Source organism: Juglans microcarpa x Juglans regia, chromosome 2S (genome assembly GCF_004785595.1).
Source record: "Juglans microcarpa x Juglans regia isolate MS1-56 chromosome 2S, Jm3101_v1.0, whole genome shotgun sequence".
NCBI classification, from domain to species: domain Eukaryota; kingdom Viridiplantae; phylum Streptophyta; class Magnoliopsida; order Fagales; family Juglandaceae; genus Juglans; species Juglans microcarpa x Juglans regia.
In genome coordinates this window covers 10,782,542-10,926,720 of record NC_054597.1, presented here as the reverse complement: position 1 = coordinate 10,926,720, position 144,179 = coordinate 10,782,542, and the positions used below count along the sequence as shown (strand labels likewise).

General features: G+C 36.7%; 8 protein-coding genes, 6 long non-coding RNA genes, 1 other non-coding gene and 1 pseudogene across 21 annotated transcripts; 11 read left to right on the top strand and 5 right to left on the bottom strand.

The window, feature by feature from the left end:
* Positions 1-19,127: 19,127 nt before the first annotated feature.
* LOC121253039 (glycine-rich protein 23-like) lies at positions 19,128-19,795 on the bottom strand. Its single transcript, XM_041152927.1, has one exon. The coding sequence runs from the start codon at positions 19,710-19,712 to the stop codon at positions 19,365-19,367; it is 348 nt and encodes a 115-aa protein (XP_041008861.1). The 5' UTR covers positions 19,713-19,795; the 3' UTR covers positions 19,128-19,364.
* Positions 19,796-36,598: 16,803 nt separating this feature from the next.
* On the bottom strand, positions 36,599-37,243 carry LOC121253038 (glycine-rich protein 5-like). The gene has a single exon (XM_041152926.1). The coding sequence runs from the start codon at positions 37,142-37,144 to the stop codon at positions 36,839-36,841; it is 306 nt and encodes a 101-aa protein (XP_041008860.1). The 5' UTR covers positions 37,145-37,243; the 3' UTR covers positions 36,599-36,838.
* A 1,599-nt stretch (positions 37,244-38,842) lies between these two features.
* Positions 38,843-45,414, top strand: LOC121253350 (annotated as a pseudogene).
* A 26,590-nt stretch (positions 45,415-72,004) lies between these two features.
* Positions 72,005-72,829, top strand: LOC121253035. The gene is made up of 2 exons (XR_005938330.1): positions 72,005-72,453; positions 72,657-72,829. It is a non-coding gene; the product is annotated as an uncharacterized LOC121253035 (long non-coding RNA).
* Positions 72,830-74,359: 1,530 nt separating this feature from the next.
* On the top strand, positions 74,360-83,021 carry LOC121253034. Its single transcript, XR_005938329.1, has 3 exons — positions 74,360-74,496; positions 80,285-80,286; positions 83,011-83,021. It is a non-coding gene; the product is annotated as an uncharacterized LOC121253034 (long non-coding RNA).
* Positions 74,878-78,844, top strand: LOC121253033 (B3 domain-containing transcription factor ABI3-like). Of its 4 annotated transcripts, none has more exons than XM_041152923.1 (6): positions 74,880-77,353; positions 77,496-77,588; positions 77,725-77,825; positions 78,076-78,128; positions 78,212-78,288; positions 78,407-78,844. In XM_041152923.1, the coding sequence occupies exons 1-6, from the start codon at positions 75,632-75,634 to the stop codon at positions 78,566-78,568; spliced, it is 2,208 nt and encodes a 735-aa protein (XP_041008857.1). In that variant the 5' UTR covers positions 74,880-75,631; the 3' UTR covers positions 78,569-78,844. The 4 variants fall into 4 exon arrangements, 2 of the variants coding, with proteins under 2 accessions (XP_041008857.1, XP_041008858.1); XM_041152924.1 differs by having other exon boundaries at positions 74,881-77,353; positions 78,082-78,128; XR_005938327.1 differs by lacking the exons at positions 78,212-78,288; positions 78,407-78,844 and having other exon boundaries at positions 74,878-77,353; positions 77,683-77,825; positions 78,082-78,128.
* Positions 83,022-90,135: 7,114 nt separating the features above from the next.
* On the top strand, positions 90,136-101,470 carry LOC121253032. Its single transcript, XR_005938325.1, has 3 exons — positions 90,136-90,147; positions 99,406-99,420; positions 101,333-101,470. It is a non-coding gene; the product is annotated as an uncharacterized LOC121253032 (long non-coding RNA).
* LOC121253028 (putative kinase-like protein TMKL1) lies at positions 90,954-94,028 on the top strand. Its single transcript, XM_041152920.1, is given in 3 exon segments — positions 90,954-91,794; positions 91,797-92,645; positions 93,194-94,028. Coding segments are annotated over 3 exon segments (2,040 nt in total). The 5' UTR covers positions 90,954-91,244; the 3' UTR covers positions 93,835-94,028.
* LOC121253030 lies at positions 94,581-96,482 on the top strand. Its single transcript, XR_005938323.1, has 2 exons — positions 94,581-95,101; positions 95,901-96,482. It is a non-coding gene; the product is annotated as an uncharacterized LOC121253030 (long non-coding RNA).
* A 1,026-nt stretch (positions 101,471-102,496) lies between the features above and the next one.
* LOC121253349 lies at positions 102,497-107,486 on the top strand (the record flags this gene model as incomplete). Its single annotated transcript, XM_041153375.1, has 6 exons — positions 102,497-102,712; positions 103,325-103,394; positions 103,474-105,060; positions 106,282-106,427; positions 106,533-106,586; positions 107,445-107,486. Coding segments are annotated over exons 1-6 (2,115 nt in total), but the record flags the coding sequence as incomplete, so codon positions are not given.
* On the bottom strand, positions 102,895-103,001 carry LOC121253766. Its single transcript, XR_005938485.1, has one exon. It is a non-coding gene; the product is annotated as a small nucleolar RNA R71 (small nucleolar RNA).
* Position 107,487: 1 nt separating the features above from the next.
* On the top strand, positions 107,488-108,681 carry LOC121253031. Its single transcript, XR_005938324.1, has 2 exons — positions 107,488-108,078; positions 108,261-108,681. It is a non-coding gene; the product is annotated as an uncharacterized LOC121253031 (long non-coding RNA).
* Positions 108,682-111,382: 2,701 nt separating this feature from the next.
* LOC121253029 (probable pectate lyase 8) lies at positions 111,383-116,456 on the bottom strand. 2 transcript variants are annotated; one of them, XM_041152921.1, is made up of 7 exons: positions 116,211-116,456; positions 115,918-115,977; positions 115,094-115,159; positions 112,350-112,992; positions 112,123-112,226; positions 111,851-111,989; positions 111,383-111,684 (listed from the first exon to the last, which is right to left on the bottom strand). In XM_041152921.1, exons 1-7 carry the CDS (start codon positions 116,321-116,323, stop codon positions 111,466-111,468), a joined length of 1,344 nt encoding a protein of 447 aa, XP_041008855.1. In that variant the 5' UTR covers positions 116,324-116,456; the 3' UTR covers positions 111,383-111,465. The 2 variants fall into 2 exon arrangements, with proteins under 2 accessions (XP_041008855.1, XP_041008856.1); XM_041152922.1 differs by lacking the exon at positions 116,211-116,456 and adding an exon at positions 116,069-116,136.
* A 6,252-nt stretch (positions 116,457-122,708) lies between these two features.
* Positions 122,709-124,647, top strand: LOC121253348. The gene is made up of 2 exons (XM_041153374.1): positions 122,709-124,499; positions 124,585-124,647. Exons 1-2 carry the CDS (start codon positions 122,709-122,711, stop codon positions 124,645-124,647), a joined length of 1,854 nt encoding a protein of 617 aa, XP_041009308.1.
* A 3,024-nt stretch (positions 124,648-127,671) lies between these two features.
* Positions 127,672-128,286, top strand: LOC121253027. Its single transcript, XR_005938322.1, has 3 exons — positions 127,672-127,704; positions 127,859-127,954; positions 128,070-128,286. It is a non-coding gene; the product is annotated as an uncharacterized LOC121253027 (long non-coding RNA).
* Positions 128,287-141,413: 13,127 nt separating this feature from the next.
* Positions 141,414-142,659, bottom strand: LOC121253026 (protein LATE FLOWERING-like). Of its 3 annotated transcripts, none has more exons than XM_041152919.1 (2): positions 142,422-142,659; positions 141,414-142,201 (listed from the first exon to the last, which is right to left on the bottom strand). In XM_041152919.1, exon 2 carries the CDS (start codon positions 142,197-142,199, stop codon positions 141,621-141,623), a length of 579 nt encoding a protein of 192 aa, XP_041008853.1. In that variant the 5' UTR covers positions 142,200-142,201; positions 142,422-142,659; the 3' UTR covers positions 141,414-141,620. The 3 variants fall into 3 exon arrangements, with proteins under 3 accessions (XP_041008853.1, XP_041008850.1, XP_041008851.1); XM_041152916.1 differs by having other exon boundaries at positions 141,414-142,211; positions 142,418-142,656; XM_041152917.1 differs by having other exon boundaries at positions 141,414-142,211; positions 142,422-142,656.
* Between the last annotated feature and the right edge of the window lie 1,520 nt (positions 142,660-144,179).

Here is a 144,179-nt window from a genome sequence, read left to right as displayed (position 1 = left end):
ACCCAATTAGAAGAATTGTTAGACCATTCAATGCCTGTGTTAATAGAACAAAGAGGAACAGGTTCTAGGTCTTCATCAGAATTAAACAACTCTTTAGATTCGCAAGAAACAGAATCTTCACCTCCACCCAACACTAGTTTCAAGTCCGACTTAAAAAACTGAGTGCATCGAACCTGTGAGGTTAACTGTTTAGACCCATTTGCCTCCTCACTACCTTTATAATCAAACTCGACAACCACCCCTGAATCTGGAACAATGGAAGGCATCGCAACCCCCACACCAGGCCCAGAATCAAACTCCAAAGAATCCCTTTGAGAATCTCCAACCTCCAACGCAACTTTCTGGGTCGACACAACCTCCAGGCCTAACGGGGGTGAGTCTCCTAAGCCTGTCGATTTCTTCTGTGAAGGCAGAAACCGCGATGAAGCATACCCCACCTCAGACTGAGCTCTACACTTCTTAGTCGAGGACTAATTCACTACCCCACCTCTAGAAGGATTGCACCTCGGCGGTGACCCACTCTGTGCAGACGAACCAGGCCTTGGTTCCAACATGGGCTTGGGCTGGTGAGGTAATCTTCTCGGGCAGCCAGATAGTCTCTTGCGATAGATAGGCTTAAACGATGGGCCTTGCTCGAGCCCGGGCCCAACATGAGCATTAGTATACTTAGGACCCATTAACCTCTTCTTATCCCTAGTTAGCCCATCAGACAGACCTGAAGAGGCCAGGCCCATAATAAAGCCCAACCCATCATCTATCGTCTTCATCATGGAATCCATACTTTCCTTCAAGCCCTGGAGCTCTGCCCACAGATGCCAAATAGACCCTTCAATTTCACCAAATTTAAGCAACATCTCAAGATGCCATCCGGTGCCATCGTCACCTGAAGAATGTTTCTGAGTCATTTCCTTTGAACCAACACCCTTATTCCTATCCCTTAACAAAGACACATCTTTAAAGTTAATTCCTTTTCCCAGAATGTTGTTGGGGCCATGGTTAACATTAACATCTTCCAACAAAGCAGACATGTAAGCAGCTGATTGAGAGGAGGAGGCTCCATTTTGGAGATTAACCATACATGCCTCTTTCCCTTTAAATTCTCTATTAACAGCTCCTTTAAAAATCATGCCTCTATTTCCAGGAGGAGAGACAGAGGAATTTGAACCGACACACTCCAATGTAATCCTACAAAACCTTTCCCATCCACTTCCATTCCTCCCTTCAGGGATAACAATAGTTCTAATTCCCTTACCAGTGCCCAATTCCATAATCTTCACAAACCTGCCAAATGTATTTTGACATACTTGAACTAAAAAGACTCTATTTCCATCCCTTTTAGACCGATGCATGGCCCTATTACTTGAGAACTTCAAACTACCTTCAACCACCTTAGCCAACCAGACCACCATCTCCCTGCTCATGTAAATAGCCTTTGTAAACTTGTTACACTTCTCGAAAATACAAAATTTATTCCCTTCTATTTTCCTAATCACAAAAAGTTTGGCTTCGATCCAAAAGTTACACTCCAACGACATCATCCTCCAGCAAAGGTTAAGAAGAAGAGAGAGCAGAATGGAAAAAGAAAATGGTAGGGAATTTAGAAAATGTTCCCAACGAGAAGCGTTGGAAAGAGAAGGTGAAAGGTCCTTAGAAATAAAGAATTTTCTTGAACATGGTTCTTCGTGTTTTGATTCCATCTCTTGAGAAAAAGAAGTCCAAGCCTAAATAGAAGTTCCATAGTTATTGTTTTTGTATGGAGACCACTGGACTATTATACTTCTTTGTTGCATCTTCCACATTGCAATATTTCAATCAATTTGGTCCAGTTAGTCACCTGATACAAATTGGTCTTGTATAGCACTCCTCCCAAATCATTTTCCTCCAAGACAATGTCTCTACGAGCTTTCAAGATTTTATCCAAGATCAAGAGCACTAACTAAGGTTATTGTTAAGCTCTTTAAGGTGACTCTTAACCCCAACTAGATATTTTGTTAATCACCGGTGATTGTGTTATATGACAATATGAATACCCACAATCTGTAACGTCTCAAAGGAGGCTCAAGTGACATTTGAGCCTATATTTTAAAAAGATAACTAGTCAATAATATAAATAGAGTCTTATTGGAACCATTATAAAGAGTAATAACTTCTATTTTCCAAACAATGTGAGGTTTTATACACTACCTATATTCTTATCAGTCAGTATGAGATATCACAATTAACCAACTTAGATAATTATTTTAGTCATCGGTTTTCATAGCTTTTAACAATATCTATTTGTTTGGTTACTATTTATTTGAATAAAAAGAGATAAATTTATTTATTTTAAATTATATTATTATTTGAACTATATTTAAATACTATTCTCTCTCAAAGAAGCATGGCTTCATTTGACAGAGGCATTGGCTCTTTGTGGTAGAAATTTGCTTAATGTGGTGTCAATGGCGCGCGCTAACGTAGGGATTAATCACGACCCGGGTTTTTGATCATGACCCAAGCGATGGGAAGCTAAAGAGGCATTAGAGACAGTTAGATAAACAAAGAGTCAAGGTATGGACAAACTAATCTTTCAAGGAGACTTTAGATGGCATAACGGTCATTGATGGAAGCACCAGGTCTCCATGTTTGCCTCCAGTTTATCGTGGTTCCCACAGATACTTGCATCGGTATTCTTTATGTTGATAATTATAAAGGTAAATCCCATCCTCTTGAGCTTTCCACTTGCAATCTGAAAAGTCACATTCTTTAAAGATGAACTTGTCATCGTAAACAAATGCATCGAAGAGTACTTGATCTCCACCCAACCACCACAAGCGGCAGAAGAAAAGAGTGTTGCCATAATAGTTGATATGAAAATGCCACTCAAACTCCCCTTGAACGGGGATATGCTTGATGCCAAGATCGTCATCTTAATTTGGACTTGTTGATGCGGTAAAAATCGCTCAACAGGTTGGAAGGGGAGAAAGAGTCATTCCCAGCCCACTGGGTGATTTGGGCCTTGTTCGGTGTTGTTTGGATCCCCCGACAGTGTTCCGGTACGGTTGTATGGCGGCGGTGTGTACGTCAATGACAATAAATGGAAAACATAAATGCAGAGAAATAAAAAAGATGAACACATAGATTTACGTGATTCGGCATAATGCATACGTCCACGGGCATTTGGAGAGGAGAAATTCACTATAATATTCTTGTTTATTGTCTTTCATAGTCTCTCATATCTCATTGTACAATAGTGATGTTGTATATAAATTTACTGAAGGAGAAACATTCACTGGAGCTCCATGTTCTCTGGTTAGAGGAGAGGTCAAAGAGGAAGAAGAACTGAAGACGAAGAAGAAGCTCCCCCAGAAGAAAACCCTCTTCCTCTATTTATCTGAATTTCTTTTCCCGCGTGCACCTGCCAAGCCTATTTTGCATGTCTGACTGTGCCCCCTCTGCCAGCCTCTGTAGGTACGGCCAAACCTTCTGACCGCGTGCCCCTTGACATGCCCCTGTTGTCCCCTACTGTCACCTAGCTCTTGCTTTTAGCACTCTTTGCGTGCCTCCCTACCCACTTGTCCCTTACTTGGCCCAAGGCTAATATCTTTTTTTTTACTCCCTCACAGTATCCCGTGATTCTTAAGGACAGGTAAGGATCTTGAGAATCTTTAGAAGTAAAAATGTGTCGACTTGATCTTCTTGGATATGTAGGGAAATAAATTCCGGAGGCCGGTTCCTATTCATTTCTTCCTTTGGCGCGAGCCCATTGGCTCGTTCCCAAAGGCAACCCGCACATGGCAGTTGTGGAGCTAGGAGGCCTGTTAACTCCGTAGGCTCGTTCTCAAAGGTAACTCACTGGCAGTAGTTTTGGCTCGAGCGTGGCACTCGGGGCGAGTTAAGGGACCCATCTTCTTGCGAGTGTAAGGACTCGACTTTGTTGAACGGGGGGTCAGTACCCAGTTCGGAGACTTGGGACCTTACCCTGTAGCGGGTCAAGGGGCCCGCCTTCTTGCAAGTGTAAAGACTCGATTTTGTTGGACGGAGGGTCAGTACCTAGTTCGAAGACTTGGGACCTTACCCCGCAACGGGTCAAAGGGTCCGTCTTCTTCGAGTGTAATCAACTTTTATCGAGTCAAGGGACCCCTTTTTTTGCTAGTGTAAGGACTCGGCTTTTATCGAGTCAATGGACCCGTCTTCTTACGACTGTAAAGATTCGACTTATCGAGTCAAGGGACTCGTCTTTTTGTGAGTGTACTCGACTTTTATCGAGTCAAAGGACCCGTCTTCTTCCGATTGTGAGGACCAGGCTTTGTTGGACGCGGGGGGGGGGGGGGGTGGTGCCAAGTTCGGGGACTTGAGATCTTACCCCGCAGCGAGTCAAGGGACTCGGCTTATTAAACGGGGGCACTAGTCCGTGCCAAATTGCTTCACTGGAACGCGGGGCCACATGGCCGGTGTTTTCGCACTATAAGAAGTAATTTCGTTAGTAGAAATAAATTCACACGAATTTTGTGAGATCATATCGGGAAGTTTCTAGCTGTTGTAGTCAGTTCTTGCTTGGCCGAAAATTGTTCGCAGCCGTCTGTCGCTTTGCCCTCATTTTCTCTTTCATTCTCTCTTTTTTATTTAGAAGCATGCCGAGTCTTCTCGCTAGTCTGAACCGAATTATGCCGAGCACTGTGTAGGCGAGGCGTTGTCCAAGCCGTTCAAATGATGAATTGCTGAGTCTAGGGGTGATAAACGGTCCGGTTGGACCGAACGGACCGACCGTTTCGGTCCGGATCGGACCGGACCGAGACTTGGTCCGGTCGGTCTCGGTCCACATTTTATAGAACTGAAAAGTTTCGGTCCAGTCCACTGTCCAGGGTTTTTCCAGACCGGACCCAATGAAAAAAAAATAAAAAAAATATTTTATATATAATAATTGTACAATTAACAATATAAAATTTTAAATATGTTATTAATACTTGTTAATATTCTATAAATTAACAGTATTTTATATATATCTTCATTTAACCTATCACTATTGATAATATAAAATTTTAAATATGTTATTAACGCTTGTTAATATTCTATGAATTAACTAATATATAATATCAATTAGTTAATTATATAGTAATTATATAAATTAATAATATATTTTTCATCTAATTTATTATCATTGACCATATACTTTTTTTTTTATTGAGTTTGTTACTTAATCCACATTAATAAGTCACTTAATTTAATTTAGTATTTTAAATAATTTTTTTTATTAATTATTTAAAAAAAGAAAAAAAATTAGGCCGAACCGATAGCTATCAGTCCGGTCCGATCCCTTTGGGTGTTCGGTCCAGTCCGACGATGGACCGGATCGGACCATTTGCACCCCTAGCCGAGTCCCACGTAACCGAGCAGTGCATGGTACCTAGAGGAGGTGCACGGTTTCAGGATTCCCAAGCTGTGAGGAGTCCATGCATGTTGGTTTCTCGAGCTGTGTCTTCTGAGTTGGTGGTCTCCGAGTCGTGCATGCTCCAGACAATTCCGAGCCGTGCATGCCAAGTCTTCCCGAGCTGTGCATGTGAGGAGTCCATGCATGTTGGTTTCCTGGGCTGTGTCTTCCGAGTTGGTGGTCTCCGAGCCATGCATGCTGCGGACAATTTCGAGCTGTGCATGCCAAGTCTTCCCGAGTCGTGCATGTGAGGAGACATGCATGTTGGTTTCCCGAGTTGTATTTTTCCATGCTCACCTTGTCCTTCGAGCTGGTGAATTCTGGGCCAGCGAAGGTGAGCTGTCGAGCTGAGGAGCTCCACTGGTGGACCGTGGATGAGGGCTCAGTGGCCGAGTTCCTGAGCTGTGCATGGTGTTAGCTTCCCGAGTAGTGAATGCAGTTGTGATTTCCTGAGTTGTGTTTTCCTATGCTCACCTTGTTTGCCGAGCTGGTGATTTCCAGGCCCTTGTAGGTGAGCTATCGAGTTAGGGCCTTTGATGGTGGACCTTGGAGGAGGGCTCAGTGGTTGAGTTCCTGAGTTGTGCATGGTGTCCTAGTCCCATGTAGTGATGTTCACGTCTCATGTAAGGGGGACTGCCAGAGATGAGGAGAGCTTCCATGGTGGCGAGCTGTCGAGTCCCTTGTCGTTGGTGAGCTGCCCAGTGGCCTCAAGTTGGGTGTCCAAGCTGTGGCGTCCGAGTGGTGATGGTGTCCGGGCTTTTTGTCTGAGCTGGGTGTCCGTGCAGTGGCCAAGTGGTAGTGTGAGTTGAGTGGCTTACGGGCTAAAGAGATGTTGTGCAATGCTCCCAAGCACCGAGCTATGTTTCAGAGCTGATGACCTCCATGTGGGCACAGTGTCGCCGCAGCACTCTCGTGTACACGGCGAGGTACAGTGTCGGTGGCCGTAACGGCTGGGCAGAGAGAGCCGACGATTCACGTAGTGACCATCGGGTGGGTAGCCTTGCTCGAGGCCGTGAGCTCTTCGTCATGTGCATGGTGACATGTGCTTGGGTGCACGGCCGTTGGTCACCGCATGCCAGCAGCGGGCGTTGAGGACACCACCGGGGTGGCCAGAGGACGCCGACGGACCTCAGAGTTCTTTCATCAGCACCCCTCAGTCCGTGACACAGCTAGGCGGTGCCCTAGCCCAGCGCACGGGGGGATACGGTCCGTGCGAGACCATGTCGTGGGGGTGCGGGTGGTCGGAGATCGGGCCAAAGAATCAAACGGCGCCAGCGGTCATCATGGTTGCCGCTTACGCCACATCCGGGTTGTGCCACGGCTAGGCCATGGCACCATCGGGGGCGTTGCGGGCATAGTTCGTGTGGAACCACGTCGTGGGAGTGGGGTGGTCGGTGACTACCCCGGGGGCTCAAACAGCGCCGGCGATATGTTTGGTGGCCACTGCGGGTTGCAGCACCACTGGGTGCAAGGTGTGCACCCAGTCGGTATGTACCTCGTGCATGGCATTGTTTGTGCCATGCATGGGGACGTGCGGGTCTACTATGCATGCGTGCACAATATACGTGCTTGGCACTGTGCACTTAAGTGCACAGTGCCACCGTGTACTATTTCCGTCTCTCGGTGTCCCAACATTGAGTCCAGTGGCAACCCGGCCGATGTGCTATTCACCGTCTGCCCATTTTTCATAAATGTAAACGTTAAAAGAAATTGAGAATACTCATCTGGGAGGGTGTCATCTGTCCATCCGGTGATTTATTCAATGTGTCGAAAAATCGTCCTTCTTCCACCTCCGACAAAGAGAGGAAATCAGATCCCACAGATGGCGTCACTGTTGATGCGGTAAAAATCGCTCAACAGGCCGGAAGGGGAGAAAGAGTCATTCCCAGCCCACTGAGCGATTTGGATCTCGTTCGGTATTATTTGAAGCCCCTGACAGTATTCCAGTGTGACTGTACGGTGATGGTGTGTACATCCATAACGATAAATGGATGTACAATGATTGATCCATGAAGAGAGTCATGATCAAGACCATAAACAATTTAAAACTGTGCAAATGACTCATCATATTTCGTTTTGCTTGATTTCATAATTGACTAAAGTCTCTATTGTATATATAGAGATATAGTACTTTAAGTAAATAAATGCTCCTAAGAAGGAATTAAATGCCCCTAGTAAATGAGAAGGGACAAAATAAGTAAGAGACCCTAAGAAATTAAATTAACTATGTTGTATTGTCATGCTGTGGTTAAAGACTTGATAAAGAAAACGGAACTAATATGGATTTTTCTTTATATATGTAAGGAAGTTTCTAATTATTTACTATATATGATACAAATTAAATTAATTAGCTAGGTAAATTTACGAAAAAATATATTTTCTGAAAATTTTGAAATTAAGTAATTGGCAGGAAATTTGAGAGGACTAGACTGTTATATATGGTAACCCAGTTAATGTTGACGTAATGTGCATCATAACTGGTCATTGATTGGGATTTAATGGACATTTATGATGCACCTTATAGTCAGAATTAATCAGGTTTACCATAATTTATTACGAAGTGCACGGTTGTAACTATCGGCCCAATAATTCTAAAGTGAGTATATTGATCATTTTTATTTGGCCGAAATTATATTTAATGAGCCATATTTGATAAGTTCATGAGCGATAAATTATTGAGATTGATTAAGAGTTTTAATTAGATTCAATAACTAGGTTAAATCTTATTTATTATTTATTGAAAGAGTTAAACTCCTTTTAGAATTTAAAGATTGACTATTAGAATTTAAAATATCACTGATTGAAGTCTCATATAGTCTCAATCACTGTCAATCCTACATTGAATGAACTACTATATCATATTTTTAGATTCAAACTCTTTTCTTGAATGATCGTGACTGAATCAAACTCAAACTAGAACTCGTCAGCACCCTCCCCCCAATCTCTTTATAAATATCTCCATTCCATGTGTTATTTGAGAAAAAACAAACCATAACCTAATCCGTACTTTGAAGTGTTGCTAAACACCGCAAATGGTTTTTTAGGTTCAAGTAAGGCTAAGACATGGGTCATAGTTAACCTCTTTTTCAATTCCTCGAAACTCCTATCACACTTATCAATCCAAATGAATTTAACGTTCTTCCTGATTAATGCTGTGAGAGGATTGGATAACCTAGAAAATCTTTTTCAAAAACCTCTGACAATAATCAGCCAAACCCAAAAAACTTCTAACATCATGCACCAAGGTTGGACGTTGCCATTCTATTACTATCTTGATCTTGCTCTAGTCAACTGTGACTCGTTCCTTGGATATCACATGACCAAATAACCTCACTTCCTTTAGCCAGAACTCACACTTGATACACATGAACAGTTGATGGTCCTTGAGCTCTCCCAATACTAATCTCAAATGATCCTCATGGTCTTCGGCATTCTTAGAATACACTAGTATATCTTCTATAAACACTACTACAAGTAAAGCTAGGAACGACCGGAACACCCTATTCATAATGTCCATAAAAGTTTTTGGGGCGTTAGCTAACCCGAAATACATCACGGTAAACTCAAAATGACCATACCTCGTCTAGAAAGCTGTCTTTGGTATGTCACATTCCTTGGTCCTTAATTGTTGATACCCTGACCTAAGGTCAATCTTAAACAATACCGTAGCTCCTTGCAAATGATCGAATAAATCATCTATAGTATCTATTTTTTTAGTTTACCTTATTCAGTTCTTGGTAATCTATACACATTCTAAGGGTTCCATCATTCTTTTTAACAAATAACATTAGTGCTCCCCAATGTGAGATACTAGGTCTAATAAACCCCTTTGTCAACAACTATTATTGTTAATGGCTCTCCAACTCAGTTAAAGCCATCCTATAAGCTGCCTTATACACTGGAACTGTCACTGGTTTTAATTCAATCAAGAACTTAACTTCTCTAGGAGGGAGTAGTCCTGGTAATTCATCGACCACTTCTGGCAATTCAAATATTACATGCATACACTCTATCTCCTTAGATTTTTTTCTCCTTAAATATGAGATCTACTAAGTAGGCTTCAGCCTTGCTCGCCAACTCCTTTTTGGCTTGCAATAAGGTAATCATTCCCGTCATTGATTCCAACTTACTTCCGTGGAAAATCCTATCTCCCATTCCAGGCATGCAAAAAAATATCGTCCTTTGCCGACAATCTATACTCACAAAGTGCCTAAACAACCAGTCCATGCCTAAAATGACATTGAATCCCAATGAATCAAACACTATTAGATCTGCTTCCATAATAACTCCATCTATCTCTAAGGGGCATTCTATAACTATTTTGGTGCAAAGCACCATTCTCCGTTGGGTAACGTCATCAAGACTCCCTTTCACATCGAACAACTTGAAGACTAACCATCCTGGCGAATGCAACGGGTACAAATGACCAGGTTGCACCTGAGTCAAATACTAAACTCGAGCAAAAATGAGATATTCTAACTTGCCCTGAAACAAACAATTGACTTACTAATTACTCTATGTTCCTACGAATACGACTAAACAATTGTGGGTTGAGGTGTCGTACTTGTGATGACGCCTGCTTCCTTGGTCTTGGAGCGTCTTCGTTGACTTCTCCTAGGATGAGGGCATACACTCTAGCTTGTACTACCTATCTGTAATCTCCACATCCTCCATCATTTCAAATAAAATGGGTGGATTTGTCTGTGGAGATTCCATGTCCCGCTACCCTCTCTTAGTCTGTACTATTTCTGGTCCAAACTACCATACCCCAGACCAATTTCTATATGAACAATATCCTCTTACCACCTCAATTTTGTACTATGAGATTGCAAAGTGCCTCGAACGGAAGCTCGGTACTATATATCGACTGCGGCGCACGAAAGTCAAGGGTAAGCGAAGACCATGTCGCTTCTCTCCCACCCCAACATTCTCAACGTATACTATTCCTTCACAATTTAAAGTTGCCTCTGGGTCATGATGCCACTCATGTATGTTGGCTCTTTAGTCTTTACAATTTATCATTTCATCTTCTTTCATCATTCATCTGCTCCTTAAGATCATTTCCATTTCAATTTCGATTTCGATCTGCTGAAGCATTCATTCTTCATCATTTCATCTATGCTCCTTAAGATCATTTCCATTTCAATTTCGATTTCGATCTACTGAAGCGTTCATTCTTCATTATTTCATCTGTGCTCCTTAAGATCATTTCCATTTCAATTTTGATTTCGATCCGTTGAAGCATTCATTCTTCATCATTTCATCACTTCCTTTGCTCCTTAAGATCATTTCCATTTTTATTTTGATTTCGATCTGCTGAAGCATTCATTCTTCAAGCCAGCAGGTAGGGTTTGAGAGAAAGAAAAACGTTAAGTTGGTGATCGATTTTGACCAACTTTGAGAGTGTTAAGCTCGACTTCTTATCAAACCCAATCAAATCGCTTTTGTTCGGACGGGCCCAATCGGGTCTTTTGGTCGGGTCAGATCTTGGGCCAATTTTTCACAGGCCTAACTATATATGTTAGGTCCAGACTAATGCCTCAGGTTATTTACGTACATAGAGGTAATAGGTTGGAAAATGTACTCAATTTGCATCAAGAAATCTTCTGTTGCTAATACAAAGAAATAATTAGTTATTTGTAATTAGGAGGTTTATTATTATTGGTATTATGATTAATTTTGCAATGAAAGTATTATTTACGGTCAGTAATGCCTCATATTATTTGCAAGAGAGTAGTCAGTTGTCAAATGTAATGATATTTACATCGAAATCATTCCATTGCAAAAGCCAACATTGCAAGCAAACTATTTGTGAATCAGAGGGTTTAATATTTGCAACGACCATGGCTATAGTCATTGCAATTGCATATAATGTCATTTGCAAGGAAAAGAACATTGTGGCAAATATCTCCATTTATTTGCAACAAAGAAATTAGATAGTTGCAAAGTAAAATTAGGTTTTTTTTTTTTTTGATAACCAACATCTCATTCATTGAATCAAATAAGTCCTTACAACATATTGCTTTTGACAAACCAAACAGCTTGACTTACAAATGAAGGACAAAAATCCCACCATATTTCAATATCACTAGCATTCCAAGCATGCCTTGCCAACTGATGTGCGGTAGTATTCCCTAGCCTGTTTACATGCAAAAATTGAACTTCTTGAAAGCAAGTCATCATTCTTCGAATATCTTGAAGTAGAAAATCAAAATCAAAAATATAATCAGTAAGATTATTCAAAACATTCACAAGAAGCAAACAATATGTTTCAAGCATTGACTTTGGAACACCCCATTGGACACACAATTGCAATCCTCTAAGCATTCAGAAGACACTACCTCCCTTTCCACTTTACTACAAGCAACTAGAACATCACCATTATGATGTCAAAGAAGCACTCCTACCCTAGCTATATGTTGTCATAAAAGGTTGCACCATCAACATTCAACTTAAGGTAGCCTATTGGAGGAGCGTTCCAAGATACAACTTTCTTAATGTGATTATGTGAAACATCAAAAACCTGAAATTGTTTGAACTCTAACTTCAGAGATAGAGCATTATTAACCACCATTTGGGTATCAAGAAGGACCTACTCATATATAAAATTGTGTCTTCTATACTAAAGAGCCCAAGCAATTGCAATAAAAGTAGCCAAGTCCTCCTCTGACCCTCTTTCCCGAGCCATATTAACCAAATCCCAAAAACTCAAACCAGAATCAGCATTTCTATACAACTTGAAGTGGTCTACATACATCTGTCTCACATCAGGACAATAAAAAATAGCATGAGCAACATCCTCTCTTTCCCTCCCTAAGAACACACATGCATCATCATCAATAACATGTTTTCTCCTTAAATTCTAATATGTAGGCAACTTCTCCAGACAAGCTTTCCAAGCAAATATTTTCATTTTTTTAGGTAACTTCAAATGCAACAGACATTTCCAAAAAGCTGTCACAGATTTTTGTCTTGAACTTTCACCCAAAATCTATACACCAGAATTTTGAAACATCCTATATGCACTTTTAACTGAGTACATTCCATTTCTCTCATATACCCAAAAAACAGAGTCTTCAGCATCTAAACACACATTCAGCTTCAAAATTTGTCTCACCTCATTGGATTGGATAGAGCTCTTAAACTCTGAACATTCCACCATCTTGTGCTCTCATCTATTAGAGAATTTACTCGCATATCTTCATCAACAATTGACTGAACAACAGGCAATTCACATCTTGGTATCCAAGGCTCTTTGAATACTCTTATATTTATTCCATTTCCCACACGCCAACTACCGCCTTTCTGTAAGAGGTGTCTAGCTTCCCAAATCCCCTTCCAAATATATGAAGATCTCAAATCAGATTTAGCCTTAAAAAACTGGTATTTAGAAAATACTTTGCCTTATATATACTAAACAAAAGTGAGTCTTCATTCTTCAAAAGTCTCCAACTTTGTTTTGCTAGGAGAGCCAAATTAAGCAGCCAACTTTGAAACTTAGAGTCACATAGCTTCTTCCAACTAACCCAATGAATTTTCCTCCCTTGAGATTGATTTTCCTACCAGAATTGTGCCATCAAACTCTCCAACTTAGAACATACAGATTTACGAAATAGGAAAAAACTCATAGCATAGGTCCGAATAGACATTGCTACAGCTTTTATTAAAACCTCTCTACTCCCTTGTGACAACATATTACTTTTCCACAATTGAAGTTTCTGCCACAGTCGTCGTTTAATACTAGAAAAAGCTGGTCTCTTTGACCTATCCACCATAGGAGGAAGACCCAAATACTTCTCAAATTATTGTATATGACTCCCCCCTCCCCCCCAAAAGCTGCATAATCCAAACCCTCAAGTCTCCATGAACATTCCTACTAAAGACCATAGAAGTTTTTTCTTTATTAATACATTGGCCAGATGCTCTCTCATATGTATTTAATAAAGAATGAATTTTTTCAGTTGTATCCACATCCACCTTAAAAAAAAGTTCACACTATCATCCGCAAACAACAGATGATTGACTCTCGGGGCCCCTATACAAATTTTAACACCCTCAATAACCTCCCTACTGTCCTTTTTAATAAACTGATGAGGCCTTTTGTGCATAAGAGAAATAGATAGGATGACAAAGTATCTCCCTGCCTAATTCCTTGACTTGGAATAATAGGACCTTTAGGACACCCATTTACCAAAACAGATAAACAAGCTGTTTGAACACACTGCATGACTAAATTAATTAGTCCTCTAGCAAAACCAAGAGCCTCCATCATTCTTTCCAAAAACAGTCACTCCACTCTATCGTATGTCTTACTCATATAAAGTTTGAGTGACATAAAACCCTTTCTTTCTTTTCTCTTATTCCTTAAAAATGTAGCAACTCATAAGCTATCATAACATTATCTGAAATCTGTCTACCAAGCACAAAAGCATATTGGGTCTCTAAAATAACCAAAGGCAACACTTTCTTTAACCTATTTGCAACACTTTCTTTATATTGCGGAAATATATTACAGAAATATCTTATATTACGTTGAATGGTTATATATTACGTTCGAACGATGATAGACTCTTTACAACTTTTAATACCAACACAATACCTTACTTAATTATGGAGAAATATTTAATTTATAAAAAAAATAGCAATTAAAGAATATATATAATAAAAATCAATAATTAATTTAGAAACAAATAGATATTCATAATTAAATTTTAAATTAATTTTACAAAACACAAAATATTGTCTATACAAAACAAACAAAATTACAAATAAAAGATAGAGACTACTACTGACCCAACTCTTTAACCACATCCTGGATTGCAGCTAGGCGTGTCTCTAGCTGTGTTAGCCGAGTACTGATCGTGACCTGAGTCACACAAATGACATCAATCTTTGTACGTAAGTTAGAGATGCTAGCATTAATCTCTATACGTAAGTCAGAGATAGAGCTACGAGTCTTCGTACACACTGCATCAATCACCTCTGATTTCTATGTGCGGATTTCTGTATGCACTATATCTACAATCTCTTCATGAGTAGTAGTGTATGATGCCTCGGCCTACATGGATGTCTCACAAGCCGATACTCCACGATCTCTTAGGTGTGCATCTCCCTGAGTATCGACTGGCTTTAGCATATGAGGATGAAGATGAAGTCTCGAGTGTCATGTGCTTCATGTATGGTGGAGGATCAATGTTGCAGAAACATCTGACAAGACCCCAACATGTAGCAGAAATTATGTGATTAGAATCCTAAATGGTAATATATTCGTCGTAATGTAGTAGGCCTCTGATCGAATTTAAGTGAATATATAACCCATTAAGTAGATAGGCACCCCACGAGCAACACGTATCATAAACTTCGCCCAATCAATGCCAACTTCTGTCTTGTCCTACCGAGGATCAATGTTGTTGGCAATGATTAATTTCATGATATTGAAGAAACCAGATAAATCGGTCTGTTTGATGCTCTTTGTCCCATCATAGGGTGGAGCATTTGGACCAAAAACCAACTGCCTCACCTCATGATCAGCGATGTCATTGAGTCCATTTCTATCAAAGCCCTCATCCTCAACCCTCTCCCTATCACCCGTAGCTGTAAACTCTCTAGGCACTACGTTCAGATATGCAGTGTGCAATCGTGGGATACCAATGAAATTGATGAGTCTGTTCGCTAAAACTATAACTGAGGCTCCTCGGACCGCGATCGTGTATGCCTCATCGTCATCTTGGCCGAAACCACTGAGCTCTCTATAAAACTCAGAGACGATGTCAATATAGGAAACGAGGTCTCAAGTTTCGTCCTTCTAGTCGAGGATTGATGTCCAACCATGCTCAACAAAGGCGATTGTCAAGGAACGACCCTCCTAGAGAAGATCTTGAAAGTCAAATATCTTCACCTAACGCCCCAACAAAATAGTCATCTCTCGAACTGGTTCGCTAGAGGGTTGCCCTATTTTGCCACACTTCCGTCCCCTATAAGACATTGTTAACCTTTGCTATCCAAAATAGGCCTTAATGTAACAAAAGAATCATGATATATATGGACACATATGAATAGTAAAATCATTGTTTAGGTGTCCAATATGTGCACACAGACCCATCATATCTTTATGAGTTTTGCTAACAAAATTGTCATAGATAGCAGAGAGGTTTCCAAGTAAAATGTCCAATATGTGATTTTGTTCCCTCGTCTTGGCCAAAATAAGCTTATGCCGAAGCTCTGTGCTCTTGGAAAATAAAGTAAAACAAGCAATCAATTACACGACACAAAAATTTACGTGGTTCTACTTTCTATCTATGTCCACAGAGTTGAAGATGATTTTATTATCTTCATAAATGACAAAATACACTTTTGGGCGAAATACATTGTTCCAGACCACCATACTATTCATAATATATATATATAGGGTTACACAACAGAAGTCCTAATTCTTCAATTATATCGGTATTCCAAGGTGTCTCGCTAGTCTCGAGCAAACTAGATCTCTGTCTGATGTTTGCTCAAGCAATCTTTCAAGTGAGTGTCGAGCGAACTCTCTACCTGAGTTTTGTTCAAGCGAACTTTCACTTCGACTTGCACTCCATGGCCCAAGTCTCCATGAAAATCTGCCAAAAACATTATAGTGTATTCTTGTCAAGTCGGATCAGGTCATCAAATTGAGCCCCCACAAAAATAAATCAAGCGCCACAAGCCCAACATACAAACTATCGAGATTTAAACGATTCTCATGCAATCAGTTTGAAATGGAATAGATTGATAGTCTAGCCAAACTCTGCATGTAAACTCTGCATACGATGAGCGGTTCAATATTCTAGTTACTGCATGGACAAGTAATTTATCATTTAGAAGGAATCAATAATATTCTCTTAATGTTGCTGTCTGAATTTTAAAAGTTGAAATGAGAGAGGGAGATAAATAAAATAAGTTTTAGAAGAATTAATTATAAATTTAATACTCTATGAAAAAATAACTCAATTATAAATAATATAAAATTTCATTTTTTTTTTTAATTCTCAAATTGATCTAGGAAAACAAATCCCTAATTGCCGAGGTAATAATGTGCAGGTCACGAATGTGAGACACTGTACGATAAGCTTCTTTTTGAAGGCCTACTTTATAATCTGTCTCAATATTTCTCGTGCAAAAGAAATAGAATTAAAAGCTACAGCTAAGCTATGCAGTTGTAGCAGAAGTTGGTGGCATATCTTTATTCTTTACTGCTGAGAAATGATATCAGCACTCAATTTGAGCTGCCAATGTCAGAGACCTATTAGCTGGTATAGTAAAGTCGACACGTAGTCCAGCTGCCTATTTAATCCTGCTGCATGCATGAACATGACTACGTACTGGCTCTCATTTAATGCTATTATAGCCATAATTATAACATATTAAAACCTCTCACGTTCCAGTTCCTATAGAGATATCACAAAACTTTTGTCAGGTGAGAGAGATATGTGCATGGCTGATGTTGTTGATCGAGCTGTGTTCGTTATATACGGTAGGTTAAGTTGCGTTTAAATGATGCACTGATTCGAGTGAAATGGAGTTAGAAATAATAAAATATTATTTTTTAATATTATTATTATTTTAAAATTTGAAAAAATTGAATTATTTATTATAGTTTATATTAGAATTTAAAAAAATTATAATCCTAAGTTGAGATGGATTTAAGAACGAAAAGAAACTTAAAATTATGAAAAATGTGGGTCCTCGATCGAAACCTTGACCATCAATACTGCTTAAAAAAATAATTTGAATATCAAAAATATTTTAGCCACAATAAAATTTTATTAAAATATATTCACAAACTAACATAATTTCATATCAATGCGTTAAATGAATATTAATAAATTTTTGGTCTAACATTAGGATACTAGCTAGTTAGCTGCTCCTAAATTGAGAAATGCCTTTGCCATCGGATTTAATTATTTGATGTTAGTTTAGACGCTACAGTTTAAGTTGGGAGTTTAGTTTACCTAGTCGAACTCGAGCAAAAATTAAATAAAAATCTTGAATTCGAATTTTTTGAGTTGAGCCGAGCTCAGCAAGTCAAAGACCGACTCGTCTCAATTACACTAATAAAACATGACCATGAAACATCTTTCTAGTACTTGCCTGGCCTGTGATCTGTCAACTCTCTCTTCCCATCAAACATATGCCTCCAATAATCCATTGATATAAATGCCTTTGCATAAGTTTTATATTTAATTAGGTTTCTCTTTGATATACATTAATGTAGATATTTATTTTTTTTCAATTTTTTCTTTATCTGTTTTTATAAATAAAGGTAATATTTATTAACCAAGTTAAAATACCACCATTAACCACTTCAGGATTAATTATTGAGAAATTCTATTTGTAGTCTTGAGTGGGCGACTGCGTATGCAATCCTATTGATAAATAATGATAAAAGGGAAAAACAATAATTTTAAAAATGATATTATTATAATTTTAAAATTTTTTTAAATATAATTGTATGAATTTACATGAGCAGTCCCTATATACATATAGACTAACTCTTAATTATTTATTAGACTTGTTGTTGCAGATAGTGGCCGGTCGACCCTAGCTTTTAACATTTGAGGACCAAAAAAAAGGTCCAAAACCCTACGTAAGACCTTGCATGCAGCCTCAAATGACGTTAGTTCTGATATATTCCCTTCATATAAGATAAATATTTCTCGCTTTTAAGCTATTCTCTTTCTTTACTTTTTTGAAAAAAAAAAAAAAAAGAACTTTTTTCTGCGTTCCATTAATTGGCTCACATGCATGAACTCAGATTTTCAAGCTCTCGTGATATGAGAGCTTGAAATTAAATATGAGTGAAAAGATCGATTTTTTCGTGATCGGGAGTGAAAAATCATCTTTTCTATCTGTACATATATATATGGCACAGTACTTACAATGCCAATGATGAACAATTCTAGGTTGAGCAAAGGCCATGATCAACTTCTAGTGAGCATTAATGGTCCCATGCATACATCATGCACCGGTACTTAATTAATTGATCCGGTCCCTACATGCCAATTTCTAGCTGGCAAGATTAATTAATTAGTTACGTTAATGATTCAGAATGCTGAGGCTAAGTTGAAGTTGAAGTACCAGTAATCAGAGTAATAATTTGTATAAGTTTTAAATAGACAGATATTCAAGTCAGCCTATTTTATAAAAAGGTAGGCTCTACCTTAAAAAATATAAAAAAACTTAAACTATTTGATTGGATATACTTTTTTACAAGGAAAATGTTAAGTAGCCTCCTAAATTTGCCCTGTCGGTTTATCCGCTCATATGTCTTAAATTTTTTTTCCTTAATGGTAAAGAGATTGACTAACAGTGAATATGTATATTTCTTTAAAGAATATTTAAATATATTTAAAAAATATTTAAAAGAAAAAAAAAATGCATTGGGGCACACCCAACGGTATATACTTGGCGGCCCCGTAGTGGTCCCGTAGTATTATTATCCATTTTACAAAGAGACTGAGCGCGAAATTTATCTATTTAAAATTTATACTTAACATTACTCGTATATGCAATGTTATATAAGAAAGAATATTATATATTTGGAATTTAATTTGTAAAGGAATAAAGCAACAACAACAAAATGACACGCAAGCAATCGAATCATGTATTAATTAGATACTCGTATTAAAATTAAAGTACTACAGATCAAGCCGCGTCGACAAATGCCATGCCTTAAGTACCCAAAGTAATATTTAAAGAGAAATGGAAACATTTTCTTCAATATTGTTATTTTTGGTTTCTAAGATATTTGGAAACAAAGCATCTCCAAATACAAACATCTCTCGCCAGCTGATCCGAAAATTAAGAAAAACAAAATGCAGAACATCTCACACAACTACAATCAACTTAACTGCCAAACAGTAGACTATCGGTAAGGTAATTTGGTAATGAACTGATCAAATCCCATGCACGCAGTACAACAACAACTTCAAGGATTTGGAAGAACGCCGCTCCCACCACCAACGCCGACACCAGACCCACTGCCGACACCTCCACCAACAGTACCACCCAATCCACCGATTCCACCTAAACCACCGCCGGTTCCACCGCCAAGTCCACCTCCGAGCCCACCGCCGAGCCCACCACCGATGCCAGCAGCTCCACCCACTCCGCCAAAGGGGAGTCCATCGCTGCCGAGCCCAGAATAGCCGCCAACACCACCGTACGAAACGAAGTTCTTTTGGTCGTCGAGGCCAGCATCGCTGGGCGCAATCCTAGCTGTAGCGTGGACTACAGCTAGAGCAAGAACTAGCATTACACACCACCTCATTGCCATCTCGATCTCTTATATTTTTTTTTCTCTCACTCACAACTGATATCTCTTTCTCCTCCGTCGCTCTGTGTTAGTACCTGGAGCAGCGTCTGAGGGTCACTCTATATAGGCAAGAAAGGAGGGGTTGGGTGACAGTTGCGGGTAGTAAATGAGGTTAAATGCGTGTTCAGAGCTTTGCTGTCTCAAAATTTGAAAGGACGAGAGATTTAACGCTAGAACAGATAATATGTGTTGAAATAATTTGTAAATAATAATAAGAATTTTAATTAAAATTATATGAGATAAGATAAGGTTTCTCTGAATGTAAACGGGCTCTAAGCTCATCTCATGGGGTATGAGATAAGATTCGGAACAATGTTTAGAGGATTATATAAATAGTTGAAAAAAATATTAGTATATCTATACAAAATCCTGTAAAAATAAATTTAAATAATTATATAATTTGATCATTTGATATATTAAATTTATTTTATTATAAGATTCGTTTTATAATTTAACAAATTGTATTAAATTATGTCAAATTATAAATTTATTTCTATCTATAAAATTCTACCATTTTTGAACAAAAAATATTGGAAGAAAACTTGATACAGAACTTTGGAAATCAGTGTGGATGGGTTGGCAGCATGGGTACTATAGTCGTTCCAAATGCAATTAATATTAGACGCACTACAAGAAATCAGACATTTTCCAATGATTTTTAGATTGTTGCAAAAACAATCCCTGGGAATAGTCTTTATTTGTGGCAATTATTAATTCGCCACTGAATTCCAACGTAATTCATAAGACATTTTGAATTGGAATTCACAGTTCATTTATTGCGGCGATTTTTGAACTATTGCGACAACTTTTTTCGTTACAAAAATATTTTTACTGTAGCGGCGAATTAAAAATTGCCGTAAAATTCGTAAGACATGTACCAAATTTATGAGGTTACTTTCGGCGAAGTTTAGTTGCCGCGAATGAGAATTTTGCATCCATTTTCTTAATCGCCGCATGAGCTTCGCATCTTGAGCGGCGAAAGTTTATTTTTTAAGGCGATAATAACTCGCTGCAAAACTCTTCCAAAATTTAATTCACCCGCCTTTTGTCCTTGTTCATTTCCCTGCAGCCGCTCCTCCCTCTCTCCCCAATCCATCTTCGTCTCTCGCACGGTGCGCAATAAACCTACAGGTATTTCTCTCCATATCTCTCTCTCTCTTCATAGTAGACCCTCTCTCTTTCTCTCTCTCTCCTCTGCAGATTTTTCGTGGGTTTGCTGCTGCGCATTTGTGTTCATTGTTGGAGTTCTGAGTTACCGATCAGTGGTAAGGCCATTCTCCTTCACTGCTTCTCACGAACACACCCACATTCACTTCAAGTTAAGTTCCACTCCCATGAAATTTCAGTGAAATGAATTTTAACTCGTGTGTGTCCGTGGGTTTTAGGGATTTTTCCTACATTTTGTACGGGGTATCCTTTATCTTGATATTTTTCATGTTAAATGGCTAGGTACATACGGAGGGGAAAACCAGAATTTGGTTTTGTTCTATTTGAGTCCGAGTCTCTGAAATGGCCAGAGTTTGTAGAAATGTGCTAACCTACTCTGCACAAGACAGGTACTTTGTCATTGTTTATACAGTTTATTTATGATGCCAAATACACAATTATTTTGTGGATGCTAACAAGCCCTTAAAATGAATATTGTCAGTATATACAAGGTGTTTGACCTGAGAATTTGGGTTTTGAGAACTTTTGGTTGAAATTGATTTGAATTTTATAATTCTTTTTGTTATTTGTTTTGCTTGCTGTTTTTATGCTTTGTCTACCCATAAATCATGCTTATTTTCAATTTTTAGTTTGAAATGTTTAAGTTTTTCATTTGTATTTATTTGTTTGATTCCCCTTGGGTTGATGAGTTTGTGATTTTTTATTTTTATTTTTTGTAAGTTTGTCATTTATATTTATTTGTTTGTTGTTTCCTGTTTCAAGTTTGATGTGAGAAACATAGTAAATTTGTGAGTCTGTGTTGAAGTTGGTGTGATGATTGTGAGCACCAAATGTTATGTTGTCATGTGTTGGTATAGCTAAAGTTGAAGTTGGTGTCATGAAATTCTGCTAATGAAATTCAGTTTGTTCTTGCAGGCATAGCTGAAGTTGGTGTGATGATTGGAAACACCACTTTGGTGACACTTGTTATTGGTTTTGTGTCTCCCACTTGTGCAAAACCTTACACATTTATTTTGAATGATACTAATTATATATGCATGGTTTCTTTTTATAACTCATGATCAGCAGTACACATTCATTCTCAGGTTCAAGCTATGCACACAAATAGCAACCATGTTTTGCTTTTTCTTAAATTTCTGCTGCTGTCTAGAATTTATGGAGTGAGTTTCACCTTCCATTTCTCACATCTTGTGTATTTGAGTGGAAAATCATAAGGAAAGAAGAATCTATAAATATGTTTAAACCCATCTATTAGAGTTCAAAGTACATGAAACAATTCCTGATGTTTGCTACTGCACGAGAATCATGTATGTTAACAACGTTACTAAAATTTCTGATTTTTGTTCACAGGAAGGATAAGGATCTATTGAAACCTAAGCATCCAATGTCAGCATTCTTCTTGTAACACCCCGTATTTTAGTGTATTTTTACTGAGGAATTATTTTCATGTAATTAAAATTTATTCTCTTATTTTAAATTGGTTGAATTTTTAGTGAGTTTATTTCTATGATTTTGATTTGGTGAAAATTATTTTTTTATGTGTTTTCTTAATATTTATTTATTGTTATGCATTTAAATTGCTTTTAATATTTAAATTAATTACCGTGGGATTTAATTATTTCAATTTGACTTTACCATTACGTTTAAATTATTTTATTTAACTTGTGGTTTTAAAATCATCTCCGTTGGATCATTTTTGTGACCCAAGTTATGAGGATTGGACCTCATTTCTTTTCCCTCCATTTTTCTTTCCTTCCTTTTTCTTTTCTTTCTTTTCTTTTTCTTCTTTATTTTCTCCTTCCCGCGCAACTCCCTCTCCCTCCCTCTCTCTCCGTCCGTTCTTCCTCTCCCCCAGCCCGCGGCCGTCGCGCCGCCGTGCGCGACACCGCCCAGCCGACCAGCTCCCCCTCCCTCCGGCGACCTCACCTCCCAAATCTCAGCCCCTACCTCGCCGCCGGTAGCCCACACGCACCCCACGAAGCCGCGGGCCACCTTCACGCCAGCGCCGCCGTGAGCCGGCGGTGGCCTTCACCGCCCAGCCCGCTAGCTTCCCCAGCCGCCGGCGACCTCACCCCACCAACCTCACCTCCATCCGTGCCGCCGTTAACCACCAGTAGCCCTTCGAAGTCGCGGCACTCTTTCCGCCGTTGCGCCGCCGTCGCACCGCCATTGGCCACCATCTTCCTACCACTTCATCCCCGACCTCTTGGCAACCCATTGGACACAACCCCACCTCCGATCCGTCACCAGTGAAGCTCCACCAACTACATTTCCGATTTGGGAATTTTGGTCTTCTACCGCCCATTTTGCCGCCACCCACTGCAAACCACCGCCACCATTGGCTTCACCGACCTCTCTAGGCCCTACCCTACCATTTTTGGGTCTTCGTTTGTCCTCGTTGAAAAGTGGGTATCTGTGACCCACGGCCACAGTGTATTTTACACTGTGGTGTTGCTCAGAAATCACCACTTGCAACTTCGTGATCCTCGAAAAATTATTATATTGCACTGTAAGTATTTTCCTTAAAGAACTTTCGTGATTTAAATATATTTTTGCACTAACACATATTATCTGTGAATTGGTTTGTTTTGCCGGACTGAGTCCGAGGAGTTTCAGGGGTCGGATGGATTGTGGACGGAGTTGTGTGTTTGTTTGCATTGTGAATTGTAGTTGTTGGTTATGACTTGTTCACGTACATCGCATATTGCATGCATGATCATGTTTATAAAGAAAACTGGGTTTTCGCATGATTGCATACATGTTCATGTGTTTATTGGAATTGGATTTTCATGTGAGTAAAAGGAAAAGAGACTGTAGGGATGGTGGTGAGCAGGGATGGTGGTTGTGTCCCGCCTGTGATTCCCGCCTACAGTGCTCTGTTAAGTATTCATTGTGTGTAAAGGAACTGTAGGGATGGTGGTAAGCAGGGATGGTGGTAGAGTCCCGCCTGTGATTCCCGCCTACGGTGCACGCGATAGGGATGGTGGTAAGCAGGGATGGTGGTTGTGTCCCGCCTGTGATTCCCGCCTACGGTGCACGCGGTAGGGATGGTGGTAAGCAAGGACGGTGGTAGAGTCCCGCCTGCGATTCCCGCCTACAGTGTCCGATAAATGGATTGTTTGTGTGAATCATTTTATGGGAAAATGTTTTACGGATATTTTGGGCCAAAATGGGATTTTTGGCGTGTGTTGGAAATAATCATTTTTCTGGGAAAAAATGATATTTTATGGCTAAATGTATTTTGCTATATTGTTGGTTGCATTAATGTATTTTTATCCCGAGAGTTGTTTGGTTTATACTTACCTGTGGTACCATTTTATGGTATCGCAGATTTTGATGCAGATGATGATGACGAGCCTTAGCTTGGCTCCCTTGGAGGAGTGATCTGGGATTGCTCCTGTTTAGTGAGTTATGTTTTTATCAATTTATGTATTTACCTTTTGTATTATATTTGGGATGACTGTATATTTTTTTAAAGATAAATTGTGTTGAATATTTGTATTTAAATTTCTGGTACTTAGTTGACTTATTTATATTATCCGCTGCGACTTTTATTGTGCACCTTTGCATGTTACACACACACTTGAGTACATTTCGTTGGGATGCGTGACCGTGTTGTCACTATCCTGACGTCACGATTCTCTTGTCTTTTGTACGTGGGAGTCGGGGCGTCACAGGTGGTATCAGAGCAGTTCGGCTCTGGGTAAAACCACATGTCCCATAGGTGTAGTACCAGAAAATTTTAAAATTTTGATTTGAAATTATTTTGTTGGGAGTATATTATTTTAATTTAATTTATTTATTTTAATTGTATGTTAATTGTTTGTTATTTATCTTATTTTTGTTATTTTAGTTTATTTAGTTATTTTATTATATGGCAGGCAATTTTACTTGTTTCAATTATTTTCTTGTGTACTATTTCATTTGTTTTATTCCTTTTGTCTTATGATATTTTATTTTGTTGGTTTTATTTTATTTTATTTTATGTGATATGGTTGTATTTTAATTTATTTTACTATAATTATATTTTTTTAGTTTGTTTTAAGCTGATAGTGGGGTTAAGGGTTACGCTATGGCAGGAAAATGGTACGACCAAGAAGGCAAGCTAATGAGCCCGAGGATGAATTACCGAGGGGTGATGGAAATTATGCCATGGCGAGGGCGTTGAATAGGATGACGGAGTTTCTTCAGCAGAATTTTCGTCCACAGCAAGGAGAGCAGTAAAGGGCGATGCAGGCCGGGTGCACCTATGAGCACTTCTTAGCGCATAGGACCCCTGCTTTTTCTGGTGAAGAGGATCCATTACGGGCTAGAAGGAGGATTCAAGATCTGGAAAGAACGTTTGAAGTCTGTGGATGCACTGAGGCCCAGAGGGTATTATATGGGAGCTATATGTTGCAAGGTGAAGCGGCAAATTGGTGGGAGACCAAGCGGTCACTTTTAGAGATGGAGTTGGGATCCTTGGCTGCTGTGTCTTGGCAGCGTTTTAAGAAAGAATTTGATGATCGATTCTTTCCTGTTTCGGTGAGACGGCAAATGGCTCGGGATTTCAATAATTTGGTTCAAGGAGACATGACTGTCGAGCAGTATGCAAGGAAATTTATGGAGCTTGGACGGTTTGCTCCTCACCTCATTGCTACGGAAGAGATGCGGGCTGAACGTTTCCAAGAAGGGTTGCGCCCTCAAATCCGCAGGCAGGTCGCATGCTTGGAAATCCAGAACTTTCAGAGGTTGGTCAATGTGGCCTCAATTGCTGAGCGAGAGCGAGGTGCTGTGGTAGGTTCCCCTCCGGGTAAGAAGCGACTGAACGTTGATGGTGAAGGGAGCAGCTCCGGGTCGCCACAGAAGTTTGTGCAAAGGATCGGGGCCAGAGCGCAGGCAGCTTCCGGTATACGTATTGGGGGTCGAGCTCCAGTTTGTGGTAGATGTAATAGAGCCCACAAGGGCGAGTGTCGTCAGGGTTGGAACCAGTGCTTTGAGTGTGGTCAGACATGACACTTTGCTCGTGACTGCCCTAATTGGACCCAAGGGAATCAGGGTGGTCATCGCAGTGGTAGGACTAATCAGAGGCAACTAGTTCAGGCTCGGGTGTATGCAGTGACTCCTGGTAGTGCTGGCGACGAGATTCCAGGGACTCAGGACGCTGGAGTTACGGCAGGTATGGGTCTAATCTTACCTTTCGTAATGGATGCCATGTGTGGTTTATTCTTGGGTTTTGGAAAGTTATGCAAGCTGTATCCATGCCCGTTGGGTGTTGGAGGTTCTGTGATTTTCTTAAGAGTGTTCTGGTTGTATTTGGTATCCTGCTTTAGAGTGATGTTTGGCCCTACAAATTTCGAGGACGAAATTTTATTTTAAGGGGGAGGATGTAACACCCCGTATTTTAGTGTATTTTTACTGAAGGAATTATTTTCATGTAATTAAAATTTATTCTCTTATTTTAAATTGGTTGGATTTTTAGTGAGTTTATTTCTATGATTTTGATTTGGTGAAAATTATTTTTTTATGTGCTTTCTTAATATTTATTTATTGTTATGCATTTAAATTGCTTTTAATATTTAAATTAATTACCGTGGGATTTAATTATTTCAATTTGACTTTACCATTACGTTTAAATTATTTTATTTAACTTGTGGTTTTAAAATCATCTCCGTTGGATCATTTTTGTGACCCAAGTTATGAGGATTGGACCTCATTTCTTTTCCCTCCATTTTTCTTTCCTTCCTTTTTCTTTTCTTTCTTTTCTTTTTCTTCTTTATTTTCTCCTTCCCGTGCAACTCCCTCTCCCTCCCTCTCTCTCCGTCCGTTCTTCCTCTCCCCCAGCCCGCGGCCGTCGCGCCGCCGTGCGCGACACCGCCCAGCCGACCAGCTCCCCCTCCCTCCGGCGACCTCACCTCCCAAATCTCAGCCCCTACCTCGCCGCCGGTAGCCCACACGCACCCCACGAAGCCGCGGGCCACCTTCACGCCAGCGCCGCCGTGAGCCGGCGGTGGCCTTCACCGCCCAGCCCGCTAGCTTCCCCAGCCGCCGGCGACCTCACCCCACCAACCTCACCTCCATCCGTGCCGCCGTTAACCACTAGTAGCCCTTTGAAGCCGCGGCATTCTTTCCGCCGTTGCGCCGCCGTCGCACCGCCATTGGCCACCATCTTCCTACCACTTCATCCCCGACCTCTTGGCAACCCATTGGACACAACCCCACCTCCGATCCGTCACCGGTGAAGCTCCACCAACTACATTTCCGATTTGGGCATTTTGGTCTTCTACCGCCCATTTCGCCGCCACCCACGGCAAACCACCGCCACCATTGGCTTCACCGACCTCTCTAGGCCCTACCCTACCATTTTTGGGTCTTCGTTTGTCCTCGTTGAAAAGTGGGTATCTGTGACCCACGGCCACAGTGTATTTTACACTGTGGTGTTGCTCAGAAATCACCACTTGCAACTTCGTGATCCTCGGAAAATTATTATATTGCACTGTAAGTATTTTCCTTAAAGAACTTTCGTGATTTAAATATATTTTTACACTAACACATATTATCTGTGAATTGGTTTGTTTTGCCGGACTGAGTCCGAGGAGTTTCGGGGGTCGGATGGATTGTGGACGGAGTTGTGTGTTTGTTTGCATTGTGAATTGTGGTTGTTGGTTATGACTTGTTCACGTACATCGCATATTGCATGCATGATCATGTTTATAAAGAAAACTGAGTTTTCGCATGATTGCATACATGTTCATGTGTTTATTGGAATTGGATTTTCATGTGAGTAAAAGGAAAAGAGACTGTAGGGATGGTGGTGAGCAGGGATGGTGGTTGTGTCCCGCCTGTGATTCCCGCCTACAGTGCTCTGTTAAGTATTCATTGTGTGTAAAGGAACTGTAGGGATGGTGGTAAGCAGGGATGGTGGTAGAGTCCCGCCTGTGATTCCCGCCTACGGTGCACGCGATAGGGATGGTGGTAAGCAGGGATGGTGGTTGTGTCCCGCCTGTGATTCCCGCCTACGGTGCACGCGGTAGGGATGGTGGTAAGCAGGGACGGTGGTAGAGTCCCGCCTGCGATTCCCGCCTACAGTGTCCGATAAATGGATTGTTTGTGTGAATCATTTTATGGGAAAATGTTTTACGGATATTTTGGGCCAAAATGGGATTTTTGGCGTGTGTTGGAAATAATCATTTTTCTGGGAAAAAATGATATTTTATGGCTAAATGTATTTTGCTATATTGTTGGTTGCATTAATGTATTTTTATCCCGAGAGTTGTTTGGTTTATACTTACCTGTGGTACCATTTTATGGTATCGCAGATTTTGATGCAGATGATGATGACGAGCCTTAGCTTGGCTCCCTTGGAGGAGTGATCTGGGATTGCTCCTGTTTAGTGAGTTATGTTTTTATCAATTTATGTATTTACCTTTTGTATTATATTTGGGATGACTGTATATTTTTTTAAAGATAAATTGTGTTGAATATTTGTATTTAAATTTCTGGTACTTAGTTGACTTATTTATATTATCCGCTGCGACTTTTATTGTGCACCTTTGCATGTTGCACACACACTTGAGCACATTTCGTTGGGATGCGTGACCGTGTTGTCACCATCCTGACGTCACGATTCCCTTGTCTTTTGTACGTGGGAGTTGGGGCGTCACACTTCTTGTTCACAAACAGTAGCCAAGTTGCACTGCTTGTAGAGAAGAAGAGTGTTTTAGAGGTATTTTATTGTCACAATTCTCATTTTCAATATTATTCCATTTTTTAAGCCACTTGCTCTCCTCTAATTTGATGAATTTTGGCTTTGTAATAGGTTGCAAGGATCAGTGGTGAAGAGTGGAAAAACATGATAGAAGAACAGAAATGACCTTATGTAGAGGTTAACAGTTAACTCATTTTCAAAGAAAAATTTTGTGCCCCAAGTAATCATGGCTTAAATTCCTGTTTAGCTCGAGTCTCATTATTCTCTCTATTTGAAACTTATAGATGGCAAGGAAGAATAAGGAAATGTATTTGCAAGAAATGGAAGCTTCCAAGTAGAAGAAAGATAAAGAAGTTGTTAACCTCATAAAGGAAGAGGAAGAGCAGATGAAACTTCATAAGCATGAGGCTTTTCAGCTTCTAAAAAGTGAAGATGAAGGAGAAAACTGAGAATATAATCAAGATACGTTAACAAAGACTTTTACTGCTGCTAATATAGTTCTCCAATGTGCATAAAACGAAAGAAAATCGACAGAAGAAGGAGCAGCAGCAGAAATAAGACATGAAGTCTAACTCTTGATTATATTTAATGAGATTTTCTCCAATGTTTTGTAGTTTTTAGATTTATGCACCTGCTTTGCTCTCACTTGAGTTTTTCAGGTTGATGTTAAAGAAATGCAATCTTTTATTTTTTTTTTATCTCAATCTTATATTTTATTGTCACAATATTTTTTTTATCTCTTTCATTTTAATTGTTATGTCAGCCTCTTAATTTTTTTGTCAGCCATATTCAAAGACTACTCGATAATTACCTGTCATCAACTAGGATCGGATCAGTGAGAAATGGTTGAGGTAGCATAGTTTTGATGATGGGTTTTCTTTTTGTGACATCAACTTGTTTAGAGTGTAGTTGAACAAAGACCATTAGAGTGTAGTTAAAATGGCATTTGACAGCTTTTTAGTAACTTGTTGGAACCAAATTAAATGAAGAGCTAAAGCTTATAAGATGGCTGGTTTTTGTCCCTTGTTTTCAATAGTTTTTCATACAAACAAATAACTTTGGTTGAGCAAAAGATGCCAATGAAAAATGGGGATGAAATGGACTGGTTGAAGAAGCAAAACAGAGTGCATAGGAGAATTTTCTGCACTACCATGGACAGCCAGCAGCTTTAGTACTTTCATGCTCATTTTCTGCAGACTGGTTGAAGAAAGATGGATGCTCATTATTCCTAAACGGGAAATTATATTGATATTTAATTGTTCAAATCAATATCAAATTAATATTGATATGCTCATTATGCTAAAGCCACATGTCTGGTAATTCACCTAACTTATTGTGTGCAAAACATGAATTACTAATCCATGGCCTTGTTAGTTTCTTTTTTGAGCAACCAACCAACCAAATAAGAACAGGATGAAAAAAGAACAAAAATTTACTCACATCAACACATGTTTGAGGATAGGTAAGGTTGTTGGGTCAGATGGGGTTCACTCCCATCTTGTTGAGCCACATAAAAAATTTACCATATATCCAAACATTTGTCTTTACATTCATGTAATTAATTCAATACCCTTAGAATGAGTGTTATATTGATCCTTGTGTGCGTTCCAAAAGATTGGTTGTGTTGACCGATTTCAATGAAAAGTTTATGAATAGATCTGAATATTTTTTAGCTAAGGTGAAAACTCTTAATCAAAAAGCTGCATGCCATGCATTAGTTATAAATTTGAAAGGTTTTTAAAAACATAAAAACCCATAAAAGTCTTGAGATTAGGGATATGTATATATATATATATATATATATATATATATAATATATGCATATATAGATATTGTAGCTTATGCCAATGTACGTTGCTCTTGCCACCAACTGGTCAGTTGGTAGTTGTTGGTCATTTAATGTCCAATGAAACTGTTACAACCTAGGTAAGTTATCAGTACTTTTTCATTTCTTCTTCTTCTTACTTTTTGCTTTTTATATATCTTTCATCATTATTCTTTCTCATTCTTTAGATGTATGCTATATTGCTGGCCGCTTGCCCTTGGATTCAGTATTTTATAATACTACTTTAAAATGGGTTTTCCAAGATAATATGGGTAAAAGTAGTACAAAAAGCACCCAGCTAGCACTAAATCAGGGCATCTTATAATGTATTGGTGGTGGGGTAGAGAGACACTTGTATTCAGTTTGATACCTAAAAAAAAAAAAAAAGAAGATGCACAAGGGGGAACTTGAGGTCTGAGTAGCAGCACCTTTTATGATGTTGTGTATCGAATGAAATATCATTACAAATTTAGTAAAAGTTTACTTATAGACAAATAGTTTTCAAGATTTAATAAAACTTTTAAGTTCGTTTTTTATCAGCTTGTCAATGTTACTTTGCCATTTCTACTGCTTTTTCTACTCTTGAGGTGTATATATGTAGACACGCTCTTTATTCCTTATCAAAAATATATATACATATACATATGTGTGTGTGTAAATCAGTGTTATAAATAACCTTATAAGCTTTTAAAGTTGTCATGTATCACACTCTCTGCTTTTATTAATGGTGAACCCGCTGCTGCTTTAATATCACCTTCTAAAGTTGTTGAATACTTCATTTTGCAGACTTCGAAGCTGACTGTGGCTTCAATTCAAATCTCATCATATTGTTGTTGAAGCTGTCTTCATCATCTTGTGGTGATTTACTTCTTGAACTTATGCTCAAAGCTGATTTATTATGCATAGTTAGGTGAGTCTTTGAAATATTTGAAACTGAAACTGAAATTTTCTTCAAGATGCTCAAAGAAAAACTTTGTTCAAGTACAAAGCTTTTCTTTTTTAATTTTGTAGAAGAGTATATCAACTTGTAGTGAGCTTCATAAAACTTGATGAAGTCCATCTTGAAGAAAATCCCATTCCCATGTTGTGGAAGTCAAAGAAACAAATGAAGGATATATGATTTTATATTGTGTATGATTCATTGCAGTAGAATGTGCTGCCTAAATAGTTTGGGATTTATATTGTGAGATTTTGTGCATTATGTTCTGTATTTCCTTAAGATTTTTCTTTCATGCCAAGTTGATGATTGTGCCTTTATTGTTGGGCTAGTTTCACTTAGTTTTTGCGCTTGTCATTGAATGAGTTCCTGTGTTCATTTAAATTGTGGATTTTTTTTTATTTTATTTTGTGAAATATCTTTTCTGGCAATTAAAATTTACCGGAAATACTTTTTTACACTGAACTTATTATTTCCGGCGATTGCATATCGCAAGAAATACTTTTTACTGGCATTTTAGGATATTTGCGGCGAATATTATTCGTCACAAAAAGTTTTCTCACCGATTTAATTAAGCGGTTGGAATAGATCGTAGCATTAGCAGCAATTTATTTTATTTTTTGCGATGACTGTAATTTGCTGTAATTGAGGAATTACTAGCGATGTTATGATTGCTACAACTGAGTTCACAAAACCAATAACTCAATTGCAGCGTTTTAAAAATCGCTGGTATTGATCTATATCGGCGCATTTTTATCGCCGCAATTAACTTTCAAAACCATTTAGTCAATTGCGGCGATTTCAAGAAATCGTTGAGAAATGATATTTCCGGCGATTTTTCCTCTTTTAGCCACAGTATTAGATCGCTGGAATTAATCTTTCCCAACGATTAACAACTGATTTGTATTTTGCAATTGCGGCGATAAAATATACTATTTGAAGTGAATAAAAATCGCCGGTAAAAAAAATATTTCCCGACGATTTTTGGCTTCCGTTGGAGTAGATCAAAAGTGGGGCATTAATACCGGCGAACGTCCAACGATTTATAAATCGTTGGGAAAGGTGATAGGCAGCAATTTTATTGGTTTTTCCATCGAAAATAAATCGCTGGAAAATGTGATTCCCCTTATAGTGACGGCTGGACCTAACGAGTAACGAGACCTTCCTTTAATAGTTGAAATTGCTGCTCCATTCAGTAAAGTACGTATGTGAAGTAATTTAATATTTAAACCAATTAAATAAATAACTATTTAAAATATTTCACATTAATTTATTAATATAATTGAGAATAAAAAAATCTATAATAAAAAATAACATTGATTAAAAAATGAATGTTGAGATTAATTAAGTACTATTTCTCACACCAAAAACTTTATTTTCCTAAAAGTTTCATATTAATTAATTCCAAGGTTGTCACTAAAGTTATTGTTTCATATAATTTAAGCGTATTTAACTTATTTAAAGTTATTGTTTCATTCAAATAGTTGAATTATAAATTCGCCTAATTAAAATGCGCTGCAATATTAATGAGCATACATAAGTGTGATATATATATATATATATATATATTTATATATATATATATATTAAAGATAAAAGAGTAACACATTATTAGTTAAATCTTTGAATTTAGAATTTCATGATGAGCATATAGTGTATTGTGGCTGCCAGAGTCAAGATCCTCTATTTGGAATGGTGAGATTAGACGAGCTTCAAAGCTCTCACAATTAATATTGAAGCTGTATATATGGTATGCTACTATACTACAAGAAATGCTAATTTATCAAATGAGTAAGGTTAAGTACAAATTCTAAATGTACAAATGTTTTGTAAAAATATGGGTCTCGTCAAGAAAAAGTGAGTTTTTCATACTTTTCTATGGTGGGGTCTATTTTTTTTTTTATACAGGACTTGCGTGAGACTTGTGCATTTGGGGCTTGTATATATCATTTATTCTCTTATTGTGGCGCCCCCGACTCCCATGTAAGGAGACACGGGAATCGAGATGCCAGGATGGTGACAATATGGTCACGCATCCCAACGATAGTGCCAAGTGTGTGTACATGCAACAGTGTACAAAAAACAATGCAGCGGATAATTAATTCAACTAAATACCAGAATTGTTAATACAATTTAAAGATTCAGTAAAAATGTTTAAAAATTATACAGTCATCCAAAATAAATATTTTACAAGTCTCAAACCAAAACGAGTGATCCCAGATCACTCCTCAGGCGAAACCGAATCCTCAGACTCACCTTCAGCCTCATCTGCATCGAAATCTGCGTTATTACAAAATGGTACCGCAGGTAAGTATAGACCAAACAACTACGAGATAAAAATACATTAATGCGACCAACATGCATGTATATGATGAAATATGCATTAGATCCAAAAATATTATTTTTCCCGAAAATAGATATTTTCAACACACACCAAAATCCCATTTTGGCCCAAAAATAATACTCCGTCATTTTTCCAGAAAATGACCCAAATCAATAAAACCTCATTTTCCTAGAAAACGAATCACATAAAATCCTTTTATTCAACACACGCTATTTTCCCAGAAAACAGCCCATTATTCCATTAACCAATGCACCATGATCTCCCCTAGGGATCATCCGCACGTCCTGGCTTCGTAGCGATGCTCAGTTCCGTGCCCAGCGCGTTCGTGGCCAAGCACCCACTACACAACGAGCGATGCCCAGTTCCGCGCCCAGCGCGTTCGTGGCCAAGCATCCTCTAGCCCCCGCCAGCAGAGGGGCCACAGAGTCGGCACGAGACCATCTCGTCAGATCCCGTTGTCGCCCAGCGACAACCCAGGGGACGTCACTTAGTATATTCCGTTCCCGAGTGACCAGAGGAGCTCCACCGAGATAATACCCCATCTCGGCTTGGAGTCGTGATACACACGCACCTAAAATCCTTTAACACATGAAAATCCAGTTTTCATAAAACATATGAACATGAATGCATGTACACGAAAACCCAGTTTCCTTTACAAACATGATCATGCGTGTAATATGCCATGTACATGAATAATACCAAAACTAACAACCAACAATTCATAATACCAACCAAACACACAACTCTGTCCACAATCCATCTGACCCCCGAACTCTTCGGACTCAGTCCGGCATGTTCAACCAGATCACAATAATATGAGTTAGTGCAAAATATATTTAAATTATGATAATTATTTGGAAAAATACTTACAGTGCTATATAATAATTTTCGAAGGATCACGGAGCTACAAGAAGTGGCAACACAGCTGCAGAACAGTGTAAAATGCACTGTGGCCGTGGGTCTCAAATACACATTTTTGAACGGAGACAAATCAAGACCCGAAATTGATAGAGTAGGGTTTAGGGATGTCGGTGAAGCTAGTGGTGGTGGTGGTTTGCCGTGGGTGGCGGCGTAAAGGGCGGTTTTAGGCCAAAAATGTTGAAATCGGAGATGGAGATAGATAGCCGTCACCGATGGTAGATCGAAGCCAAGGATGGGTGCTTTGGTTGCTAGGAGGTCGAGGATGAAGTGGTGAAGAGTTGGTGGCCGGAGGTGGCGGGACGGTGGCGCGCGAGCACAAGAGGTGTTGTGGCTTGGTGTTGGGCGTGAGGGTTATCGGCGGCGATGGAGGAGCTGGAAACGGAGGGAGGTGGTCGCCGGCCGGTGGGGAAGCTGATGGGAGGGGCGGTGTCGGCACGGCGGTGCGACACCGGTGGGTTAGGTGAGGAAGAAGCAACGCACGGGGGAGAGAGGGAGCGGATCGCAGCACGCGGGAGAGCATGGGAGAGAAAAGAAAGAGAAAAGAAAAGAAAAAGAAAAGAAAAGGGAAAAAGAAAAATGGAGGAAAAGAAATGAGGTCCAATCCCCACATCTTGGGTCACAAAAATGATCCAACGAAAATGATTTTAAAATGGTATCTCAATTAAAATAATTTAAATGTCATGATAAAATGAAAATAAAATAATTAAATCCAACAATCAATTAATTTAAAATAAATAACAATTTAATTGCATCACAATAATAAATATTAAGAAAACCCAACAAATTAATTTTCACAATTTAAAGATCATAAAATAAACCATTTAAAAATATCCGATAATTTTAAAACAAGAGAATAAATTTTTGAATTAATAAAAATAATCATTCAATAAAAATACACTAAAATACGGGGTGTTACACTTATCAAACCTTATATAATTGAGCCGAGTCGAGCCGAGCCAGTCTTTGAATTGCCGAACTCAGCTTGGTTAAAAAACTTCGATCTCGAGATTTTTATATAATCTTTGTTCAAGCTTGGCTTGGTGAGCTAAAATCCGACCAACTCAAACTCGAGCTCGAGCTGTTTATTTTTTATTTTTTAAATAAAATTTAATAATTAAGAAATTAGATAAATCAAAAATGGAAATATAAATTTAATGAAATTTTTACAACTAACAAGTAGAACTTGATCTATTGAAATAGGAAATGGTAAAAGTTTATAAACAAGTAATATGTAACTAGTTGATATTTATCTATAATAACAATATATTATATGTCTACATAAATTACTAAACATATGCATAATATGATAGTATATATCAACATTTCATATATATTGCTCACATACTTGTATATGAAACTATTAAATCCTATCGACTAACTCTTATACAAATTATAAAATATAGTTATGAAGTATATTTAATATATAGACACAAGTGACTAGCCATAAATAATTAGGTTGTAGACTATATATTTAATTATAAAGGGTGCTATGCTTATATTATTAACTATTATGTGTATATATATATATATAGAGGTGTATGTATATATTTATCAATATATGAATGAGTTTTAATTGAGTCAGGCTAACTAGTTGACTCGGGCCTTAATGAGTTTTAATCGAGTTGAGTTGAATTTAGTTGAGTATGTGTCATTTACTAATTGAGTGGGTATTTACTTTTATGGAGGGATTTTTTTTTCAAGAGTCAAGTTCAATAAGAATTTAATTTGGCAAGTATTGAGCAAGCTATCGAACAGACCTATTTATTTACTACCCTAATCAAATATGATCAACTTCGACAAGTATGGAACTTAATTAATTAGCTCAAGCTTTCCCAGTTTTGCGAAGGGAAAAAAAAAATTAAATAATAAGAAAATGACACAATCGAATGCATTTAGATGCTGTTAAATAAACCACGTTGATTAAGCTTCAAATGCCATGCAATTATAAGTACCCGAAGTAAAGACAAATGGAAACATTTTCTTCGATATTCTTATTTTTGGTTTCTAATTAGACATCAGGAAACAAAACATCTCCAAATACAAACATCGATCTCTCACGGCTCAGAAAAGAAAAACATAATAGAGATAAACATCTAACATCTAACACACAGCTAATCAACTAATTAACTTCCAAACAGTACTAGATCATATGGATAAGGTAATTATTAGGTAAACTCAAATCCCATGCAGGACAACATGAACAACTTCAAGGATTAATTGGAACCCCAACTCCGACACCAGGCACACCGCCGACACCATCCGCACCAGAACCACCGAAGCCACCCATTCCACCGAGTCCGCCGCCTAGTCCACCACCCATGCCAGCAGCTACACCCACTCCGCCAAAGGGGAGTCCATCGTTGCCGAGCCCAGAATAGCCGCCAACTCCGCCGTATGAAATAAAGTTCTTTTGGTCGTCGAGGCCGCTGCCGGGCGCAGTTCTTGCAGCATTACTAGTCTGAACTATAGCTAGAACAAGAACCAGCATTGCACACCACCTAATAACTGCCATCTCGGTCGATCTCTTATATTTTTTTCTCACTAAAAACGTACTCTCTCCGATCTTTCTATATCTTACTTGCGCTTTTGCTGTGTGAGTACCCGAAACTAGCAGCGTCGAGGGTCGCATTATATAGGGAAAAAGAGGCGGCCGAGTGGGTGACAGTTGCGAGTACGTAGTAAATGAGGTTAAATACGAGCTCAGTGCTTCGCTGTCGATCTCAAGTCTCAAAGGCCGAGAGATTAAGCTCATGATCTTATGGAATAATATTGGAAGGAAACTTGATACAGAACATTGGAAATCAGTGTCGATGGGCTGGCAGTTTGAGTACGATAGTGACGATAGTCGACGTTCCTAATTGATAAGACAAGACAGTTGGACCTAACGTACGTACGAGGCCGTCCTATAACCATTGAAATCGCTAGCTACTCCGTTCAGTAATGTTTTGTTTCAGGAATAATGATAGGGCCGTCCTATATATATGCACACATATATATCCTTGTGACTATGTACGTCTTTTTAAGAGAATATATATAAAATAAAATAAAAAAAGAAAAAAAAAAGAAAAAGAAAAAAGAAAACGTTCTTCCTTTTAAAATTTTAAAAATTAATAAAAATAAATTTATAAATTGATATAATTTCATCTAATATATTAAATTTATTTTATAATAAAAATAATTTTATAATTTAACATATCACATAATCAAGTTAAATCAGTTTATAAATTTATTTTTGTAAAGTATCTTTGTAGTAAAATATTTTTCAAAAACTTTATCACCTCTATTGGTTAATGTACAACAATTAATTTAAAATTGTTTTATATACCAATTGCTAGATAAATAAATAACTACATTATTTTCTTAATCTTTACATTTTAATTCAAGAATTGTTTCTAAACTTAGTTATATATATATATAAACACACAATAATGTAAAAATATAACATCAACCATAAAAAACAATTAATTTGACTATCTGTAACATTAATTGTTTTACACAATATTACACTTAAAGTGGAGTAGGCCAGATTTCTTATACGTACGCACGCGCAAGGGCTGTATGTAAGTATATAATGGTAAATTTTTAAAAAAATATTGTACCATTTATCTTGAATTTTATCATCTTTTAAATATGTTGCAAAAACAGTATTATTGGCAAGGAAAATAAAAATCGTTGTAATTAGTCGTTGCAAAAACTCATTTCAATTGTAGTATACTATGTCGCCCAGTCATGTACCTCTGAGCGTATCCCTAACATGTACATTTGTATTTTTTTCTTTCAAATATTTTTTAAGATATTTAAAAATTTAATATATATATATATCTTATATATAATAAGTGCCAATAAGCAAGTGTCGTCTACTATTTTTTTCGATTTTATCCTCCATTTTCAATTTGTCTTCCCACTCTCTCCCTCATATCTGTTGGATGTGTCTTGTCGTCTTGTTTTCCCACTCTGTTCATTTCTAATTCGTTTTCTTGTCTTCTTCTCCAGAGCCTTCCATCCTTCAGCTTTCAAGAGTTTTTTTCTTGTCTTCTTCTCGAGAGCCTTCAATCCTTCAGCCTCTTGAAATCTTATTTTTTCCTGTGATTCTTAATTTTTTTTTCCACCGCTTTCACCGCTCTTATTAGATTCAGATTTTTTTCCCCCACCGCCTTTACTGCTTGCCGCTTGGTATAAGAGTGATTTTCATCTTCTTTGGTTGCGGTCTATGTTTCTTGGTTCAGGGTGCGTCTTGTCTTCTTGTCGAGAGCTTTTTCTTGTCTTTTTGCCGATAGTCATCGATCCTTCAGGTTCTCAAAATCTCCTACTTTCTCCAATTCTCGTGATTCTGTTTTTTTTTCTTTTTGTTTTCCACCGCTCTTATCAGATTCTGAATTTCTTTTCCCACCGCTTGCCGCTTGGTATAAGAGTGATAATTCTTTATTTCTCCCTTTTTTACTCTCGGTAGCTCCTAGCAATGCCACTCACTGCCTCCATTCACTCTCTATTTCGCCTCTGTCGACCCTCTGTTCAGAAACCATCCAATACCAACACCGAAGGCCAAACGTGCCCAAACACCAAAAACCATCACCATCACCATCAAACCACTAAATCTACAAAGAGAGCTACCAAGACACCCAAATACGTCATGAGACCCACCACGCACAAAGGATATTCACCCACAAGAGCCTCGTTCGCCTTGAACACGCCCTCACCATGGCTGATTCTTTCATCATCGTCTGGCTTCAGAACGCCATCAAATTTAATAGTGGAGGTTTCATCTCTCCCTCCCTCTCTCTCTCTCTCTCTCTTTCTCTCCGCATGCATGTAGTGGATTTCATTCACTCATGAGACCTCTAATTCATTTCACTCAAGGACTCAAATAAATAGATCCTCTGCTTTAGTACTGAGATAAAATTAAAGCCAACAAATTTTGAACTCTCAAACAAAGCATTTAACTCTTGCCAATTCTTTGTGGAAAAGGTCATATAAACCACTCGATTTTCTGGAAGAATGTGTCACCCATTAAAGTAAGTTTACTTATCATTATTGTTTTCCTATTCATTATTTAGTTTCATTTGATGTCATTTTGTGGGCCCTGATTACATTTCTGAAACTGTTATGACAGGAACTACGTGGAGCCGCAAAGCCTTCCTTGGGCTCAGCCATTAACACACAGTATGGTTTTCTCGACACATTGATTCAGAAAGTCAATGTAGAATGTGCTGCTTTGCAAGGCTCTAGATAGGTTCTAAGTTTCCGAAAACTTTTTTTAGCTATTCTCTGAGTTACATCAGATTCTGAATATATTGGATGGTTCTCAAAAATCAATTAATGAGAAATTATATAATTAATTGAATTCTGGACAGTGGCTTGCTCTGGATAAAGAGCGGAAGCAGCTCTCAGTTGAAACCACTACAAACCAGATATGGTCATCAAAGCTATGCTGTTTAAGTCATTGTTTAAAGAATATAGATGCATGTTATGTGCTTGAGTAGTTTGATGCTACTTGCAGTTGAGACTTTAAGCACATTTTTGCTACTGTGTGTGCATTTATGTGAAAATAGTAATTCAATGGTGAATACTGAATCATTTTAGATGGTAGAAAATCTAGATGAAAAAATGAGAAATGTTTGTTAGTAAGTGTAGTGTACTCTCAGCTTTTCAATGATTCCAAAGTGCATTAGATATTCTATTTCTTGTTTTTTAGATTTCATGAGTGACTGAAATTATGTTTGTTGACATAAAACTTTACAGGATCCACTTGTAACTAGAGGATCAACTTTGATCCCGCTAATTGGAATAGATGTTTGGGAGAATGCATACTACCTGCAAGTGAATTTATTGCTTCTGCTATTATTTGAAAGATGTTGATAGTCTGAATTTGGCTGTTTCACATTGCATAACTTCAACATATTGGATTAGAGAAGAATCTTATGAAAATTTTTATATGAACTAACTCACACGGACAAATGTGATTGTGGATGACAAAATTTAAAATGAAGAGTAGTAATGTTTAATTGTTTTTGGTTTCAGATGTTGTTTTCTTTCTTCCTGCTATGTAGCAATGATGATAAATGCTTCTGCTCACCTCTCAGTACGAGGATTGCTTCTTTGAGTATATTGAGCATCTATCTCGGCTGTTTCAAGGGCAAAATATAGAATGATCTGCAAGTCTCTTGCATGATGTTGTTATTTGATTGTAACTTGAAACTAGAAATAATCATCCTCATTCTTACTTAAAACTGAATTTTTTTTCCTAATGCAATACCGTGATGTGAAATCCAATTATCTGAAGAACATATGGAAGGTTATTAACTGGAAATATGCAAGCGAAATTTATGAGAAAGATTGTCCTCGAGACAACAATAAGCTCTTAGTATTGTGGTTAGGCTTTTTGCTGAATGCTGAGTCTGGCCAGGTATATATGTATATTATTATTAATACTAGCATCTTTGTACAGTTTGTGATGAAGTTTTGTCTTTTGGTTATATTTCTTTGTATAAGATACTATGCATGTGATAAGATTAGGTTTCTTATGGTGTGCTTACTTCTGATATTCATGTACAGGTTAGATAGCCCTTATCAATGATTATTTGATCTTATTGCATGTAAAAATGTCAAATTTCAAATTCTTTTAGAAATTTCACCTTTTGAATCCTAATCTGGCCAGCTTGATTTAGAAGGTAGAAAATTTTGTGTTCTATTTCGCCACTATTCTAACCACTTTTTTTAAAAATTCCTCCAAACTATCTCAAATTACAAAGTGGAACAATTTGGTGTGAATATGCTGAAAATTTTGGTACTTTACAGCAAATTTTATGTCTAATAATTTGGTAGAAGTTTCTAGCCATATTACTAAAATACTTGTTCAGAGGTTTGGAAAATAAATTCTAGGAATATTATATTTGCAAATTGGTGTTGAGGATATATTCTCAACTCTACTGACATAGGAATATTTGATTCATCAGAGAATTCTTATTTATTGCGACTATCTAGCTACCCCGAAGAGCATAAAAAATTCTTAAGGAAATAAAAAAAATTAAAGAGATGAATTTAAATGTTGCACAGTGTTTTATTCCCTCTATTTTAACTTTTGTGAATATTTATGTCTATTTCTATATTTTTGTACAGATATGTAATTGTTTGTATATTTTTTTTTTCTCTTTTGGCATTTGTTAATGATTTCTTGTTAATAATTTATTAAGATGTATAATTTTGAAAAGATTTTTTTTTTCTGCACCATTTACCTATGAATTATATAATTATTATTAAATTTCAATCAATTTTTAGATTTAAAAGTATGTTATATATTTATGTGTTTGAAGTATAAATTTAAGGCAAATGAGCTCTAGCTGATAGCACCCATTTCTCCATAAGAATGTTTCTCTCTTCAGGTTTGTTTTTGTGGCGCCCCCGACCCCCATGTAAGGAGACACGGGAATCGAGACGTCAAGATGGTGACAACATGGTCACACATCCCAACTATAGTGCCAAGTGTGTATACTACAACAGTATACGATAAACAACGCAGCGGATAATTAAGTCAACTAAGTACCAGAATGGTTAATACAATTTAAACAATTAGTAAAAAGGTTTAAAAATTATACAGTCATCCAAAATAAATATTTTACAAGTCTCAAACCAAAACGAGTGATCCCAGATCACTCATTGGGCGAAGCCGAATCCTCAGGCTCACCCTCACCCTCCGTCTCATCTGCATCGAAATCCGCATTACCACAAAATGGTACCACAGGTAAGTATAGACCAAACAACTACGAGATAAAAATACATTAATACGACCAACATGCATGCATATGATGAAATATGCATTAGATCCAAAAATACTATTTTTTCCAAAAATAGATATTTTCAACACATGCCAAAATCTCATTTTGGCCCAAAAATAATACTCCGTCATTTTCTTAGAAAATTACCCAAATCAATAAAACCTCATTTTCCCAGAAAATGAATTACATAAAATTCTTTTATTCAACACACGATATTTTTTCAGAAAATAGTCCATTATTCCATTAACCAATGCACCATGATCTCCCATAGAGATCATCCGCACGTCCTGGCTTCGTAGCGATGCTCAGTTCCGTGCCCAGCGCGTTCGTGGCCAAACACCCACTACGCAACGAGCGATGCCCAGTTCCGCGCCCAGCGCGTACGTGACCAAGCATCCTCTAGCCCCCACCAGCAGAGGGGCTACGGAGTCGGCACGAAACCATCTCGTCCGATCACATTGTCGCCCAGCGACACCCCAGGGGACGTCACTCAGTATATTCAGCTCCCGAGTGACCAGAGGAGCTCCACCGAGATAATACCCCATCTCGGCTTGGGGTCGTGATACACACGCACCCAAAATCCTTTAACACATGAAAATCCAGTTTTCATGAAACACATAAACATGAATGCATGTACACGAAAACCCAGTTTCCTTTACAACATGATTATGCATGCAATATGCCATGTACATGAACAACACCATACCAACAATCAATATTTCACAATACCAACCAAACACACAACTCCGTCCACAATCCATCCAACCCCCGAACTCCTCGGACTCAGTCCGGCATGTCCAACCAGATCACAATAATATGAGTTAGTGTAAAAATATATTTAAATCACGATAGTTATTTGGAAAAATACTTATAGTGTTATATAATAATTTCTGAAGGATCATGGAGCTGCAAAAGGTGGCGACACAGCAACGTAATAGTGTAAAATACACTGTGGCCGTGGGTCTCAACAACTCACTTTTGAACGGAGACAATCCAAGACCCGGGTAGGGCTTAGGGATGTCGGTGAAGCTAGTGGTGGTGGTGGTTGGTCGTGGGTGGCGGCGCAAAGGGTGGTTTTAGACCAAAGGTGACCAAATCAGAAATGGAGGTAGATAGGCTTCACCGGTGACGGATCGGAGCTGGGGTTGGGTCCATTGGGTAGCTGGGAGGTCAAGGATGAAGTGGTGAAAAAATGGTAGCCGGAGGTGGCGCTACAGCGGCGCAAGGAATGCCATGGCGGCGCAAGGGAGGCTGAGATTGAAGGGGTAAGGTCGTCGGAGGGTGGGGGAGCTGGTGGGCTGGACAGTGCTCGGCACGAGCGGCACACGGCGGCACTGAAATGAAGAGAGCGCTGCGGCTTTGAGCGGTTGGTGGAGGCTACCGACGGCGCAAGGGAGGCTGAGATTGGTGGGGTGGTGTCGCCGGCCGATGGGGAAGCTGATGGGAGGGGCGGTGAGGTGCACGGCGGCGCGTGGCGGCTGGGCTGGGAGAAGAGAGAAACGGGCGGGGAGAGAGGGGAGCAAGGCCGCTCTGGAAGAGAGAGAGAGAGAGGAGAGAAAAGAAAGAGAAAAAGAAAAGAAAAAGAAAAGAAAAGAAAAGGGAAAAAGAAAAATGGAGGGAATGAAATAAGGTCCAATTCCCACATCTTGGGTCACGAAAAAGATTCAACGAAAATGATTTTAAAACAACATCTCAATTAAAATAATTTAAACGTAATGATAAAATGAAAATAAAATATTTAAATCTAACAATCAATTAATTTAAAATAAAGAGAGATTTAAATGCATAACGGTAATTAATATTAAGGAAACATATCAAATTTAATTTTTCACAAACTAAAAATCATAAAAATAATCCCACTAAAAATCCGATAAACTTAAAATAAGAGAATAAATTTTTGAACAAATAAAAATAATCGTTCAGTAAAAATATACTAAAATACGGAATTTCAAAAGAGCCTTTAAAATCAAGGCCTGTCTTTATACTTTTTAAATTTATGCAATTCAATCAAGCTTCCAAGATGTTGTCACACACCATTTGCTAAATGTCCTCTTTTTCCTGCGGGATTTTGGTGATAGTATACGTGGACATGGTGGAATTACAGATAGAATTAATTTTCAGGTATGCTTTCATGAGGTTTGGATCCAGTAGATTCCTATGAACTACTTAATTGTGGTATATTTTAGATAACTACTAATTATAGGATTTTTTTTTGCAAGTACTAATTATAAGATTTTTTATTATGGCTTCTCATAATTTTTCTTGTTATACTCCTGGTTTATGTGAATTGTTTTACTCCAGATAAACTTGAATACTATCCCCAATGCATGTGTAATTATTCATAATGCCATTTTTGGCAGGAAATCATGATGCCTTACTTGTTTAATTGTTGTTTATAACCAGGATGAGCCTAACACTTTCTACATAAAAATGCTATACAAATAGGTGGAAGGCTAGGTAGACATAATACTTTAAAAGCAAGAAGTAGAGCATATTTGATAACCCAGCGACAACATTGGTGAAAAATATACTGAGGTTGATTAAGATTTGAAATTCAAAGCTTATATATGAAATTCTCAGGTAGGAGACATTGATTACTAGCTTGAGCAAAGAGAGAAATAACTCAGATTACAAGTTTAACCTTGAATGTTGAAAGTTTCTCTCTAACTTTGTTGAATTTTGCGTGATAACCATGATACCTTGTTTATAAATTGTAGACTCGAACCATAAGTCTATGTTGATTCATCAATTAAATAAAACTCAGCCATCATGCATTTGTTGTGCAACAAAGCCTCTTAGTTGATACAATCTTGAACTAGGTACTGCGTTTACATGTTTGTGCATAAAAATTTACCTATCCATTTATATAGCATGAATCAATATGTATGAATATGTAAGCTGCTATGAAAATATTTTTTAGATATTGATGAACCTCACTTTCAAGGAGCAGCAAGCTCTATACATAAAGCTTGGGGAGATCTTGCAGGAGAGGCTTGTGGGAAAGTCTTAGATATGCATAACTCGTGTCTTGTTTGGTGTCCTCTTTCTCCCCTGCATGTTATATGCATGGTGGCATGAGGACGAAAGAGAAAGGATTATATTTGTATATGGTGCCATACTCTTCCTTCCATTCTCTTTGAATTTTTCATGTAAACTCTTTGCTGGGTTTGTTGATGGGGCGGGAGGTTGTTAAGAAAAAGGAGTAGGGGAAATGGAAAAGTTAATCTTTACCTTCATTTTCCTCAAAGGTGTTTATTTTTTCTGAAAAGAAAATTAGGAAAAATGGAGGAAAAGAAAAGGCTCCAATTAAATTTAAAGAAAAGGCTCCAGTTAAATTTGGTATGAGATCTATGGTTTGGCTAAAAATGGATGATTTACACAACAAAACATGAGAGGCTTCGAAGTTAAGCCATTTAAATAAAATTCAAAGGCAACTTCCAATGTGTACTTTTACGTCTTTTTTTTTTTTTTTTTTTTGTACTGTGAACTATCCGCTGTTTGGTTTGTTTCTTTTTTTTTAGGGAATTTGGACTGTGATCCGATTTTTTGGGTTTGGTCTTTGAAAAAAAAATATATGACTATGTTTTTTTTTGCATGTTATGATGTTCTGGTCATTTTTTTTTTTCTTTAGTTAATTTGATTTGTTGGTTTGTTTCTTGCAAGGAATTTGGACTTTTTGATTTGAAGTTTATGTTGTTTTGAGGTTTGTATATGTCTATTCATAGATCATAATTCAGGATTTTATTTTAGTTTTTTAGCTTTTTACTTTGTTTATTCTAATGTTTGGCCGTTGAGAAAAATAAAGGGAAATGGAAAAAGGTAATATCAGTAATGAAAGTGTGGTGTGTCTTTGTGTTTTGAACTTAAGTGCCTGTGAAGTATTTGACTACTACGTTCCATCCTACTAATTGAATACCAAACAATATGCAGTTTACATACATATGTGCATGTTCACACCTTATAAAACACATCATGATATATTCAGTTCATTCCTTGATGTAGAGACGGGGAAGGAGTACATATCAAATGGTTCATCAAATTCAATATCATACCAAATGGATGTGTTTGGCCTGGAGGAGCACTATAATTTTGTGATCCCAATTTGATCGAATGGATATGTTTCGAAGTATGAGTATAAAATTAGTTGAAGAGGTACTTCATGCGTTTTAATTTAAAGTGCTGATTGGACTTTCTTATTGGATCCTCTTTGAGATTGATTTTTTCTCCCTGAATGGAATTCTGTATCACACGTAGAGAATGATAGTGTGTTTACTAGATGGAATGACTAGAGAGATTCACTAATCAATCATTATCCAAAGATATTTGCTAAAACTTGTTTTATTTCGTAAACTTGTATCAAACTTTTTTTGGATGTATATATATATATATATATATATATTACTATGGTTGATGCATATGTTACTTTATTTTGAGATATATAGCTGGGATATATGATTATCTAATTTTATTTTAGCACGTATATTATGATGATTGATGAGTATATTACTTTATTTTCTCTCAATGAGCGCGTGTGCCCTTACTAGTATATATATACACAGAGACACGAATAGACAAGTAGTAACTTTTTTTTTTTTTTTTTAGTAGAAAGAATTAAAATTTTTTAAAAAGATTAAAATATACTAACGGTCAAATCGGCAAAACCAAGGGACAAAATAGCATTTATTTATTTCTCATTCGACTTTCAGTCGGTATGACTTGAGTTGTCCCCTACTTTCTTAATTTAATTGTTGCATATCCCAATTTGTTAAATAAACCCACTAATTAATTTGAATAAAAAACTAAAAAACAATATTATTATTTTATTTCTGCCACTAATAGTTTTTCTTAAGTCCAGTTAATAAAAACAACTACGTACAAATTACAAATTAAGTCCAGTTAAAGAAAAAAAACGAATGTATTTTTTGAAATAATTATTTTTTTAAAAAAAAAACCCACACTAAAATAAATAAAATTAGAAAAACTAAAAAACTAATTTATTTACTATTTCGTGAGCGGCATAATTATTAATGTTTATTGTGGTCAGATTAGAATAATATTGAAAACAATATTGACATGTTTGTATAAGGTGCAATTTATAACGTACCGATCGATATGTTATTTCGTGCTATAACATAATAATACACTGAACTCAATTAATTGTACTCAATTAATTTATAACGTATCATGATGATCAGTTGTACTCATCATCTAGCTAGGACAATAATACACTGAACTCAATTAATAATACACTGAACTCAATTAATTATATGGTTCTTTAATTAAACTATATATATATATAGAGGGAAAATAACTAATATTTATATATATATATATATATATATGTAAGCTAGCACAATTAATTATGTTCTTGATCTTCAAATTGGATGAGATAATATATATTTCTTCAAATCATCAGTTAATTAAATTCATGTTATGTATCCAATAAACATGTGAGAGGCGCATATTAATTTCTAAAATAGTACCCTGCATGCGATATTAACTATTTTACCTTTAGCACTTGAAAATTAATTATATTTTATTCATATTAATCTATCCTTTTAAAAACTATATGCATGTATCTTAATTATGCTGAAGATCATCAAATGATGCGCGCTATATATATATATATATATTATAATAAAATGGATTGGTTCAAAGAGATTTCATCTATATATATTGAAAGTAGGGGTGGGCAGCGGGGGCAGGCTTCCGCTCCACCTCCACATGGCGGGGCGGGCAACCCCGCTCAGCCCATGAGGGGGCGGGGCCCCCCGCTCTGCATCTAGGGCCCCTAGCAGGGGCAGGTGGCGGGGAGGGCCCAACCCCATCCTGCCTTGCCCCCGCTTACATTTATATATATATATATATATATTATATACATATATATAAACATAAATATATATTTATATTTTACAAATTGTGTATATATAAATATATATTACAATTTATTAGACTTGTTCACAAAATATATATTGACAAATTTAAAAACTACATAGTTTAAAAACTAATACACTACAATTTACACAAAATATGTACTAGTAAAATTTTAAATTATAGTCATATTTACAAAATTTAAATTTATAATTTGGGTCTAAAAATATATTTTTAATTACTTTTGTACTTAGAAATAATTTTTAAATTAAATAAAATATAGTTTTTTTTTTAAGTAAAATGAGGCGGCCCTGCCCACCGAGGCGGGGGACGGGGTGAAAACCCCACCCCCCGCCCCATGCAGGGCGGGTAGCACTCTTAATTGAAAGAGTGCTGCTAAGCTGTTGCCAGCCAACAGTGACCAATGGGCATGCCGCCTAGATACAATTCATTTTTTTTATTTTCTATTTTTTATATTTTTTTAATATTTTAAAGCATTTTTAAAAAATAAAAAAATGTCAATACACTAATAGTCACTTTCTTAATCAGTAAGTAAAAAAAATTAAAAATAAAAATTAAATACATGAGCAGTTAAAATGAGGGGGCAAAATGAAAATGCATACTAGCATTATTCATATTGAAAATATAAATATGTTCTAAATGAAATTATTAAAGGTTAGCATGGGATCATCAACGTTATTATTTGACATCATCACATATATACTATTTAGGAAAGTATTAGTACCATGAACTAACTTAATTGTTATGCAGTGCTCATGATAGGGCTGCAACCCGATACCATCCAACCAGGTCTAGACCCGGTCCGACCCAAACTGATACTATTTGCGCGCCAAACCGGTCCGACCCGACCAGTACTGTACCGGCCGGGTCGGCTTTTTGGTTTTTCCCTTTTTTATTTCAAAACATTGGTAACCTATCTTCATCTGATTTTTCTCTGCAACCTGCTTTTTTATTTTGAGAGTGAAGAATGAAGGACACCAATAATAACCCAAGAAATTCCAACGATGTATCCAAAGAATCAAAGAACAACAAAAGAGAAGATGAAGGAAGTGAAGGGCTGCGCTTCATTTCTCAAACCCCATCATTAATCAAGGATTATGGTTCATGGTCAGTGAGTTGTCATTAATTTTTGTTGCGTGATTGTGTGTTTATCTCTGTTTTTCCTTAAATTTTTAGGATATGATCGATTTGCAGTTTGACAAGCCATGGAACGCCGCAGTCGAGCGTTATCCAGATTGATCCCTCCACCCCTTTTGAAAATCCTCTCAAAGGATTCAGCAGTAGATGATAGGAAAATCTCACTGTTGATGCAAGTGATTTTGGTCTCATTCTGTCAGACCCAAGCAGAAAACTTAAATCTTATCGAGAGAGAGAGAACACACCTCTGTGACCGGCGACGGCGAACGGCGACAGTGACTAGGGTTTCTGCAGTGGAGAGAAGAGTGTTTTCGTCTTTAGTTCAATGTGTTTTCGTCTTCATCGTCTTCAGTTCAATGTGTTTTCGTTTTCAGTGTCTTCAGTTCAATGAGTTTTCATCCGTCTTGTGGCGCCCACAACCCCCATGTAAGGAGACACGAGAATCTAGACGCCGAGATGATGACAACAAGGTCACACATCCCAACGTTAGTGCCAAGTGTGTGTACATGCAACAGTGTACAAAAACAACGTAGCGGATAATTAATACAACTAAGTACCATAATTGTTAATACAATTTAAATAATCAGTAAAAATGTTTAAATATTATACAGTCATCCGAAATAAATATTTTACAAGTCCCAAACCAGAATGCGAGTGATCCAATCACTCCTTGGGCGGAGCCGACTCCTCAGGCTCACCCTCAGCCTCATCTGTATCGAAATCTGCGTTACCATAAAACGGTACCGCAGGTAAGTATAAACCAAACAACTACGAGATAAAAATACATTGATGCGACCAACATGCATACATATGATGAAATATGCATTAAATCCAAAAATACTATTTTCTCCGAAAATAGATATTTTCCAACACAAGCCAAAATCCCATTTTGGCCCAGAAATAATACTCCGTCATTTTTCCAGAAAATGACCCAAATCAATAAAACCTCATTTTCCCAGAAAATGAATCACATAAATATCCTTCTAATCAACACACACTATTTTTCCAGAAAACAGTCCATTATTCCATTAACCAATGCACCATGCTCACCCTAGGGATCATTCGTAAGTCCTAGCTTTGTAGCGATGCTCAGTTCCGCACCCAGTGCGTTCGTGGCCAAGCACCCACTACGCAACGAACGATGCCCAGTTCCACGCCCAGCGCGTTCGTGGCCAAGCATCCTCTAGCCCCCACCAGCAGATGGGCCACGGAGTCGGCACGAGACCATCTCGTCCGATCCCGTTGTCGCCCAGCGACAACCCAGGGGACGTCACTCAGTATATTCTACTCCCAAGTGACCAGAAGAGCTCCACCGAGATAATGCCCCATCTCGGCTTGGGGTCGTGATACACACGCATCGAAAAATCCTTTAACACATGAAAACCCAATGTTCATGAAACACATGAACATGAATGCATGTACACGAAAACCCAGTTTCCTTTACAAATATGATTATGAGTGCAAATATGCCATGTACATGAAACAACACCAATAACCAACATCCAACAATTCACAATACCAACCAAACACACAACTCCGTCCACAATCCATCTGACTCCCGAACTCCTCGGACTCAGTTCGGCATGTCCAATAAGATTACAATAATATGAGTTAGTGCAAAAATATATTTAAATCATGATAGTTATTTGGAAAAATACTTACAGTGCTATATTATGATTTTCGAAGGATCCCGGAGGTGCAAGAAGTGGTGACTCAGCAACGAAATAGTGTAAAATACACTGTGGCCGTGGGTCTCAAAAATCCACTTTTCAACGGAGACAATCCAAGACCCGAAATTGATAGGGTAAGGCCTAAAGAGGTCGGTGAAACCAATGGTGGTGGTGGTTTGCCGGGAGTGGCGGCGCAAATGGTGGTTTTAGGCCAAAAATACCCAAATCGGAAATGGGGTTGGATGTGCTTCACCGGTGACGGATCGGAGCTGGGGTTGGGTCCATTGAGTTGCTAGGAGGTCAAGGATGAAGTGGTGAAGAAATGGTGGCCAGTGGTGGCACGACGACGACGCTAGAGTGAAGAGAGCGTCGCGGCTTGGTGTGGTGCGTAGGGGCTATCGGCAGCGATGGAGGAGCTGGAAACGGAGGGAGGTGGTCGCTGGCCGGTGGGGAAGCTGATGGGAGGGGCGGTGAGGTGCACGGCGGCGCGCGGCGGCTAGGCTGGGAGAAAAGAGAAACTGACAGGGAGAGAGGGGAGTAAGGCCGCGCGGGAAGAGAGAGAGAGATGAGAGAAAAGAAAGAGAAAAAGAAAAGAAAAAGAAAAGAAAAGAAAAGGGAAAAAGAAAAATAGAGGGAAAGAAATGAGGTCTAATCCCCACATCTTGGGTCACAAAAAATTATCCAAAGAAAATGATTTTAAAACAGCATCTCAATTAAAATAATTTAAACGTAATGATAAAATGAAAATAAAATATTTAAATCCCACAATCAATTAATTTAAAAGAAGAACAATTTAAATGTACAACAATAAATAAATATTAAGAAAACATAACAATTTAATTTTCACAATTTAAAGATCATAAAATAACCCATTTAAAATATCCGATAATTATAAAATAAAATTTTGAATTATTAAAAATAATCCTTCAGTGAAATTACACTAAAATACAGGGTGTTACATCCTCCCCCCTTAAAAAAAATTTCGTCCTCGAAATTAGCAAGGTCAAACATTAAGGCTAAGACAGAAATATGATTCAACTAGGAGCAAACCTAAGAACATACCGCCAGAATCAATCGAACAAATACGGGTACTGCTCTCTCATGTCAGCTTCTCTCTCCCAAGAGAAATCCTGAGCCATTGGATCGCCCCATGACACCTTCACCAAAGGTATTGTCTTAGACCTTAACATTTGCTCTTTCCAATCCACAATCTTAGTTGGGGCAACTTCATAAGAAAGATTAGGCCAAAGTTCAATGCGTTCAGAGTCTACAAAACGCGGCTCTAGCTGTTCAAAACTCTTCTTCAAAGACAACACATGGAACACATCATGGACATCTCCAAAATAATCCGGCAGGGCAACTCTATAAGCAACTAGCCCAACTTTCTCTATAATCTGGAAAGGGCCAACATACCTCGGACTAAGCTTTCCCTTCTTGCCAAAGTGCTTAACCCCTTCATCGGATAGACTTTAAGGTAAACCCAATCACCTATCTCAAATGATAAGTCTCTTCTCCTTGTATCTGCATAACTCTTTTGGCGACTTTGGGCTTTCGCCATTTTAGTCCTTATAAATTGAAATTGATCATTCATTTCTTGAATTATCTCAGGCCCAATCAATTTACTTTCGCCAACTTTATCCCAACACAACGGTGATCTACACTTCCTCCCATACAAAGCTTCATACGGGGCCATTTGATTGGAGGAATGAAAACTGTTATTGTAAGCAAACTCAATTAGCGGCAGGTGATTCTCCCAACTCCCCTGAAATTCCATGACACAAGCACGCAACATATCCTCAAAAGTCTGGATAGTACGCTCTGATTGACCGTCTGTCTGTGGGTGATATGCAGTACTAAACTTCAACTTAGTGCCTAAAGTTGCTTGCAAACTCTTCCAAAAATGGAATTTGAACCGCGGGTCCCGATCTGACACGATACTCTTGGGCACTCCGTGCAAATGCACTATTTCTTTAACATACAACCGAGTCAACTTACCCAAAGAGTCAGTGTTATTGATAGGCAAGAAATGGGCAATCTTAGTCAACTGGTCAACAATCACCCAAACTGAGTTTTTTCCACTAGGAGTCCTCGGCAAACCCACAACAAAATCCATAGAAATATCATCCCACTTTCACTCAGGAATAGGGAGAGGTTGAAGCCTACGAGCAGGTCTTTGATGTTCAGTTTTAACTTGACGGCACGTGTTGCATTTCTCGATAAACATGGCAATATCCACCTTCATTCCTTCCTACCAGTAATTTCTCTTTAAAACTCGATACATTTTCGTGCTTCCTGGATGAACTGAATAAGGAGCCGCATGAGCCTCTGCCAAAATTCGCTCCTTAAATTCTGAATCTCGGGGAATCACCCTACGATCCCGAAACCGAAGCATACCATCCTTATCCAAACTATAATGCAAGGGGTCCTTTAGACTTCCTGACTCTCTTCCTAATGGCTAATAACTTTGGATCCCTTCTTTGAATAGTCTTCAATTCTTCAAAATCTACAACCCGGACATCTAAAACTGAAGATAATAATTCTTCCTGCTGCAAACTTTCAATAAGGAGTCTCCTCATCCCGCAAAGGAGGGAATCCACATCTGAAGACTCTGCTTCTTCCACCTGTTGAGACTTCCTACTTAAAGCGTCTGCGACTAGATTCGCCTTTCCAAGATGATACTTGATCTCACATTGGTAATCGCTAATCAGTTCTAACCACCGCCTCTGCCTCATATTGAGATTCTTCTAAGTAAACAGATACTTCAAACTCTTGTGGTCGGTATAGACTTCACAGACTTCGCCATACAGATAATGCCGCCAAATCTTAAGATCAAAAACTATAGCCGCCAATTCCAAATCATGGGTGGGATAATTCCTCTCATGAATTTTTAACTGACGAGATGCATAAGCAACAACTCGTTCTTCATGCATAAGAACACATCCCAACCCGAATTTAGATGCATCAATAAAAATCACAAATGGCTTGTGTGGCTCCGGGAGTGCCAAAACAGGTGCCGTTGTCAATCTTCTTTTCAACTCTAGGAAACTTCTCTCACATCTATCAGACCATACAAACTCAGCATTCTTTCTAGTCAAAGCAGTGAGAGGTCCAGATAGTCGAGAAAATCCCTCCACAAATCTTCGATAATAACCGGCAAGTCCCAAGAAACTCCGTATCTCACGAACTATTGAGGGGCGAGGCCATGACAAGACAGCTTCCACTTTGCTAGGATCTACGGCCACTCCCTCCTGGGAAATCACATGTCTAAGAAATTTAACTTCTTCCAACCAGAATTCACACTTACTTAGCTTAGCATACAACTGATGCTCCCTTAGCTTTCCAAGTGCCAAACGAAGGTGACAAGCATGTTCTTCCACATCTCATGAATAAATCAGAATATCGTCAAGGAACACCACCACAAAAGAATCCAAAAAAGGCCGAAACACCCTATTCATCAAATCCATAAAAGCGGCAGGGGCATTAGCTAATCCAAAAGGCATCACCTTAAATTCATAATGCCCATACCTCGTTCTAAAAGCAGTCTTGGGCACGTCCTTATCTCTTATTCTCAACTGATAGTACCCTGATCTCAAATCAATCTTCGAAAAGACAGCTGCTCCCTGAAGCTGGTCAAACAAATCATCAATTCTAGGAAGAGGATACTTATTCTTGATAGTCTCCTTGTTAAGTTCCCAATAGTCAATGCACATTCTGAGTGTACCATCATTTTTCTTGACAAACAAAATAGGCGTTCCCCACGTTGAAGTACTAGGCTGAAAAAATCCTTTATCAACGAGTTCCTGCAATTGAGTTTTCAACTCTTTTAACTCAGACGGTGCCATACAATAAGGAGCCTTATGCACAGGAGCTGCTCCAGGTTCCAAATCAATAACAAATTCCATATCACGAACAGGAGACAAATTGTGGCAACTCGTCCACGAATACATCAGGGAATTCTTCCACAATTGGAATGTCCACTAAAGACTTCTTCTTGGATGGCGTAGACACCACTTGAACCAAAAAAGCATCTGCTCCACATGCTATATCTCTCTTAGCTTGAATTGCAGATATAACTGCAAGTCTTGCTTTCAACTTGCTTCCCACGAATTCCAAATACTCTCCATCCGAAAGTTGTAAGCCAATTATCCGACTTCTACAATTGATATTTGCAGAATATCGATACAACCAATCCATACCTAAAATTATGTCAAATTCAAGCAACTTGAATACAATCAAATCTGCATCCAATGTCCTCCCACCAAAATCCAAAGGACAGCCTAAAGCAACCTTGGAGCACCATACCAGCTCACCATTTGGAAGAGTCACTACTAAGGATTGTGGTAACGGCTCAGTGACTAGATTGCACATTCGTGCAAAAGTAGCGGACACAAAAGATTGAGACGCCCCAGAATCAAACAAGGTACATGCATAAAAATCATATAGACGAACTATACCTGAAGCAAACACATATACCAGATAAATCCAAAAAAAAAAAAAAACCAACTCACACCAAACATCAAGTCCAACAATTAAATTAAAAGCATACTAGTAATCACCCCAGCATCGTAGGTCTCTGGAGCCCCATAATCCACATCACCAGGAGTCACAGCATATACTCAGGCTTGTACTAACTGTCTCTGGCTGTTCCTCCCACCTCGTCGACCTCCTCGTCCTCCTTGACTTCCTTGAGCTTGACTGGGACACTCACGAGCGAAGTGACCCGACTGGCCACATCTAAAGCACTGGATCCCCCTCTGGCCACAGTCACCCTCATGAGCTCTATTACACCTGCTACAAACTGGAACTCGACCTCCTGCATGAACTCCAGAGGCTGCCTGCGAAAGGGCTCCAGTCCTCTGTACTAACTTATGCGGTGACCCAGAACTACTGCCCTCACCAGAAAAACTCCGCCTTTCCTGGCCTGGAGGAGAGCCTATCACAAAAGTATTTTCCCGCTCTGCAATAGTGGCCAAATCTACTAATTTCTGAAAATCCACAATCTCAAGACAGGCAACTTGTCTGCGTATATCATGGCGCAGACCCTCTTGGAAACGCTCAACTCGCAACTCCTCAGTGGCAATGAGGTGATTAGCTAATCGCCCAAGCTTCATGAATTTCCTAGCATATTGCTCGACCGTCATGTCTCCTAGTACCAAATTATTGAATTCTCGAGCCTTTTGCCATCTCACCGAAACAGGAAAGAAATGGTCGTCGAACTCCTTCTTGAATCGCTGCCAGGACATAGCAGCAAAAGATCCCAACTCCATTTCTAGGAGTTGCCGCTTAGTTTGCCACCAGTTTGCCGCTTCACCTTGCAGCATATAGCTTCCATACAATACCATTTGGGCCTCCGTGCACCCACAAACCTCAAATGTTCTCTCAAGATCTTCTATCCACCTTTTAGCTCGCAGTGGATCCTTCTCCCCAGTAAAGGCAGGAGTCCTATGCGCTAGGAAGCGCTCATAGGTGCACTCAACTTGGACCGCTCTATTTAAATCTCCTTGCGGCGGTCAAAAATTCTGTTGGAGGAACTCTGTCATCCTATTCAACGCCCTCGCCATGGCATAATTTTCATCACCTCTCGATAATTCATCTTCGGGCTCATTAGCTTGCCTTTTTGGTCTCACCATCTCCCTATCATAGCAATCTTTAACTCTGTTGAAACACCCGAACAAAATCAAACACAAAACAAAAGTAACACTAAAATAACTAAGATAAAGGAAAATAAAATAATATAACATAAACAAAATAAATAACAAATCCATATTAAATGATACCTTAAAATAAATAATTTAACTTATATTTTTAAAATAATATTTCTGGTACTTCACCTAAGGGACATGTGGGTTTACCCAGAGCCGAACTGCTCTGATACCATCTGTAAGGAGACACGGGAATCGAGATGCCGGGATGATGACAACAGGGTCACACATCCCAACGTTAGTGCCAAGTGTGTGTACATGCAACAGTGTACAAAAACAACGCAGCGGATAATTAATACAACTAAGTACCAGAATTGTTAATACAATTTAAATAATCAGTAAAAAGGTTTAAATATTATACAGTCATCCGAAATAAATATTTTATAAGTCCCAAACCAGAATGCGAGTGATCCAATCACTCCTCGGGCGGAGCTGACTCCTCAAACTCAACGACCCCATGTAAGGAGACACGGGAATCGAGATGCCATGATGGTGACAACAGGGTCACACATCCCAACAATAGTACCAAGTGTGTGCACATACAATAGTGTACAAAAACAACGCAGGGGATAATTAATACAGCTAAGTACCAGAATTGTTAATACAATTTAAATAATCAGTTAAAATGTTTAAATATTATACAGTCATCCGAAATAAATATTTTACAAGTCCCAAACTAAAATGCGAGTGATCCAATCACTCCTCAGGCGGAGTCGACTCCTCAGGCTCACCCTCAGTCTCATCTGTATCGATCTGCGTTACTATAGAACGGTACCGTAGGTAAGTATAAACCAAACAACTATGAGATAAAAATACATTAATGCAACCAACATGCATGCATATGATGAAATATGCTTTAAATCCAAAAATACTATTTTCTCCGAAAATAGATATTTTCCAACACACGCCAAAATCCCATTTTGGCGCAGAAATAATACTCCGTCATTTTCCCAGAAAATGACCCAAATCAATAAAACCTCATTTTTCCAGAAAATGAATCATATAAAAATTCTTTTAATCAACACACGCTATTTTCTCAGAAAACAGCCCATTATTCCATTAACCAATGCACCATGATCTCCCCTAGGGATCATCCGCACGTCCTGGCTTCGTAGCGATGCTCAGTTCCACGCCCAGCGCGTTCGTGGCCAAGCACCCACTACGCAACGAGCGATGCCCAGTTCCGCGTCCAGCACGTTCGTGGCCAAGCATCCTCTAACCCCCACCAGCAGAGGGGCCACGGAGTCGGCACGAGATCATCTCGTCGGATCCCGTTGTCGCCTAGCGACAACCCAGGGGACGTTACTCAGTATATTCCGCTCCCGAGTGACCAGAGGAGCTCCACCGAGATAATGTCCCATCTCAGCTTGGGGTCGTGATACACACGCACCTAAAAATCCTTTAACACATGAAAACTCAGTTTTCATGAAACACATGAACATGAATGCATGTACACGAAAACTCAGTTTCCTTTACAAACATGATCATGCGTGCAAATATGCCATGTACATGAAACAACACCAATAACCAACATCCAACAATTCACAATACCAACCAAACACACAACTCCGTCCACAATCCATCCGACTCACGAGCCCCTCGGACTCAGTCCGGCATTTCCAACCAGATCACAATAATATGAGTTAGTACAAAAATATATTTAAATCACGATAGTTATTTGGAAAAATACTTACAGTGCTATATTATGATTTTCGAAGGATCCCGGAGGTGTAGAAAGTGGTGACTCAGCAATGAAACAGTGTAAAATACACTGTGGCCGTGGGTCTCAAAAACTCACTTTTCAACAGAGAGAATCCAAGACCCAAAATTGATAGGGTAGGGCCTAGAGAGGTCGGTGAAGCCAATGGTAGTAGTGGTTTGCCGTGGGTGGCGGCGCAAATAGTGGTTTTAGGCAACAAATACTCAAATCAGAAATGGGGTTGGATGTGCTTCACCGGTGACGGATCGGAGCTGGGGTTGGGTCCATTGAGTTGCTAGGAGGTCAAAGATGAAGTGGTGAAGAAATGGTGGCCAGTGGTGGCGCGACGGCGGCGTTGGAGTGAAGAGAGTGATGCGGCTTGGTGTGGTGAGTGGGTGCTATCGGCAGTGATGGAGGAGCTGGAAATGGAGGGAGGTGGTCGCCGGCCGGTGGGGAAGCTGATGGGAGGGGCAGTGAGGTGCACGGCGGTGCGCGGCGGTTGAGCTGGGAGAAGAGAGAAACGGGTGGGGAGAGAGAGAGAGAGAGAGAGAGAGAGAGAAGAGAAAAGAAAGAGAAAAAGAAAAGAAAAATAAAATAAAATAAAAGCGAAAAAGAAAAATGGAGGGAAAGAAATGAGATCCAATCCCCACATCTTGGGTCACAAAAAATGATCCAACGAAAATGATTTTAAAACAGCATCTCAATTAAAATAATTTAAACGTAATGGTAAAATGAAAATAAAATATTTAAATCTCACAATCAATTAATTTAAAAGAAGAACCATTTAAATGTACAACAATAAATAAATATTAAGAAAAGATAACAATTTAACTTTCACAATTTAAAGATTATAAAATAACCCATTTAAAATATCCAAAGAATAAAATTTTGAATTATTAAAAATAATCCTTCAGTGAAATTACACTAAAATACGGGGTGTTACACGTCTTCAGCATCTTCAATTCAGTGTGTTTTCGTCTTCAGTTCAGAATCGGTTTCGACGGATTCGACGGGTTGTTTTATCTAAAACCCATTATCATACATTTGACCCGATGAACCCGTCTTTCATGGGTTGGAGATGTCGGTTCTTTCGGACGGATCAGGTTTACAGCCCATTTTGCACAGCCCTAGCTCATGATACATATATGCATCATGATCTTGGGTCCAATTCAGACACCTAGCTGTAATTGTACAAGAAGATCAACATATACAGACTAGAACATATCATGTCTTTTGGGACGAATACTACAAAATATATATATATATATATATGTGATTTTCGTCTCAAAAGATTGGATTTTGTGTCCAAAATTCATTTTGGGAGGAAAATAAAGTGTCTCAAAGTCGTCCCAATATCACTATCCAAAAAATATCTTTTGAGACGAATATTTGCTCGACCATTTGAACCTGTTTGAACGACCATTTTTTTCCGGGACAAATGAATTTCATCCCAGAAAGATGTTCGAACGGATATTTATGTTTGAACGTATCATACATGTGTGGTCGATCGATACTAGTCTGTTCGACCAAATAGACATGAGGGAACGTTTGAACAAACAAATTGATATGGAACAAAAATTATATTTTTACTATTTTACGAGTTGAGTAAGCTGTTCGAACGTATAATGAAAGGATCGAACGATTTTTCAATTAACAGCCGTTTGAAAGGTTTATTGTGATGTTTGAACGATTATTTGCGATGTATCCTATTTGAACGTTTCATGGCCGTTTGAACGGTTAATTATTTATTTTAACCAAAAATTTAAAACAAAATAGGCATACTTAAATAATATTTTAAAAAAATATATTACAAATTGTTCAATACAAATAAAAGTAGTAATAAGTCCAAACTAAACAAATAAAATATTAATAATACCAATAATATTGTCATCAGCTTTATAATTAAATCCCAAAATTATGTATGCAAAATACGAAAATTAGTTGCTTCGAAGCCTGAACTGTTGCATAAGCGTCTGTATTTGGAGTTGCATCTTTCTCCTAAACTCTTGTTGTTGTTGTTCTTGTTGTTTGATACACATCTCCATGTCTGCTTGTTTCTCCAATTGAGTTTCTAACTCATGTTGTCTTGCAATCAGTTCTTCGATCCTGGAATTCATATTCTCTAACGTTATAGAGGTATTTGACGTTAAGGAAAAGTTAGAAGGATTTACATAACGACCCAAACCCCTCAAATATCCTGAACTTATGTAAATATTTACTCCCAATTCTTTGAGCACATTAATATGATAACTGAAATTAAATATTAACAAAAAAATTATATTCGATTTTATAAAGTAAATTACAATATTAATTAACAGATAATGTCAACTTATTTCAAGTGGCTCTCTATCTCTAGGCAATTGTTTAGCATGTACCACTGAGCTTTCTCGAGCTCTGTTCCACACAAATCATAACCACGCGCTACACCAAGTGGACGTACTTGTTGGAAAAATATAGAAAACCCATTTCACTATCTTACTTGGTCAACATCAAAGTTTTTTTCCGGCCGATCAAACCTCGTGTCAACGCCTTGAAAGTATTTGGAACAGAATCTATGCCACTCATCATTAATATATATTTCTGCAATTGATTTTTCTGGGAGGGCCTTGTCACCCATTATGCGTTTCAACTTTCCAAGAAACCGTTCAATGGGATACATCCATCTATACTGGACTGGTCCTGCAAGTCGAGCCTCACGTGGTAAATGAACGGCTAACTGAACCATGACGTCGAAGAATGACGGTAGGTAAATACTCTCAAGCTTACACAATATTATAGCAATTTCTCATTCTATACGATCTAAAAGTTCTATATTCAAAGTTCTAATACATAAATCTTTAAAAAATACACCAAACTCAGTCAAAGTCACCCGCACATCTCTCATCAAGTACCCATGGATACCAACAGGCAAGATACGTTGTAAAAATACATGACAATCATGACTTTTTAGTCTAGTAATTTTTCAGTTATTTGTTCGTACACACCTTGTTAGATTCAAGATATACTCGTCCGATAATTTAATCTTAACAGGAGAATGTACTTTAAAGAAATGTGACTATGGCATCCATTTTTTACCCCAAATTGAGATGTTTCTATCCCCCCCAATTTTCCACACTACACCTTCATTTAGTAGTTCCTGTGTTGACCATATACTCCTATAAATAAAGGAAGGAGATTGTCCCAATCTAGCCTTAAAAAATTGGCAGTTCTTAAATTATTTTTCCTTAAAGATTTTACTTACCAATGAATTTGGTTCTTGCAGTAGCTTCCACCCTTGTTTAGCTAACATAACCTTATTAAACTATCGAATGTCTTGAAATCCCAACCCTCCTAGATTTTTTGTCTCACCCAACTTTTCCCACCTTGTCCAATTTATTCCTTTCCCATCCTTTTTACTACTGCAACTAAATTTTGCAAGTAAAGCATTGATATCCTTGCACAAGCTCTTTGGTAAAAGAAACACATTCATTGTGTAGGTAAGCATAGATTGGAGAACTGCTTTAATAAAAACTTCATTTCCAGTAGTAGAAAGAAAGCTAGACTGCTAGTCTTCCATATCTTCTCCTTGATACCTTTAAAAGTTTTATATTTAGATCTTCCAAGCATAGTTGGAAGCCCTAAATACTTACCATAATTCTTAATCACCATGCACCATAGTATTAGAATCTTGAAGAATCTGCCTCTTTACGACCTCACTTGTGTTGGTATTGAACATGATGGAAGTCTTATGTCTATTCAAAGCTTGGCCTGAAGTTGCTTCATAATGATGAAGAATGCCTTAGATCTTCTGCCAACTAGACTGAGTAGCTCTACTGAAAATGACATAGTCATTTGCAAAGAGTAAATATGTGACTTGTATACCCCCTTTAGTTGCTGCCACACCTCTTATCCCTCCACATTGCTCCTTTCTACTCAATAGAGTGTTAAGCCCTTCATCACATAGGATGAAGAGGTAAGGCGACCAAGGATCCCCTTGCCTCAACCCTCTACTTGGTCTAAACTGTTCTCCATCTTTCCCATCAATTAATATTGGATATGAAACAAATTCAACACAAGCCATCAACAACCTTACCCATTTCTCATTAAAATCCATCTTCATCATCATAGCTTCCAAAAATTTCCACTCCACTCTATCATAGGCTTTAGGCATGTCGAGTTTTAAGACGAAACAACCAATTTTTCCTTTGTTTCCTGGTTTTCATGGAATGGAGAACCTCATAGGCCACCATTACATTATCTGTTATTAATTTGCCTGGTACAGAGGCACTTTGGTTGCTAAAAATTATATTAGGCAAAATACATTTTAGCCTATTTGCAAGAACCTTAGCAATCAGTTCATACAAAACATTACAAAGAGATATATGCCTATAATCATTAATAGAACATGGAGATTTAACTTTAGAAGTGGGAGCTATATAAGTATGTTTAAGATTACTAGGCATGCTTCCACCATGAAGGAATTCAAGAACAACCTTGCATACCTAAGCTCCTACAATATTTCAATGCTCTTGAAAAAACAAAAAAAAACAGTTCCAAATCCATCTGGTCCTGGAGATTTGAAATGCCCATTCTTTTTAAGGCCTCATAAACCCCAGCAGAAGAAAAAGGCATCTCTAACTGAACATTCATCTCCTCTGTGACCCTTCTATCAACAGCTTGAATGCAGCTTTCTATATTTGTTTATTCAGATTCAGATGATGAATAAATAACTTGAAAGTGATCCTTGAAAGCTCTTGTTATATCTGACTCATTAATTGTTTTGCCTTCCATATCTTGGATTTTCTTAATGAAATTCTTTTTTCTCCCTTGTGCGGCACAAGCTAGCATGAAAAAATCAAGTTGTTCCTATCACCAAGCTTGTACTAGTGTCATTTAGCCCTTTGTCTTCACTTTAAATCTTATTTCTGAAATAATAGCCCTAACTCCTTTTGATGCTTTTGTATTTCCTCAATATTGTATTGCCATTCATTATCTTGTAACTGACTTAACAACTCAAATGTTTCTTTTATTTTATTTTCTACATCTAACCCTTTCTGTCTGCTCCACTCACTTAAGGCAGTTCTATAATTATAAAGACTCTTTTGAATTCCACTAAGCAAGTTTGTATCAGAATGTCTCTTCTGTCAAGCATTTTGAAATCACCACAAACCAACCAAGGCAAGTGATTATTAGGTTTTAAAGAGACTAATAAATCCCATGTGGGTTGCCTTTTACTAGCCTCAGGGTGCCCATAGAATCCAATAATCTGTCAATCTTCTATCTCCTCTGCTGATTTTATTATTGCATTAATATGACTTTGAGAGTAAGAATGAATTGATACCCCTACCTCCGACCTACAGTTGTAATTTTAGTGGAAAACTAAATCGGACCTATTTTCTTTCACTAGCCATTGAAGATTTTAAATTGTTCGAGAGTTTCCAAACCCCCGACAATTCCAACATAATGTTTTCATAGCTCTTGGCGGGACTGCCTATCAACCACTGCCATTTGATCATTCTCACAATACTTCTTAACAACATTTTCACCCTTACGTTTTTTTGTTAAAATCCCCATGCATCTACGTCTTCTACCACTTTATCAACTAAGCTTCTCTTCTTTGGTAAATTGGAAAAATTAGTTACCCTAAGCATACCTTTCGCTCTGGTGATGTTCTTCCATTTTCCTCTACTTTAAGTACTCAAACTGCAACGTCCTTGCTGAGCAGTACTAAGTTGTTGTCCTCTTTCACCTTTTAAAGAGATTTCACGAGTTAAGGAAGTGTTTTTTTAATGAGTTTTTTTATTTTTATTTAAACAGAAAGTAAAAGTGCAATTTACACTATCCCTACAATACATGGGTCACTTTTCTCGGTAACCCTAGCATTGTCCAAAACAAAATTCTACTACTTACAAGTACTTAGTGCATGGGTAAACAGTACTACAACTTATTGGAGACCATATATTATAATTATAAAAAAATTAAACACATACTTTAATTTTTATGCATTCTGATATGACATGATTTTATATCAATAATACATTGCATATATCAATGAACAGACCTATATATAAGTTATAAATATCTTCTTTAATTACATGGATATATTATAACGCCCCGTACCCAGAAGGGTTGGAGAATTACTACATGTCACTTACCAACCTGTCTCTCCAAGCACCTAAAACCCCAAGGATTTCATAAATAGCACACAAACTCATATTATCCAAATAACTACAATACAAACTCCATAAGTCATCATTACAAATAACATAAACCAAATGGGTACAAAATTTTCTCATAATCTCAACGAAACAGAACGATACATCTTTAAATATCAATAGGTCCAAACAACTCAAAATACTTCAATTTCTCAAGTCGTACCCTTTTTTCTAATAATGGAACTCGACTTTCTATCCATATCTAGACAAGCTCCAATTTCTAATCCTGACCCCCAGCTGGGCAATCAATGTCATATGAAAATATAAGAAGATAAGGGGGTGAGTTATCCACAACTCAGTAAGCAAAGAACATATCCTAGTATGTAAACATGAGCCAATTTTAGGAAGTTTGGTATGCAGAAATAAATCATTTCATTTTCATATGCACATCTCAAAACGTATTGTCAGGAAAAATCAGAGCGACTTTTAAAATCTTTTCATACTCATAAATCAATTTCATATTCAAAAACCGCTTTGGCAAAACGTAACTACACATCTTCATCTTATTATATCATATCACGTAATATACCATGTTTAACCCATGTGGTAGGGTTGTGCTATCCCCGGTGGCCAAACCAGGCAGTATCATATTGTGAAACTTCTCTTTTTTCAATCTCAGAGCCTCGAATGTGCACACAGGAAAGAACACATAAAATACCACTTTGTTTCCAAAGTGGGTGCACTCATATCATATTATATCATGTTGGTACCAACCATATCACGTGAACCAGTATCATCATATCAGAATCATATTCAGAATCAGACTCTAAACAGATAAGTATGCTAAAGGTTTATCATATCCATATCATATCAAAACACGTGCAAAACATATTCATATCATTTTCCCATGATCAACAACAGTTCCAGAATATTTCATATCACATGTACAAAAATTCACAGATATCGTATTCGTTCTTTGCACATTTCAGAAACATGTCAAATATTGCTCATGTCTACACTTTTTATGTAAAAAAAAATATTTCTTTAATCTTTCATACATATTTCATGAGTGAATGCAAAACATATACTGAGGTTGTTTTTCACATTTTTTTTTTAAAATAACATGCACAATTTTATAAACCAACCTCAGTATATTTCTTTTTATACAAATCTAGTATAGGAACCCCGCTTACCTGAGTTTCTTAGCTTTTCGAATATTTCCTCAAAAGTGCCGAACAAATATTAATCTTCACCTATAAGATAATCACGTAAATTTTCAATCAATCTCGTATTTCTATATTCAATCCTAAAACTTTTAAAATAATTCATTTTTAATTCCTCAAACCCAAAATTCTCATTGTTCCTGAACTACCAACATCCCTTTCTGGACTCATCAATATCCAACATAATAACTCCGACTAAAATATCAAATTCCAACTTATTTACAATTGAGATCTTACTATAATTTATAAAACTAAATAACATAACTATATCAAAGTCATTATAAGTAGATGATCGTACTTTTGTTTAAATAAAAATATTATTTTAAAAGGATTTAAAATAAGATTTGCACTTTACCGATCACTTCAAGAATTCTTCAGTATTTTCATAAAATATTTCGTTAAAAAAAATCAGTCTCTTACAAAAAACTAGTTTAACAAAATCATTTCTGTAAACATAGAAAATTTTAGAGTTTATAAATATTTAATAAGGGTTTAAAACACAATAATGCAACTTGTAACTCAAAGGTAATAATGTAATTTTATTTATTCTTAGACCAACTATGCAATAGCTTTTGTATTTCTTCATCATTTGAAAACGTGAACCAAGTGCATAACAGTAATAACTCCTATTCTATTAGGTTACAGACTTACCTATATATATATATATGTATATGTATGTACAACTCTTTAAGTCAACAATATGAAACATAAGGGAAAGAAGTGTAGCGGCGATGACTCACAACTAAACCAAGAGTATGCGTGGAGGGGCAAGGCGCGACAGCTGGCTGAAGGAGCTACGGTGGTGCAACTGGAGTGCAACGGAGGTGTACGGTGGCGAGGCTACCTGCGCTGGGCGACAAGAGTACGAGGGACACACTGTGAGAGAACGAGGGAGAGACCGAGAGAGAAAACCAGCCAACTGGAAGTGGTGTGAGCTTATCGGGGGACTTGAGGTGGCGTGCGGCGGACTAAGGGTGAAAGTAGTCTTCGTCGGCCGATTCTGTGGGGTCACAACACGGATGAGCTTTCGGTGGAGAGGTGATTGCAGCGGCTGAAATGCTCTGTTTCGGATATCAAAAACAGAGGAAGACAAGGCTTGAAACAGAGGCTTCAAGGGCGCTGGCGGCAGCTTCGTGTGGCTGGGCAAGATTGGGGTGGTGAACTCAGAGTGGCTGAGGTGTGAATGAGAGGGCAGCAGCAATGATTTAGGGTTGAGAAAAGCATAACATATATATAGGCTATAAATGGAAAACAGATAAAACCTAAAGAGGAGGAACGGATGGACGTGCATGAAAGAGGAAATATGGCGTGAACCCGAGTGACGTGAAATCCCACAGGCCTGGGCCTGGTAGCTGGCTGGGTATATATATATATATATATATATAGTATTCGTTAGGAGCAGCGAAATTCATAGATGATTAATTGTTTGATACAATGTGATATGTTAACTGGCCGCGTAATATCCCGTCGTCTCAAGTTGACTGTAGTACGTATCTGTACCCACCTTCATACATGTCATACTGTGTCTACTCTTGCTTCTTCCAGCTTCCACGGTTCCAGTACCGGCCATCCCTCACCGTCCAATCTCAGTACTCCGACCAGCTCCCATTTCAATTTTCTTCTTGCATTTCTTTATAACTCTTGTTGTGTTTGTGCGCGCGCCATGATTATTGCTTTGGGTTTTTTTAGTTTTTTTTGTTAGGTGCTTATATATATATGAGCTTGAGGAACCACCATTTTCATGTCTAGCTGCTCCCACTTTTCAAGAGCAGTATTATTAATATGAAAAATCTATTTATTATTCTTTTTATCATCATTCTCTCAATATTTCTTGAGATAACATTAAATGATAAACCTACAAGTGAAACATAATAAATAGTCTCTAATTAATCATTTAATACTATATCATAATAAATGAGAGGATGATGGTAAAAAGAACAATGATCAGTAGCATTATTAGTCTAATTAACATCTTTTCGTACTCGATATTAATCATGCAGAGGAAGCGGAATAGGTAAGCTTCAATAACTATATATATAGACAAATTCAAATTAATCAACCCATATATATGGTGATGCTTTGCTCCAACAACCGTGCTCATATATGATAATCATTTATATATAGAACTAAACCAATTATTTAGTAACATTAAATATTTATTATTTTAATTTCTACGCTGAATATTATATATATATATATATATGAAGTTTTGGAGAGTCCATTAGAGTTTAGATTTCCTCCATCTAATGTATTTTTTATTAATAAATTTATTTATTTTTAATGATCTTTTGTTTTAATCAACCAAAACTCCTTTCCATTACTTTGCAATAAATCATTTACAGGCCATCCATTTCTTTCAATACAATAGCACTGATCTCATTAGGTTCCTCTTCTATCCATATTTGCTTCCCATTCATTTGAAATGCCTTCTGTGCTAATACATGAGCAGCTACATTCCCTTCACGATAAGTGAACTGAGCATGCCAATCTATCCTCAATAACATAATGTGTTTTTATGTCTGTCAACAACGCTGCCCTGTCTAGCCAAGTCCAATCCTGCTTGCTCTCCTTTATAGCTTGGATCATATTCTTTGCATCTCCTTCAAACACTACATCTTTCACCCGTAGATCAGAACATATTTCAATTACCTTCCGGCAAGCATAACTTTCAGCTATGAAAGGTTGGCCTAAAAAAAAAAAAAAAGTGCTTGATGAAAAAAGAATATGACCCTTGTTATTTCCAGCAATCACACCAATCCCCAGTTTTCTGTTTGCTCTATCCACCCCTGCATCAAAGTTAACTTTTGTATACCTCTCTGCAGGTGGTTTCCATCTAATCATTTCTCTGTTTCTCTACCCATTTTCCTGCTGTCTTATATTCATTTTTTGTACTTCTCAAAAATCTTCAAGGCGAAATTGCAGCTTTTAAAATATAACTTGGACTTTCAAACTTATTTTAAAAAACGTACATGTTCCTTCGATATATGCCACAGTCCTATAAAGATCATTGCCATTTCTTCTAGCTATTCTTGGTTAAAATTTTCCTGCAACTTCTTCCACAAGTGTACAAAATCCAGCTATATTTTACCCTTTTGTTTTTTTTTTTCCTTTGAAAATTCAGCTATATACTTAAATCTTATATATTCTTCTAGGGGTATGAGTGACCAATCAAAAGAACATAAAAGGATGAGAGATTGAAGATGTGGCAAGATTGGAGGTGTCCGTGAGATTAGAGTATTTATATAAATATATATATGTGTATGTGTGTATATATATATATATATCTTCTTATATATAAAAGCGTCTATCTAAAAGGAGCGGTATTTTTTCGTCTCTTTCTTTCCATTTTGCCCCTCCTTTTTTCACACATCCCCTTTTTATCCCTCTGTGTTTATATATCTCTTCATCTTCGTGTCTTTGTTTTCTGCAGCGTTAATTTTTCATGTCGTTAAAGCTGGTTTGAAGATTGTAGTTTTTTTTTTTTTTTTCAAGTTTTAATCTTGGTTTGAGGATTGTAACTTTTGTTTTTTGCATGTTGTGGTAGATGATTTGATCTGATTTTTTATTCCCCATTAAATGATCTGATTTCTTTGTTTGTTAAAAAAATAGATGGGTTTTTTGGTTTGCATGTCGTGATAGATGGGTTTCTGCTAGGGTTTCTCTAAATTTTTCGTTTTTACTTCAGGTCCAGATCCCTCTCTCATTTTTCTTGCTAATGATCTGTATGTATGTATTTGTTTCTACTACCTCTATCGACTCTACGGGTGGTGCTTTCAAAATGGTGCATGTTGCTGAAGCCCAAACCACCGAAGTCATGAGACCCAGCCCTAATGCCTTTCTCTCCCTCGGTTTCCATCATCTCGACCACAGCTTCTGTGATTTCCAGCTCCATCGCCAGCCACATGATAGTCCAGTTCACTTGGTTTCTTCATATTCTTTTATTTCCAACTTAAAAACTTGTTTATTCCTGGAAATGTTCTATGTCATTCAATTGTATAAACGGAATCTTATATAAATGTCATGATTTTTGCTATTTGGATTTTAATTCCTATAAACTATTATTAACTAACAGCAACTAAAAGTAATTGTAAAGCTCCTAAAACTTTTGATCTACTTGAATGAGAACTTCTACCACTTTGATTTTTTTTTTTTTTTGGTATTTTTTGCATTAAATTTCATTTGTAAGTTTTGCTTCAAATTCAGTGCTTAATCTAACTCAAAGTTCACAACCTTGTGCCCAATGGTTATCAATATCATAGAAGAAGTTCATGACCTGGCCTTTCTGATGACATATTGAATTTGCAAGGCACCATTGGTCAATTGAGCAAAGAGAAATGATATCAGAAAAGTTTGGGCTACAACAGACAGTGGTCAGACAGTTGGAGATATACACAACAACTATTCTGCTTGCAACTCTACTTCCTCCACACCCGCCCTGAGAAGAACAATGGAGAAATCTCATTAAGGAGATCGTAAAAATTAGTTGCCAGAATTATCTCGAAGTGTTGTCTATGAATTAAATTCTCAAACTATTAATCTTTTTGTAATAGAATGATAAACTAGCTAATATTATGATCAAATGTATAAGGTAATAATTAACCCCGATTTGAAATATAAGTATGAGTTATGCTCTTGGTAAGATATCTCCATTAAGATAGATGAAATGTAAGGGACGTAACATGATTACAAAAATGATTCTAGGTACGTAATGTTCAAATTAATATGTACTTGTGACATGTTGTCCGATCACAATATATATATATATGCATCTTTCACGACTTAATTTACACGATAATCATAAAGAGGTATTATCATGCATTGCATGGTCTGCCACAAACCAGCCACCCAATATGTTGAATTAATCTTTTTGTCAAACTTGTATTAAATAAACTTAGTAAAATGATCAATTTGTAAAACTTATATTAAACTATGGTGTATTTCGAGCTGATCTTTTTGTTTTCTAATCTATTTAAATGTGTAATAATTATATTTCACTAACATATCATTATCAAAGATATTTGCTAAAATTTATTTTTTGTTTGTATGTATTAGATAATTCATCGATCATTTAAAAAAAAAAAAAGCATATAATTTTTGTAAAAAATCTTTTTCACCAACTAGGCAAACGTTCCTTGGACGTTGCTCTACTATATATATATATATATATATATATATATATATATATATATATATATATATATGTCTCAGTACGCTGCATCATGTCGTGAAAGTATCGATTGACGCGCTCTGTTCCGTTCTGATGAAGACGGATTGAAACGGAAGAGCGCTCTTATTGGTGGATGGATGAGGGGGGAGAGAGAGAGAGAGGGTAGAGAGGTTTACGTCAAGAGGTCCATGGGAAGCGGAACACGTCGCAAAAAACTACAAATCCCGCCGTTCCGCTAGCTTCCACGTACCCAGCTGATTCCACGCATGCAATACACTTAAGTACCTTCTGTCATCCACATCACTACTAATAAATGTTAATTTAATTTATCCCTTAGATTTTTACTTTTGACGGTCTATGTGATATAAGGCGAAACAAAATAAAACAGAACCTAAATTTATTTATTTTTTAATCGGGAAATCTAATTATTCGAGCACGAACAAGTACAAATTGATCGTATAAAATGGATTGTTATTTTATTTTTCTCTAGAATTCCTTCGTCGAGCAACGATCGATCCATGCATATATACAGGAATGACCTTTACTCGAACTTTAATGCGATTCAAATCTTCATCACCTGAATATTTTTAAAAAAAAAATCAGGAACTTGAATATTACCATTACATGATTATGTGCTCAAAAAAACTTGAAATGCTCACGTACAATGTATGTTCTGATGTTGTCTAATTTGGTAACGATCTTCCTTTCAAAAGGTTAAGATCAGCTAGTATAGTTGGCTAAGATCAGGATATAAGTTCGACATATTATTAGTTGCTTACAAGCCATGAGGCTGATATTCCATGTATAAAAGGAATTCACATAGGGTAGTTCTACAGCCCCCGCTTGTTTATCCCTCTCCCACTTCCCGCTTGATGTGGCTTGAGCCACGTGTCCGTTTTAATTATTAAAAAGTAAATAAAAATACACGGAGATCAAAACGAAAAGGAACTCCCTCGTTTATTTTGAATCTCTGCCCTGCCCCTCTCCAAAATCGAAAGCTTGCCATGCCCCACCATTTTTTTCGATGCCTCCTCCATCAGCTATGGCTGCAGCTGACGTAAATAGAAGAGATCTTTTCTTTACCATCTTAACAACCAACACAACTTCGATTTTAGGGTCTTCTCTCTCTCTTAATTCAACCCAACTCTCTCTCTCTCTCTCTCTCAATTCAGCCCCATTCTGGCAAGTGGCATGTATAGGTTCTCCCCGACCCTTCATTGTATCCAATTAGTTCATCCTTTTAAACGAATGCAGGGTTGGCAAATTCTATTTTGTTGAGCCAAAACAAGCAATAACAGCAAGAATAATTTTCACCATGTATGCTTATTTGTGAGTCTCGAATCAGTGTCTTAGAGAGGAAACTCGTTTCAATGAAAGCTTCTTCAAGTATCATAAATTTCCCTATTATTATTCCGCACACTGCAGGTATGTGTCAGCTTCGACTTGCCTTTGTAAGCGAGCTTTTCAATCTTCCCATATTTCTTTAAATTTTTTTCGTTTACTTTCCTACTTTGGGTAGAAATTGGTGAGCTCTTGGTTGAACTATCAACTATGCCATATAAATTTTTGGGTTCTTATTTTTTTTATTTTTTATTTTTAACTTTTATGTTGTTCTTGTGAAAACCTAGGATGAATAGATTTGTTCTTTTAGGATCGATTTCTGAAGACGGGAAGGCAAAATGGGCTTAAGGTTTCTCTTTGGTGGGATGGATGGAGGCTTGAAGACAAAATGGAAAAAAGAAGACGGGAAGACGAAATACCTGGAGGCTTGAAGATGAAATTGGTTCGAAGACGGGAAGACAAAATACTTGGAAGCTAGACGAAATGCTTGGAAGCTTGAAGAAGAATTGGGTATGAAGACGGGAAGACGAAAGAAGATGAAATGGCTTTATTTTTTTAATCTATAAAGGCATGCAATGTGAAAGCCACGTCAAGCGGGAAGGGGGAGCGGTGGGCGTAACTTTTTCCATTCACATATATAATTAACAGATGTCGTACTTAATATTATTTAGGATAAAATATTATTCTATGCAGTAATCTTAGAAATTCGAATTAATTATCATAGTAAAACGACTTTTGAAATGTGCAAATGGAGTCAAAGAGCATAAACAATGATCTTACAAAACATTTAAGCGGTAGAAAAATGATAAACACATATTATGTTTTACAACACATTGCATAAATATGTTTCAAAATGAAAGATAATTTAATAAAATATTTTATAAAAATAATATTCACTTTATAAAAATATATTGTAAAATATGTTTTGTGAGTCATTGCTCTTACGCGCTATTAGGATAATCTAAGGCTACGTTTGGGTAGCTAACATACCTCAATACTTTTCAAGTATTCTCGTACTATTGGAAATATTCTATATGCCAAATGCAATGAACCATCTTCATACCAAAATCTTTTCAAAAATCACTATAATATTTATCACTATTACATATAAATAAAAATTAAAATCAATAATATTTATCATTATTATATATAAATAAAAAATAAAATCACTATAATATTTATTACTATTAAATATAAATTAAAATTAAAATCACTATAATATTTATCAATATTATATATAAATTAAAAATAAAATCACTGTAATATTTATCAATATTATATATAAATTAAAAATAAAATTACTGTAATATTTATCACTATTACATATAAATAAAAATTAAAATCAATAATATTTATCATTATTATATATAAATAAAAAATAAAATCACTATAATATTTATTACTATTAAATATAAATAAAAATTAAAATCACTATAATATTTATCAATATTATATATAAATTAAAAATAAAATTAATGTAATATTTATCACTATTAAATATAAATAAAAAATAAAATCACTATAATATTTATTACTATTAAATATAAATAAAAAATAAAATCACTATAATATTTATCAATATTATATATAAATTAAAAATAAAATCACTGTAATATTTATCACTATTAAATATAGATAAAAAATAAAACCACTATAATATATAAATAAAAAATAAAATCACTATAATATTTATCACTATTAAATATAAATAAAAAATAAAATCACTATAATATATAAATAAAAAATAAAATTACTATAATATTTATCACTATTATATATATATAAATAAAATCATTATAATATTTATCACTATTATATATAAATTAAAAATAAAATCATTATAATATTTATCATTATTATATCTAAAAATAAAATAAAATCACTACAATATTTATTAATATAATAAAATCACTATAATATTTATTATTAAAAATAAAATAACTATAATATTTATGGGTCTCACACCTTTTTCAATTACCTATCCAAAAGTCAACAACTCAACATACTTCACATATCCAAACAACTCAAAATACTCTCAATGGAACCCATAAACTCACTCTAATCTTTACTCATAACTATTCACAAACATTCTCAACATTTATCAGATATTTTCACTACCTAAACGTAGTAAAGTTGTGTTTGGATATTGAACTGAGTTGAGCTGTGATAATAAAATATTGTTAGAATATTATTTTTTAATGTTATTATTATTTTAAAATTTGAAAAAGTTGAATTATTTATTATATTTTATGTTGAGATTTAAAAATATTGTAACGATGAATTGAGATAAGTTGAGGAGTTTAGTTACCATACCGAGACTAAATCTACTCTCTTTTCTGATGTTGCTCATAAAGGCTGATGCACCGCTAGCGGTACCATTCAGGTGGAAACGTATGGCGGGTGGCACGGAACCCGGAGTGAGGCTGAGAAAAAAAGCGGCGCCGCACCAGGTTTTGGTTTCGTGTTTGCTACCAAACAAGCTGTAAAACACTCTCTCTGTCTCTTAAGTTATGGGGTAAATGCCCCCTTAAAAGTAACAACAAAAATGTTTTGAGCTGATTCGCAATAAGAGTGCACAGATAAGGGAACTTCCTAGAAGGAAACAGAACGGGCATGGGGTTTTAAGACGTTATAGAAAGGTTTGGGCATGTGGGTGTCTCTAAAAGAGTCGTGTCAATTGGTTTGCCAGATTTGAGCCCGGTCTTCGCGTTTCTCTTAGTTTCCGATGACTCAAGTGTAAAAGTAGTATCTTTTATTTTGTGTGTTCGTGAATTAGTGTTGTTTTTTGTCAGCCTGAATTGTTGTTGTTGATTCTGTGATGTTGTATATATAGAAATATTGGATCGTTTTCTCTGATAATGATACAATTTATAAGAAGTAGTAACAAAGTCGTAGATTAGAGAAGGGAGGTCGCTTTCCTTGTTGGTAAATTGGTGATCGTTATTGTTTATGTTATCTTATTTGCTCATGTGGAGATAGACCCAGATGCTTTATGTTGCTTCTTAATTTGTTGGAGGATCTGAGAGAAAAAGCGGCCCTTCTACCTCTTGTTTCTGATTATAATCAGAAACAAAACAGCCTCTGTTGCACATATATTCCGTACAGAGAAAACCCTATCCCCTTCTCTCTCATTTTCGTCTCGCTCTTCGTACTTTCTCTCTCAAAACTCCATCTGAGAGCAACAGAACCGAAAAGGGTTTCAAGTTTCAACCTGCTTTGCCTGCACACCCTCTTTTATCATTTCCTAGAATAAAAAAAAAAAATGAACGGTGAAGAAGTGCAAGATAAAGATCAGAATGCAGAGTTTAGAAATATTGATGCAAACTCTAGTGAGTTTGATGCGATGGAGGAAGAAGAAGCATTACTGGGTGTTGATGAGAGGCAGATCTGGCTTGCAAATGAACAATATAATCTGTTAGCTGATTTCCATGATGCTTCAATCCTATATACTGATCATTTACCTCCTCTCCCTCATGATTTCCCTTGCATGTCACCATCTTCATCGTCATCATCCATTCCAGCACCAGTCAAGGCTATCACCTGCTCCTCGTCGTCATCTTCGACCTCTTCGTCTTCTTACGCTGCTTCTTGGGTGCTTCTGAAATCCGATGCAGAGGAAGACGAAGATCAGAAGAAGTGTCGTTTCAACCACGGCCATCATGATCCAATGGATGCACCCCCGGCAGCCTTAGCGTCCACCGCCTCCACCGAGACCCCTAAGCAGCTTGATGGCAGCCTTGAAGGTGTGGACTGTATGGATGTGATGGAGACTTTGGGGTACATGGATCTGATTGAAAGCAACGATTTTTTTGATCCGTCATGTATCTTTCGAAGTGATAATCCCCTGGAGGACTTCAAACAATTAGAGCAAATGTCCCGAGAGGAACATGCACTGCAAGAAAATGCTCATCGAGAACATGAACAGCTGATATCACAGACTAAAAACGAAGAGACCCAAGAGGAGAAGGATCCGGAAGACATGGCGACGGTGTTCTTGGAATGGCTTAGAACTAACAAAGAGACTGTCTCTGCTGAAGACCTGAGGAGTGTGAGGATCAAGAAGGCCACCATCGAAAGTGCCGCTAAGCGCTTGGGTGGAGGAAAAGAGGCCATGAAGCAGTTGTTAAAACTTGTACTTGAATGGGTTCAGAGTAACCATCTTCAGAAAAGTCGACGCAGCAAAGAAGAATCCACTCATTTTCCCAACCAATTCCAAGACCCTTTCCAAAACCCTAACCCTAACGCTAATCTCAATTCAAATTCCACGACTCCTGAATCAAACCCTTGTTTCACTACCCAGTCGACATGGATCCCTCAACGGCATTATGTCCCGGAGCCGACTGCCGTACTGGAGGCTCCGTCGGCGTATCCTCCAATGGTTGGGTATATAGGTACTGGTCCTTATACAGATGGAGCTTCTAATATCAATGACCACAGTCCTTTCACAGCTACAACGATGGAGTATCAAATGCCGGGCTCCTTACATTCATGGCCTCCATCACATGAGTTTGCTCTGGCATCTCATTACAACTCATTCCCAGGCAATAGTTTTCACCCGGCTCCACAAGCTTGTGCAGGCTATGGAAATCAATACCCACATCAACATTATTTTAGTGGTCATCAAGACGAGAGGCTGTTGTGGTTTGGTTCTTCAGCTACTAAAGAAGCAAGGAAGAAGAGGATGGCAAAGCAAAGGCGGTTTCTATCACACCACAGGCACCATCACAATAATCATAACCAGCAAAATCAGCACCCAAGCCAGAATACGGATCAGCATGCTAGGCTTGGGAATGACAATTGCAACACAGCAGCTCAAGCCAATCCAGGAAACTGGATGTACTGGCCCTCTGTAGCCGCTAACGGTGGGGCTGCTTCGGCCTCGCCGGTGATGCCAGTGGAGGTTGCAATGGGACATCCAGCAGATCAGACGGCGGCCATGCAGGGGCAGAATTTTCCGGGGAGAGTTGCATCGGATAAACGACAGGTGGGCTTGTCGTTTTGTTTCTGATTTTCACACCAGGAGTGAAATGCTGTAATATTTTAGGGAAGAAATGGAGAACATTTTCTGATAATTTAGTCCTTCGAATAATGAATGATGCGTGTGTTGTGGGTTGATTGAATAATAGGGATGGAAACCGGAGAAGAACTTGAGGTTTCTACTCCAGAAGGTGCTGAAGCAGAGCGATGTTGGTAACCTTGGAAGAATTGTGTTGCCAAAGGTAGCCTCCATTTCTTTCTTTGATAGTGGGCGGTTCCATTAATTAGTGATTTTTTGTTCCGGCCTATCTTTGCTGATGTATACGCTTTTGTAAGGGCCAATAAAACTTGGTTTGGATAACTTGGAAATTTTATCAGAAGGAAGCAGAGACCCATCTTCCAGAGTTGGAGGCAAGAGATGGCATTTCTATTGCCATGGAAGACATAGGGACCTCCCGTGTATGGAACATGCGCTATAGGTATAAACTAATAAGAAATGATATATACAAACCTTAAATGCACGATACTCGCAAGTTTTTTTTATTTATAAAAAAGTGGATTCCACCATGGAAAGTGTGAAAAACTCTCTCTTAATGGCACTTGTATTTTACTCTAAACTAATAGATCATAATCTTAATTTCGTTTATGTTCATTTGGTCTTTCATTTTAGTAAAGTCAAAATAATCGCTGGTTTTTTGTTCCTTTTCATGTTTTTCTGCTCTCATGGAGTTGCAGGTATTGGCCAAATAATAAAAGCAGAATGTATCTGCTTGAAAACACAGGTGGGTTATATATATCTTTTTGGCATAGCCTTATCCATTTTGATTACTTTTTTCTTTTACTTACTTTGAGAGTATTATTTCAGGAGATTTTGTAAGGGCCAATGGACTCGAAGAAGGAGACTTCATAGTCATCTACTCGGACGTCAAGTGTGGCAAATATGTACGCATATGCACCATCTGATTTTCTCATCCTACAAATTCTTTAATATAATTTATCCAAATTAAATTGTTTTATTTTCGCTTTTAATTCTAAGAAGTTTTGAATAAAAACCTCCCAGATGATACGAGGAGTCAAGGTACGGCAAGGACAGAAATCGGAGAGTAAAACGACCGGAAAATCGCAGAAAAATCAACAAGCAACTTCAATTATCACCACTCCTCCAGTTGGTGCTAATGGCCATGGGGCATCATCTTCCCCCACCGCATTCAATAAACAGTAAATTAGTATAAGAGAGAGCAAGAAAAGACCAAACCCACGAATGCATGCCACTTCTCTTTCATGCAGAAAGATGAATGGACAAACGCGCGTATGGCCACGATCTTCTGGACTACTAGTTGGATTGGCAGGATTCTGATCTGAAGCTCCGTCTTGGTTTACGAGAGGGTATAAGCTGGTCATTGGCCAGGGAACAGTGCATACGTTAGCTAGGAATATTGCTTCTACAGTGGTTAATTGGCTATCTCAGTCAGTGGTTAGATCATGGTTTTAGATGTTAATTAGGTCATGTGTCATTTCCAATATAGCTTGATGCTTAAATATGGTTGGCTGGCGTGCATGCATGTTGTAATTGATGCTTGGGTGTCCAATATTTATAACTTCATCAATCTACAACATATATACTACACTTGTACTTTATGGATGCCATTAATACTTGATATCACTACTTTATAATGATCACTATATGAATATTAATTATGAAGAATATGATAGACGTTTGAGGTTGTGCTTATTTGGCTACCAAGGCAAGGATCATATATATGAATGGTGCACAAGTTAATACTACCAAAGATTCAAATCATGAAACTGAGAAACTAGAGGCAGCTAGCTAGATTGCAAAAACTTTGAAACCGACGGCACTTTTTTCCTTGGAAGAGTTTCATTAGATGTGAGATTTTTGTTCAGAATGGATTGTATTAATAAAAGGGAATTAATAAAAGAAAAAATCTATTCATCATCTATTTTCTCATCGTCCTCTCATCATCCTATGATATGACATTAGATAATATGTTTACAAGTGAAATATAATAAATAATCTCTAATCATCTAATATCACATCATAAGATAATAAAAGGATGATAAAAATTAAGATGATTTATAGCATTACTCGTTAATAAATACAGATACGCAGGGAGGCCGAATGAAGATCCTAACAAACACATGCAAATAATACAAGTAGTAGTGCGGGTGAATAAATTGGTGTAACACCGGGCCCAGCACCAAACCCGGCTCTCTTTCTAAAATTTTTGTTGGGGTTTTATTTGTATGAAAAACCATTTGAAATTTTAAGTAAATTTTTTTGGATTAGACTACGGTCTTAATTTTTTTGTTTTTTTTTTAATTTTAGCAGATAACGAATTTTTGTCGGCTCGCTAATTCAGTTAAATTTATTAAATATTTTAAGATCGGATGAAAAAATCTTGAGGACAAAAAATTTTTTTGAACAAATTGAATTATTTTTTCTCTTTCGTAAAAGTTGAGTTAGAGCCAAAACTTAAAAAAAAAAAAAAAAAAAAAAAAAACTATTTAATTCTTTTATACACTACAAGATATGAGCCCAAATACTTGAAATGGGTCAAAAAGCCCAAGCCCGAGAACCATGCCAGACTCCTCTTCATGCACGGTTTCGATCACGTTTCACGTACGTTTGTTACTGCATGCACGGCTTCATCGCGTCCATTTCCTCCGCATGCACGTTTGTCATCTCTAGGTTTCCTTTTGGTTCTCAATCACCTATATATATATAAATACGTTTATCCCTCCTGCACATAGAGAAACTACTCAAGCCGCAAAGCTTCAGTGAAGCACAACCTCCACGTCGCACGAAAACTGCTGCAGTTTCCAGCTCCTCTAGCCGCGCACCACCATGGCACACTGGGGCCAAACCGAGAGCCACCCCACCGCCCAGCTTATTGGTAAACCATGAACCCCATTCCAGCCGTTGCCTCCACAAGCTGTTACCCCACACCTTATCATGTAAACTCACCCAACCTCAAACCCGCAACGCATCCAGATGCCGTGAAACAGCCCTACGCCACCGTAGCGCCCCCTGCTCAGCCACCTTGTGATAGCCCACTGCACAACTCCACTCGAAACCGGCAGCCACCTGCATAGAGAACCGAAGACACCGGTTTCTGCTCCTCAAAACAGAGCATTTCATCCCCATCTGAACACCCACAGACCAACGCCCACTCAGCCACCGTGACCCCCCACGTTGCCCAGCTGCTACCGCTGCTCCTCCATGTCGCCCTCAGCTCCCTCCAACTCTCTCGGTCCCCGTCCGCTTCCTCGACGAAAGCACTCTCTCTCTCTCTCTCTCTACGTAGGTATTCTCTCGCTCATCTCTCTCTCTCTCTCTCTCTCTCTCTCTCTCTCTCTCTCTCTCTCTCTCCTCTCCGTGAGTAACGGTTCCTCTCTCTCCCTCTCCTACTGCTCTGCCACCGAGCCCAGCCACCTGCCGCCGCTCGTGCTTCCCTCGGTAAGTCTCTATCGCCCTCTACCCACGATGAACAGTTGGGCTGTGTTCAAGTAAAATGAACGAGATCGGTTTAAGGCTTTCCTGGAAAGTTTTTACGCAAAGTAGAGTAAACTTTTGTTTAGATTTAATTACATTTATGCCCCTTTAAGCAGCCAAGGCAGTGTGCGCTTTGAATTGGAAATTTGGGTTGGGCCTGTATTTTATGATGAGCCTCAGATGGATTACAGAAAATTTTTACGCTATTCCAAGTGGGCTTCGCCTCACTTTAAATTCGACCAAAAAGTTGTTTAACAGAAAACATTTAAAAATTTTAATTATATAATCTAGTATTAATATTTTATTAGTTAGATTTCAAAAATAAATAATTTAGAGTTTATTGACTTAGTCGGACGAATTAAGAGAATATCGATAAATGTGAGAAGTGATGATATTTTAGGGTTAAGAGAATTTTAAACATTTTAGAAAAATATATGTTATTTTACCAGTCCAGGTTTAAGGATTGAAATACGTGTTCGATTGAAAATTTACGGAAGCTACGTGATTTTTATAAGTGACGATTAATATTTGTTCGGCACTATTGTGAGAAATTTCTGAAAAGTTAAAAAGTCCAAATAAACGGGATTCCTATGCTAGACTCTGTATAAAAGAAATGAACTAAGGTCAATTTCAAAAAATATGCATGTTTTCTTATGAAAAGAAATTTTAAACAATCTCAGTTATTTGTTTTACATTACTTATGAAATTCGGTATAAGAATAAAGTATTTTTTAGCATGACTGGTGTAGACATGAGCTATTTTGACATTTTTTTTTCTAAACTGTGCAAAAGACAGCTTTTCTGCAAAAATTATATTTTTGTGATCTGATTTTATTTTGTTCTGAAGATGTTTTATACTTTGATATGATATGATGTAATTTTCTGAAACTTCTAGCATGACATTTTGTTTATGTTCGGTTCTGACCTTACCATAGGTATAAAACTATGGCATCTGCTTAGGTTGGTACCAACTTTTCTTTTTTCGGTGCATCCACATTGGAAGCCAAAGTGATTTTCTGCGTGGTCTTTCATGTGTGCACACTCGGGGATCCGAAAATAATAAAGGAAAGATTTCAATTATGTTTCTGCTCAGTTGACCATCAAGGTTTGCACAATCCTACCACAGGGGTTAAACATGGAATTATGTTCTGATGTGATGTTTCAGTTTATGCTATGCCAAATGAATTTTGAATAAGAATATTTTTGAACTTTCGCTCTGTTATTTTTTATATCATGTTTAGATTCTACATTCTGAAAATAATTATAATTGTTTCTACATTCTGAATTCTGTAAATGCTCATGTTTATATACTAGTATATGTTCTCTGCTTATTGAGCTGTTGATAACTCACCCCTTATCTCCATAATATTATTCAAATAATTTTGATGCCTCAGCTGGAAGTCAAGAATATGAAGTGTTAATAAGATTTAATAGTCGTAGAGGAATAAGTACCAAACGATACAAATATTTACTGGAGAGTTTTATTTAATAGATTTATTATTTTATGTTATTTTTGATATTTTGAGTCATGGATATTTTTAAAACTTTGCGGAGATTTCTTTGATTTCTTGATATAGGAACATACATTTTTGGTTTTGAATAAATAAGTTTATATGTTATGGGAAATTTGGGGTATATAAGTATGTTATGAGATATGGTTTTAGGTTACAAGAGCTAATTCTCCGGATCTTCGGGATCAAGGTGTTACAAATGTTTTCTTCCCATCAATCCAAAGACCATGGATGAGTCAAGAGGGAGCCAACTTGAATGGAGGTTTTGTAACGCTCTAACCCCAGAGGTCAGAAGAGTTAGCTCTTGCAACCTAAAATCATCTCCTATAACGTATTTATATACTCTAAATTCTCCATAAAATATAAACTCATTTATTCAAAACCAAAAATGTATGTTCCTCTATCAAGACATCAAATAAATACCTCAATGAAATAAATCAAAATCTTCACAAAGTCTTGGAAATATCCATGACTCAAAATAATCAAAATAACATAAAATAATAAATATACTAAATAAAGCTCCCTAATAAATATTTGTTTCATTTGATACTTATTCCTCTGTGACTATTAAATCTTGTTAATACTTCATACTCTTGATTTTCAGCTAAAGTATCAAAATTATCTAAAAAATATTGTGGAGATAAATGGTGAGTTATCAACAACTTAGTAAGCAGAAAACATATAGTAGTATGTAAACATGAGCATTTACAGAATTCAGAATGCAGAATAAAACATTTACTTTCCAAATGCAGAACCGGAATATATGCTTTCAAAATGCGTAATCAAAACATGTTGTCAAAAATATCATAGCAAAACTTTCATAAACATTCTTATTCAAAAATAAAATCTTTGACATATCATAAACTGAGACCTCATCTTCATATCATATCAGAGCATTACATTGAGACATATACCATATTTAACCCTTGTGGTAGAGTTATAAACCACTATTATATCCGTGGTGGAGCCGTATACCACTATTATCACCTATGGTAGAGCCGTATACTACTATTATCACCCATGACAAAGTCGTATACCACTATTATCACATGTGGCAGGGTCGTATACCACTACTATCACCCGTAGCACGGTCGTTTACCACTGTTACCACCCATGACGAGACCTTAACTGAACAGAACCGAAGACAGCATCAAAAAATCATGCTAAAGGTTTTTAGATGCCACGTCATATTACTACAGAGTGCAGAAGCAGATTCAAATCATTTCACATATTCAAAAACAGATTTAGAACATCTTCGCATCACATGTACAAATTTTCATAAATTTCATATTCGCTCTTTTTGCATAGTTAAAAAATAGAATGCCAAAAATTTAACTCATGTCTACACCAGTCATGATGAAAATACTTTTTTCTTTCATATAGATTTCATGAGCAATGCCAAACAAATAATGAGGTTGTTTCAAAGTTCTTTTCATAATCAATGATACACATTTTTCAAAATCGACCTCAATTAATTTTCTTTATGCAAAGTCTAATATAGGAACCCCGTTTATTTGAACATTTTAACTTTTCAAAACTTTTCCACAATCGTGCCGAGTAAATATTAATCGCCACGTTTACAATTGTCACGTAATTTTCATAAATTTTCAATCGAACACATATCCCGATATTTAAATTTGAAATGCTAAAAAAAATCTTCCTATTTTAATTTTTCAAAAGCTAAAATTCTCATAGTCCTAAAATGTCATCATTTTCCAAATCTATCAATATTTACTTAATATACTTAATCTAATTTCAACACTTACTCCAGTTCATTTAAGAAATCGAACCCAACCCACTTTAAATAATGAAAAGTTGTTGTAATAAAAACATTACCCAGCCAAAATAATTTAGAACTCGAGCCCAACCCAAAAACATTTAACTTCAAAATAATTTAACATAACACACTAAAAAAATAAAAAGGGACCCAGTAGAAAACAAGCCCATGTGGCCCAAAGTAAAGACAACCCACTTTTAAAACCCTCTTGTTTGGTTTTACAACTAAGAGGGCAAATTTGTAATTTCATAAAAAACCTCATGCCTCAAGATAAGCCTTACGAAAAGGCAACATAATTGTTTCTTTTCGATACTATGAAAACACGACGTGGTGATACGACTGAGGCATACTGAGAGGCAATGAGAGGTGTGAGGCAGACCAAGGGACTAGGCAGAGGTTGATGGTGGCGAGTGCGACGGCATAGCACTAAGAGAGGGCCAAAGAGAGAGAGAGAGGACGGAGAGTGAGAGAAAGAAACAACAGCTTAAGGCTTATGGTGAGTAGTTGGGGTAATGGGTGGCAGCTTTCGTCGCTAGTGGCATTTTGCTTTGTTCTAAGGAGCATAAACAGGGGTCCATGCGGTTGAGGTGTGGAGGAAACAGGGTTGTCGACGTGGACGTGAGCTACTCTGTTTTTTGGTGTGAAAAATAGAACTTACTGTGCGATGCAACCCTAGTGGCTGAGACATGAAGAATCAAGGGTGGCAATGGTGGTTTGTTGGGCAGTTTATATGGCAGTGTGGCGGTCTTCGCGTTGCACTGAGGTGAAGTGGGTAATCTGATGTAGCAATGCCACAGGACGGTACACCGTGTTGCGTTTCAAGCTAGGCTCATTCGTGGTAGTGGCTGGGGTGTGGTGGCTCTTGGTTTCGTGTGGGCTTGGCAAGTTGCTATCACACGGTGATTTTGAGTGGGAGGGGGGAGGCTCACGGTGTGGAGGAGTTTTAGCAATTGGGGTGGCTCTCAGTTGTTTTCCTGGATGTGGACTAGAGGTTGTGGGAGGTTATTGCGGCTTTGAAAACCCTAAGATGCATGAATGACAGTACGTGCAAGAGGTTGTGCATGAAGTGTATAAATACATGTAGAGACATGTAAGGGTGTAACTGGTCCGGTCCGATTTTGAACAAAATTTAGGACCGAACTGGTATGTATCAATTTTGCATTTTTCAAAACCGATTACGCACTGGTTAACCTTCTAAACCGGTATCTCTGGTTTTACCGATTTCCAGTCTGGTCAGATCCGATTGTTCGATTTTTTAAAATGTAAATTTGTCATTAAAAAATAAAAATATGTTAATAAAAAAAACTGCTTCAAAAAATATATTCTAAAAATCTGTTCCTATTACAAAATTTGCACTACTAAAATCTGTAATACTAAAATCTGTAATACAAAATCTACACTACTAAAATACGTAATACATTTAATAGACTATAGTGATTTAGTTATAGTGATTAGTATTAGTTATATATTAGTATAACTATAACTATAGTGTACATTAGACTAGTAGTATAAGTTATAAACTTATATATTAGTATAGCTATAGCATATATTTGACTATATATAATATAATTTAATATATATATTTTATGTTTAAAGCATATGATCAATTAAATTTTCATCTTTAAGATTAAACTTTCATTTTATAAATTATAATATGAAATTATTTTATATATGATATATAATTATATATAAAAATTTCACATATAATTATATATTGTATATAAACTTATATATATAATATTTTGTATAATATTAATTTTGTATAAAACTTATATATAAAATATTAATTTTTATAGTTTTTTCCCCAACAGGTCTGATCCGGTTCGGTCCAGTCTAGTCCGTCCCAGAAATCATAGAACAACCGAAACCGGACTGGTTCTGGTAGGTTTGCATAATTCAAGAGCCGGTCCCTGATCGAACCTGTTCAAAACCGGTCCAGCCAGTCCAGTTCAAACTGGTTTTCCAGTTTTTTAGTTTAAATTTACACCACTAGAGATGTGCATGTTGTGACTAACAAAAAGAGACGTGCAAGGAGGGGAATTGGCTTCTTAGAGGCCTGGGCCTTTTGGGCCCATTCCAAGATATTTGGCGCACAATTTGGATATTGTAGAAAGTTCATAAGTTGGGCCACAGTCCAACAAAAATATACTTAGCTACCCGCCATCTTTCTCATGGGTCGAGTATTTTTTATAGATACTATTGGGCCTCGACTCACATTCCAAACTAGCCTAACTCATCCCATAACTTGGTTGGGCCCAATACCAAAAAAATAAAATCCACTTGGTCCATAAAATGTTAACTGAATTTAACCTAAGTATCAAGCTCAAGAAAAATCCATATTCCATTATAATAAACTTTTAGGCCCAAAGTCTAATCCTAAAATTACTCGTTAAATTCCAAATGGGCCTTTCATCCATATAAAAAAAATTAAAAAAAAAATCGCACGCAAGCTTCGTGCTGGGCAGGGTGTAACATCCTCCCCCCTTAGAAAAATTCCGTCCTCAAAATTTACTGCACCTAACGTAAAGCCTAAAAATACTTGTATCATAATCCACGCCCATTTTAATCTTCTATTATTCAACAAGCCTAATATTTCAAAACCCTAACTTTCCAGTATCTCTCACCTTAGAAATTCCAAAATCCTAATGTCGATTTCCATACGCGATCTCGAATCCAAACCTAAAAGGATGAACCTCGACCATGGATCTACAAACCTAATAATTCCTCTATTATTTTTTTTTTCTAACTAAACCTCACATATAACTATAAATAGAACTCCCAAAATAATATTTAAACCTCCTAATAAGCTCATTTCACAAATTCTTGAATCCTCCCAAAATCTACAATCTCCAAAGCTATGTTTCCATTCAGTACCCAAATATCCGTATAACCTCAAACCTAGCTTTTAATTAAGCTTACGTACATCTTAAGAAAAATCTAAACCTCAAATCCTATAAAGATTCTTTTCTATAATCTGCAAATAAGCCTACCTGATCTAAGACTCCAAGTGTCACGCAAGCCATTCCTTAAATTCTACAAACTTTAAAACCTCATATCTCATCAAAACATCTTTAAGGTATGCAGAATCCCTAAACCTCATATTTCCAAAACTCAACCAATAAAGTATGCAGAATCTCAAATCTGGCTCTAATATCAACTGTAACGCCCCGACCTCGGAGGTCTGGAGAGTTAGCATTTGTAACTTAAAATCATCTCTCATAACATATTTATATACTCTAAATTCTCCATAAAATATAAACTCATTTATTCAAAACTAAAAATATATGTTCCTCCATCAAGACACCAAACAAATACCTCAATAAAATAAATCAAAATCTCCACAAAGTCTTAGAAATATCCATGACTCAAAATACTAAAAATAACATAAAATAATAAATCTACAAAATAAAACTCTCCAATAAATATTTGTATCCTTCAATATTTATTCCTCTATGACCATCAAACCTTGCTAATACGTTCTACTCTTGACTTCTAGTTTAGGTATCAAAATTATCTAAAAAAATTGTGGACATAAGAGGTGTGAGTTATCAACAACTTAGTAAGCAGAGAACATATACTAGTATGTAAACATGAGCATTTATAGAGTTCGAAATGCAGAACAAAACATTTATTTTCAGAATACAAAATCAGAATTATTTGCTTTTAGAATGCATAATCAAAACATGTTGTAAAAAATATCAGAACGAAACTTTCATAAACATTCTTATTCAAAAATAAAATCCTTTGACATATCATAAATTGAAACCTCATCTTCATATCATATCAAAGCATCACATTGAGACAAATACCATATTTAACCTTTGTGGTAGGGTTATAAACTACCATTATACTCGTGCGGGGCTGTATATCACTATTATTACTCGTGACAGGGCTGTATACCACTATTATCACTCGTGGCAGGGCCGTATACCATTTATTTGATGAAACATAGCTATGAAATTCCTTATGTTTCTTCGTATCCATTTATTGAAAGGCTTCATCATATAGAGAGTAACAAGGAAACTGCCTCGGATTTGCATGATAGAGAGAATAAATCTACCACAATTTGTGAAGATCCAAGGGAATGTTGGAAACACCTGTAGTAGGAATAGGAGAAACTTGACCTGAATAGTTGAATGGGTTGGAAATTCTTTCAAATATGAACGAAACCAATCATTCTCCTTGGAACAGTATACTTGCTTGATAAGGTGAAATGAGAGACGTTGTCTTGTGACTTCTATCTGCAAATACTTCGGGGGTTGTTTTATCTCTCTTGCCAAGAACAGTCTCGACTGTACAAACTGACTAAATGACTAAATATCCTTAGTTTATGTCAAAGATATATATATATATATATATATATATATATATATATATATATATAATTAAATCCATCTTAAAGTCTCTGTTTTGCCTTCTCCTTCTGCTAATCAAAAGGATTTGGCTGCATAACACCCTTGAAGAGTTGACATCTTTCTACCTTATCGTGATCTTACGTTGGGTAATGAATTGGGTTTGTTTACAACTTACTGGTAGTTTTATGTACATATGAAACTAAGCCATCCGGTATTCTTCTCATGAGCAGCACTAAGTTAAGTTCATTTTTTTTTTTTTTTGGGGTTCTAGGATTCTGTACCAAGATCTACTGCAAAGATTTCGGTCACAACAGTTGCACTGGCTGTTTCACTCATTCGTGTACTCAACACTTTCCTGTCCACTGCTTTCTTTGTGCTGGCATGCTGTTTATTTCTTTGTACTCCAACAGTTCAAATTTTGATCGAGGAAAACAAAAGGTAAGAAGGGGAAGGGGAACGGGAGGGTTTCAAAGTTAAAAAGTAATGATATTATGTGATCATATCAATGTTTCTAAAGTGATTTTTGAGTATCTTTAATTGATGGCAAGCTGGAATAAAGCATTAATCTATAATTTCAGGACACCATGCATGGGACGTGTATATTCCATATTCATTGCCTTCCATAAAGAAGAGGGGCCAAAGGGGGTGGAGGCGCCACCTCTATATATGGCCCTACTGATGATGACACCATTGAAGAAAAGAGATCAAGGAAATAATGGAGAAGTACCTGGAAAAACAGTAGACTATTTTTCTGACTCTTATGGTTCAATTTAGCTGATGTCGTGTGCTTTAAAGTCAAATTTATTCAAAGACACCTGAAAATTAGTCTAGAAGTTCTATTTTTTAAGATTTTACTGAACAAGAAAAAGAAAATCTACTTGGTAGTAGGTAGGTCGATCCCCCACAGTAGAAAAATCTAGTATGCTTTCATGCAATGATAAAGAGCTCAAAGTTGTCCACAATATTTATGGAGTAATGAGCTTTATAATAGTTTGCGAGACATCATTTAAATATAGTTTTGTTGGGGGTAAAGCCAATGAAGAAATGAGCATGTTTCCACCATGCTGAACAATGACATGCTAGTTTCCGCCTTCTGGTGAAAGGAATAGTGGTGAATCCGAGTCTCCTCTATGCACAGATGAGACTCGACACATGAATTTTAAAAATGCGACTTTGACCGCTTAATTTGTTTCCTTATTTTAACACTTCATGTATTTTTTTTTTATTTATTAGTTAAGGAAGTAACTATTAATATTTTAATATTTTTTTTTATATTTTTTAAAAAAATTTTAAAATAATAATATGAATAAAAAAATTAAAAAAAAATAAAAAGATAATTTTGATTAGCAATAAATTGCAACGGGCTATCATAAAAGGCAGAATAGCACCGCTCCTCATAAAATGCTAAAGAGAAAGCTGTGAGACAGATGCATGGTACTGAGATGAACAGGGCGTTGAGTGCATGTGCTAGGGCATCTACAGACAATGGCGTGTTCTGCTATCTTAAAAAAGTGGCTTTGCAGATCGTCGAAGAAGTTAATGGAATTCGAAAGGAAAATGATGTTGTTGGGCATTGGCAACTAAACAGTGAGGAAATCGATGACTTTGACTCTCAAGGCAGAGGTGGACTTAGAGGTATATTTTTGTTCATCATTAGACTCTTATGACGAACAAAAAAATAGGTAATATATATGGCATAACCTTAATGGTTGATGTGTATACTCTATTAAGAGATATCATACGGCCTATTTTGTTCATTTTAAGAGTCTAATCTTAACTGAAAATTCTGATTTAAAACTTACTGGTACTTTAGATATATATACCTTACAAGTATAAAGGTACAAAATATAATTACTCATTAAATATAGAATAAAATATGGTCTCGTTTATTTTTATAGATGAGATGAGATGAGTTGAAATAAAAGTTAAAATTTGAATAAAATATTATTAGAATATATATTTTTAATATTATTTTTATTTTGAGATTTGAAAAAGTTGAATTGTTTATTTTATTTTATGTGAAAATTTAAAAAAATTATAATAATTAGATGAGATGAAAAATTTTATAAAAGTGAACGAGATAGTAAAACTAATGGGGTTACGAATAACTAAATTTTGGTTTCCTTGTCTTTCACATGTATGGAGAAAAAACGATGCTCCAGTGAATTTTGCCAATTACAGGCCACCCGAAAAACATTTATATATATTGAACGATTCCTAGGCTGAAATATACAAAAATCAAAATGTTCAAACTTGGTAATCCAATTAGGGAATAGAACCCACAAAGGTCAAAGATCATGATAAAAAAAAAAAGTATGTGCGAGGAAAATCTAAATAGATGATTAAGGAAAGGAATGATTGCTAAATGCTGGCATGAATTTGAACAGTGAACTGCCAAGAAACATGTTTTGGTGCTCGGTCTACTTGGGCATCATTTCGGTTTCATCGGAGTTTCTCATAAAGGTCATTTCTTTTGGACATGGGGTTCGGACAATCCTCTCCTGAGCGCTTCTCGCCTTTTCTTTTCTTTTTATTTTTTTTTCTTTTCATCAGTCTCCTAAAAGTTGATCTCTCAAAATTAGAAACTTAGAGACAATCCAAACAATGTTTAGAGATTACTTGCAGTCGACGACTCGACAGTGTGTCAGCTTTCCCGAGAAGAAGTGAACCTCTCTTAGCCCTTAGGACTTCGCTACCACCACCCCTCTCTCTCTCTCTCTCTCTCTCTCTCCAGCTTCATCAATGGCGCTTCTGAACCACTTTACTCCCTGCATTTTCTTCCTCCTCTTCTTTACTGCAGGTATTACACACACGGAGTCTGCTTCTCCGGATGTTGAGCTTGTCTTGGGAAAGATTAGAGCTTCATTGCAAGGTAACGCTGAGAACCTTATGCTATCTTCATGGAATTCTTCTGTGCCTTTGTGCCAATGGAGAGGCCTCAAATGGGTCTTCTCCAATGGCTCTCCTTTGCTCTGCAATGACATCTCTTCCCCACAATGGACTAATCTCTCTCTCTTCGAAGACCCGTCTCTGCGCCTTCTCTCCCTTCAGCTTCCCTCTGCTAATCTCACTGGTTCACTCCCCAGAGAGTTGGGTGTGTTCTCTATGCTTCAAAGTCTCTATCTTAACGTCAATTCACTGAGTGGAACAATCCCTCTTGAGCTTGGCTATAGCTCTTCACTCTCTGACATTGATTTGGGTGACAATTTGTTGACCGGAGCTTTAGCACCATCTATCTGGAATTTGTATGGACTTGTTTCTCTTAGGCTTCACAGTAATTCGCTATCTGGGTCGGTCCCGAACCTGCATTACCAAACTCTACCTTCAACAGTTTACAGGTCTTGGATTTGGGTAACAACAAGCTTTCTGGGAATTTTCCACAATTCATAACCCGGTTTTATGGGCTTAAAGAGCTTGATCTTGGGAATAATATGTTCTCAGGTTCAATTCCAGAGGGTTTATCTGGCCTAAACCTTGAGAAATTGAATCTTTCACACAATAATTTTAGTGGGGACTTGCCCCTTTTTGGAGAATCAAAATATGGTGTGGAGGTGTTTGAGGGAAACAATCCGAGGCTTTGTGGTTTACCTTTGAAAAGTTGTAGTGGAAGTTCTGGATTAAGCCCAGGCGCAATTGCTGGTATCGTGATTGTTTTGATGGCTGGAACAGTGGTTTTGGCTTCACTGTCGATTTGGTATGTGCAAAATAAAAAGCAGAAGAGTAGGGGAGAGAATGCAGATGAATTGGAGGAAGAGGAAGATGATGAAGATGGAAGTGTTGGTGTTGGTGTTGGTGGTGGTGGTGGTGGTTGTGGAGGTGGTGAAGGGAAGCTTATTTTGTTTCAAGGTGGCGAGCGTTTGACATTAGAGGATGTCTTGAATGCAACCGGGCAAGTTATGGAGAAGACAAGCTATGGGACCGTTTATAAGGCAAAGCTTTCTGATGGAGGGACCATTGCTTTGAGATTGTTGAGGGAAGGTAGTTGCAAGGATAGGGGTTGGTGTTTGCCCCTAATAAAGCAGTTGGGAAAGATCCGCCACGACAATTTGATTCCATTGAGAGCTTTCTATGAGGGGAAGAGAGGGGAAAAACTCCTCATTTATGACTATCTACCTCACAGAACCCTCCATGATCTCTTACATGGTATGTTCATTTTTTCGTGCTTCTTTCTGCATTTTATTCATTTTGCATCTCGTATAGATATGGAATAGCTGAAATTCATCCTCGATATAGAGAAGAAAAACTAGCATCACTTTATTAATACAGTAAATATCCCTAATAAAAAAGTGAACCCCCATGTGATTGAGAACACTAATCGTTTTTTTTTCACAGATGAGATGAATTGAGATTAATGTTAAAAGTTGAATAAAATATTATTAGAATATATATTTCTAATATTTTTTTTTTTTTTTTTTGAGATTTGAAAACGTTGAATTGTTTATTTTATTTTGTTTGGGGATTTGAGAAAGTTGTAATGATTAGATGAGATGATATGAGATAAGATGAGTTGAGAAGAGTTTTGAAAACAAACATGACCTTAATTCCCACCATTGTTCAACTCTTATTATAAAAGCCATTTAAGATCATGATCAATGGAGTACTTCAGTACTGCTCTACCTTTGTCTTTGCAAAGTATGAGCAATCATGCTAGTTCATTAAACTCATGTTTTCTCTGTTTTGGTCGACTGTAGAAGCTAGAGCAGGAAAACCAGTGATGAACTGGGCTCGAAGGCACAAGATTGCATTGGGTATAGCCAGAGGACTAGCATATCTTCATACAGGTCTTGAGGTACCCATTACTCATGGAAATGTGAGATCCAAAAATGTGCTTATAGATGAGTTTTTTGTTGCCAGCCTCACTGAATTTGGGCTTGACAAGCTAATGATCCCAGCCGTAGCTGATGAAATGGTGGCACTTCTAAAAACTGATGGTTACAAAGCCCCAGAGCTTCAAAAAATGAAGAAATGTAATTCTAGGACAGATGTCTATGCATATGGGATATTGTTACTGGAAATTTTGATAGGAAAAAAACCTGGAAAAAATGGGAGAAGCGGGGACTTTGTCGATTTGCCTTCAATGGTGAAAGTAGCAGTTTTGGAGGAGATAACGATGGAGGTTTTTGATGTGGAGGTTTTGAAGGGTATAAGGAGTCCCATGGAAGAGGGTTTGGTTCATGCATTGAAGCTTGCAATGGGTTGCTGTGCTCCGGTGGCTTCAGTTAGACCTACAATGGATGAAGTCGTGAAGAAGTTAGAGGAGTATCGACCGAGAAACAGGTCTGCTTTATACAGTCCTACAGAAACAGGGAGTGGAATAGATACACCATTCTGAGCCCTTCTTCTTTTTCCTTATGTTCATCTAAATACTAGTTCCATCTCTGGTCACTGTATCTGATCCTCATCAAGAAGGTGACTTTAGTGTATAATGCTCATGTTTGTTATATTTCTAGGAATTGGGAATGTTTGATTTTAGACAATGCAGCACTTAAAACAGCTATATATCTTGAATGTAACAAATGTTTTTTATATCCCCGAATCATGTGTACCTGCAACTCCTTTAGATAATTATCACAAACTATTTGTTAGATGACACAATCAAGATGTTTTAAGTATAAACAGGCTAGACCAAGAGCGAGCTGCAGAACCACAAAACCCCCTTTCAGGCACCCAATAGACAAGCCAAACATAGCATCAAACATTTAAAAAAAAAAAAAGGGAATATTCCAACCATCAGCTAACTTCCTGATCAAAGAAGTGCCCTTAAATACTCCTACATGAGGCTAGTCTTCTTCAGATACCCTCCGTATGAGATTGCTCTAGGAAATATTAGATACGGGAAGTGCCAATAGCCAGGAGGCACCCTTGGTGTGGTTGAGTTGTAGGCCTTGGAAATGTTGGGCTTAAGCCAGCATGTAGTCAGAAACTGAATTACAGTCTTGAGTGGGGAGTATCAAAGCTCCAAACTAAGGCAAGGCTGGGTGTGAATTCAAAATGCCGTTCCTTACCTTACATGCTAACAGAGTAGCCTCCTCAAATTTTCTTTAACATTTGAGAGCAGATAGTCTCATATAATATTAAGAGAAATCCTGACAATCAGTCCGGCTGGTTTTCACATAAAAATAGCCTCCCACTTATAAGCTTACACGTAAGCCATCCACTGTATCTATCCTAGACCATCAAACATCAGAAAATCAATTTGTTTGAAAAAATACTCGCTTTCCCCTTCGAAGGAAATCCCTTGCACAGGCTTTTGTCCTTTGCACCCACACCCCCGATTCATCTTCGCAACCCAGCACCCATTTTGTCGAACACACCTGCACCCCCAAATCACATCCCCTAAGTCAAAGCTCAACTTGACAATCCCCCTTCATCGAATCACACCCACACCCGTGTTCGCAACCCCAAATCGCATCTCCTAGGTCGAAATTCAACCCGAGCACCCCCTTCGTCAAAGCTCAACCCGAAGTCGAAGCTCAACCCGAAGCTCATCCCCACGAATCAGAGTCGGTCGGACTCCCCCTTCGTCGAAGCTCAACCCGAAGGAAATCCCCACAAATCGGCGTCGAACCCCTCTTCGTCGAAGCTCATCCCCAAAATTGGTATACCTATTTCTAGATTTCTCATTTGACAAATGGTTTGACTGGTTTGAATACATGATTATTTATTACTCTGGAATCAAAATTCTACTACTTAGAGAATACACAGGATGATAGGCAACTAGGCTGAGATTCGAATTTCATTTCTACTTATACATTAATCTGGGGGTCAATTATCACAGCAAGCAATGCTCTTGATTCAATACACATTGGTTTGCTGAGTCCAGTGTCTAGTATGCCTAAAGTTTGGCATACACATGGGTAAACTCGAATCTCTTTGCGTCACAGGCCAATTTACAGAGCTAGAAGTTACTATAATTAGGTTACCCAGTTTATGTTGTATTTGTCGTCATGTATTAGAATATTTAGTGAGAGAGATTGACAAAGGGGGCAAACATGTTCAATGGGTATACAGCGTTCATTCCCCATATTTTTGACCCTTGGCTTTGAGGCTTATCTGTTAACTATCAACATGTTCTGTCTGTACTTTCTAGCCACATTACATTCAAAGTTCAAAGAATAGGCAAAACATGCTCTGTTTGTGCGCTTGTAATTGAAGTTCATTTGTATTCTTCTAAAAGAGACTGTTTCTTACCCTTGGCTTTGAGGCTTATTTGTTAACTATCTGTAATTTTATAGAATCTCTTAGTTTGCAATCCAGAACATGAAACAATCATGTTGTGGGAGTTTTATGGTACCTATGGTTAAAATTTTATAGAATCTCTTAATTGCATAATGTACCTATCAATATTTTAAAACTTTTTCAGTCACTACTTACTTTCTTTCTTCAATATTATGATAGTAAATGAAGAGTTTGGATTCTCATTCCGGATCAAGTTCTTGGACCATAAAAGGGGAAGACAAAGCTGTTTTGGAGAGACCACTTTGCTATTGTGGCTGCCAAGTAAAGTTACGGATATCTGGAAAAGCAAAAAGTTTTGATAGAAGATTTTTCAATTGTCCAAACTACAAAACTAATAAACAATATGGGTTTTTTGAGTGGATTGATCTTTAAAGTGAGCAAAACAGTTGCTGTAAGATGACGTAAGAGTTAGCTGAACGGAGGCACGATAGGCTACTTCATGAGCGGCTACACATTGAACATTCCAAATTTAAAGCATTGGATAAGAAGTATAAGGGAGTCTTGAAAGTGTTACTCTTGTCATGGTTGGTTTTTTTTTTTTTTTTTTATTTTTTATAATAGTTTGTGGTGTGATTTTATGTATCCAAAAAATTACAATATATCTCGGTCAGTGCGACGACTCATGTAACACGTTGTTGGCGTCGAACACTTTGAGATCAGATGCTTGTATTTGAATGTACTAAATGTGGTTAATGTAATGAGAACATCCTTCATGGATTGAATGTATTTGAAATTTTCCAACTTTATTGGTATGATCAAATGTTGGTTAATTTATTTGAAATTCTCTATGTCCAAGTAAGGTTTTTGCCATGGCACTAAAATCGAATCCAAGCATATCATAGATAAACCAATATCAAATTCTTGAATACGTGTCATTGTCCAAAAGAAAATGCAACCAGAATAAAATACATAATGTCTTGTAGCTAAACTGCCACATCAGTACAGCAAACACAAAGTCTCTTCACAAGCTGAATTCCGACAAACTTGTGAAGAAAGCCAAATTTTCCCTGTCACATTAAAAATAAAGACGGATTAAATTAATCCTTTTGTTGAAGTTGAATTAAACATAAGAAAAGATAAATAAATCACATACAAGATATAAGAAAATTTCCACATTCATTCTAAATGTATCGATATGTTGTCAGTTGTTGGCCTAGAATCCCTACAAAAACAACAACAAAATACAAACTTTTTCAACTTTTTCAATTCAAAACCGATAAAATACTAATAACTACAAAACTAATATACCTTATTGAAGGACAATTATTTTTTGCATGTCCATCATTCTTGCAAATGCTACAATGTCTTTTCTTTGTTGTTTGTGTTTCTTTTGGGTTCTTTGCTCTTAATGATTTTGGTCGTCCTTTTGTTGGCACCCGTGGAGGATCTTGGATTGTTTGTGAAAAGTTCGATACAACTTGACTTCTTACCATCTGAATGTCATTGGTTGACCTCCTCTTTGTAAACATTCTACATGATCTTCCATTGTAAGTAATTCTTTGTAAACCTTCTCTAATGCAAGGCACAAGTGATTGTGTTTTGCAGTTGACTGCGACCCAAGTTCAACAATGTCATAAAGTTGTATCATCAATTTGCTTTTTCTCATCGTAGGATCATCTTGTCCTTGTCGGACTTGCCCTTCAGAACATGGTGTGTCAGGAATGGGTCGACTCTTAGCATTAATAGTCCATCTTTCTAGAACATAATGCTGTGGCAACCTATCTAACTTTGTTTTTTTGCCAAAAACACACAAGATATGCCTACAAAGAAGCCCCATAAACTCCCACATTTGGCATGTACATGTTGCATGTCAGTCACCACTTTCCAATATCACATGATAATAAGGTATTTCTTTACCATAAAGTACGACTCCATATGTCTTGCTTTCACCCTCTTTGGACAATTTTGTTGGTTTGTATCGTAGACTATTGAATAGCTCATCTTGGAATATCATGAAAGACTTTCTTGTATAAACCATTGCCGCGTCCTTTTCAATTTTAAGAGGTGTCTTCAATATTGCCTGCGTAGATTTTGTTCGCACATTTTTCTCTTTTTCTTTAAAGTAACGTGCATCTATAGCTTTTTCATACTGATACACAAAGTCACTAACCATAATGCTTGAACGAATATAATCTTTGAAAATTTTGTTCATACTTTCACTCCTTTGAGTTGTTGACATGCCAGCACAGAATGTTGAACGCAAGTAAACCGAAACCCATTTATCCCGTCGGCTATAAAGATTTTACAGCCAAATATTTTCTCGTAGCTCATACTTCACTAATATAGAAGCTCATTCTTGCTCGAACTCATCAGTTCTAATTGTCTCATAGATGCAATGACGAAAATCTTTCCCAAAGTCCAAATATTTGTTATATACATGGGCCAAGTGTTCGGGAAACTTTTGTAAAATATGCCATAAGCACAGCCTATGAGTTGTATTTGGGAGTACCTCTGCAATGGCCTTAGTCATAGCCTTGTCATCATCGGTAATTATAATTGAAGGGGCTTTACCAAGCATTGCCTCTTGCAATGTTCTCAATAACTATGTATATGATTCTGCTGTTTCATTAACTAACAAGGCACAACCAAACATTATAGTCTGATGATGATGGTTAACTCCAAAAAATAACACAAATGGCATCTTATAAATATTGAACAGGTACGTGGCATCCAATGTAACAACATCTCCAAAATACTGATATGCAGATCTTGATCGCACATCAGCCCAAAAATAACTTCCCATACACCCATCCTTATCAACTTGCATGGAGTACACAAATCCAAGTTCTGTGAGTTGTCGTTCAAGAAAGTAAGAATATAACCTTTGTGCATCCCCCTCTTCAAATACTTTTCTCCTTTTGTTTCCCAAGTAATTTTCAACATCCTTACCAATAAATCCAACATTGAAGTCACCACCTGATTCTTTACTCAACACTGACATAATCTTCCTTGTCGGTACACCGGACTCATTTAAAGTCATAATAAGTTTTTTTTTAGATTTTAGTAACTTTCGTATTTCCACGGAGTAAACTAGTACTGCTCGGTATAAGTAGAACATGGTTATATCCAACCACAAACTTATTCACTATCCACTTCTCACCATCTTTTTTTTGTTCTCATAATTGCTTTACATCCAATCTTTGTCTCGACAAGTTTAGGAACTGTTTGTTCTTTTTCTTTTCGATTTACTTGCAGAAATCATTCCCTTGTGCAAACATAATCTACTGCACAAAGTTTTTTATCATCTCTCGACAACCAAGTATGATTGGTCCGAATTGCAAAACCTTTCCGTCTTGCATATGCCTTGTAAAATGCTTGGGCGTCTTCCACATCGTCAAATATCATGCCAATGTATGGCTCCAAAGGACTACTACTCGAATCTTCGACATTCACTCATTCTTCGACATTCACTCCATCTTCAACATTAATCCCATCTTCGACATTCAAACCATCTTCAACATTCATACAATATTCGACATTCATGTTATCTTCAACATTCACCCCATCTTCAACATTTACATTACATTGTCCATCTACATTTTCAGCCTCAAGTTCATCACTATCAACCTAAGAAATTTGTTCATTCAATACAAAACCACCACATTATAAATTGATTAGTTATTCAAAACAACCGCATTAAACATTGAAATTATAAATTCAATAGTTATTCAAAACATTTGTGTGCGTTAAAAAGTATAGTTGATACAAGTATAGTTGCAGCTATAACATAGTTAAAATTAATAAAAGGTGCAAACCAATCAGATTGCATATTCTCCAAACATAGAGTTCACCAAATTATCAAACTTAATTGTTCCCTGCTTTATGTCAAGAATTAACTATAGACTTAGAATAAACTAAGAGAAGCGATATGATGGCTAGATTATTGACAATAAGGATCACACAAACTATATACCAAGTCCACATATGCACTAAAAAATCGAGTCTTTCCAGAATATGCAAGTACTACTGTAAGCATGCAAGGACTTGGTCCAGTTGATCTTTTCTGCGATGTCCTCATAGGCCATTAAGGGGCTAACTACTAGATAATAAGCACCTAGCTACAAGACATTACATCGTCGCAAACATAGGCCAGGTGGATAATGATTTACATAATAATGGTTTATATAGGCCATTAATCGATCTTTTTTTTTTTTTTTTTTTTTTTTTTTTTTTTTTTTTTTTATGGTTCTTGAAACCAGGTTTAATGGACAGAGGTAGAATGGCTTTGTTTGCAACCCTTTTATGCAAATAAATTTGAATTTACTTAGCAGATTAAGAAGAAAGGCTTAACAAAGCTAAAAATCCTGAGAGTCAGCCATGAAATCCTTCTAGGCAACTGAGTATCAGCCATTTACAGCCCTTTGCGGCATTTAATCAAACATATACCAGAGTGTCAGCCATGAAATCCTTGTGGGCAACTGGTTGCATCGGCGTCAAACTTTCTAAGCTTCGTCGGCGTCAAACTAAGATTGGGGCGGTGCAAATGAGATCAGAGATGTTTGGCAAGTGCCATAAGAAAGGGGCGGTGCAATCTGGCCCAGAATCGCGTCGTGCTAGTGCAAGAGACGGGCATTGGTAATGCCTTCGAGTCGTCGCGTTACACGTCGGCGTCGAACTGAGATGCTAGCGTCGGTGTCGGTGATAAAGTATTAAAAATTACATAACTAAGTTGCTAAATGAATGATTTGTTTAACAAAAAAAATGAAGTAAGCACTTAATTATATAGTAAATTTTAATACTTGACTCAATGTTAAATTCTGATTAATATCCCAAATTTTATTCTGATAATTTACTTATGTTGCAGGGCATTATGGGAAAGATATTAAAATTATATGGGTAATATTGGAAGTACCCAACTAGCATGGCAGCAACAAAAGAAATGCACAGCAGCTAGGGATTGGAAACAAAATAAAGAAAAGAAATGAAAGAGGGCAGGGGAGGCACGATCATGGCTTCACAGTGTGGCCTCACAGCAAATCCACTCACGCGAGGTGCTGGGCTGAAGATGAAACGCACTGTAGGACCTGGCTCAAAACGCACGATCGTGGCCTCACTGCGAGCAACTCGCATACGGTGCAGGGCTGGAGAGAATTTGGTGCTGAGCAAAACGCACAACAGCAGGGACGCACTCACACGGACAGAAACGCACGGAGTGGATCGAGCAACTCACAGCAGGCTGGAGCAAAACGCATGCACTGCAGACGTGAAACGCTGGGAGCTGGAACGCGATCTTGGGCTGACTCACGCAAGCTCAAAACGCAGGAAATCGAGACGCGAAACGTAAAACTGGGCTGAAGTGGAATGTAAAATGCGGCTGGGGACGCAAAGCTTAGGGGCGAAACGCACGGGCTGAGAGTCAAAACGCAGAGTATAAAAAGAAAAGAATTTTTTTCATGTGCCGTCTCCTCCGTTTTGAGTTTTCGTTTTCGTTTTCGTCTGTTGTTTTTTCTTCAGCATTTTTTACTCTGAGATTATTTTTCTTTCGGTTTTATTTCCTTCTGCTAGTTCTTCTTCTTCAGCTTTTGGGTTTTCAACACATTTGGAGATTACAATATTTTCATTTTGCGATTTTTGTTTAGTGCAGTAATTAGTGATGTTGGATTTTAATCTTCTTGAGCATTTTGTTAATCTAGAGATGATAGGCTAGATTTTTAGCTTGGGCTTCAATGAGTAACTCATGACTATTTGGGGTTGGATTCTCTTCAATATTTAGTGCTTTTGATGATTAACTTGATGGATTATATTTCAATGTGCATCTAGAAAATATTAGAGTTCTTTGTTCTTGGTTTAGATCAATTGTAGACCGCACAATTGATACTTGAACAAGTAACATGACTTTGATGTTTTTCTTTCACTTTTCAATGATTGTCATATAATTTGTCAAGTAGTTTTGTTAGAATAAAAATGGTGGTTCATTGCTATATCATCCGACCATGATTTTTTAGGAATGAAAAAATGGTTGAGAGAAAATGAAAAGAGAAGTAAATCCATCACCAAATTAGTGGGAGAAAATTGCATCCCAAGTGTTTGTTTAATTGCTTCTTACAAGTTTAAGTCAACTCCCGCACATTTTCTTTAAATCTCTTGATTCTTAGCAATTTTAGAAAAATAGATTCACTTTTATTTTCAGCTTTACTTATGCTTGAGCTTCTCGACAATTTCTCTCATAATTCATTCCACGCTCCTTTAGTAAATAGCCCCATTTAGGTGTTAATATTGCTAGCGGTTAATTTCTAAAATTTATTTTTCTTTTCTTATTATTATTTTTGTTCATAGCTAGCTCATTTAGTTTACTCATTTCTTATCATTTTAAACTCTCATGTCACTACAAACGGTAAAATGTGGTATTGCGAAAATGAAATGTTTGCTAAATTCTCATTGTCCCTGTGAATTCGATCTTGGGACTTACCCTTGTATTACTTTGACAGCTTCTACGCTTGGAAGTCGAAATTAAAAGCTGATCAAGTTTTTGGCGCCGTTGCCGGGGACAACTGGTGTTTATCAGAGCATTCTCATATTGTTGAGAAGACGTTTGTAGTGCTATGAACCTCTTCACAGCTTGGGTGACGTTTTTCTTTATTTTATTTTACTTTATTTTTTTTGTGTTTATTTTGCATACTCTTTTATTTTTTGTTCTTGTTTGTATGACTGGTTGGACTAGGGACCAAACTTCTCGGTTGGTTAGGACAGAATCACAAGCATCTTTTACCTCAGCATCACTTTCTCTTGAGTCATCTTCTGACATTAATAGTACCATGGCTGAAAATGAGAATCATGATCGGGAAGTAGTGAATCAGAATAGGACACGTAGAGATTATTTACAACCTGTTAGAACTAGCACACCTTCATGTATAATCCAACCTTTGAATGCAAATGCCTTTAATTTCAAACCTGGAATGATTCCATTAATTCCACATTTTCATGGCATGGATTCCGAGAATCCTTACCTTCATATCAAAGAGTTTGAAGAGGTTTGTTCTACATTCATGGACCGGACTGCACTGAGGAGGTTATTAGACTAAAGTTGTTTCCATTTTCTTTGAAAGATAAGGCTAAAACGTGGCTAAATTCATTGAGTCCTAGAACCATAGGCACATGACAAGAAATGCAAACTGAATTTTTGAAGAAATTCTTTCCAATACATAGGACGAATGCACTTAAAAGACAAATCATGAACTTTACCCAAAAAGATTCTGAAACTTTTTATCAAAGTTGGGAAAGATTCAAAAATCTTTTAAATGCTTGTCCTCATCATGGTTATGAAAATTGGCGTTTGATAAGTTTTTTTTATGAAAATTTGATACCTAAAATGCGCCAATTTGTACAAACTATGTGTAATGGAGAATTTTTTGAAAAAGAGCCTGAGGAAGCATTCGAATATTTTGATTACCTTGCTGAAAATGCTCAATCTTGGGACACAACTGATGTGCATGATAGGTCTAGGCAAGTTGAGTCTGGTCATGGAAAATATACTTTAAAAGAAGATAATGATTTGCGTGCTAAATTAACTTTGTTGTCTATAAAGATGGAAGCTATGGAATTGAAAAAGGTAAATGAAGTGCATGTTGTCCATAAAAATTCAGAGAAGTGTAGCATATGTGAGGATCATGGGCATTCAACTAATGAGTGTCCCACGATCCCGCATTCAAAGAGGTATTGTTAGACCAATCTAATGTTGTAAATATGATACAAAAATCATATTCTGGTCCTTATTCTAATTCTTATAATCCAGGATGGAGAAACCACCCAAATTTTGGGTGGAGGAATGACCAGCAAGTAGCTCCAGCAGCCTTGGCTCCGGGACCCTCTCAACTCGCAATTCAAGCACCTCCAATGCAAAAGAAGGGATTTGAAGAGACAGTACAGCAATTGTCAAACACCTTGCAGCAGTTTATGCAAGGTCAAGCAACAATCAACAATCCAAACTCTCAAGCGATAAATGACATTCGGAGCACACTTACAAAGATGACTACGGCATGGAGCTCTCAAGAGAAAGGAAAACTTCCTGCACAACCTCAACCCAATCCACAAAGTCAGCCACCACAAGGAGCAGTTGAGAGTTCAAATGTGAGGCAAGTGAAGGCGGTCACCACTTTGAGAAATGGTAGGGTGGTGAACATTCCGGCTCAAGGTTCAGACAAGGCTGGTAAGGTCTCTAAACCTGTACAAAATGAGGCTGAAAATGGTGAGTTTGAACAAAATGAAACTGAAACTGAAAAGATCTCATGTCCTGTACCTACTCCTTTTCCTCAAAGATTGGTTCCTCTGCACAAAGACAAACACCAATCTGAAATTTTAGAAATATTCAAGCATGTTAGGATTAATATCCCTTTGTTGGATGCTATTCAACAAATTCCTGCATATGCTAAGTTTCTAAAAGATTTGTGTACGGTTAAAAGAAAATTAAATGTGCAAAAAAAAGCTTTTCTTACTGAGCAGGTCAGTGCCATAATTCAGAGCAGTACCCCACCAAAATATAAAGATCCCGGTTCACCAACAATTGCTTGTGTTATAGGAAGTTCAAAAATTGGTCAAGCATTGTTAGATCTAGGTTCAAGTGTGAATTTACTGCCTTATAATGTTTATGAGCAACTTGGTTTGGGGGAATTAAAACCAACTCCTATCATTTTACAACTAGCGGACAGGTCTATTAAAATGCCAAGAGGAGTTGTTGAGGATGTCTTGGTTCAAGTGGATAAATTCTTTTATCCCGTTGATTTTGTTGTGTTGGATGTTCACTTGACACCAAAATCTTCTTTTCAAGCACCTGTGATTCTTGGAAGACCTTTTCTTGCTACTTCAAATGCATTAATAAATTGTAGGAGTGGTGTTTTAAAGCTGAGTTTTGGGAACATGACCCTTGAACTAAACATTTTCAATATTTGTAGGCAACCTCAAGACTTGGAAGATGTACAAGAAGTGAATTTGTTGGAAAGCATCCTTGAGGAGGAGACTTATTTGGCATACCAGCCCACTAACCTGCTGTTTGAGTTAGAAAATTTTTGTGAACTCCTCACTGATGACACCCCCATTGATGTTTCTCATGTTTTTAATGCAGAAAATAAATTGGAGACTAAATGGAGGCCAAAGATTGAGCAACTCCCACCGTTGACAGTAAGTTTGAAGCCTTCAGCAAATGAAATCCCAACACTAGAGCTGAAGCCATTGCCAAGTGACTTGAAATATGCATTTCTGGGACCGGACAGCACCTTCCCAGTGGTGATTTCAGCCCAACTCTCTCATGATCAAGAAGGGAAATTGATGGAAGTCTTAAAGCAACACAAAGGTGCCATTGGGTGGAAAATCGCAGATATAAAAGGTATAAATCTTCTTGTGTGCACTCATAGGATTTATTTAGAAGAAAATGCTAAAGTCTCTAGGGAGATGCAAAGGAGATTAAATCCTACCATGAAAAAGGTGGTAAAAACAGAGATTTTGAAATTACTTGACGTGGGAATCATATACCCTATTGCGGACAGCAAGTGGGTAAGTCTCATTCATGTAATTCTAAAAAAATCTGAGCTTACCATTGTGAAAAATGAGAAAGATGAACTGATTCCTACTAGGATTTCTACTGGTTGGCGAATGTGTATAGATTATAGGAAGTTGAATGCCGCCACTAGGAAAGATCATTTCCCTTTGCCATTTCTCGATCAAGTGCTAGAAAAAGTTGCGGGTCATGATTTCTATTGCTTTCTTGATGGATATTCTGGTTTTTACCAAATAGAAATAGCACCCGAAGATCAAGAGAAAACAACTTTTACTTGCCCGTTTGGCACTTTTGCATTTAGAAGAATGCCTTTTGGACTATGTAATGCACCAGCTACTTTCCAAAGATGTATGCTTAGTATTTTCAACGACATGATTGAAAACTGTTTGGAAATATTCATAGATGATTTTTCAGTGTTTGGCAGTTCTTTTGATACATGTTTGACTAACTTACAAGCTGTTTTAGCTAGGTGTGAAGAGAAGCATTTGCTTCTCAATTGGGAAAAGTGTCATTTCATGATTCAACAAGGCATAGTTCTTGGTCACATAGTCTCATCAAGAGGTATTGAGGTTGATAAAACTAAGATTGAACTTATTTCCAAGCTTCCTATATCCAAAACAGTGAAAGAAATCAGATCATTTCTTGGGCATGCTGGGTTTTATAGGCGATTCATTCAAAATTTTAGTTCTATCTCTAAGCCCTTGTGTGAGTTACTTATGCATAATGTTGCTTTTGAATGGAACTCTTCTTGTCAAAATGCTTTTGATAAGCTGAAAATTTTGCTCACCACAGCCCCTATCATGCAGCCCCCTGTTTGGTCTATTCCTTTTGAGATAATGTGTGATGCTAGTGATGTAGCCATAGGAGCTGTTCTTGGACAGCGTAAAAATAAGTTCCCGCATGTCATTTCTTATGTAAGTAGAACTTTAAATGGAGCCCAAAGAAATTATTCTACGACAGAAAAGGAATTGCTTGCTGTAGTTTTTGCATTAGACAAGTTTCAAACTTATATTCTTGGTTCTCCTGTGGTTGTTTTTACTGACCATGCAGCGTTAAAGTACTTATTGTCGAAGAAGGATGCTAAACCACGTTTAATCCGATGGATTCTTCTTCTCCAAGAATTCGACCTTATCATCAAAGACAAGAAGGGTGCTGAAAACGTAGTTGCCGACCACTTGTCTCGGCTTACATTTGCTGAAAAGGATCACACTATCCCTATTCTTGACTCTTTTCTTGATGAACAATTAATGTCAGTTGAAAATTTGCTTTGGTTTGCTGACATAGTTAATTTTTTGGTAACAGGACAAACTCCACCCCATTGGAGTGCTCAAGACATACGAAAATTCAAGCATGAGGTAAAGTCATTCTTCTATGATGATCCTTACTTGTTTAAATATTGTTCTGACCAAATCATAAGGAAATGTGTGCCTGATCATGAGATACAAGTTGTTCTTTCTTTTTGTCATAATGAGGCTTGTGGGGGGCACTTTTCTGCAAATAAAACCGTTGCAAAAATTTTACAAAGTGAGTTTTATTGGCCGCGTATGTTTAAGGATGCGTATGATTTTTGCAAAACTTGTGAGCCATGTCAAAAACTAGGCACGATCGCTAAGAGAAACATGATGCCTTTACAACCCATTTTAGTCATTGAGATTTTTGATTGTTGGGGGATTGATTTTATGGTGCCATTTCCATCTTCTTTTGGTTATTTGTATATTCTCGTGGCTGTTGATTATGTTTCTAAATGGGTTGAAGCCATTCCATGTAAAACAAATGACCATAAGATTGTGCTTAAGTTTTTGAAAGAAAGCATTTTTGCTAGATTTGGCATGCCTAGAGCTATCATTAGTGATAATGAAACTCATTTTTGCAACAAACCATTTGCTGCCCTCATGAAAAAATATGGTATACACCATAAAATTTCCACTCCATATCACCCGCAAACGAATGGGCAAGTTGAATTAGCTAATAGGGAACTTAAGCACATCTTAGAAAAAACAGTCAACCCCAACAGAAAAGATTGGTCTTTAAGGCTTACTGATGCACTTTGGGCTTATAGGATAGCCTTTAAAACCTCTCTTAACATGTCTCCTTATCACTTGGTATATGGAAAGACATGTCATCTTCCCGTTGAGCTTGAACATAAGGCATATTGGGCTGTTAAACAATTTAATTTTTCTATTGACCATGCTGGTTCTGTGAGAAAATTTCAGATTTCAGAATTGGATGAGCTTAGGCGAGATGCATATGACAATTCTAAATTGTCAAAGGAACGCATGAAGGTATTACATGACAAGCACATCCAAAAAAAGAATTTTGAGCCCAATGAGCAAGTCTTACTTTACAATTCCTGCCTCCATCTATTTCCAGGCAAATTCAGATCGAGGTGGAGTGGGCCTTATGTAGTTAAGGCTGTGTTTCCATATGGAGCTGTTGAGATTACTAATCCTCAAAATGGAAACACTTTCAAAGTTAATGGCCAACGACTTAAACATTTTTTGACAAAACTTTCACATGAGGATACTTCCATTCCTTTGGAAGATCCCAATTATTCTCATGGTCCTTAGCTCATTTTTTTTTGTTTTGATTTTTTTTTTCTCTTCTTTTCCTTTTATTTTTCTGCTTTTATTTGTTTCAGTTCTATGTTTTTTTTTCTTTCTTTCTTTTTCTTTTTCTTTTTCTTTAGTATATCTTTTCAGGTTCAGCACTGTTTATTCTTTTATGATTTCATTTTTACGTTCACAATCCTTTCAGCCATCTCAGGTATTTTCCTTCGACCCTATTTTCTTTCATCCCTTGTTTTATTCATGATTTGCATTGAGGACACTGCCCATTTTTAGTTGGGGGGTAAGGAGAGCCTTCTACCATTATATCTTTTCAGGTTCAGCACTGTTTATTCTTTTATAATTTCATTTTTACGTTCACAATCCTTTCAGCCATCTCAGGTATTTTCCTTCGACCCTATTTTCTTTCATCCCTTGTTTTATTCATGATTTGCATTGAGGACACTGCCCATTTTTAGTTGGGAGGTAAGGAGAGCCTTCTACCATTAGTCTCTCAGGATTAATAATTGTGGGGTCTGAATTTTTGTTGCTACCAAGCTACTATTTTCACACTTCTCTACTTAAGATCAGATAGTTGCAGTTTTGGGCTACACTAATTCCCATTGGTTAGTTTTAAGTTTGACACTTGACCTTATGATAAGTCTTAGCAACTCAAACTTGGGAAAGTTACTTCAAAGCTATTGATTGATGACCTTAATTGACACAAGCAGATACTTTTTGTGGTTTGTTTGATGACAATCAGTGGTTTCTTCTAAGCAACTAGCAAGAACTACAATGAACCATATCTTAATAGCTTAGGAAAAGTGTGATAAAAAAAAAAAAGAAAAGAAAAAGAAAAAAAAGATGGTGCTAGTACATTGGAAAAGGCTGCCTATCACCGGGATCTATAAAAAAAAAATGGGTCTTTCAAAGTGTGATAGCGTGAAAGCCGCTAATGTAATGGTTTTGAATTGGAGTGAAGACCTTTTGGTTTTTCTTGAAAAAGTTGTTAGGGTGAAACTATTGTGAGAAATCTTGAAACTAACAAATGGAAATATGTCACACACTTGGTGCATTCAAAGATCTTCAGTTTAAGTACATTTCCCTTATTTGAGCTCTTGAGAATTTTATAAGCTTTTGATGTTGAGCCAAAACCTGACTTGACTACATTCTTATGCCCAAGATTTCAATATGCTTGATCTTTTGTAGAGATTTTTGAGTTTAGTAGTTCACTCTTGGATCTTACAATATTTTTATCGCATTATTTGCTAGAGACTAGCAAAAAAACTAGTTGGGGGGTGTGATAAAGTGTTAAAAATTACATAACTAAGTTGCTAAATGAATGATTTGTTTAACAAAAAAAATGAAGTAAGCACTTAATTATATAGTAAATTTTAATACTTGACTCAATGTTAAATTCTGATTAATATCCAAATTTTATTCTGATAATTTACTTATGTTGCAGGGCATTGTGAGAAAGATATTAAAATTATATGGGTAATATTGGAAGTACCCAACTAGCATGGCAGCAACAAAAGAAATGCACAGCAGCTAGGGATTGGAAACAAAATAAAGAAAAGAAATGAAAGAGGGCAGGGGAGGCACGATCATGGCTTCACAGTGTGGCCTCACAGCAAATCCACTCACGCGAGGTGCTGGGCTGAAGATGAAACGCACTGCAGGACCTGGCTCAAAATGCACGATTGTGGCCTCACTGCGAGCAACTCGCATACGGTGCAGGGCTGGAGAGAATTTGGTGCTGAGCAAAACGCACAGTAGCAGGGACGCACTCACGCGGACAGAAACGCACGAAGTGGATCGAGCAACTCACAGCAGGCTGGAGCAAAACGCATGCACTGCAGACGTGAAACGCTGGGAGCTGGAACGCGATCTTGGGCTGACTCACGCACGCTCAAAACGCAGGAAATCGAGACGCGAAACGCAGAACTGGGCTGAAGTGGAATGTAAAATGCGGCTGGGGACGCAAAGCTTAGGGGCGAAACGCACGGGCTGAGAGTCAAAACGCAGAGTATAAAAAGAAAAGAATTTTTTTCATGCGCTGTCTCCTCCGTTTTGAGTTTTCGTTTTCGTTTTCGTTTTCGTCTGTTATTTTTTTCAGCATTTTTTACTCTGAGATTATTTTTCTTTCGGTTTTATTTCCTTCTGCTAGTTCTTCTTCTTCAGCTTTTGGGTTTTCAGCACATTTGGAGATTACAATATTTTCATTTTGCGATTTTTGTTTAGTGCAGTAATTAGTGATGTTGGATTTTAATCTTCTTGAGCATTTTGTTAATCTGGAGATGATGGGCTAGATTTTTAGCTTGGGATTCAATGAGTAACTCATGACTATTTGGGGTTGGATTCTCTTCAATATTTAGTGCTTTTGATGATTAACTTGATGGATTATATTTCAATGTGCATCTAGAAAAGATTAGAGTTCTTTGTTCTTGGTTTAGATCAATTGTAGACGTAAATGCACAATTGATACTTGAACAAGTAACATGACTTTGATGTTTTTCTTTCACTTTTCTATGATTGTCATATAATTTGTCAAGTAGTTTTGTTAGAATAAAAATGGTGGTTCATTGTTATATCATCCGACCATGATTTTCTAGGAATGAAAAAATGGCTGAGAGAAAATTAAAAGAGAAGTAAATCCATCACCAAATTAGTGGGCGAAAATTGCATCCCAAGTGTTTGTTTAATTGCTTCTTACAAGTTTAAGTCAACTCCCGCACATTTTCTTTAAATCTCTTGATTCTTAGCAATTTTAGAAAAATAGATTCACTTTTATTTTCAGCTTTACTTATGCTTGAGCTTCCCGACAATTTCTCTCATAATTCATTCCACGCTCCTTTAGTAAATAGCCCCATTTAGGTGTTAATATTGCTAGCGGTTAATTTCTAAAATTTATTTTTCTTTTCTTATTATTATTTTTATTCATAGCTAGCTCATTTAGTTTACTCATTTCTTATCATTTTAAACTCTCGTGTCACTACAAACGATAAAATGTGATCTTGCGAAAATGAAATGTTTGCTAAATTTTTATTGTCTCTATGAATTCGATCTTAGGATTTATCCTTATATTACTTTGATAATTTCTACACTTAGAAGTCGAAATTAAAAACTGATCGACGTAGGAATGAGGGAGGTGCACAGACCAGCGAAGCAGCGAGCAACCCGAATGCTTTTGAACGGTGCAAATAATAAAGGAACTATCTTAATTTTCTGTGGTCTACTGTATTACTTTTTGTGTGTTTTTTTCTTACGTGTTATTACTTGATTGGAGGGTTGTTTTTTACACAAAAACAACCGGACCGTTGGGAAGCGGCTCTGTAATATTAATAGACCTCCGAGCTTTTATATTGTCAGAGCACAGCTCGCAAAATGGGGCATGTTTTGAAGAAAATTTGACAGCAATTTGTTATATATGAAAAATTTACACCTTTCAAATATTTGACTGACTGGGACAAAATACAAAGAAGCGACACGTGTGCAAAATAGCTGCAAGCTCACTTAATAGTTCTATAACAATAACAAAGGAAGAAAAATGGGTAAATTTTCCTTTCCTCTTTTTTTCCTTCCCTCTTTCTCTTGTTTTTTTTTTTTTTCTTTTTTTTTTTTTTCCCTTATCTGTGTTTAATTTCCACCGGCCCATTATCTATTTGTCGGTCGGTGGGATTGGGAATTATTAACACTGGGATCCCCTGCGGCAACTAAGGACACCAGCAGCCGAGGTAATGGCACCAACCATGGAAGAGGACTTTGCCCCTAAACTTGAGGCTCTTGCATAGCTGGCTGCTGCTCCAGCTCCTGATGGTGTGAAGTAGGCTCCATTCAGCAGAAGGTCACCTTCTGATCTCCAATTCCAGTGCTTCCATGCACCATCAAATGTAACCCTCTTTGTCACCTGCACAGATCATCAGTATTAATTCAATCAATATTGTGATCAAGAATTTGATCATCATCATCATTCATCATTAGTCTAAAAAATATTGGGCTTCTTTTTTTTTTTTTTTTTTTTTTTTTTTTTTTTTTTTTTTTTTTTTTTTTTTTTTGGTGTGTTCTATAGGTACCTCCTTGGCAAAAGGGTTCACAGGTGCAAGATATCTATTGCCCTGGCTGTTAATGGTAGGCTCAGCACTCCCACCAATGGCATACATTTCCCAGTGTGTGTAGTCATTGTTCACCACATGGAAATATCCATGCCTGCACCTGCAAGATTTTAATTGACCACCGAAAAAAATGGTTAGATCGAGGCGCACATTATATAATGTGAACTAGAAAGTACGTAGCGGCCAGAAGGTGGTATATATTGAGAAAGCAATTTTAATTTTGAGCATGTTACCTTGGCATTCTCTGGATTAGACCCTCACCAAAATGGTTGTAGGCAATGGTCACTTGCATCTGCTTGTCTCTTGTGTAAGTGTCACTGTGACCCAATAGCATAACCTGATTTTTATCAACGTTTTTAAAAAAAAAAAAAAATGAAAGAAATTAGCCTCCCATCTACTAATTATCTAAATTCATTCAAAGTAAAAAAAAAAATGACGAAATGGGAGTAACATATATGACCTCATTGTGGTGGGTGAAGTAGTTGTTAGAAATGGTGATGGCAGTGGAGCCCATAATAGCATCAACAAGGCCATCAGCACAATTGGAGAGTGAATTGTGGTCAACCCAAATGTGGCTTGAACCAAAGATGGAAACGGCATCCCCATCAGCCATTGTTCTCCACCCAAAATGGCTTGGCGAGCTCCGAACCATGGCATTGCCAGTCGGCTTGCAATCGTGGATATGTAGGCCGTGGATAATGACATTGGTTATGAATTGGATAGTGATGCAAGCCCCATAAGCAATGTGGACATTGGCACCACGACCATCAATGGTCTTGAAGCTATTCATGATCAGCTCCTGCTTAAGTCTGATCACCATGTCCCTCTTGAACACAATCCACAATGGCCTGTCCTGAATGACTGCGTGGCGGAGCGTGCCCGGTCTGGGATTAACGGGGTCATTATCGCTGGGATCACTAACAACATAGTATTTGCCATCGCGTCCGCCAACGGCATTGCGTCCAAATCCAATCGCACAATTCGCAAGGCGCTTTCGGCGGAGGTACCACCGTCTATCACAGCGCCAACAGTCATCAATTGGGTTCCCAGTTCCACACGAAAAATATCCCAAGTTCCTCCTTTCTGTGCTATTACGAATGCTCCTGAGAACGTTTGAAACACATAATAATATTGATGTTAATTGCTATCACGTATACATATTAATTATTCTATTAATTCAGAAATAAATTTCGTCTAGTAAATATCATCACCGAATTATAAGCATGTGAAGGCGAGAATTTCATAAATCATGTGAGACAACATTAATATTGTTGCAATTATATCGTCCCACTTTTTTAAGTACTAGGCCTTCATCATGTGATAATAATGTTGGATCATGTGTTACGGATTGATGGTTACGGTTCTACGGACAGATTAGGTTCTTTATTTTATGTTATTTTATTTGACTTATATATGCGCTTCGCTACGGGAAATAAATGCAAGTTCGAACTAATACTTGTCTAGTACTCAATGTGTCGGTGGGAATGACTTTAATGAAAATGGCTCATTTAATAAGGTCATGCGGATCTCATTGATTAACACACACATTCACACATATATATAGTTCTATGATCTGTCACTTGCTAGCTGCAGCCGCTGGATCAAGATCAGGTCTGCCTCAAAGCGTTTTGGCTTGTTTGAAATTAAAGATCTGTGTCATTTACCCGAAAGAGTAAAATTGAGACACGATATGTGATTCCTGGTCATGAGCCTGATCTTATGCCTCTTACAGGCTGGAAAAAGGGACAAAATTTTCAGTAGCCTACCCCATCAATTTGGAATCCAGACAAAACCCACTACATGAAATAATGAGCAATGTGATGGCGATTCTCGAATGAGAAATTATTGAGGCGTAGAAGCAGACACGACGGTGGTTTTCTGTAATGCTAGCTAATTCACTCCTAGGTAAGACAAAGTACTCGAGCTAAATGAATGATAGAGTTCAAAGCGTAGAATTCATGATTACATGATAAAGCATTGGATTCCCACTTTTAGAAACCAAGCATTTTGGAACATATGAGTACATGATTTCATTGAGTAAATCAGTAAACCGACGTTTTTTTACCAAGCAATAAGATTGCGGTTGGTTGGGGGCATTTAGAAGATCTGGCACGAAAAGACCGCAGTAACAAAAATCCATGCAAGATCTCCCACAATCCAATAATGAAAGGAGGAGACAGCATGCATGAACTATTTTATTTTGTCACCATATGTCATATGTTATATATATATATATATATATAAGTAGGCATATTAATTGATGTTACTCTCGCTAGAAATATATATAAACGTACGTATATATAGATAAGGGATGGAGTTTTCACATACCGTCAAGCAATGGCTTTTAGAAAAGCAATTGAAGGGACCAGTAGGTATATATATATAAAAGGTAAGGTACTAATTAAAGAAATATATACACTTGGGTTAGAGGAAGAGAAAAAGACAAATTGTATGTAGATAATGAACGTGACGGGCGGATCTCTAGACATGGGCATGTGGGTAAAAAGCTGGCATAAAGATATTATTAGAGAGAAGATCAGGCTTCTTTTTTTTCTTTTTCTCTTTGAGCAGATCAGAAGATCAGACTTGCAGCTGCAGATAACATGCAGGAGGTTGATTCCTCAGAAACGTAAAGTTCGACTTAATTCCATACAGGTAAGTAAAATAACCATAGCTAAAAGGAATATCCATATCATATATATAATTTATACTAGTAATTAAGGTAGGTGATCTCCCAGATCTCTTAAAATGCTTATTGGCGTATGAATCTATGATGATGATCAGTCATGCATTGGACTAAAAACACAAGGATTAATATATATATATATATATATATATATATATAGGCATGCGGCTTTTTCCTCCTACCGTATGGAGACACGTTTGACCGTGAAGGATTAATCGACCCACATGGGAGCGGTGAAAAGGACAATCCTTAAATACTACATGTGGTCTCATGAGGAGTTGAGTAAGGAGAACTGAATATTATATCCAGAACCATGTGCGTTTTCTTTTTTAAAAGAGGAAATAAAAAAGAAATTCTTGTCATTAATTATTCTAAAGTGAAGATCTCGTGAGCCATCTTCAATGCGACTCCAGGGAGGAAAACAACTGGAAATGAAATGAAGAAAAAAAAATCCATATTGATCATGAGATCAGGAACGACGACAGAGAGAAAAAAGAGAGAGAGGGATCGAGACATACAGTTCAACCATAGAAGCTACCTCCTCTGGATCATGCACAGCGTGCTCATTCCAACCATCCTCCGACCTGCCAAAAAAAAAAACATAGGAGCGTAACATCTCCAACGTTAGACATTGATCAGAGATTAATGTGACGGCAACGTTTTTCTTATCATGATCTAGAACTGAGTTTGACTCGACACGTGTCATGATCAGATCGTTTTAAGGGTTAATTGATATCGTACGTACATATATAGTCATGCAGTCCAATTAACGATAGATTAATCTTTTTTTAATCCTACCCATTAATATATAATGGTTCATGAGATATTATCATTATAGTTTTAAAATTCTTAACAAAGGAAATTATCACAATAAATAAAATCAATATTCCAATTAAACTTACATCCGAAACTCGTGTGCATTAAATCTGACACTACGAACATTGAACAACAAATTCTTCAATACTCGGAAATAACCTCAAAAAACACAACAATTTCTATGACCAAAGCGGAATAGATGGGATGTGCGAGGGGTGTTTTCGTACGGTAAGAAGAAAAAAAAACCTCGGGGGACGCCAGTATATAAAAACTTTCACGTGATTTGAGAAAGAGGTGAGACAGGTTTAACGCAACGTACAGATATATAAAAACTTATATATAGAACGTTAGAACGGCTCTGATTTTTTCATTTTTTTCAGATCCAATCTGGAACGGTCCTGATTATTCGGATATATCTAACTGTAACAGGATCATTCAGTGGTAAAAGTGCAGCTGAAGATCTAAAACTAAAGCTGACTTCTCAGCACCGACCGAGTGCTAGATAGCTAGCTACTCTGCTACTGACCTGTTCGCCATTGGCGCATTGTTGGAGCTCTTCAACTCCTGTGTCTCTGCAAGCCTGTCACTGCCAAAACGAAGATCAAACCTTCCCGTCAGAAACGGTACCTTTTTAAAACATAAAACAGGGATCTAAATTGGTAAACGCGAAGGCGTATAGTGCTCCATTGCTGCGAGCTTTAAAACGCATTCTCGGCAAAAGTTTGTGATTGTGATAAAGCATGATCAGGAATTTTGAGAAAGCAGGCAAACATATTGAAAGAAGGGAATGAAAAAAACGACATTTTCGAGCGAACAAACCTTGACTGTACTAGCTGATCACGATCCTTCTCTTCGGAGGCCTTCACGCTTATAAAAAGCAGCGTTAGAACCAGCAATGAACCTACGGAGAACCATCTCAAAGACACCACCATTGTTGCTCTCTTCTCTCTTTCTCTCTCTCCCTCTCTCTCTCTCTCTCTCTGATAGACCAATGGTAAATGCAATGTTCCTCTCGACTTCTCGCTCTGAAAAATGAAGAAGGAAAAAAGAAACGGAGGGAGTAGTAGTCAGAGGAGCCGAGGAGGTGCCCTTCTTTTTATAGCGAAAAGAAAAGAGAGAAAAATGCTTCAGTCTCAAATTAACCATGGTTAAGTTAATAAACCACCTGTTCACCACGCTAACTGCCACTAACCGATTGGTCTGTATCGGTATCTCCACCGCTCACACGTGGCAATTCCGTCGGTCACTCACGTGCCGGACCCACACCTACCTGTGGGCTCTGACATTTCCTCTGCACCTCTCTATCTCTCCCTCTTCTTCCCGGCGACCAACTCTGCCACGTCGGATTTTTTAATTCTACCGTAGTTATGAGATTTAAGATGACACGTGTCCACATGGACGACGTGCGTACTAAATTCCCGGTAACAACTGTACGAACTCTTTTTAATTTGTTTACACTCTGACGGATTAACAGGTGTCATAATATGGAGTACGGTACGGTAGTCGGTAAGTCCGTATTTACAAGTTCGCTGTCCACATTCCACACTATGTCGCCGGTTCTTCCGGTTTATGTTCTTTAGACTTTGGAAATTTCCCGGTTGTAACCCGCTACTTCTCTTAATTAATTAATTTATTTTTCAATATATTCTTTCTGACTTTTTTTTTTTTTTTTTTTTTTTTAGATTTTAGTTTTTCTACCTAGAAAAAACCTTCACATTCTTTTTTTTATTTATGAGTTATAGAATAGGTAAGGATGTAGCCAAAGAATATTACCAAATAAGCTAGCAATATGTCCAAAGAAAATCACCTCAATGTAGCAAAAGAATAGGTAAGGATATATGAAAGGAAAAATAGAGTGGGGATTGGTTAAGATCTTTTGCAGACACAAAATAGAAGACCAATATTAATAAAGGTGAGAGAAATACTTCATTCATAAATGAATCTTATAAAAATAAACTCGCAAACTAAAATAGTTTAATGTGATGTGTCAAATTATAAACTACCTTTTATTGTAAAGTAAATTTGATCTACCACGTCATGTTATATTAGTTTTTAAGTTTACTTTTATAAAATCCGTTTGTGAATCTAACACTTCTCTAAAGGTAAATGTCATGAATTCTAAGTTACAATGTCATTAGAAAGAATTTATTTATAAGTCGGTTGGATAACACATGACCTAGTAAAGTGATTTAAAATCTAAATCTTACAAATTAAATTTTATTATTTAAGTGATACGGATGATATGTTCTACATACCGATTTGATAATGAAATAACTCATGTCATTAAGGTACTTCTCAATTAATTTCACATATATTTCAATTTGATTTTATGAGTTTTACTATTTCCAAATCTAATGAATCAATGCACCGCTTGTTGTGAAATTCGTTGTAGTTACAAAAAGTTAAAATACAATTTATTAGTGGATATGACATGTTTCTACGGCTTTCACGTTACTAGTTTATCAAAATAAAAATATGTAAATAGTTTTTTTTATTAATTTTATTTGTATTTTGCTTTTGTAAAGTTTGTTCATGTCGTTCGACCACACATAATGATGGCAACTTTTTAACAAAGCGATTGGAAAAGTTAAAACAAAAAAATTATTTATTTATAATCAGTTATTTCTATTAAAATGATTATTTTCAATTAAAAAATATGTTTTCGTAACAGATAATTTTTTTTTTTGTAAAAAATGTCACAAATATATATATATATATTTTTTAATAGTGAGTTTACATAATTGGTTGGGACAATTAATGCATGTAAGCTGTATATATATAATCGATAATTGCGATATGTCTGACAAGAGTTTGCATGGCGGAGCCCTTTTTATTATATGGATTATGGACGTACCCTACAGCCAGCAAGCCAGCGCGCGCTAGCTTTCGTGTTAATAATTTATGATATCCGGTCCCAGTATGCATGTATATGTATTCATGCATGCTTCGTTGTATAGATATTGCCGGCCTGCTGACACATTTTTCAAATAATTCAGTACCATTTTCTTTTAAATAACACTACAAGAAAAAAGGATTTTTCCGGCGATTTTTCTAGTGTTGCAAAACAGAACGCCGCATTAGACTAGTTTTTGCGGCGATTTTTTAATCGCCGCTTAATTCCGTTGAGAAAACCGATTCATCAAGTTACTTATCGAGTTGCAGCGAAAATAGTCTTTTTAGCAGCGATTTATTTCGCCGGTAAAAGAAAAAACATGTTGCAACGCTCGATTTCGCCGTAATATAGTAAGTGGCGCCATTCCCCTAAAAATATTTTGTTTTTCCCCCCGATTTCTTTCCCCCGACACTTCTCTCTGTTCTTCCGCAATATTCCATCTCCATTTCCCTTTCCGAGAGATCAGCTGCTACTCCACCCACGTCCCCCCAACGATTTCATCTCCACTTTCGCCCGACCACCCAAAGTTTGCTCCTTTACCACATTTTCCTCCCGCGGAAGCTACGGTCGAGATAGTATCCCCGAAGCTGATTAGGAGCCGTGCGATTCGTCTCTTTGAATCTGTGGGATTTGGGTCAGCTTCTTCCAACTGAGGTTGGTCGAGATTCAATTGAGGGATAGCGTGGGTCCTTCTGTCACCACAGGTATGACTGCAACTCAGTTGGAGTTTGGTAATGAATCGATTTGAAGCGCGGGTTTCTTTACAAAATTAGGAGTTTGGATTTTGCTAGACTAATTTCTATCTGTGCAGTTGTGAAATGTACCAGTAATTAGGGTTTCTTTTCACGAAATTTGCGTTCAATATCTGCATTTTGTGTTTCACAGAACTCATGTCCATGACTCGAACATTGAATGACCCAGTAAAAAATTGCTATTTTGCCAATACATCTTATACTAATTAGTCAAAACGCATTATAGATAATCTCAACTTTATAGTCCTACTTGTTTTTGGAGTGTACCTGTTCTCATAACAGAATGTACAGAATGTTCTCATAATAGACTGAACATTAATGCATATTTCTGTGCTCTTCAAATTGGATTTGTGCTAGCTAGGGCCTTTTTTCTTTCATCCTCTTGGGCAAATTTTGTTGCCCAAATGTAGATAGAAAATGCCTCATTTACCCACAACAGACTTCATATACCAAAATGTGTGCTAGAAAAAACTCTTTTTACTGGTTTTAGTGCATGTAGTCCTAATGCTACTAATGATCAAGAACAGGGATGACTCTTATATTAAGATGTGATGAAATAAATTATCCAACATATATATATATATATATATATATATAGATATAGATGAACCTTGTAGTGAGTATATGGAGTGCAAGAGACCTTATCAAGGAAGGTATAAGGTGGAGGGTTGGAGATGGAAAGAAGATAAAAATTTGGGGTGATAAATGGTTGAACTCCACTCTTTCACTCTCAATGCAACCACCAAACACAGTGCTCAGGGAAGATTCAAAAGTTGATGAACTGCTGTTTGAAGACAAAAAAGAATGGAATGAAGATTTGATTACTGCTGTGTTTCAAAAAGAGGTAGTAGAACAGATTCTAAGCATTCCACTTGACAGAATACAGGGCATCCTGGGGGCCTTCAAAGAAAGGGGTTTTTACTGTTAAGAGTGCATACTTCTTGCATCTTGAAATGAAAAATGGGTAAAAAGGGGAATACTCTATGGAGAATCAAGTGGACAACAGGTGGAAGTGTATTTGGAACCTAGAAGTACCAAATATGGTCAAGTTTTTCCTATGGAAGGCAGCAAATGAGTTATTACCTACTAAGAGGAATTTGTTCCATAGAAAAATTGTTGAGAATCCTCTATGCCCTATCTGTTTCAGAGATGAAGAATCGGTTATACATGCACTTTGGAAATGCCCTGCAACAAACGATGTATGGGCAAATGGCTTGAGTGGTATACACAAGTGGAAGAGGGAGGGTGTTGATCTGCTAACATTACGGGGAAAGATGATGAAAGAACTCGAGAAAGCTAAGTTAGAAGAGCCAGCTGTTATCCTTAGGAAAGTCTGGCTGAGAAGAAACACCTTTGTTTTTTATAATAGACTCACATGCCCAAGAAGACTGTTATCCACTGCCATTGAGACACTGGAGGATTTCAAGAAAGAAAATGGAAGGGTTATTACTAAAGATCAACAGGCTATGGTGCTTGTTAATAAGTCTAAATGGGTTCGACCTGCAGCAGATTTTGTGAAGGTTAATTGGGATGCATCCTTGGACTTGAAGAATAGAAGAATGGGGATGGAGATAATCAGTAGAAATGAAGAGGGAGAGGCACTGCTTGGGGTGTGTGATAGTAGAATGAATGTATAGTCTCTGAAAGTTGCAGAAAGTATAGCTCTGTGGAAGGCAATGCAGATTTGTAATGATCTCAATATTCAGAAAGTCATCTTTGAAGGGGATGCGAAGACAGTCATCATGGCTGTGAAAAGCGATGAAGAAATTTTATCTCTTGTTGGTCCTTTGATAGATGATATTAGAAATGTCTTTAAGCTTAGGAAGGACTGGTTTTTACAGTTTGATTATAGGGGAAAAAATTTTGTTGCACACAATTTGGCCAAGGCTGCTTTACACTTAGATCAGGAAAATGCATGTTTGGATAGAAGAAGTTCCAAACTTCATAGTCAATTAATAGTCTGGATTTTGACAGAAGATGTATACATGAAACACTTTTATAATATACTGAGGTTTCTTTTAAAAAAAAAAGAACGTGCACACTTTCTGCTAAAAAAAAAAAAGGATAAAAAAAATAAAAAAAATAAAAAAAAATAGAAAAGGAACCTGCAGAAATAGGAAATTAAACAAAGTAATTTAGATTTTGTCTGATCTTACACTACAAGAAAAAAGGGTTTTTCCGGCGATTTTTCTAGTGTTGCAAAACAGAACGCCGCATTAGACTAGTTTTTGCGGCGATTTTTTAATCGCCGCTTAATTCCGTTGAGAAAACTGATTCATCAAGTTACTTATCGAGTTGCAGCGAAAATAGTCTTTTTAGCAGCGATTTATTTCGCCGGTAAAAGAAAAAACATGTTGCAACGCTCGATTTCGCCGTAATATAGTAAGTGGCGCCATTCCCCTAAAAATATTTTGTTTTTCCCCCCGATTTCTTTCCCCCGACACTTCTCTCTGTTCTTCCGCAATACATTATCTTCTCGAGAGTTTGATAACTTGCTTACAATGACTTCTTTTTTGGAGAAAAATATCACCACAATAGATTTTATCTTCCATTTGGGTATATGTATCAATTATATAGTACTCCCTAAATATTAGCCAAGTCCATTCTGAAATATTAATTGAGCAATTAAGTGCACTTCCAATATGATCATGCTATTGGAGTATTTTTTTTCTTATTATTACTGTTTGTTTTTCATGTTAGCCCCATTGTTTATGCATGATCTCTTACATGCATGATGATTGTTAGTCCACAGCCCTCTCATTTCTTTCTGTAGAAAGCTCATAATTCAATATTTTCCCCCGAATTACATTCATATCGTTTCGAGTTAATTTATTTTCTGTTTTTCCCTCACTTATCGCAAATTGCTTTTGAGATTCATGATATACTAAGGGATAATATTGGGGATTATCTTGCAACATATATGGTGTGTGTATATATGGATTAAATGATCGAAATGCATGAAATATAATCACTATTGAATATATGGATTATGTTTTCACGTTAATATTCTACTCCATCTAACTTCACATGATGTGTACTTGTGTGATACACATGTGAGTGATTAATTAAAAAATTCACCAATTAAATATCTAAATGATGAGGAGATCATCCTCCTAATTAATTAGTACTAATGAAAAACAAATATTAAATTCATGAATTAATATATATATATATATATATTTGGTTCTACCCATATTCTGTTTAGATATTACTTAATAGACTGATTTTTGGTTCTTGACATCATGATCATGGATGAAAACCTTGTCAGTTTGGACTGGTATTTGTCCCATTTTCACTAACATATATATAGAGACAAAGAGCCACTAGATTCTGAACCATGTAACAGCCACCATCCGAACCACTATATACTTGGGACCCACGTACAACTAGCGTTACTGTGTCCAGCTGTCAGCATCGTAGATAAATACATCTTCAGTACTCCAAAGAGTTCTCTCTCCCCTCTCTCTTGGTACGTAGGGTGATCCAATTAATAATCATTTGGATGTGATTCCCTAACTTTGTCACCGACTTATAAGACCTTGGCCCCTCATGTTATTCATGAAATATTAATATATTGAATACATCTTCAAGCTTTTTTGTGTAGTTCATCTCATTCTATTTGATATGTCATCCTCAATTATTTTATTCTTCCCCTCCCATATCGTGCTTCAGATGGACAAAAGTTGGATGAATGACCCCGATAGGCTCGTATCACCTGCATACGCCGAAGGCGTTAAATATTTCCTCGCACAAGCACGAAACCATGCAAGTGGAAGGGATCGCATCCGGTGTCCATGTCGTGCATGCCTTAACAATCTGTGGCTGCCTATATTTGAGGTGGAAACTCATTTGTTTATGAAAGGGATCAACCCAAACTACACGCAGTGGATATTTCATGGGGAGGAGGATACAACATGGAACATGAGTGATGAAGATATTGATGATGATATCAACCAAGAAGACGATTACATAGATGACATGCAGGATATGTTGGATGACATCCGGGCAGGCACCTTCGATGATGCGCTCCAAGATAGCACTCCTGCGGCAAACAGGCCACGAGAGACGGTAGATTCATTATCTTTCCAGCAACTACTAGAGGATGCCCGACGTCCGTTATTTGATGGGTGTACAAAATTTTCAAAACTGTCATTCGTGGTCAAGTTGTTACACATCAAATCAATCGGTGGGTGGTCAATTAAGTCATTTGACATTCTACTTGATTTGTTGAGGTCTGCCTTTCCTGATGCCCTATTGCCACAATCATATGAGGAGTCAAGGTCGTTGGAGCGCGGTTTGGGCTTCAAATACCACAAAATCCATGCGTGCCCCAACGACTGCATCTTATTTTGGAAGGAAAATGCAGCTCTTAATGAATGCCCTGTATGTAAGGCTTCGAGGTGGATACCAAATACACACGGACAGCGCGCGGTACCTCAAAAAGTGTTGCGTCACTTTCCTTTGAAACCGAGATTGCAGCGTCTCTTCATGTCTGCAAAGATAGCAGGTGATATGCGATGGCACAAAGAGCAACAGACGAAAGAAGATAGTTGTATGAGACATCCGGCCGACTCTGAGTGCTGGAAGAAATTTGATGAAGATCATGGCTGGTTCGCTTTAGATCCTCGCAATGTTAGGCTCGGTCTGGCAAGTGATGGCTTCACTCCATTCAACAACTTGGCTAAACCTCATAGCATTTGGCCAGTGATCCTTGTCCCCTATAACTTGCCGCCGTGGTCATGCATGAAAGACCAATTCTTCATAACATCTCTGATTATTCCTGGCCCAAGGTCACCAGGGAATGAGATTGATGTATACTTGCAGCCGTTGATCGATGAACTGCTTGAATTTTGGGTAGATGGGGTACCTACATATGATGCCTCAACTAAGGAGACGTTTATGTTGCATGCTGCCTTATTGTGGACAATCAACGATTTTCCTGCCTACGGGAATCTGTCTGGCTGGTCAACAAAGGGAAAATTGGCTTGTCCATCTTGCAATGCAGACACAAACTCTAATTGGTTGAAATATGGCCGAAAACATTGTTACATGGGACATCGTCGTTTCTTACCCCCAGATCACATATGGAGAAGGAAGAAATGGTTGTTCAACAGTAGAGAAGATCATCGCATGCCACCAAGGGAATTTGGTCCTGAAGAGATTCAAAATCAATTGCAAATGATTGGGGATGTTCAGTTTGGCAAATCTCATAGGAAGAAAAAACGCACTGCTGAAGAGCTGAACTGGACAAAGTGTAGCATATTCTTCGTGTTACCTTATTGGTCAACACTTCGACTTCGGCATAATTTAGATGTTATGCATATTGAGAAGAATATTGCCGACAACATCTTATTCACTTTAATGAACAGTCCAGGGAAAAGTAAGGATAACATCAATTCAAGGCGTGACTTAGAGCTTTTGGGCTATAGAAAAGAATTACACTTGATATGGCATGGTGATCGTGTAACAATGCCACATGCACAGTACACATTAAACGTCGAGCAAAGGAATAAATTTTGTGAGTGGTTGTCTGATATCAAATTTTCAGATGGGTTCGCTTCCAATATCTCGAACTGTGTATCTCGATGTGACTGCAAAATCTCAAGGTTGAAAAGCCATGACTGTCACGTTTTCCTTCAAAGACTACTCCCTATTGCTGCTGGGGGGTATTTAAGAAGTGACATTGGCTTGGCTTTGACTGAACTTGGTACTTTCTTCAAAGAGTTGTGCGCTCGAACACTCGATGTCAACCGCCTGGCCCAACTCCAAACTGATGTTGTCACCATTCTATGCAAACTGGAGATGATATTCCTTCCTTCCTTTTTCGATGTTATGGTCCACCTAGCTGTCCATTTACCCCGTGAGGCCAGACTTGGGGGTCCAGTACAATATAGGTGGATGTACCCATTTGAGAGGTATCTCGGCAAATTCAAGCGGTATGTTAAGAATAAAGCCCGCCCAGAAGGTTCAATAGCCGAGGCTTACATTCACACCGAATGCTTGACATTCTGCTCCATGTATCTCAAAGATATTGAGACGAGGTTTAGTCGACCGGAACGCAACATTGATGCTGACGAAGAGGAAACGTTAGATGGGTTCAAAATTTTCAACCAGAAAGTTCGTCCCTTGGGTTGCAACATATGCTGCTTGCATAATACATGGAAAAAGGTTTCATACGAAACAGCGTGAACTTCGCCGTCGTACACAAAATTCTGGAGTGGTGGTAACTGGTGATGAGGCCACAAATAATTTGGACTTCTATGGAGTTATTAATAATATTGTAGAGTTATGCTACATGGAGTGGCGTCGGGTGTACCTGTTTGAATGCGATTGGTTTGATGTTGGTGATCGAAAACGAGGGGTGCGGGTGGATGACCATATGATTAGTGTCAACATGAACAGGACTTGGTATAAGGATGAACCATTCGTGTTGGCGAGTCAGGCTGATCAATGTTTCTACATAAGAGATTTAAGGGCGAAAGGGAATTGGGGTGTTGTGCAGAACTATGCAAATAGGAATGTATACAACATTCCACCACGGCCGAGAGTTCTTGAAGTACTTGATGGGGAATCAAGTACTCCTGATGCCGATCAAGAAGATGAGCCATCATATCATTATGAACCAGTGCAGTGTGATAACACAGATCAAGTGGCAACTCAACTGAATAGACCTGATATACTACCTAGCCATGTAGATGCAAGAGAAATCATGGATCCGGTTGGTCAATGCATAGATTCAACATGCTTTATTAATGATGACATGATCACTTCTGAGTCTGGAAATGCGGCCAGTGAGGGGGAATATTCAGATGAAGAGGACCTATCAACAAATGAGGGGGAACATTCAGATGAGGATGGGCACACAACATCTGATGAGTCTGGCGACCTATAAATATAACCCAGGAACTTCGTTCATTTAAGGTTGAGATATTAGAATTCTTGTTCGAAATTTTCATGGGTATATAGACATCTGACAATATGAGATTGACTTTGAAATTGGTATGTGTATATAGATAGTTCAATATGTGTTTGGGTGAAATATATGTTTTGATTTATTTTCTTACTACCATGAAGAAAATCATTTTACCTGGCTCGAACTACTTATTATGCAAACTCATATTTTCTTATTATGCAAGTAGAAAACAATCTTGAGAGTAGTATTCAAGTTTTACAACATCTATACCTAAATTAAATAGTATCTAACATGTGATTTAATTTGCTTCAGGTTACGTTCAATATTGGGAGGCTGTGTGAACTGGGATGCACTATGCCGTATCAAGGTATATATACGGCCGACTCTCAGTTATTCGTTTATCTATTTAAAGTCTCATAGTGTAAGGGTTAGTCTACCTAAAAGTAACTGAAAATGGTAGATAAATTTGCTTGTTTACGAACCTGTCTGTGCATATTGAGATTATTTTGTATCAATTAGGGCATCAATTTTATCCCACTATGTTATTAACTTGTACTCGTGCAGGTAATCAGCCGGGACCCAGTTCAAGAGGTGGAGGCAGACTTCGAGGTCTTCGAGGTGGAAGGCGTTATATCCCATACTCAGGTCGTCACTGTCGACCACGTGGTGCGAAATTATCTTCATATCATAGCATGGAGGAGTGTAATCAATCCTCCTCGGATGACTCAACACAGGCCACAAGTCCCCCACCATGCGTTATGCCAACTCATGCGGTACAATATATTCAAGAACCCCAACCAAATACTGCTGGGGAACAATCACCTACTGGAGAACAAACTGGTGCACATTTTTCCAATACTTTAATTTTGAAAGCATTTGGATGTTTGTATGTGTTATTAAGTCTGAATATTCCACATTACACTTTAAAATACTAATATATTGTACCTTAAAATACAGCTGCAGATGCCCTAATGGAGACCGAAGGAACGCAAGAACAGAGGAGACGAACTCGTGGGCCATCTAGATGCATTTTCTTTGACAAGCTAAGGAAGAACGGGAAAGTGCAGTTGAAGATAAACGATGGTGAGACAGCCCCATGTTGTGAACACGCTTCTATGTTCACAACACGAGTATCGTGGATTGTGAAACAATACTGTGACATGAGTTACAAGCGTTGGTCGGGTGTCCCACCAGCGATTAAAGAGGAGCTCATTGACCGTGTTCGGGTAAGTAAAAAATTTAATTGTCCTTGTTTGGGGTGTTGTTTATGTAGTATAATCATCGCCTAAATAACCAGATGACACATTGATTGTTTGCATGCTGCCTTATGTAAAGTGACTTTGTGTTGGACTGGGATCGCGAAAACCACCGATTGACGGTGACAAAGGCCTTACGTAAGCGCTTCAACTCCTTCCACCATGACTTGCACAAGATTTATGAATCCTATGGAAGCCACGCAGAAGCATTGGCTAATGGAACTAGTCTGGTGGACCCTATTGTATGGGTGAAGTTGTGTGAAAGGTGGGGCAGCGATGCCTTCAAGGTACAGATAGTCTTTCTTACATACAACCATATAATATGTATATATTTAATATGTCTAAATATTGTGGTGGAAAATCTGTTTGTCTATTATAAGTAATTGTTCCCTATTGTGTATGACAGAAAATTTCAGCTCAAAATCGGGAGAACCGAAACAAGCAGGCCATTAATCACACATCAGGACGTAAATCATTCGTTCGATTACTTGAGCAAAAGGTATGTCTAAGGGAAAACAGTCTTTTCATTTCAATAGAATAGTGAAATTGCACTTTACTTGGAGATTTTAGTGACAATATTACTTTACTATCACTAAAGGTGGTTACTCATAGCTTTTGTTGCTCAAATGTCAAATGGTTCATACACATGACAGCGCAATGAGAATGAGAATTTGGTCGACTTCTACAAAGAGACGCGTTGGTCGAAGAAAAAGAATGCATTTGTCACAGATGCTACAGAAAGTACTTATGTGAGTAGTGCAGAAACAGCCGTTGGGATCTATGTTTCTTTCTATACGGTAGTAAAATCATTAATATAGCACTAGCTGATTATTTGTTAATAATCGTTGCTTTCTCAATGTGCAGAAGGAGATGCAAGGTAGGTTGGATGGCCTAGGACCAGAGCAACGTAGTGATGAGGCAGCAGCGACTGTCTTTAGGGAGGTTCTTGGCCATCGACCTGGATATGCACGGGGACTTGGGGAAATGGTCATCCCCGAGTCAAGTAGACAACGTGACAAAGTTCAAATGCAACAATACATGTCTGAGGCTGAAAAGCACAAGAAAGATGCTGAACAATATAAGAAGGATGCTGAGTAATATAAGAAGGATGCTGAAGCTTACAAGAGTCAGCTGGATGAAATGAGGACAGAGATGCAGGAGCTGAGGGAGCATCAGATAGAAAATGACAAAGTGATGCAGTCTTTCTTTAGGGCTTTCCCATCGTTCACTGAGTCAGTTCGACAGACTCAGTGTAACGATTCCCCCGGCCCATAAGGGGCTTCTCATAAAAGGGCACATTTTTTGGGTGGTTTTTTGTGACACCGGGGAGGCATGAGGAGTCAAGGGTGTCGACGTGTTTTCCATTTGGGTGGTTTTTGTACTTACTCTATACGACACTGGGCTATATGATATAAATATATATATAGTATTATATATATTTATATAAATCTTGGATCTATGTCTACACCGGGGATCTCTTGGATCTCTCATGGTCTGCAAATGAGGTTAGTATCATTTGGAGTTATCCACCATAAAATGTACTTGTACAAGTGAAGTGTTAAATATATTTCTAGCAACTTTGTTTGCCAAACCCGATGAATAATTCATTGATGGTTTTATACATAAGTGGTTTTTTTTTTTTTTGTAAGATGTGATACACAGAAGGCTGACATTCTGAGAAGCTTCCTTGAGATGAAGGATCTTGGAATTACTTGTGTTGGAAGAGAAGCTTAAGGCTAGAGAGAGAGTAAGTTCCGACACCTTTTCCCTGCTCTGTAAAAGTTTACTTACAACTTGTGTTTTATTTTTTTCCCGTGTAAAATGACATTGATCCTCTACAGTTAATCATTTGGTTCTTAACTAGCTTTGTCGCTTTGGAAATTCTAGTAAATATGACTACTTTGGCACTGATCTCTCTCTCTCTCTCCTTGTCTCTCTCTCATTGAGCTGACCATTTGTGTAATAACATAATGGAATCTGTACAGCTTATTAAAAGGCTTTGAGGGTTGGACCATATTGTGGTGTATTGATGCTATGGTTTGGGTGTATAGAGAATTATTGGATTATAATAAAATTGATTGGAATAGCAATCATGGTAATCTATAATTTTATGTACAATTTGTTATGGTTTGTTAAGTAGGAGTGTTACTGTGACGGCTATTGTAAGGCGTTGCAATTTCCCTTTAATATTTCTCACATTAATGCATATTCTACTATTTTTCATTTTTAAGAGGAAGGGGATGCCATTGGGCCTCTTCCTTGACAAATTATCATCTAGTTTCTCATTAAACTTCAGTTGTCATGTGTAGCAGTGGCTTTCCTTGTTATGTCAAAAGCTTCAAAGGGGATGGTTGCTAGAGCTGAACACCATGCAGGTATTAATATGTACTTTGGTTTCTATACACAACAAGTAATGGAGCTTTTATTGTCTGATGATGATTTTCTCCCTTCTGCTTCCCAAACATCCAACTATTTTGGAAGAAAATGTGAGGAGGTCGTAGGGAATGGATCAGTTGAGCCTATGAAGTATACTACCGCTCTTTATTTAGCAACAGCAACGGAGCTGGACTTTTAATTTAATTAGAAAGATTGGAGGCATTGCTGCAGCAGGGCACGATTGTTCTTTCAGATGGAATTTGATGAGGTATGTTGGGTTCTACTTCCTTTCTTGTAGTGATATATTATTGTGTTCTGCATGCTTAGCATCGGATGCAGAAAGTTGGGCTGGAAAACTACTGCAAATGTTGAATCGACGTGATGAATTTAGCTTTTGTTGATTGATATTTGATTTTAGTTTTTTCAGTCAATTTTAAGATTTTTGTTGTAATGCTCAGTTCTAAAAGTTTCCTTCGGCTTTATCTATCATATAATAAAGAGCGCTAGTATTAGCTAGATTTTCCATAGATTTTCTGGTTTAAGTTGTTTTTCTTTCCAGGTCTATTGACCTTGTTATGGTACATATGTGAGTGTTGAGTTGCACAATTTTAAAGTAAAAGGGTTGATACATGATCAGCTCCCTTCTATATACTTGAACTTTTAGGCTTAAGTAGGTGTCTGCACATGTATCTTTTCCTTCACATGTTTTGAGGTGTCAAACATGTTTGAGGTGTCAAACATAAGTCTGGAGTAGATAGTGGATACTCCACTCATTTTGTCGAACATATTGATAAAAGCTATCTTCTACCTGCTTCTCGAGCAGGTCTTATCCAACATCATACTACTTATTTTGGAAAATTGATAGGCGTAATGCTCATGATTTTTTATATATTCTTACCATTTGTACAGATGGACAATAGAGGAACTGCTCGACGTGGGCTTAATGAATGCTCTTTAAAATACAAGGCTGGCCAGATTGATGCTGATGATCAGCTGACTGGAGCTACACCCCACATTTAAACGAGGGCTTGCTAAAGTTGGCCATATTGGGTTGTATGGGTGGAGTTATGGTGGATATCTTTCAGCTATGACCTTGGCCAGGTTTCCTAATGTCTTCTGTTGTGCTGTGTCTGGTGCCCATGTAACGGCCTGATTTATCAAGTGTAATTCTTCCTGCAACCAATGATTTGGTACTAATCCTTTGGATGATTGTGATGCTTATTTATTATTAAGGATAAAAGCTCAGTTTGTATATGAGAATACATTAATACACCACCCCATTGTAATACATATGAGTTTGGATTTTGTTGATGGGCTTGGATGGAACTTTATGTATTTATTTTGCATGTTATATTGATTAGCAACTTGAATGAATGAGTTTGGATTATGAATGGTGCATTTAGGAACAACTAAAAACCAGGCTTAGAAAGAAAATGAAACCCAGGAAATTTAAAATCGGAATGCAGGTTTAGCGGCGAATTAAGAGCATATAGCGGCGAATTTTTACTCGCCGCTATAAACTGACACTTAAATCTCCTAACGCAGCGATGTACAAATCGCTACTAAATATCAATACCGGCGACTAAATATTCGCCGCAAATAAATTTATATACCAGACTTAATTTGCCAGCAATCTTGGAAACTCGCTGCCTCTAAATATATGGCGGCGATATATTAAATCGTCGCCATATATTACCGATTTGAAAACCAATTCGCAGCGAGTGAAAATTCGCCGTATAATAGTATATAGCAGCGAATATTATATCGCTGCGAAATAGTCAGAATAATATTGTAAATATAAAAAATCGCCGCTTATTCCCTAAACCAGCGATAATTAATCGCTGCTATATGGTAATATACGGCGATTTTCTCATTGCGGCGATTTTGTGGAGTGGCTGGCAAATATATTTGGCAGCGATAAAATCATTTTTAGCGGCGAATAGTAAACGCTGCTAATAATCTATCGCAGCATTTAATGACAGAATCCTATATTGAATACGCGGCGATTAATTTGTAATTAGCAGCGAAAAAAAATTCGCCGGGAGATTAATATATGGCAGCGAGTTTTGGTTTTCGTTGCAGTTGATCTAAAGTGGAGCGTTAATACCGGCGACTTGCCAGCGATATAAAAATCGCTGGGATATGTATATGCCAGCGATTTGTTGTGTATAGCCAGCGATACATAATCGCTGGCAAAATTGTTGAACCTTGTAGTGTAAATAAGTAATTAATCGACAGATTACTTATGTCTTATACCATCTTATACGTAACATGATATCTCATGCATGTAGTTATATAAAATCAGGTTAGAGTTGGCAATTTATGATTTATATATATATATATATATATATATATGCATTGTGATCACTCGTTTTATTAGTATGTTTAAGATCTCGTTTGTATTTACAATCCATCTCAATCTATCTCAACTCATCTCACTATTATTCATTACTATTTAGTAATTTTAACATATAAATCTCATTACTATTCACAATTCATCTCAACTCATCTTAACTCATCTTCAAATCCAAACACTATCTAAGTGGTCGACATATATATAGCAAGTCACTTTAAATTAGTATGTCACATCAAAAGATGCGATTGAGGTAATTTAAGAGAAAGAGTAACTTTTCTCAATAAATTTTATTTACCCTCAATCAATCTAGCTAGCTCGATTGAGTAGTACGCAGGTAAAATACATCCCGTCTTGATAGAATTATAATTGTTATTGATATACACATGATATCTAATGGTTGCAGGGGTCTTACTCATTCAGAAGTACTACTAGACATACGTGATTATATATATATATATATATAGTTGTTTTTTTTTTTTCGTATAATTAATGGTTAACTTATAATTAAAGTGTAACACGTCAGTAATGAAAAATATAAAAAGCAGGACGTGGTTGTTAATTATGTTGCATTTTCAGTGAATTAATCACAAAATAAAAGTGTATATATATATATATATATGTGATCTACAATACTATTATTTTCTTGAGTACTGCTATATATTGAGTCATGATCTGAAACTTACCATTCAGATGGCCTTCATCTTGACGTAGGTAGTCATGATCACGTACGTCACGACTTATTAAAAATAAAAAAGTATATTAAAACCAAAAAGGTGTTTGGAAATACCAAAAAAATTAAGACTAAAATTTTAAATTCCCTCTATTTTTTGTGTTAATTATGTTTTAAATTTTTTAAAATTTTTTAATAAATCATGTTGCCACGTCAAGTCAAGAGATATGAGCAGCAGTAAGTTTCAAACAGCCAAAATGATTATTCTATTTTCTCTTGCGTTTAATTTCTTGCTAAATTTGGTAAATCTCCATTCTAATATAAAGCGATCTAGCTTTACGCTTCCGACCTACTTAATTATACTACATGATTACTCACGCAATTGACGATTCGGATCAATTGGCCGTACTTTTAATTTAATTTAATTTAATTTATTTAAAAAATAAAGTACTTCCATTGAAATTTGGATGGGAAATCAAGTGGCAATTGTTTAATTAATTAGATGATGAGAATTCCCAAATTACGGCATATGCAAATTAAGATCAGATCAGTCACACTAGGGCGCATTCACCGCTACGTACCCAATTAATTAGCGGATTATAGCCAACCCATGCATGCAGCATCGATCCTTAATTGGCTACTTATATCCTTATGTTTAATTATATAATTTAATTATAAAATTCCCTTAAAAATATCATTTTCTTTTTTAATTTTTTTACAGACAGCAAGCAGTAACTTAAGCCCTAATTAAATACTCATGTTGATCTCTTATACATAATTTATAAACTAAAAATAATATCTACACAAAATTAAAGAACAACATGCATGGCTTATTTGAGAGACTAATTACTTAATTAGTACAAAGTGGACCGGAAGTTCCACATGAGATCAAATCAAAACTAGAAAGTGGACCGGAGTACTCCGGTCAGAAGATCATCATCAAAGTGTTTGGCCCCATTTCATAACCATACATACATATATATACATATATATATATATATATATATATATTTATATCATCAGCCGCCATTTTAGTAAGATGAAGTAAGTACTTCAAGTCAAAATTTCTGATCATCTCATTTCATAAATTCTTTACAAAACATCACTATTCAAATATAGACATTTTTCAATTTCAAACTTTTAATTTTTTCATTTATTCGTTAGAATTTTTTCAAAATTTCAAACAAAATACAAATAATAATACTACTTTTTCAAATTTCAAAACAAATATAATAGTAAAAAAATTATATTCTAATAATATTTTTAATTTTATAATATTTTTATTCAATTTTTTCTCTCATTTCCCAAAACTCAAATAAAACATCATAACTTAAACCATTTCACAATTATATATTCACAGAATTCTCGATGGTCTTATGATCTTATCTTATCATCACACTTTCCAAACTAGTCCTAATTAACCTACCCAATTAATTAAGGTTCCAATACTACAACTAGTTCAACAGAGAACAAGGGCGGAAGTGTTTGGTATTTTTTAGTCCAACCTAGCTAGCTAACTATGGTCAGACATGATTTGGTAATTAATCACCTTGGTAGCTAGTTGACATTCATATTGTTAATATAATTAAATATTAGTGTGGCTGTTACAAATGAATTTTGAACTATTTCACACACACATCCACATTCCTTTCCAATAAAGAATTATATATAATTATAGGTGCCCAACGTCGAATTTATATAAATTAGTTTTGATCTTGAATATTGAATCATGTTCGAGCGCAATGAATCTAGTCATTAGAATTAACTACTATATGCCTAATCAATCAATCAACCAGCAAGTACCATTTCCTTCAAACAGTAAATTAAAGGTGATAATAAATATTGTTATGCGGAACATTCCAAAATTATTAAATTATTCGCTTCATTAATTTAAAGAAAATGATAATACGACTACCTTCCCTTTTTTTTTTTTTTTTTTGTGTTCACTTGTTTGTTTTAATATTTTTTAATAGTTAAGAAAGTAATTATTTATTAGTGAATTTATATATTTTTTAAATTTTTTCTTAATGATTTATAAGGATGTTTAAAAAAAATATTAAAAAAAAATTCATTTACAGTACTGGTATCCATGTTTGGAGTGCTTAATTTAAAAGACTTCAATCTCCATTGGTTTATCAAAACACAGATCCACAATGTAATAAGTAGTTAATTAATACACACATATATATGATAAATACTCTAACCATAAAAAGAGTACATAAAATTAATTCCATAAACTAACGTGACTTGATGTAGTTTATCAGATTATAAAGTTAATTTTATTGTAAAATAGATCTAACGGATCAGATAAATTCACATAAATTTATAAGATTATTTTTATGTAATTCATTTGTGAATGTAACAACACTATATATATATATATATATATATATATATATATATATATATATATATATATATATATATACACACACACACATTAATTATATATATACTTACAACTTTTTCAAAACCATTTAACAATGAACGCATGCCACTCAAGAAAATAGTGGAAACTATATATATAATTTGGTAGTAATCAACTAGAAATTAGTGATCTGTGTGGAAACTCACTCATGATGAAACTAATTTGAACGTACATAGGTATGTACACCCGAACCTACGTACAGTACTAGTAGGATCTTGATCTAGATTCTAGGCGTAATTATAATTAATTACAGTAATTAATTTAAGTAATTATCAGTTTCTTTCTATTCATGATCTATCTTTTTGGGTAACTGATCATATATACATTACAATAAAAATTTATTTTTGAGACGATTTTTGTTTGAGATAAAATGAAAATCATCTCAAAAATTAGATTTCACTTTGTAGGATGAAATTCAAATTTCATTCTAAAAGAATACAGAATGTATTTACTGTTCGTTAGAAACGTATATGTAGAGACGAAAAATTCTATCCCTAATAAAATAACCGTTCAAATATATATATATATAAAAAAAACGTTCAAGCAAAATAAAATAAACATTCGAACAAATATTATATATGGTCGAACGACAATTTGACGTGTTAATTGACAAAATTTAGCAGAACATTGATTTAGCATTCGAACAACATATAACAACGTTCGAACGTTAACGTAAATCAATATTCGAACAAATATTATATATGATTAAACGGGAAACTGGCGGGTTAAGTCACTAAATTTAGAAAGAAATTGAGTTACCATTCAAACATATTATTGTACCGTTCAAACTAATAGTTTAATCAATATTCAATTGTAAAATACAGAGTTCGAATGGTAATTTATTGCAGAAATATCTAGTGGGAATGGAGAAACGTTCAAATAGTATAATTCCGTTTGAATGGTGACATTAATTTTATAAAAAAAATCCAATTAAAGAATATATATAATAGAAATCAACAATTAATTTAGAAAAAAAAAAGATCATTCATAATTAAATTAATTTTACAAAATACAAAATATTGTCTATACAAAAAAAAAATATAAATAAAAGATATAGATATGAGCTAGCGTGTCTCTACTGACTCAACTCTCTAACAATATTCTAGACTACAGCTAGGCGTGTCTCTAACTGTGTTAGCCGAGTACTGATATAGAACATAGTTACTGTTCGAATGACAAAAAACCGTTCAAATAAAATAAGTAAAACTATTCGAACATAGATACAGAACATTCGAATGTAATCGTTATTAAATGTTCGAACAATATTTGCAACTGTTCGAACGGAATCATCGAACATGAAATAAAAGTTCAAACGTTATTTCATAACAAATCTTTCGATCCTATCATGGTCCGATCGAACGTTTTACTCAATATGTTCAAATATATTTTATTATTCGACCATCAAATTGTTTGTTCAAACATGATTCTGGGATGAAATTCAATCGTCTCAAAAAAAAAAAATGTTTCGTTCGAACGTGATCGAACGGTTTTGTTCAAGTTCGTCTCAAAAGATATTTTTTTGGATGAAATTGATATTTTTGTACTAAAATATCTTTTGGTTTTGGGACACTGTTATTAGAATGACCTTGAGACAATTTTTTTTTGTCCTAAGAAATATTTTAAGACGAAATCACATTTTTTTGAGACGAAAATCTTTGTCCCAAAAAATCACTTATATCGTAGTGATAAGTAGTACTACCCACGTTGTCCTAAATATGCATGTACTCGGAATACAACGAAAATAAATTAATGATAATAACTATAATATAATATAACAATAATTGACATACATGAATGATTAATGTTCACGACCTCTAATTAATTTAAAATATTTAAGGAATTTATTTTTATTAATTAGAATCATGACCAATATGACTAAGTACGCAATATAATATATTCTAGTACTCGGCCTTATTCCTGGTCGTAGCCCATGAATTAGTGCCTAATTTTCAATATTCCTTCTATTTTTCCGGCCTCCTCTAATTGTTGTTGTATTTTATTAACTGAAGAAAAACCATTGCGGTCGCTCTAATTAATTTATGTAAAGACACGTTCGTACGTTGACTTTAAAGGATCGAAAATTAAACAGGCAGGCCGCCATTGTCGACATTTTCTGTTTGGATTGTACCATGAAAACAGCCCACCACTACTACTACTACTACTACAACAACATTAACGGGCCGGGTTTGTTTTCTATCATGAACTAATAATAATTAGATAGATAGCATGCATGGATCGATCATGGACATGCTTCATGCTCTCTTTTCACGTGTACGTACATTTCCCCTCATTCACATGATCCCGCAATCATGCATGCATGCATGCTAATCATCGATGCATGAACCCACAATTATAGATCTCTCTCTCGTGTATGTATGTATGTATGTATGTATAAGTCGTCGTTGTCACATAATTTCCTAGCTACTAATTGGTAACGTGCTATGCATTATGAATCTTTATGCTACTTTTCTCAGTTCCCAATCTTTGTTATTTTGGTAGTTAGTGTATGTGTATATATATATATATATATATGGGGTATCAATTATATGCATGATATGAAGATAGCTAGGTGCATGCGAGCATGTTTCTGGGCACGTAGGCTATGGTGGGTATGGCATGTGGGAAAGGAATCTCATGCTCATCTCACTGCACTTGGCATCTCTACTGATTGTTTTTTTAATAAAACTTCATATGGGGGGAAGTGCACGTATAATCTTAATGGCTAAAGCTAGCTTGCTAATTCTGCTTTGAGGGTCTTTCAATTTTAAATGATATATATTCGTACGTCTAAAATCATAGCTAGGAAGCAGAGATTCCATTACCCAATCATGGATAGATAGATAATAGGTCCAAAAGATGAGCCAATTATATATCCAGACTCTGTATCAATCCCCCATGATTATTTTACGAGAACCTAAAATCACGAAACCAGAGAGAAACTAGAGTTTCGAATATATATATATATATATAATTATTATAGGGGTATATTGTCTATATATATACATATATGTGGGTGTATATATATATATATATATATATATATATATACATACAGGCTTTTCTCCGAAAAAACTTTGGGGGGCGACATAATTGATATATCGTTTTGCAAGGCGAGTCTACCTGCAAGGTTCAAGACGTACGTACGTAGACATGTTAGTTGGAGTTACTTATAGGCATGCATTTGATAGTGCGTTTGGTTACCAAATTTATCTCAACTTATCTCAACTCATCATTACAATTTTTTTAAATTTTAATACAAAATATAATAAACAATTCAACTTTTTTAAATTTCAAAATAATAATAATATTAAAAAATAATATTCTAACAATATTTTATCATCACAACTCAACTCAACTCAACTCACTTCAACATCCAAACACACTCTTAATTTGCCAAAGAAAAATACTCCTCTTATAGCTTATTCTTACCGCTGTGATTTTTTATTTTTATTTAATGATTAATAAATTATTTTTTTAATAATATTTTGAGTTTTTTTATTTTCGTAAAAAATATTTAAAAGTGTTAAAAAATATATGTAAAAAAAAGTAAATATATATATATAACTAACGATGGCTTTCAACGGAAGCTGAGAGCGGTGAGCCACCAATATGTGTGTGTTTATTGCTCTTTTGAAAGTGTTTATCATCCAGCAAATATGATGTTAAGGATATAATGTAAAATCAAAACAAAACTCGACTCATGTATCTCTGTCCCACCCACCAAGCCCAACTAATTGAGCCCGAGACATAAAAGTAACGAGGGCAAGCAATGAAGCATGAACATCATCGGCCTATTGACCCACTCTTCCCTTTTCATGAACGTTTTTATAGATTGAGGAAATCCATGCATGACCGATGATGATGATTTTGAAACCGATTTTGAAACTAACTAATTGCCCAAGAGGTTGAAATGATATTCGCAGTTATAGAGTGCACAAGCACCGTACAATCATTTTAAAAAAAGTGAGTAAATATAGAACTTACATAAAAAAAAAAAAATTAATTTTTAAATAATAGTTCCCATTCTTTTTTAAAAGGATTGCGCGACGTTTGCTCCCTTCAAGACTGTATGTAACATTATTCATTAATTACCTTCGTACTGATAATATTATCTTTATTTGCAAGAAAGTCAGGTTAAATGTATTCTAGCTTAGCTTGGTGCTAAATCTTTATAATATTTTTATTCAACTTTTTCTCTCATTTTTCAAGCACAATAAAATATCTTAACTCAAATTATTTCATTAATATTTACAAATATATTAAAATATTCTAAGTGTTCACACAAGAGCTACAAGTTGAAGAGAACTTTAATCGATAGTTTTGACCTTGTTCCTTAAAAATGAAATTATTTCGATCACCTTAAAGATTCATTCCCTTGCACCCGTCAAAAGGAAGGAACTCCCCGCCTCTCTGCACCAAAAAAGAAACAAAAAAAGAAAAGATAAAAAAAGAAGCTCTGGTCCTTGATTTTTTTTGTTAGAGGGAGAAGCTGTGAAAACGCTTCTCTATCCCTTCCCCTTTCCTTTCACTATATTCTCCCATTCTCACTTCTCACCTACATATAATTTTTCTTTTCTCGATCCTTGAGTCAATTTTTTTTTTTCTTTCCAGAATTTTGGGATTGAGGAGATGTTTGAATAATAAGATAAAATGAAAATTTTATAATTAATAGTAAGATAATTTTTGAAAAATAGTGAGATAGTTCTGTTAAGATATAAAATAAATAATAAAATCTACATATTTCCATCAGCTTAAACTTTTGGGATAATTAGTGATTTCACATAGTATCAGAGCGGATGTCCTGAATTCAAACCTTTACTCTACACTCTATCATATGTAATTAAATATTTTACATCTTGGGCAACTCATTGAGAAAGAGTCTGGCCCACACGTGAGAGAGAGTGTTAAGATATAAAATAAATAATAAAATTTATTTCTTTCCATCAGCTTAAGTTTTTGGGATAATTGATGATTTTTCAAGTTTGAATTAAATATTTATTGAGTTTAAAAAAAGTAGAGAAAAAGTTAAATAAAAAATATTATAAAATTAATATTGTTAGAATATATATTTTTTTATTTGAAAATTTTGATTTTTTTTATTTAATAATTTGAAAAAATTATAATAATAATTTAAAAAAATTATAATAATTAATTTAAAAATGTTTATATTTAAATGTGATTCGAAAAGAAAATGAGATAGATATTATTTCTAAACCCCCTTTTAGATTTGCTTCATTCAACCACCAACAAATCGACAATACCCACGCGTCCACCCCCGTGAGGTACCTGACATTGCAGTCCATATTCCCATCCACTCAAATCAACTTTTTGATCGGCGTGTGGAACGCACGCGCTGCTAAGCTCCGCAACAATGCTGCCCATCACATTCTCTTTTTTCAGGACATTTTTGCTCTTTCCGTCAGCGACATGGGTTTAGTTTTCTACTATATTTGTCTCAAAGGGATTTTACCAATAGCACTAAATATAAATCAATAGTTAAGTTTTACTAATGAGAGGAATATAGTTATAAAGAGATTATATAAAAGTATTTTTATAAATTAATCGTTGAATCTATTTTATAATAAAAATAATTTTAGAATTTGATGAATTCTATTAAATTCTATTTGGTATTTCCTTTGTGGCCAAAATATTTTCTCTTTATTTATTTATTTATTTTGTATTTGTCACTCACATTGTCTGTACTATATTTTATTTCAATATAATAATTATTTTTCTTTGAAATGAATTGAGATGAGTTGTGAATAATAGTGAGATGTGTTGTGAATAGTAATAAAATTTATGAGTTAAAATTGATAAATAGTAATGAGATGAGTTGAGATGTGTTGTGAATCTAAACCAGACCGATCTCCCCAAAAAACTTGTGTAACAAGCAGTAAGGGGCGACAACCCGATCACCTTTAAGTTACAAGGTTCCAAGGGTAAGAGTGGCCGTGTACCTTGAGAGGCATTTTCTGTGAATTACAGATGTCACCTTTAAGCCCAAACATTTGTTTTTTGTGGCCTTTGGGCCGAAATGAATCAATGATTGTTCCAGGCAAAATCAAAATCTCTCCTCTCTCTTTGAAAAAAAATGTTGTTGGATTTCCGTTACTTTCTTCAAAGGAAGTGCATAAAACTACTGTGCTGCCAATCATTTCTTACAAAAAATACCCATTTTGTTGGACTCTGATCATATGAAGTTAGATAGCATGCACACATGAGAGAGTTCACTCGCACTTTAGAATAAGTACAAAATATATGTATATATACTTCTAATTATTCGTATCAATCATTAGTAAATACCAAAAACAAGTTTTTGTTTCAAAATGGTTGCATGGATCATTTGAGGGTAGGTATTTTGATCAATTAATAAAGGGATGATCTTAATGCAGCTAGCATATATATATATATATATATATAATGTTGAAAGCTGATCTGATGCTTCTAGACTCAATGATGTCATGATAGTACAATTTAATTCATTCCAAAAATGGAGGCCGGAAGATGCTCTAATTATTAGTAAGAAAATGATGTAACCCAACAATGCAAAAAAGATGCTAATCCATTCAAACATCAAAGTTCTTTCTATAAATGGAGAGAAAGGTCAAGCTTTTGATCTTTCATGTCCTTATTCGCAAGACTGTAATCATTAATCATCCCTGCTGGTAGATAATGTTGCAGGGAGGAGCCTCCTCCATTGTTGCAGCATGTGCTTCTTGATCTCCAAATCAAGAAACTTTGTCCATCCTCTTGATTTTCAAAGCCATATTGACTGCTTGGACAACTCCCACCATAGTATACTATATTCTCAAACCTGGGAGCACCGTTGGATCCAAAAAGATCCGAGGGTTGGTGACTAGGAAAACAGCGAAGATTGGCAGCGTGTGCAGTTATACACATGGAAGGATGTAAGATTCCTAAGGGATGAGTTGGAGCAAATATCATAGGAGGTTGCAAAGATGGTGGAAAGTTTCCTTGAGCATATTGATCTTGAGCAGCCCTTTTGGACTTTCTTGCAGCCGTTCTCTCCTTCTTGTGGGCATTTTGATGCCCTCCCAAAGCTTGAGAACTGAAGAACTTTCTTGAACAAAACAAACAAGGGAATACTCTTGATGTTGTGCCTTCTGCATGAGTTCCTCCAACATGGGTTGCTTCATCTTCCATGTCTGTCACAACCTAGAAAGATACATTAGTAAACAAATGCTCTAAAGAAAAATCCGTGTATAAACCAGCCAAACCCAAATGAGACAACCAAATTGGATTTTAGAAATATATATGTTTCATAACTGTGAAAAACTTGTTGAAAAAACGTATGAGAAATGCTTAAGCAGAGTGGCAGAGGGAGAGAGCAGGAAAGAGAAACAGAAGGGAAGAAAACGTACTGACTTTTGAGTTTTTGGCGTTTGATCTGATAAAAAAAGAGTAGAAAAGAGAGTTCAGAAGCCAAGTTCTAAAAGAGTTGGGAAATGTGAAGAGTGAAGAGTGTTTAGGTCGAATTATTAAATTGAGTACTTGACAGAGAGACGTGTATGGGCTTGGGAACAGAAGAGATAAGAGAGTGAGAGTGGGGGTAAGGTACCCTACAAGATGCTTCTGCAGGCTAAGGTGACGAGAGACGAGAGTGATTGGTGGCAACAGATGTAAGGATTGGGAAATGGACTCTCTCTCTCTCTCTCTCTCTCTCTCTCTCTCTGTGAGACAGTGGCGGTTTCATTCACTTTGGGTGCACTTTTATTTCCTTTTGCAGTGCTTCTTCTTATAGTTTCATTTCCCAGATTTATTTTTGCAGTGCTTCTTCTTATAGTTTCATTTCCCAGATTTATGTCATGGAATTAGGCAGATAAAGCAAGCATTTACAACACCTCTTTGTATAATCAGGTGCATTAAAGACACTCATGTTGTCCTATTAATTAAGCAAGTGCTTGTGCAGAACTTGCAATGAGGCGGTTAGCTTTTGCCTTTTTTTTTTTTTTTTCCTTGGAATATGATCTTCAATAGCGTGGGTTGTCTTCAAAAATTTAAGAAGTCCTGATGAGGTGGCTAAAGGATATTGGAGAATGAGGGAGGTGAATCAAAGGGAAGGAAGTCAGAGAGTGTCAGAATAGCTAAGCTTACGTTACGAGATTTTTGTGATCTCCAATGGCCGGCCAATGTGGAGGGATTGGATGACTTTAAAGCTAAAAGCCAGTCCAGTCCCCCCCCACCACTCTGGCCCTGGGGCTTATAAAATGGCTCTTCTGCTTCTCCTCTGCTTTTCTTTTTTCTTTTTTTCTGTTTTTTGTATAAATGGTTATGGGGCTAACAGCCGCTCGTCTTCCTTTCTCCACCGCCAATCCCATGCAATTGTCACCTTCCACCCATTCCGTGCATGATCCAATGAGAAATAGCGTGTACAAGTCTTAAATACATAAATCTCATATAAGTTATTGTAAAAAAATAAATTACACTTAAAAAATTATTGTTCATGAGATTGACTTTTTTATAAAAAAATAATATAAAATTTATTTATTTAAGACTTGTATCTAACATTATTCCATTCCAATATATGAGACAGACCGATGCTAACGGGCTTTCCTGATACGTGGCACCCAATAAATGGTAGAAAAAGATCTTTCTTTGTTTTTGTTTCCAATGGTTGAAAAATATCTCATTCTATCAAGAACGACACCTACTTCCCGCATATTTCTGTCTGTTTGCTGTACTTTGTCCAGCATTGGTATACTTTAGACGGCTAGTATTAAACGTCGGTCTTCTTTTTATACAAGGAATAGAAATTCTACTTGTAATTCTCAAGTGAGGACTGCATGTGCTAATCTATTAATATATTTATTAAATAAAAATTATTATAATTTGAAAGAAATATTATTGTAATTTTAAAAAATTTTTAAAGATAAAATTATTCAGACTTGCATGTGTAGTTCCCAAATAGAGACTGTATGTACTCATATTGAAAACACCGAGCAATTGTCAGATGCTAATCAACTCTTAATTCCTTGAACCTTTCTTGCATCTTCTTTTTTTGGTAATATAACCGTTGGAGTTTCCTCAATCTATTCTACTGATTATTGATCACATGAAGCCTAATCAACTCTTAATTCATGAGGAAGGTACTAGGTAGGATCTACTTGTTCATCTAGAAATCAC

Bases quoted from the DNA above. Each gene is read 5' to 3' on its own strand.
- LOC121253039 (XM_041152927.1), bottom strand. From the start codon at position 19,712: ATGGCAATGAGGTGGTGTGTAATGCTAGTTCTTGCTCTAGCTGTAGTC.
- LOC121253038 (XM_041152926.1), bottom strand. From the start codon at position 37,144: ATGGCAGTTATTAGGTGGTGTGCAATGCTGGTTCTTGTTCTAGCTATA.
- LOC121253033 (XM_041152923.1), top strand. From the start codon at position 75,632: ATGAACGGTGAAGAAGTGCAAGATAAAGATCAGAATGCAGAGTTTAGA. The intron at 77,589-77,724 runs GTAGCCTCCATT...AAATTTTATCAG, and splicing joins GAAGAATTGTGTTGCCAAAG to AAGGAAGCAGAGACCCATCT. The intron at 77,826-78,075 runs GTATAAACTAAT...GCTCTCATGGAG, and splicing joins GTATGGAACATGCGCTATAG to TTGCAGGTATTGGCCAAATA.
- LOC121253029 (XM_041152921.1), bottom strand. From the start codon at position 116,323: ATGGTGGTGTCTTTGAGATGGTTCTCCGTAGGTTCATTGCTGGTTCTA. The intron at 115,160-115,917 runs GTCAGTAGCAGA...TTTTTTTGGCAG, and splicing joins AATGCGCCAATGGCGAACAG to GTCGGAGGATGGTTGGAATG. The intron at 112,227-112,349 runs GTCATATATGTT...GATAAAAATCAG, and splicing joins ACTTCACCCACCACAATGAG to GTTATGCTATTGGGTCACAG.
- LOC121253348 (XM_041153374.1), top strand. From the start codon at position 122,709: ATGGACAAAAGTTGGATGAATGACCCCGATAGGCTCGTATCACCTGCA. The intron at 124,500-124,584 runs GTAACAATGCCA...TCAAATTTTCAG, and splicing joins TGATATGGCATGGTGATCGT to ATGGGTTCGCTTCCAATATC.
- LOC121253026 (XM_041152919.1), bottom strand. From the start codon at position 142,199: ATGGAAGATGAAGCAACCCATGTTGGAGGAACTCATGCAGAAGGCACA.